The 144,179-nt window shown below is 41.1% G+C and overlaps 1 protein-coding gene across 2 annotated transcripts; it reads left to right on the top strand.

The window, feature by feature from the left end:
* The first annotated feature begins 41,444 nt into the window (after nt 1-41,444).
* Nucleotides 41,445-134,011, top strand: DAPK1 (death associated protein kinase 1). 2 transcript variants are annotated; one of them, XM_086630099.1, is made up of 26 exons: nt 41,445-41,506; nt 83,498-83,719; nt 93,541-93,679; nt 95,534-95,663; nt 95,946-95,994; nt 96,136-96,162; nt 96,558-96,710; nt 96,860-96,905; nt 98,522-98,611; nt 99,906-99,998; nt 101,558-101,677; nt 103,509-103,607; nt 105,618-105,716; nt 106,868-106,966; nt 108,478-108,675; nt 109,688-109,885; nt 112,850-112,948; nt 115,774-115,776; nt 118,420-118,497; nt 121,180-121,402; nt 124,392-124,580; nt 126,412-126,609; nt 128,916-129,054; nt 130,364-130,484; nt 131,973-132,161; nt 132,779-134,011. In XM_086630099.1, the coding sequence occupies exons 1-26, from the start codon at nt 41,445-41,447 to the stop codon at nt 134,009-134,011; spliced, it is 4,296 nt and encodes a 1,431-aa protein (XP_086486225.1). The 2 variants fall into 2 exon arrangements, with proteins under 2 accessions (XP_086486225.1, XP_086486224.1); XM_086630098.1 differs by lacking the exon at nt 115,774-115,776.
* The last annotated feature ends 10,168 nt before the right edge of the window (nt 134,012-144,179 follow it).

Below are 144,179 nucleotides of genomic sequence, written 5' to 3'. Positions count from 1 at the left end.
AATGCTCTTTGCAGTGACTGATGCTCATGTTTCATATGTGTTCCCTAAAGGCCATTATTCATCAGCAGAGTTCTGGACAGACAGATGAGAGACTCACAGCACAGAGCTGTGTTTCTGAAAAATCTTGCATGATCGTTTCTCACTTTGACCAGTTAATATAACTGACCCAGTCATCTCTCTCTTGCTGTCTGTCCTTGCCTCCTTGTCCTTCTCAGCCATACACGACGTGGAACGGCATATGAGCTGACAGCAAACCTGGATGGATGTCTCTTCAGTAGCATTGTTTGAATGAGCTACTCTGGCCATGAGACTTCTTTGTCTGCCAGGGACAGACACCGTAAGCGTAGATACTTCCAGGGTCTTACTGCGCTTCATGCTGCAATTTCATGGCATGTGGTTAAAGATAATTTGCTTTCCTTTCTCTCTGTGAAGCCAGTCAGCCCTCAGTCCTGAGTTTGCATATTGCAAGGGATATGCAATATCTGCCTTGAATGTGGTTGTTACTTGTGCCAGCAGAGATACCAGCGTACACTCTAATTGTGAAAGTAACAGATTGCTGAGTGCTGAGCAAAGTCCTACCTCCAAACTGCTCGTTGCAGCAGGTGTATTTAAAATTACTACAACTTTATTGTTTGGGTTTTTTATTCTCAGAGGTTCTAAATCTTTGAATAAAAATAGCAGTCCTAAAGTGGCCATATTGATTTCTCAAGTGATACCACACTTTCACAAAGGGATTTCTCAGACTATTTCCTTGTTTCCAGGCAACCTTGCTGAGGAGAAAGATAAATTAAACATTGGGCTTAACAGATTGACATATAACTTTGACAGCTATTTTTAACAAATATAAATATAAATTACTGTGCCCAACAGCTTCATTCAGAATCTGTGATCTCGTCTGCTATAATACCTCTAATTTATTTCTTTTCACTTTTGCCTGAGACACACAATCCACAGAAATCAATCCAGAACTATAATTATTGGCATGGTGATACGGGCAGGCACAGTGCTTGTTAAAAAAAATACCTCTGACAGCTCCTTCCCCAAGATGCTGATGATCTGAACTGTAATGACAAACTGATAGTGTAAGTATAGACAAGGGAAAGCATGAGTGGATTCAGTCTGGGGAGCACAGAAATGCTGAAATTTAGTTCCTTTCCTCTTCTACAGACATATTGGAGCTCAACGTTTAAACAAGTGTAATCAGTCATAGATGGAGACAGGGGAACAGCTATAAATTCAGTGTATAAATCTAACAAAAGTCTCTATTCCCTCCAACATAAGAGGAACAAACATCAGTAGGTGGTTCTCTACACCCACATGATTTTGTTCCCTGGGGAGCACACTTACTCTTCCTCTTTCTTGGACCAAACTGTTTCCTTCTGCCTGCTGGTTTCTTCCCCTTGATTTTTTGCTGTGCATGCACAGCTTGCCAAATAATCCTCTAATGCCTGTTTGCAACGAGCAAGCCCTTCTGCCTGTTGCCTTAAATGGTGGTCCTATTGTTTCAGCTCTGTCCCTGTCAATCTGTAAAATCTCCTAATTGTTCTTTGTGCTGAAGTGGAAATATGAATCCTTAACACGTGTTGTAACCACGTCTGTGACTATGAGCTAACACAGGTTGTTGTTAACATTGGCCAGAAGGATGCTTTTACTTCAGACCTGAAGAGCAAACATTTATGGGTAACTGAGTGTGAGCTCTGTCAGCCTGCACCAGTTCCTGACCTGTCTGAGGGGCCTGGCAGGGTGAAACAGGGATCAGAAACCCTAGTTGAGGCTAGGCTTCTCCCAGTGTTGATACAACTCGAACATTGTCTCAAAAAAAAGTATTAGCTAGTATACTATACTATCCTATATTAAAAATATAATAATGAAACATATCACAATATTTTATTCTGATGAACACTTGCTCCAAAAAGATCACCTATAATACTGTATATTTTACCTGATTGTAGGTCTTCAGTGCAAGCAGTTCAGCAGAGGTGATCAGCACCAAAATCAGTGAGTCTGATTCTGTTCCTTCTGCACTGATGGCAAAATTCCCATGAAGTAAACCCTAGGTGACTTAATTAGCACCCAATGAAATTTCTTCTTTGCTCTGATTTGCATAACATCTAAGCCTAGCTAAGGAACAGTAAGATAATTACTGAATGCAAATGAGCTAATAAGGGTGCTGCTTGGGAGCAGATGTCAGTGAACTTCACAAATCTCTGCTGATCTGTTTCTGGCAATGTCATGATATAATATTTTCTCCCTGGCTTTGGTTTGTTGTGGTAAAATCCCTGGGCTTTTCAATGTTTCAGTGTCTTGTCTTTACCTTGGATGTGTTAGTAGAAATCTGTCTGTGACATACTGAATACCAGTTGCCTATTATATGTATCATGCTTTGCTAGACATTAGCTGCAGGGCCTCCATGCTGAATAATATTTCAGAGACTAAGATAATCTCATTTCTGAATTGTCTGCTCTAATCGGTGACACTGAATGACAGGAGAGTGTACAGGTCTCCTCTTCCCTCTCCTGTGATGCGACAGTTCACAGCTGCAGGTCCTGACACTCCGGTGGGTGCCTTGGTTGCTAATGTGCAAGGATACTCCATTCATGAAGGTCTCTCAGCTGGTGGTAGCTGAAGATGCTCCTAGGATCCCATCACTGCTAATATGTTTCAGCTGAAAATCTGACTTACATTGTTACACCTTCTTTTTCTATGTTCATGAATAGCCTGTTCATAATATCAGAGTGTGGCAACATCATGATCCTTTTCTTCTCTTTCCCTCTACCTCATGGAAACTGATTTAATGTAATTGCTTCCAAGTAACACAATGAATGGGAGAGTGTCTAATATGACCATCATTAAAGGAACATGCTCTTCATTATTCTGAGAGGGAAACACAGAGCTATCTGCTAGCCCTGGAGAATTTAAACCACTTAAAATAAAGGTCAATTTGGTGGCTATGGAAACTGTAATTATTCTGCTTTCTAATAAAAGGGATATACCAGGCTGTTGAGTTGGCTGGATAGACTGCATGCTAGGATTTATCATACTTCATTAGCGAAAGCAGAACAGAAGTGTAAGCCATATGTGTGGGGATGTACTTTGGAAGAGCCTCTTCAAAGGACAGGTTATCTAATAAGACAAGAGCAGCAATACTTTTGGTGCTATTTGATAGTACTGTTCACATAACGATAAGAATATGAATTCAGGAATGAGCACTCTTGCTTAAGTGGTAAGGGAGGATGAGCATCTGATATCCATGAGTTATCTGGATGTGTGGCACAGAAAGGGGTCTCATTAATCTTAGTAGAATATTGGATGTCTTTCATAAAAAGCTATGCTTTCATGTGAGCATGGAAACATGGAGTAACATATTTATGCCTTATATAAATCAAAACCAATGATGATCATGTTCTTTCCCAGGTTAAAATAGAAGCTATGAATCTGTTAATTGCTTTAACACTGGGGAAAAGGTTTTTCAGTTTTATATGAAACTATAGAAGCTTTCCAAAATATTTTAAATGGATAATATTTCTCTTTCAGTAGTATCAGTATCATTTTAATTTTCAAAATATAAAAATAACTTTTAAACTGTTGAAAGAGCAAAAATAGGCTTTGCTACTTAACGCTAGTGCTCCCATGGACAAGAAAACACGGTCTGCAACATGCAAAACACAGCTACAAGACAGTAACACAGAGATTGCAAAGGCAAGAGAGACCGTTCCAGTCTGTGGAAATTCCTTTTCACACATTTGGTGTTAACTCTTACAGGTGGTTAAGTAGAACCCAAGACCTCTCCCACCTATAAGTTTTGATTTTAGTATATGCAGCCTCACCTTAGGTGACCTCTAGGAGGACAATCCACAATTAAGTGCCTAAACAATGATCTTAACTTTCCGAGGCAGGGGTCATTCATAGTTCCTTTATAATGCCAATGGAAAATACTCATCTCTTTTAAATATGAGGCTAAAAGTGTGGGAAGTTCAGCAGCGCAGTGGTACCTGGGACAGATGTGATCCCGGTAGGCTGAGTGCTGGATGGCCTCTGTCCCACTCCTTGAGCATGCTTTGTTTAGACAAACTTCTTTATTTTGGAAAAGTACAGGTACCATATTGAAATGACACTTCATTTGCTGTAAAGGTGCTTCAGGTGGGCCTGTTTCAAATAACCATTTTGATGTACATAGGGAAATTGTTTTGTGCTTCTGCTATGCTGTCTCCATCAGGAATAAAGAGGCCGGTGGGTGGCAGAGCGGCACATCACAGGACAGGAATCAAGCAGCACAGACCAAGGAATGGGTGAGCTCTGGCTGAGGCAGAAAGTCCCACGTGAAACGTGATTCTTAAAGGTATCTGTGTGTTCAGGGATTCAGAGAGAATGGTGCTTTGCATCCAGTTTGTTTCGTACAAAACTTTTGGTTTGTACTTTGAGCATCCGGTTTGTTTTGTCATTATTCTGAACTGGCTGCCCTATTTTTAAGTAAATTAACATTTTTTAAACACAACTCATGATTTTAGAATAATTTCTTCCTTCCATGTCTTACCTGCTTAAAGAGGTAGAAAGATAGGCATAATAGTAGATTTCCTGAGAATCTAAGACAAAAAAAAATCCTGTGAGATACTGTTTGGGCTGTATCTTCTAAGGAGTTGCTGTATTCAGTGAAGCATGGAGCCCTCTCTCTGGGAAACTGTGTAACCAGGCTTGGGTTTGTGTGCTGTGCAGAGCGAATTGAAGGTTTTCACAGGTGTTTTCTGTCACTGGAACATTAGATGTTAAATTAAGCACTGATTTCCCTGAAATAAATTCAATTTTTGTGTTAAACATTGCAAATACTAGGTTTTAGACACTCTTATCTATATATGTGCAGGAGGAATATTTTTAGTGGAAATCCACATTTTTCATTGGCATAAAAAAAACCTGCTCTAGCTTCTAACCTTAAAATAAAAGAGGTTCTTTCATATCTTTACCACAGGCAGCTGATTATCTGTACCTCCCAATTTCTATGGAAAATACGAGCTTGAGTCATAATCTTTTTCTTTCCTTCTCACGCTTAAAGACTTTTCAGTTATTTTTCCTACTCTTCTTTATTCTGAAACATGTGGTACCTGGCAGGGTGCTTTAGTAGCGGAAATGAACAAGTTCAGTAGAAAGACTGAACTGGATGCACGTACCAGTGCTTTTTAATGGAATGAGAAAAAAGCACCTTATATTTCCACAAATAAAAATCAGAACATTTAACTGATAAATCTCTTATGTTTTGAAGGGAAATCAATGTTAAAGGAAGGAACAGAGCTAAGTTTCTGTGGGATGGTACTCTGACATTATCCTCTACTCTTCAAAAATACCTTCATAAGGTGTTTCTGTGCAAAAACGCCCATGAAGAACAGTATCTTTACCTTACATTAGCCCTGTAGACAATTGCAGTATCCAAGCTGCAGCCCTCCAAGAAAGGCTGCCCAGGTGCAAGTGGAAAATGCTACAAAAGTTCCATTTGTCAACATAAATCATCAGTGAAAACATGTCTTAGTAAAACAATTTCAGTAATGCTAAGTGACTTTTACCCAAGGTTCATTTCTCAAGGTTGTTTCAGAAGGCATTAAACAAGGATACTGTTTTTTAATCTTCTAGTGCTGGAACACGTAAATTTCCAGTAATCCATCTGCTAAGAAATCCAGTTACAGAGATCATTAGAGGCAAAATAAACAAGTGTTCTTGGAAGGCAGCTGTGCCATGCAAGTATCTGTGCCCTATACTTAGGGTCAAACTGTAATAGGAATTTCTAGTTTCACAGACATTCTAAAGAATCATCGTGAAATTTGGAAACAGATTTTCCTGATTTGATATAAACAAAAATTATGCATCAGAAAGGAACCAGCAAAATAATAAGAAAAAATATTATAAAAACCCTAGAGATAATAAGAAAAAATGTGTATATATCACATCACATCTCCTATCATATCATATTAATTATCTGAAAGCAGACTCTGAACAATATGACTTTGCCAGTTGCCTATAGTTAGAGATGCAATGACTCAACTCAGTGATCACTGTGAGAGCAGAATCGCTATGGGAGATCCTGTACAGAGTAATACATATTAATGGCCAAAAACAGGGACAGATTAGAAAACGTACTTCAGTGTTCTTGCCTCGGCACAAGTCTCACTGTCACTCTGACTAACAAATCAGAAGCACTAAGGCATGGCTGACTCATTCCCAGGGGAAGGATGCAGTTTTAGAGATCTGCCACAAAGTTTGTATTTTGAAACCAAGAATTCCCGAGTTTGTTTAGCCACAGCTGGAGACAGCTAACTCACCCAGTAACCTGGGTCTTACTTGCCAGAATTGCCATACTTTTCACTTTAAAGAAGTTTCAATTAATGAAACAAGACTTTGACCTTTGATGTTCCACTTCTATTAAAAGGTTCCTCAAAGTCCTATGAGGAGGGAGGCAAAACTCATTGGTTAAAAACCTCCAGGGTCTGATTTGCAGTTCAGCTAAAGAATTTTATTTTACACTTTCACACTGTAACAGCACAATTAGCATACCTTACAATGATGCGCATAAAGACCATAACACAAAGCCAGAGAAAACAACAAAGCTATCTAAAAATATGCAATTTATTGAGGAGTGCAGGCCCGTTGAAAAGACTGACATAATAGAAACATGCCCCTCCAGTAATCTCGTGGCTTAAAAATTATTTGCATATCATCAGTCCCATTGCCAATGGCAAAGATATGTTACCATGACATTTCGGTTGTCCTTTTTTACTCGCTTATTGTCTTTTGGCCATTTAAGGAGCCTTCAATATAAAATTAAACAAAAACAAGCTTTGGCCCATATAATAGCACACTGCACTTTGTAAATGATGCACAAATACTCTTTGATTAACCCATACAGCAGACTTCAGAGGCAAGTAATTACTTGTATTATTTGCTATTTGAGAATGTACAGAATCTGCACAGGCCATTTTGATTCCTAGCTGAGAACTTTGGTCTCCAGTTTGCGGATTTGCAGTTGTATATCCCATTTGTCAAGGCTAGAGATCCTCATACAAGAATACTACACATTAAATATCAGAAACTGAAGAACTTTTTTTGCATGTAAAGCACCAAATGAAGGTGCAAGGCTGCCTGTGACTTGCTTTAAGCCTAGATTATAAGAGCCAAGATATGAACCATAGCATTCTTTTGTATATTTCATTATATTTCTGAGCTGACAAGCATTTTAACAGGTATTTTGCAAACAGAAAAAAAGAGCTCTGTCTATCCAATAAATGGCAATTATTAGCAGTGTTGCTATAAGGGGAAAAATATCAGTTATAAATAGTCTAAAATGCTCTTCACCTTCATTTGTAACCCTTGTCATCTCCACATACAGCTCCTCCTTTAACCTTCCCTGTGCTCTGTCATGTGAAGTGAATAGGATAAACAAAAGCGCCTTTATGTTATGTTTCAGGAAATTTGCGGTGAGGTTCCCCAAGGCTGTTGGCTAACCAGTCTGCAATATTAAAAACAAACCACCTTGTGACACACAGAACAGATTCAATAGCTTTTGTCAGCTGTGGAACAGGCTCTGACTAAAGTCTACTGCAGAGATCCTGTTGAAAGACTGGTAGAAAGTTTTTCCTTGGAGCTGGGCAGTAGGATGTCCTGGTTTTGCTGGGTTAAATTATAGACTCAGTTTTCTGTTCAGGAAAGCTACACATCTAAAGTAAACTGCGTTTCTAAGAAGACTGCAGCACCCAAGTTGATGAGAACAAAGTTGATAAGACACTTCGGTTTAGTTTGTAGCCAGCCATGGTATGCAGCTATCCATAGTGACCAAGGACTTCTCAGCTTGTTTTTTGTAACAACCCAGATGTCCAAGAACCTGGGGGGAGCGTGGCCAGGGTGACACCTAAATTGGCAAATGGGTGTTCCATACCATATAACGTCATGCTCACTATAAATGGGAAAGTTTGCTGGGTATGGCCTCTCTGTCTCAATGGTTGCCACCTCTGGAGGGTCTTGCCTGCTGTTCTGCTCCAGAGACCACCTCTCTCTCTTCTGGAACTGTAGTTTCAGAATTTCCCTGCTCTGGAATTGCTAGCCAGGAACAGGCTATACATTGGTCAAGGGGTGGTGAGCAATTGCACTGTACATCACTTGTCTGTATATATTATTATTATTATTATCATTATTATCTTTATAGAATCATAGAATAGTTAGGGTTGGAAGGGACTTTAAAGATCATCTAGTTCCAACTCTCCTGCCATGGGCAGGGACATCTTCCATCAGGTTGCTCAAAGCTCCATCCAACGTGGCCTTGAACACTTCCAGGGATGAGGCATCCACAACTTCTCTAGGAAACCTCTTTCAGTGCTGACCATCCTCAGAGTGAAGAATTCCTTCCTTAGATCTAATCCAAATCTGCCCTCTTTCAGTTTAAAGCCATTGCCCCTTGTCCCATCACTACATGCCCTTCTAAAAAATCCCGCTCCAGCTTTTCTGTAGGCCCCCTTAAAGTGCTAGAAGGCTGCTATAAGATCACCCCAGAGCCTTCTCTTCTCCAGGCTGAAAGCCCCAACTCTCTCAGCTTGTCTTCATAGCAGCGGTGCTCCAGCCCTCGCACCATCTTCATGGCCCTCCTCTGGACTTGCTCCAACAGCTCCATGTCCTTCTTATGTTGGCAGCCCCAGAGCTGAACGCAGTACTCCAGATGGGGTCTCAGGAGAGCAGAGTAGAGGGGGAAAATCCCCTCCCTCGACCTGCTGGCCATGCTTCTTTTGACGCAGCCCAGGATATGGTGAGAGCACATTTCTGGCTCATGTTGAGCTTCTCATCAACCAACACTCCCAAGTCCTTCTCCTCAGGGTTGTTCTCAATCCATTCTCCACCCAGCCTGTAGTTGTGCTTGGGATTGCCCAGGCCCACATGCAGGACCTTGCACCTGGCCTTGTTGAACTTTATGAGATTCTCACAGGCCCACCTCTCCAGCCTGTCAAGGTCCCTCTGGATGGCATCCCTTCCCTCCAGCGTGTCAACCACACCACACAGCTTGGTGTTGTCACCAAACTTGCTGAGGGCGCACTTGATCCCACTGTCCATGTCACCAACAAAGATGTTAAACAGCACCGGCCCCAATAACGACCCCTAAGGAATACCACTCGTCACTGCTCTCCACTTAGACATTGAGCCATTGCCTGCAACTCTTTGAGTGTCACCATCCAGCAAATGGTCCATCCATGAAATCCACATCTCTCCAATTTAGAGACAAGGATGTCATGTGGCGTGGTGTCAAATGCTTTGGACAAGTCCAGGTAGGTGATGTAAATTGCTCTTTTCCCGTATCCACCAACACTGTAACCCTATTGTAAAGGCCACCAAATTTGTGAGGCACAATATGCCCTTGGTGACATATAACATATATATAATGGAAAATAAAACTTTTATTTTTATTTCAGTTATTAAATAGTTCTTATCTCAACACATAGATCTTCCCTCCTTTTCCCAATTTCCCTTCCTGAGCGGGGAGGGATCATTGGGTAATAGAACAGCTGGCTATTGCTTAGCCCTGGATACAGGCTAAACGTAAAAACAAGATTAAAAGAGGGACAGTCCTAGGAGAGCAGTTTACCATTCTGGTAGCTTTTTCAAACCTGAGTTGAGTTTTACTTTGTCAAACCAAGCCTTGTTTACATCTCCAGCAGTACATAAAATTGGCCAGGCACCATTCTCTATCCTTGAGGAGAACAGGCATGGCTTGGCTTAAATCCTTACAGCTAAGCACTCTTATCCTCCGGAGTAGTTTATCTTCATCTGTAAGGCCTCTTGGGAACAGTTAATTTCCTATGGTTTTCCCAAGGCACTGCTTTGGAGAGGGCTGGCTGATGGCAGCCAGAACCATGTTCTGGATCTCATGGCAATGTCCAGACATACATGCCCCAGCCTTGTTCTGTGTATTGAATTTGGGGCAACCTTTTTGACCTAGATTCCACTCTATAAGTGAATATAGAATATAGAGAGGATGCATTATATATAGCGTATATAATACATAATTTTCTTTTTTTATCTGTATACTTTTTAATATTTTTTAAACTGTAAGCTAAAAAACTAAGCCTAAGAAGGAGCAACACTTACTAATCTTTCCATTTGTACCCTTTATAGTCAGACTGAATGTCATAAAGCTGGCAACAAGAGCTTTTCAAAATATTTCCCCAGGGCAGGAGCTATTTGGCTTTAAAGAGCAGAAGTGGATAACTTTCCCTGTTAAAAAACCTCAAGGCAATCTTGCACAATTTTGTTGTATGAAACTAGAATCTCATGGTCATATACAAGCTTTCAGATGGTGTTATGGGTTCCTGCATAATAAATTCCAGCCTTCTGACAATGGACATGTTTCCCTCATCTTTTGCAGATCCATAGAAATAGTCCCTAGATCTTCAAGGTTAAAATAGCCTTATACTCATAAAACAGAATAGAATAGAATAGAATAGAATAGAATAGAATAGAATAGAATAGAATAGAATAGAATAGAATAGAATAGAATAGTTCAGTTGGAAGGGACCTACAATGATCATCTAGTCCAACTGCCTGACTCCTTTCAAGCTAACCAAAAATTAAAGCATGTTATTAAGGACATTGTCCAAATGCCTTTTAAACACTGACAGACTTGGGGCATTGACCACTGCTCGAGCAACCTGTTCCAGTGTTTGACCACCTTCTTAGTGAAAAAATGAATCTTAATGTCCAGTCTAAACCTCCCCTGATGCAGCTTTGAACAATTCTGAAACGTCCTATCCCTGGATTCCAGGGAGAAGAGATCCACACCTTCCTCTCTGCTTCCCCTCCTCAGGAAGCTGTAGAGAGCAACGAGTTCACCCCTCAGCCTCCTTTTCTCCAAACTAGACAAGCCCAGAGTCCTCAGCTGCTCCTCACAGGACATTCCTTCCAGCCCTTCCACCAGCTTTGTTGCCCACCTCTGGATGCATTCAAGAACCTGAACATCCTTCCTAAATTGTGAGGCCCAGAACTGCACACTGTGGTCAAGGTGAGGCTTCACCAATGCTGACTACAGCGGGATAATCACCCCTTTTGATCGGTGTGATAGTTTAATGTGTGTGGGGGGGGTGTTCTGGTGGCAGGGGAGGGGATTTGCTCCCTGTGCCACCAGATCTGAGTCCCATGCCCCCCGGGGGGTTGAGCCAAATTGGCGCCTCTGCAAATTGCCCTATTTAAGTTGGGACAAAGGGGCGGGAAAGAGCCTTTTTGCTCAGGAGCGAGGAGAGAGCAGGAGGGCGCTGCCCTCGCTCCCGGCTCCCGGCCGGGCGGCTGCCCGGGCCCGGGCCGGCGCCATGTGCTCAAGATGGCGCCGGGGAGCCGCATGGGGGACTCGGTAAGCGCCCCGCTCCCGGGGTGCCCGCCGGGCCGAGCTCCTCCAGAGAGGATTAATATCTAAGAGAAAACAACCACAACGACCGGGTCAGCAAAGATGGAGCAGGAGGAGGTGCACTGGAGCTGAGGCTTCCCTTGCAAATCGGTGTGAGATGGCAGGCGGCCCCCCTGCAGCCAGGGTGTACTCGGCGAAGCAGCGACCCACTCGTGGCCCGTGGAGAAACCCACGTCGGGAAGGAGATGCCTGAGCCCAGGAGAGGTCGTGGAGCAGGGGATGCGCGACCAGGTACTGTTGATAATGGGGCATGGAATGCACGACGAGGTCGTGGAGGCATCTGGAGACCGTGGGACGACCCACGCTGACGCGAGTGGCAGCAGCTCCCTAAGAGGTCGAGACTGGTAAAGCCCGAACTGGTGCGATCCATGGGGAAGGATTGCAATCCTGCGGGCAGGACTTACACTGGAAAAGTTTGGGGACTTTTTCTTTGTGAGTAGGGGATCGACCGAAGCAAGGGAAAAATGGTGTAAAGACTCCTCCTCCTTTAAGAAAGGAGCGGCAGTGAACAACATGGATGAACTGACCTGCACTCCCCCATTCCCTGTCTCCCTGCGCCGCTGGGGGGAAGACAGAGCCAGGAACGAAAGGAAAATAGGGGGTGGGGAGGTGTTGTTTTAAGATCTGGCCTTGTTTTCTCTTTTCTCCTCTCAAGTAACCGGTTTCATTCCCTTATGTTTCTTGTTAAGTAACTGTTAATAAATTGTTTGGTTTTATGAAGAAAACCTGAGTCATGTTTTGCCCGGGACCATGGTTGGTGGGTGCTCCCTCTCGGTTCTTGTCTCGACCCTCAGTCCAAAAACCACGACAATCGGCTGGTTATGCTGTGTTTGATGCACCCCAGGATGGGGTTTGCCCCCTTGGCTGCCAGAGCACACTTCTGACTCACATTGAGCCTGCTGTCAACCAGCACCCCAGATCCCTTTCTGCAGGGCTGCTCTCCAGCCCCTCCTCTCCCAGTTTATACTTATGCCTGATGTTACTCTGTCTTAGGTGCAGAATCTGGCATTTGTTCTTGTTATATTTCACGCCACTGATGACTGCCAATGCTCCAATCTGTCTTCATTCATCTGCAAGGCCTCTTGTCCCTCAAGAGAGTCAACAGCACCTCCCAGTTTGGTATCATCAGCAGACTTGCTAATGGTGCATTCAACTCCTGCATCCAGATCGTTGATAAACACATTGAACAGAACTGGCCCGAGAACTGAGCCCTGGGGAACATCACTGGTAACCAGTCACCAGCCAGCTGCAGCCCCATTCATGACAACACTTTGAGCTCTGCCCTTCAGCCGGTTCTTCACCCAGCACAGCGTGTACCTGCTCATCTCACAGCTGGACAACTTGTCCAGAAGGATGTTGTGAGGGACAGTATCAAAAGCCTTACTAAAATCTAGAAAAACTACATCCACCAATTATGATCAAACACATAATCAAACCATCTAGAGGGTTAGGTATATATGACTACACTGGACCGACTTTTCAAACACATTTTTCTGAATCAGCAAAACAAAGACACCCTCATAAGTTCATCACCCATCATATTTTGTTAGGTTTTTCCCTGACATGCTGGGAGGAGGGTCTGGCAATATTTTTCCCAAGGTGACTTAGCTTTGATGTGTTTTTTGCTCAAGGAGCTATGTAATATCTGACTGTCCTTTCTTGTTTTTCTTCTATGTTACTGGGCAAAGAGATGCTCTCAGCCAATCTAAACATTCACAGAAAGATTTGTTGCTGGTCCTGATGCTGAGAAGGGAGACGGTGTATATGTGTATGATTCAAGGACAGGAGTTGATTTGATCTCAGGCATTAACTAAAACACTGTGAGAACTGTTGAAAAACAGGACTCCAGAACACATCTCTGTAGGAAATAAAAAAGTCTTTACTCTTTAAATAATAGAAATGGCTTTTCAGCATTAGCAGTGGTCTTCCTTTGTAGGCACTGTTCTACATGCTTCCTTTGCATTTCTGATCAAGCTGCTAGAAACTAGGAGATTTCTCTTATATTTTCCCTTCAGAATAAGATTCCTATTCTCGTACGTACTCCTCATCTGCAAAACAAATTCCTTGATTGAAGGTAGGCGATGATTAAGCTACTGATGAAAGAAGGGCTTAAAAGCATAAATAGCAGCTTTTGTAATGCCACTCTGACCAACATACTAGAAGCTTCTGGTGATACAGATTTCAATATCATACCATAGCACCTGGTATATTCCATTATATTTAAAAGAGCCACCATTCTCTGCAGTGAAGCAGGCAGATGAAAATTTGTTTCAGAAAAGAAGTTCAAGGCATTTTCGATGCCTTTGCAGTCCACTCCAGAGTCCCATTGCAGGGATTATGCTAAACAAGCCCAGTAAAACCCTGAGAAAAAGAATCCAAGGTCAAACTCAGTATTGATACAGAAGGTAATGGTAACCCTATACCAGTGATTCAAGAAACTATGCATGCAGTTAAAACAAGGCATTCCCTAATTTTTATCTGTTGGTGATTTGTTTTGCCTCTTTACTGGGACTACTCTAAAAGAAGCTCATAAATGTTTGAAGTATTGCTCTTTTACTAGTTTCCCCCAGCTTTCTCTTTTTAACCTAAGTTCTTCTGATATTTGGGTCCTCTTGTCATGACATATGCTGCATGCCTGGAGAGGAAGAGCTACATAGCAGCCCTGGCCTGGGTCTTTCTAGTGGAGTCCATGTGAATGTAGCTTTCGGCAGGCTTTGCGTGGCTGCAAGGCAGAGTGTATTTTGGCCTGCTGTTGCCCTGGGTAGCCAGGCTGCCCTATTAATGGTCTACTGCATTTGGCAGCACCCACAGAACAGAAAAGCAGATGTGACTCTGCAAGTACTAGGATGACTCCAGGCAAGGCACCAAATATATCTACCTGCAGCTTTCAAGATATTAGTTGGTATTCATGTCGGGTATGGGGAACCTTGTAATTCGAACAAGGGAAGGTTCTGGAAATGGGGACAGCATGTGTGAAGGGTCCAGCTTCAGAAGTACAGAATATGGAACAGGAAATACAGGAAATGGAGAAAGAGGAGCATGCATGGTATTGGAGAGTGTGGGTAAGGGTGTGGGCTCTGAGACCAAAGCCTTAGTTTGGGAAGATGCAGCATATGTATCTAGGGCTAATAGATGGTGTTAGCTTTTATTCACAAATATCTGTGCAAGTTAACATGGCTTAGCAGCAAGGCTTGCTTGTCAGCAGGGAAGTAGCCCTTGAGAGGATTTTGCTCCCATGAGGCTTTGTCTAACCTTTCTCCCATTGTTGCAGCTAATGACCCAAATCAGTAAGAGAGAGATGATAAGCACTGCAGCATGAAGTCCTGTAAAATCACAGCTATTTTATGAGAGAGTAGTCTACAAAATGCAAAAATAGAACAGTGACAGTACAAGTAGAAAGTAAAGAGATGTCCTTTAATCTGTCTGGATATGACTTCATGCACAAGCTACATGTTCAGCAGAAAGCAATTTGTACCACGTAAACCAGAAACACTTGTGATGGAAGCAAATTATTTGTACGGCTTTCATCTCTCTGCAACATTAGACCTTTCTTGCACTTGTATCACCTTACTCTTGTGAATTATTTTCTTACCAGCAGTGTTTTTCCAGAGCAGATCTGCCATGATAACATTATGTATTGACGCGTACAAAAAGTTGGTTTTTGTGATAGTATCTCTTGAAGGCAAAACGCACACAATGCTGGTTTTTTTCCATTTGCCTGCATTTTTTAGCAACGAATAAAATGCTGAGGGAAAGTATGAAACTGGTAGGTCTTTAAGGAAGAAATTCCTAACCCAGTGAACGTCTTAGTCCTTGCATCTATCTAGTAAACAATGAATTACAACATGAGTGGTAGCTTGTGGTTGTAATTTTATGTAGAAGAAAAACTCTTTTAGAATATTGCTCAGAAACATCCAGGTAAAATACAGAAGCCCGTAACTCCATAAATAATTTTTTTAAGCAATCAGGCCAAAATGTCTAGCCAAGAGACAGGCAAACGTGTGCCTGAGCCAAGTGGTCACTCTAAAAGTGGAAAAGTTAAAACTGGGCCAGAATGCGGCACTAAACAGTGATAAGGCACAGCCGTAGTTACTGTTGCCATGGTTTCTGCTCAGCTCTCACGGCAAGAGCTCACAGGGCTTTCACACCTCCAGGCATGCTGTGTCATGACGGTCAGGGAACTGCTACAACTCTTGGGATGCTACCAGCCGGAAGCCTCTGCCACCTTGGTTTCTGCTCTGTGTCTCCCATCTTGTGAAATGACACATTTCCATAAGGTCTGCTGCTGGTGTTGCTATCGTTAGGACAGAAGAACCACCATCCTCGGAAGTGCCGCGTGACGGTTGACAATGTGGTTCGCCTTCTGTCGTTGTTTTGTGTGCATCTTCTGTGCTTTACGAAGTGGAGATGAATGGTTCCTACAGGAGTTGCAGTAACCTGTGCCAGCATACAACAGCCTCTAAAGGAAGGACAGGATTAAAAAACAAAAGCAGACCTCAGCTAGTATTCCAGGATAAAAAGACACAGACCAAGTTTAACTACTCATGTAAAACTTAACCCCTACTTTGTGAGCTGAGTGAGCGGGGACAGACCCCAGTGAGGGTTCCCCATGCTAGCGGAGACCCGCGCAGGGACATCCACCCAGTGGATTAAAAAGCATTTTTAACAGGCTTGAGAAGCACGTTGCAAAAGCTGGCTTGCATGCCAGTGTTTCCAGTGTGGTGCATGGGAAGCCAGGTGTCCAGCCTGGTTTGTAGGCAGCCCACTCGGATCTGTCTGTACTGCCCTTCCCGCAGCTCAGGGAGGTTGGAGCAGGTTGTGGCTCCTCTGTGGTGCTCCCCCACTCCCTGGTACATGCACAAACGTTTTTGCTAGGCTGAGTTCTAGGTTTGTCTGTTTGTTATTTTGACTTTATGGCCTTCCAGAGAAAAGGCTGGAAGGTCTGAGGTTTTGCACATTCATTCAGTCCCTTTGAGTTTTTAAGAGAAGATTATTCTTACCTGCTGGGTTTTTTTGTTTGTTTGGTTTTGGTGTTTTTTTTTGTTTTGTTTTTGACAATCTGGAGTCAGAAGTCTCTGGCAATATTAATAAAGTGAATACACTTCTCTTCCCACATCTTACCGAGGTCTGACTTCAAAATACAACCTTGCTACAGGCAGATGCCTTCCAGAATTCAAGCTGCTAGCAAACACAAGTTGCAGCAATAAGAATCAGACCAGTTTTTAAAGCCAGAGTTTCCAAACTTCAGTTCATGTGGGACTGCTTCCTGGATATCATGCAGAGTGGGCACCACATCACAGAATTAATTTCTGGCACAGCACCTTTTATTTAATGGTATACTTCAATGAAAATGTTCATTAGCAAGCCACATGTAAATGCTTCTTTGGATGCAAGTGAGAGGCTGAGAAGTTTGTGAGGACAATTCAGGTGGGTAGGCAGATGGAGTTTACCCAGTCACATCCCTAATGCTGTTCTACCTCTAGAAATGGATGGAAGGGAACTGCAGGGTCTCTTTCATGGCTATTTCCAAAGCATGACAGGAAACATGGAATCCTCTTCTCTTACAGTGTTAGCATGTAAAGTTGAGTAGATTCATTGCAAGGCAACTCAACCTTTTATTTCCTTTTTTCGTTTTTCAATCACAACATGCTCACTTACCATTTTCCAGTCTTTTTTTTGCTCAGTATAAGGAAACAGCATCCTGGAGGCAAAATAAATTTCCCCAGCATCTTGGGTGAAAAAAACTCATACTCCATTATAAAATGAGATCGAGAAAGGAAGTGTTTCTCTGCATTTTTATTGCCACAAATCCTGTTCCCAATATGATGGTTACAATGGTCGTCATCTCCTCTCTTAAAGACAAGGAAAATGAGTAAAAGAATACATTACTCAGTATGCTCCGATAACTCTGCAGGCTGCAGAATGGTGGCTGAGGAAGCAGGACATGGGGCAGTGGTGAACACAGCAAGAATTTTTGGAAAAGAAGAACGGCAATGGCAGGAGCACTGGTCCTTTCCTATGAAATACCATGCAACGTTTGTCGGCACACATTGCTGGACCAGTGGTGTCTGCACAGCTGCTGATATACTCCTTGAGCTTGCACAGAGAACAAACTTGGCTCTTGAGCTTCTGTAAGAGTAAGAAAAATGTCTCTGTCTGCATTTATTGTGTATCTTAAAATAAGTTTATCCCTTTGATTATGGTACAGGAAATTGTTTCCAGGAGGAAGAAAGTAAAATTTCTTGCCTATTTTAAAACTGAGATCTGTGATAATAAGGAAATACAAACAGCTTTAAGTGAACCCTAATGCACTACTACATCTTTTTAAAAACAACTATGTAGGAAACTCACCATCATTTTGATTGAGAAAGACTATTTTTCCTGACAGCAGCTGTACTATATGTATTTACAGTTCAAAAAATACTCATATCTTAGTGTTAAAAAAGTCTATCAGCTTCAATTTTCATGCAAAGTTATCTTATCTCAACAGAAAAAATGTATTTTCTCTCAAATATTTCCCTTTTTGCTATCAAACTGTGCTGAAAAGTCTCGGTGGACAATATTTGAACCTGTGTAAAATGCCCCTATTAACAATTTTTTTAAAAACTGTAACTTGTGCTTTCCTGTAGAGATTTACGTGCCACTCATCTCCTCAAAAAGTGGAAATAAATAAGTATGCCTAAATACTAGCTCAGATACAGTACTTTTCTGTTTCTAGAGCAACAACTAGAACGTCAGACTTAAAGCATTTACTTAATTTGATAGGTGTTGACTATCGATGCAGAGTGCACAACACAGGAAACAGAAGCAGCATTTGGCTGTGTAATTCATTCTTACTCAAATATCCTTCTGAAAAAGGATTAATCAATAACTCAGAAGAGAATATCAATTGTTTAAATGTAAATTAACTCAGCCCCAGTCTCTTTTAGTTTTAGAAGCAAGTTTGACGCAATTAAATACTCACGCTCCAGAGCAAGGACTTGTGAAGACAGTTGAAGGAATGCATGTCAATGAACACTAATAGAATTCAAAGCATTTTCTCTGATAAAAAATTGTAATCCTACCATCTTTACTGGCAGGGATATATTCAGAGACAGAACTGCACAGCTGTCACCTTACAATAACAGCCAGACTATACAGCAGGGATCAGATAACCTCCATCTGCATGAAAGGGGTCCAAAAGTGAAGAAAAGTAAAAAGCTACCTGGTGTCTTTCTAGTAACCATTCCTTCAAAGAGAAGCCTCAAGACTGATGGCTGCACAGACTCTTTGATGGTTGCACAGACTCTTTGGACTCCGGAAAAGAATGTGCAGAGGGCTGATGCTCCACATTACGTTCTTCCCTCTAACAAACAGCCAGTGTCCACAAGACAGGTGGGGGCCAAAAGACCAAAGGGCTCACTCACTCTCTCCATTCATCATGCTAGAAGGAGAGAGCAAGAACTGCTTACTGGGAGCAGATAGAAGGAGGCAGAGTGAGTAGAAAATACAGTAGGTCGAGACAGAAATAGCCCTTCCTTGGTTGAAGGAGTACTTTAAAGCATGGGATGAAGAGTATTGCAGACCCCTAGTATTTTGCGTCCTTCTGACTTTTTAATGCTCGGAGGTCAGAGCATCGTTTTTATAAAAGCAAATCCTCCATCCTCAGTGATATCTGATTCAGGTGAAATCTCAGAATCTTACTACTAAAGGGATTTTCTGAATTCAAACTGTCTAAAATAAATCTGTACTTACATAAGTGTTTTCCGGTTCTACATTAGGCTTATTAATTAAACGCTCTATTTACGAAATGTAGCAATTATAGGGCAATAATCCACCACTTAGCAGAGATCAACCTGACTTTGTCTTTACATTTCTTTTCTATTAATTTTCTCCGGCTTCCATTCAGGAGAAAGTGTAAAAACTTTCTTATTGCAGGTACATGTTTTCTTCAAATTATTTAGATGATGAAATGCAAAGAAATACATTATTTGAAAACTTAATTACTTGTAAGTAACAGGCAGTATCTTTAGGAAGATCCCAGGTAAGCATATAATAACCAATAATAACTATCTTGATTATTACATTAATCTACTAAATAGTCATTCTGTCCTGACAGTAGGGAGACTATTGTATCCACTTATTTTCAGTATGTAAGTGTATAACTGAAATACCTGAATTGAATCCTGTTTCATTGTGAGTTATTTCTGTCACACTCATCAACCCTTGCTTTAGATTTTGGAAATAAATATTCAGCATGAAATTATAGCATGAAATAATCACACAAAAGTTGCCACTTCATAAAAGTCCAAACCACTATTTTCTAACCATTGCATGAAGGGTACTGTAGGAAATGTTTTTGTCTTACATTTATTTTTGGTGTATTTCTTGTGCTTTGAGAACAGCCTAACACCATTAACGTGTACCCTTTCATAATCCTGCACAGCAAGCCTGAGAAGAAAATAACAACTCTGAATCTTCAAGATAAACCTTCACTCGAGAACATCTGAGACTTGTTCTGGACAATTTGTCCATGTACTTTGCTATACTTTTTCTGTCTGTTAAGTCTACAGTGGGATCCATAGTTACCTTGCACTGCAGAGAACATTTGCTGAGAAAGCTAACACTTTCTGAGAACTGCTCAGATAGTCAGTCTTAAACCAAAGATCAGATTTGGACTCGTGAAAGAAGATTTTCTCTCTTGTCTTTGGCAGAACCTTTGAGGAAGAGGAGCATTAGTCACACTGCTGTGCTTTGCTTTGCTTCTTGGGCACTTTTAGAGTAACAAAACGCCTCCTACCACGCGACCGACTGGACATGTAGGGCAGCGGTGTTGCCGTTTGAGGCTGTCACTCCCATCCCTTCCCTCCTGGGAGGCTCAAGAGTGCCTGTTTGCAAGTGCCAAGGAAACACGCTGGCCAAACTTTTCACAGCAGGCCTCACTGACCCAGCAGTGCCGCCCCACTGGTCAAGGTTAACCCTAGATGATCAAATGTATAATAACTCACAAAGAGTGAGTCTTGTTCCACCTTCATTTGTGCCCTGAGCTACCAAACAAGAACTCATGCAGAGTTCTTTTAGAAACAGGGAACAGGTTTTCATAAAAGGCGTGCCTCAATATGTCACAAGATCTTAGAAAACAGTAAGTGAGCAGTTTATTTCTGCCTGCCTACATGAAAGACCTGCTCTTGGTACTATGCTTCACATTCTTTCAGACCTGTACAAGCACAGTGGGGTTTTTTCTTATCAAAGGAAGCACAAATTCAACAGCAGGTTTTAGGCTGTGGGCTTTAGGCCATCACAATTTTTGAAACACGCTGTGAATTGTAACAACAAAAAAGATTATGCCTTTTCCTCCCGCGAACCTGAGTTCAAATCTTTCCCTAGGCTACAAGCAAACATGAACATGAGGCTCAGATCCTGTTTTTCCTCTTTTGCATACATCACAGAGCTGTTGCAAACCAGCATGACTTGCAACTTCTATTAAAGGAACCAAATGCCAGAAAAGAAGGGTAGTTTGTAAAAGGCAGGATGCAGCTGTAGTGAAATGCCATGGGGAAGGAAAAGTAAGTGGGCAAGGAGGGTGGATGTACAGCAGAAGAGATGTAGAAAGCGATTGCTTGTTCTGTGCCTGCCATAGTAGATGTTTAGTCCTTTTCACCAGTGAAGAACCAATTTCACACAGGTTGTATTTTTTAATCCTTCAGTCAACATCCGAACGTGAACAATCTGTGTTGGCAGCAAATACTGCAAACTGTTTTGGATTACAGAAATGATAGAGAATTTCCTTTCAAATTCTGCCTGGTAGCATTTCACTACTGCAATCATGAAGTCATGCGACATTTCTGCATCTGGACACTAAACTAAACTTGTTAGCAATTTGCCTTAGAACATCAGCACTTTGCCTTGGTACCCTATGTCCTGGGCAAACTACAGGGTAGGACTCCTGTCTGGCCATCCAGAAGCTATGTATGCATCAATCTGGATGTGTGTTGCTTCATAAGTATCATTTTAAAAAGATAAGGGAAAAAAGCTACTAGATTTTGCATGCGACAATTTATTTGACTCTTGGGTTTGTGTTCTGGAAAGATCTAAACTTGACAATATACATTTAACTATTAGGGCCAATACTTAAACGTTTTCAGGGTCCCACCTCCGATCTGATTTCAGTCATGCAACTGAAATATGCTGGAATGAGAATCCGGAACACACAAGAGCCGAATAGTTCTGATGAGGAGTAAATGGTATTTGATGGGAAATTTAGAGGGAAGAAAAAATGCCACAATGAGCAATTTTTAGCTATCTGCCCGCCACCAAAACTTTCCTTTTCAGAGTCTTCCACTGGTCAGTGGAGAACAGGCTGAGCTCATGGGAGTGGCTCTTCTTATTTCTTACCCACCAAGGTGGATTAAAGGCTGCTAGAAATATGTTTCACTCTTTTGTAACAGGCTTCCTTGTAAGTAATCACTGGTGTTGCCACGGGGATGGTATACAATGGTGAATGAGAGCAACCTAAGAGATCCCGAGGTTCAGAAAGTACAATCTCTTGGTAACACAGCATGAAGAAGTTTGAAAACCATGCTGTGCCTTTCCCCATAGCTACTACTTGTCTCTCTTTTCTACAGAAATGCAAAGCAACTGCAGGATTGCATCTTGTGTCAATACCTAACAGTGAAGACATATTATGCTAAATATTTTCTTTAAAAGGCCACTATCCTGGACTGAGTAAACTGATCTGGTGGTGTAACACTGAGATTAACTCAGAAGTAAAAGTCAGGAGCAGGATGACCCAGTTTCTGGAGAAACAACCACCCTCTTCATGTTGCACAATCTCACCAAGGCAAATCTGGGGTATAGTTTCTTGGAAGTCAAACTAACTACTGCTTTGATAGTACTATGGGCAGGATGGGAGTCATGTGCCCCAAAAAAGCACTGACAAACTTTTGTTAGCCTGGAGGCCAATGCCGTGCACAGTTTCACTGGGGATCTCTCCTTCCCCTGCTAGTAAGTCTTCAGAATGTATTGCCACCTTGCTGCATTTAACCTGGAAAAATATACAAATAACTCCGACATAGAATAGAGTAGCCTTTAGCAATACTCAGACATACGCAGGGGTTTGAAAAAAAATGTAAGTGAAGCTGGTAGATCCCACCATCACTACAGCCTGGGCAGTCAATTCTGTTTTGGTTCCCTGCCTTGTTTTCCATTGCATAGATTTAAATAGGTCTTATGCTTCCCTGTAGCAGAGGTGTAGGCACTCCTTGGTCACTGATAATTTCTCCAGCAGGAAGCAAAACTTTTGTGGCATACAGAATTATCTGTGTTTGCACAGTCACATAACTTAATTATTGACCACGACAGCATTTCTTTCACGTGATTACCTTTCTTACATGGATTCCCCTTCTCTGGCAGAATGGTGTATTAAGAGGTCTTCTGCCAACCTGGGACATAGGACTTCTTGAGTATGGATAGTGAGAGGCTAGTGAATGGCTTACAGTTTCTTAGGGCTTCAGCTTCCTTTCCAGCTCCTCGGAAGCAAATACGTATGTCTCAAAGCATCTCCATGGAAGACTGTTCCGTTGCCCTTTCCCATTTCTCTGCTTCTTGTATCGCATAGTTTTCTTCTCAAGTTTTTTTCAGCACAGAGGGGTACAGTGCCATCCCCTGTGATTCTGTGAAGTTCAGATCTATCACAAGACAACAGTGTGGGAAGTTTTCTGTAAATAGAAAGGCACTGAGTTCACTTCTAGTGAATAACTCTGCAGTTGTAAAGTATTTGTCCCAAAACAACAACTAAGATTAGCTTTCACAGGAGGAGAGAACAGGGTGATTCACCATTGAAAGGCAAAGGTACTAATCAAAGGCAACTTCTTCAGCCCTGAAATGCAGCTTCCTCAGTGAGTGATGTTCTCTCCTACTGTGACGGAAGAAGTACAGAGCCTAACATAATCTACCTCATTTGCAAGTGAACTGTATCTCCCAGGCTGAACTTTACAGAAAGCAGAAGAAAATACAATGCAAAAAGTGTAGTCTAGCTGAAGGGAGAAGGAAGCAGGAGTTGTGTGTTGGACTAAAGGATCTAAGCTGTATACCTGAGCTACCTGCAGTGGTGGTTCTCCCTGACTTCTAAGTACCCTGAATCAAATGATGAAAGGACTTTACTTAACAAGCCTAACTACAAGGACAAGTGCTCTATTCCAATAGCCTTGTGAAAAAGGTGACAGGAGTCTGTTACCAGCAAACCTTCTCCTGCAGGCTGAAAGTCTCTCATGGACTTTCAGGTCTGGAAACATGCAACAGCCACAGTCTCATCCTGGAAAAGAAAGACCTTTCCAGCTTCATCCTTTCTGCTCCCTCACCTTACCTAATGAATGAAAGCAGATGTCTGTTATGGTGAGGCAGGGCTTGTCAGCTCTTTTCATAAGCGTTGAAACAATATTAATTATTTCTGTTACTGCACCCATTAACAACATTCTCGACTAGCAACCACTCACAACAAGCAAGAACGGCAAACATCTGAATTAGAAAGAACTGGCAATGGACATTACTGTACTCTTCCTTACAGAAGGACATTACTGTACTCTTCCTTACTGTACCCTTCCTTCCTTCCTTCCACTGTCACCTTTTAAGGCCTATGTAGGAGGCTCTGCTGATGAGCACGGTGTCTAAAAGACCCCAGAGTTGAACTCTGGTAACCATGGGTACTACTTCTGTTGCTGTGTTCTTTTATCCAGAATCTATATGGGAAAGAGCTCTCTCTTTTAGGGTCTGGAAACTGGGACCATGTTGTGGAAACACCAGAAGTAATCTCTTGTGTCAAGAACATTGTGTTAGCCATTGATCTTTTCTGGTTTTGTGTTGGAGGCACTAACTTCACTCTTACATGAATGGTCACATGAAAACATGAGGCTCCATGTTCTGATTAACTTGCAAATGCTAAATCAAGATTACTCTTTGTGTTCTTTACAACGACATCTGAGGCAAGAGCTTCCCCAAAATCTCTTTTGCTGTCAAAACATATATAACCACTATGGAAATCTGCCTCATTTGATGGATTTGGTTTTGTTACCAGCTTCCTGGATACTATCTACTTTGTTCATGAGGCAACATTTTTTCCACAGTCCCAGCTTGTTGAACATCACCATAATAAGCACCTGTTTGTCAGATTTCCATTTATCTGTCAGTGGCATTTGCTCCCATTTTTCCCTTCGGATTAATAAAGAGCCAGCTGCTACAGGATACTCTCAATTTGTGGCCAAGGACACCAGCTTCATATGAGGCAAATAGATTTTCAAGAGCTGTATACAGATTATACCTTCAGAGTGACTGTTAAATGTCAGGGAAAAAAAAAGGTCGGGTATCTGGTACTGCCAAGCATTGCAAGGTCACTCTAATGAGTCCTGTTAACAGAGGAAATCAGAGATCAGGAATTTATCATTGTCTTCTGGAAATAATGACTGGAACAGCAGAATTAAAATAGGAAAGGGCTCAACATGCTTTATATCAGGATTTTCACAGAAAATCTGGACAGACGCCTCAGTGTTCTTTCTGATTTCTAGGATCACTGAAAAGGAGAAGCAGATCGCAGGCCAAGGCTCTGAGTTCCTTGATCCCAGATTTGATAGACCGAAGGCAGTTCATAACTGATGGTCTAAGGCCAGAGGAAGGAAGCATAGGGCTGGGCTGGGCTGCAGCTCTACCCCCAGTCCATGGGATCAGGCAGCTCATGGAGCCTCAGCTGCCTGGACAGAGCCCAGGCGCCGGGAAGTGCCCCAGACAGAAAGAGCCTCTAGCAACCAAAAATAGAAGGGTATGGGAAATTGAGCAAGATGAAGAGATGTGAGGGGGATCAGCCAAGCAAGGTAAAAGGTAGATAAGAACAAATATATTATAGAAATAAAAGAACAAGGTTTGGAATGAAGGAAAGTTACACAGCATTAGGCTCGTGTAGATAGTGCACCTGTAATTCTGTAGTGAAGAAATGCCAGTGGAGTCAGGAAAGGCACACATTCCTCCCTGGAAGACTTCTGCCACCTCTACCAGTTCCTCAGGATGCCTCTACCTTGTTGAGAAACAGGAAATGTAGTTCAGACTCTAAGGAACTACAGCTTACCTGCATACAGCCAGCTACAATATTTAATAGATATAACTGATGGCAGCAGATATAACAGACACCTCCCTGTAGATAAAATTGGATCAGCAAAATGTTTCTTTTACCAGTTTCACGTTGGGGTGAGGGGGAAAGAACTGTGGAAAAAAAAACAGAGCTGTGACCACACCAGAGTGCTCAGCAGTGAAGTATGTTAGTATTTCCCTGGAAGCAGAACGCTGGGTTCAGGCACAATTACCACATTACTCACATCTTTGGCCTCTCTGTTAGCACCACAAATGAAAGTGTGAAGTGTGGAGGTGGCTTGAAGATGGCATAATGCCAGAACTAGTGTTTAACTTCCCATAGGCAAACTGGTCTGAAATCCTGGAACTGAGGTTAATGGATGCATACACAGAACCACCAACTATCTCTGCCAAGAATGCACAGGGGAATCTTGTTAGCACTGACAAGAACGTTTACATTTATTTTCAGGTTCTGCAGTTGTGATCTGAATTTTTTTTCCACCTAGAATGGTATTTTAAGTCTGATCTTCATCTTTACAGTTCATTTCTGAACTCCCGTGATTTAGCTCTACTGTCTGTAGTATTAAATTTAGGTTGTTGTCAAAAGGCTGCATTTTGAATCAAGATTATAAATGTTCACGTTCCCAGCAACTGCAAAATACTCTTCATCTGAAGGAGGATGTACAAGTATCTCTGAGGCTTTTTGATATCTACAGCACTTTTTGCCTGGTACGGTTATGAGGTTTTAAGTTAGCACTAGCTTTGTCTTTGACAGTAGTGTCTATGTTGCCATATATCAGAATGAGTAACTTAAGTTTAAAAAGTCTCTACTGGGTTACGAAATTTTATGAGATATTTAGTGTATTACTCAAGATAGTCATTCAACCTCTTTTGTTTTATTTTACAAAAGTCAGTATGTTTTTATTGCCCTATACAAAACTTCAAGAGTTTAATAGATGTTCTTCCTTTTCAGGCCAATACCATCTAACTGCAGTTGCTTTAAGAACTGGTTATTTTCCATTTTCAACAAATGCATGAACTAATACCAGTGTCAGCAAAGAAAATGAAATAAGTAGAAATTTATGGCTAGCCAGTCTAGTTCTGCTTGGTCACAGTGATGATTCGCTCTTTCTCCTTGATCTCCTCTCCGTGTAATACTTGATACTGTGGTAGATTATCTTTTCATAGGGAAACCGTTAATGAAAGCGTTTTCCCTTGCACAGAAGTTTCAGGGCCAAATGGAAACAATAGCTTAACCAAACGTTACAAGCCCAAGGATTCACACTGCAGTTATTCTTGTACACGGCATTGTCTTTCTGCATTCCTACAGAAGAGCAAATTCCAGCACCACCTTCTTTCTGTTTACCTGCCAAAGCAGAGCGTAAAAGAGCCTCACTACATCAATCTCACCCCTTTGCTTCCCTGTTCAGCCTGGTTTGGAGCCAAATTTCCGTTCCCTAATCCTACTGCAAATAGTAGGGAGGGAGGAAGTGGAGGCCAGTGAGAAGTGTGCAGACCTGAGGTTCCCTTCTCCAACCTGAGAAGACGGCAATAAGCATAAGCAAAGCAAATGTCTTACTGTTGGGCACTGAAGGAATTGAGTTTCTCCTGAGCCACCTCCTTCTCAGCAGTCCGTGCAGCGTGACCTGGAGAGCACAAACAGAAAGACCAGCCACGGAGCATTACTCTGCGTGAGCACAATAACTCCTTAAATTCTTTCTTTTTCTTAGAAAAGTACATTTGGGAAGGATTGTTTTAAGTGACATCTCCTTATTTTCCGCGCTATTGTGAAAGTAAGTATTTTCGTTATTAAAACTGCATGACTGTCAGAAAACTCAGTGGGTGTTAATGCCTGCACAGACACCTGCACAAAGGGGTTCTCACCACGGAGAACTTGGTACAAAAGGAGAAGATCCTTCCTCCCGTGACTCACGCTGGAGCTGGTAGGACCACTTCTGCTGTCTTTCTCGTCACTGCGGTGAAGACTGGAAGGGCAAGCCTCACGCTAGTGGTGTTTTTCATATAAACAAGTCATAGAGAAACAAAGATCGTGATTCATGGAGGTTGCTATGATACCTGGATCACGTAGACTCGGTGTCATTCACGGGAGTGCAATCCCTGAACGTACAGTAGGATTTCCTTCTGCAGCCTGCAGGCAGACACAATTCCAACACTTACACTGCAGTATGCATTAAAACCCACCGATCTCATAATATGTTCATTTGCTGTCCCCTAAACTGTACCCAATCCTGCAGTAGTACAGCTACACCATGTAGTCTGGATTATACCGCTGATTTGGTGTTTAAAATAAGAATGAGGATGCTGTTTCTGTTCTTTTTTCCACCAGGTTAAAGCTGCAACGAGTCCTCCACATTACAGCAGTAATGCTGGGTAAGTGCACCACCATAATGGAATTCAGGTTTTGGATTGCTTTGTGGTCCCAGAGGAACTACAGCTATGTGATGCAGAATAAATGATAACTTTTAGTAGTCCAAGAAACTGATAGTGCTTTCTAACCCTTAGGGTCCACTTTCAGTCCCACTAGCTCAAAACCCAGCATTCATGCGAAATTCGTATGGAGTTTAATAGGGAATTACAAGCTTTCTATAGAATCCTTAGAACAATGCAGAGAGCACTGCAACAGGGATGCAATTCTCCATTCAAACCTATTAGCTGCTAAATTTCTATGGAATCTTACTGATTTCTTCCCTGTTCTATTCATTAAGCCTTTTCCATAGAAAAAACCTGCACCTTTACTGCAGCCTACATAGATACAAGCAGAATAAATCTGTATTGTTTAACAGGAGGTAAAATTGCTACTTTTCTTTTCTGTTATATATAAGGTGGGAAGTCTCTGCTGCATAAATTCCAAGCATTTGATACGCAACAAAAATGAGTTCATACTAAACATAGCTTGTTTCAAAAAGAGTATCATTATAAGTTAGGCTTAACTAACAGCAAACTAAAAGTACTCCATAGTATTCGCAGAGGTCTCTCCAATAATTATCAGTCTCAGAAGAACATAGAGGGTGGATTTATGCCTGCCATAATATTATTGCTTAGGGCAGATTAATAGCACAGGTGAACTTAGCTTCTGGTGATTAGTATTAAAAAAACAAAAACAAAAAGAAAAACGAAACAAAAAACCAGCACAAAACAAACAAGAAAACAAAACACCAAAACTCTGAAAACCAAACAGCTTGAAGTTACTGTCCAAACACAGAAAAGCCGAAGCCATGTTCATGTTAAGGTCCATTAGCAACACAAATGGATAGAAGCAGCTGACACCCTGCTGACACTGGCCATATCGCCAAGGCTCCAGCTCAGTTCAGAGGTGCCGGGGCTCCTGCCAGAAGGAAAACTGGTAGCTGTGTTGTGAGAACAAGACGAGCAAATAAATATTAAAAGCAGACACCAGGCAGAAAAGGTGCATGAGATCACCCCTGTTCTTTAAGCAGCAAGAGCTCTGAGACCAATTTTCACTTCTTCAATAGCATGAAAATATAATTCAGTCACTCTCCATCCAGATATGAGTGGTGCAGTTGCTGTGAGCAGCAATTATGTGGTGGAAGCTTTGTCTGCTGGACAGAGTCCCTTGATTGCAAATTCATAATTTATAGGCAAGACACTTGAGAAGCAAAAATCAGTCTCAGAAAATTTCTCAGCACCACTGCTCTTTACAGGCAGTTCTGCCAGTCAAAGACTGCACATCTCAGTGCACTCCAAGACTTCCCTCTTTCCCCTATCTTCTCATCTCAGGACACCCAACATATGTTAAGTTTTTTTTGCAGCCTTGTTTGACAGCAGAGTTGAGGAAGTGGGGGCTGCAGAGCTGTCTGAGTAAGGTCAATGCCAACCAAAAATTCCCATATGCAACAGAGGTCCCCAGCCAGCTCCCCAAAATAGTCCAAAGGTGAGCAACGCCTGGCAATCTAATTTCCTATACATGTGTGCTAAATGCGGTGAAAGTATGGGACATCAGTATTTCAGCACCTACCTAAACTGACTTTAAAACAGAACAGCATCCTTGTCTCGTCCTATCTCCACATTGGAGGGAAAAGCCCTTAGGATCCCATCTCTATGTTTACCCTTGTCTTCTGTCAAAATAAGTCCCTGATTCTCTTTTGTTTCTTCTCTGTTTCTTGTTTTACTTTTGAGTTTGGTTTGTTTGTGTTTTGTGCAAACTAGTCATAGAGAGAGAAATTGCTTTGCTTGATTCAATGCCTCTTGCTGTAGGCATGCTGACTTTCTTCACTAAATTTGTAATTTGACTATTGATGTTATTGATGTTCCCAGAGGTTTTTGTGCATGGAGCTCAGGGTATCTCGCAGCAGCAGAGATCTCTTTGGCAAGCTCTATGTCAGAAATGAGTTGTGAAAAAATTCGTTTTAATATCGTACAAAAAGCCTGCAGATATTGTAAAACACACGATCAATGTAATGAAAAAATGTAATTATGCCTGCTGCAGAGCTAAAATAGTGTAAACATGAATGTGTAATTGAAATGAGCATCATGTCTGAGCAGAGAAACAGTAAATGTGATTATCACAGCACAAGTGTTAGGAAAATGGGGTGGGATGAAGCCTGAAAGAACAAAATGAAGATGTCTCCAGGAGAAAGAAGAGGAGCTATACTCAAGAAGAGGTCTTGAGTATGGGCTAATCCTTGGCTCATCAAGCTAGTAACTCACAATTCGCATTTAAAACCTGAAGAGAGAAGGAAACTCAGAACTGAACACTGTTGCTTGTCCCAGCAGCTTGTCTCCAGCAGACTCAAACTGGGGATCCCACTTTGAGGTTTGGAAGGTGACTGTTGGCGCAGCCATGCAATATTCGTCTGGCTCCTGGTTTTCTTTTTTGGCCTTCTGACAAAAGGCCTTACTTCTTCCTGTAGAGGTGTGATTAGCACTGCTCCTTCATTTAATGTGACTACAGATCTTAAACCTTTGTCATGCAGAAAATGTAGAAGGTTGCCTCCCTGAGCATCCATTCACCAGTCCCAGACACTGCAGCTCCTGAAGGGAAACACTTCTGGCAGAGTGTCTTGTAATGGCCATCAAAACCTAGGTCAGTGGCTTTAAGTAAAAGTAATTGTTTTCATTAATTCTTTATCTATATGGTGCAGCGGGCTGAATTCTGACCTCAGTTTCATCTTATTGAATCAGGAGGAACAGTTTAATAGCTGTAAATGGAATGTAAACTGGAAGTGGCCTGTAGACTGAACATCAAGAACACCACAAGGATTTTTGCTGTGACTTCGCAGCAAGTCAATAAAGCTAACACAACAATACTTTATTTCGTCTAGGATAAATGTCTGTGGGCCACAAACACTTATTTTTCGTGCTTACAAACATTTCAGTAATAACACAAATGAATAAAATACAAGCAAAGAGGAGAAAAGGTTTGCTAAAAATCTTATTTCTGCTTTTGTGATACTTTTGTATTGAACCCTATTTTTCAAAAAAAAAAAAAAAATCTGTTCTTTGTTGCCATAGCAATAGATTCCCAGGGTGAAATTATATCATACTGCCTTTCTTCTGGGTTTCTGCAACGTGCAATCACCACCCACTCTCCTTCATTACTGTCAATAATCAGCAAACCTTCCCCACCCCCAGCCTCTATTCATCTGCATGTTTTGGGGTGGAGGACGTAATAGTTATTGTTTTGACAGGTGTAGAGAAGCCAAGTGGATTCTCAGCCTGCTGAGGGAGCATGGGGCATGCTGTCTGGAATGTCTCCAGTCTGGTCCCCTCCAATGGCGCCTGTGAGTGTCCATCTATCCACAGACCCATACCTCTTCTGCAGACCCCTAACTGCTGGTGTCAGCTCTACAACACTGCACTATGATCTGCTGGGAGGGGCGGGAGCAAGCACCTACGCTACCCTGGCATTGCCAAAGCAATGTCAAGTTTGCAGTAGAACCCTGATTTCCTGAGGTAAAATCCTATTGCATTAACTCAGTATGCCACCTCACCCTTGCACACGACGACTTCAAAATGAACACCTCCGTAGCAGATCGACAGGCGGAGCAGAGCTTGCAGAACAGGCACCACGATCTGAAGATTAGAACACAATGTAATGTAATTTAACAGGCTTGTACCAGCCAAAAAAAAAAAAAAAAAAAAAAAATCCTGGCCTCCATGTAATTATTCTGAAACAATGTACAGTTATACTCTCTTGCTGAGTATCTAGCTGTATGGCTGTATGGGTATTTCTCCAAGGTTAGATTCACACATGCTTTTTTAACACTAAATCCCAAAAATCAAAGCAAATGGTTAAGTCAAACAGTTAACTCATGTTAAACATAGACCCTGTTTAAGTTATCCTGGTCCCATTGCTTTAGAGGACCGAGACAATTTATTATATTTATTTACACTACCTGAAGAACTAGCCCTGGATAACTTTCTGACATTTAATACTACTGAACATTTTTCACATATTTGAAATAGAGGCTAGTGTTCTTCAGTGTTTCTTCATGTTCTCACTACTTAGAAAAAGCAATGCAACTGCAGATTTACCAAGAGCATGAGCTTCCTCCTTGCTTCTTCTCCAGTCCCAGCCCTTTTCCATTAGCACTGCATTCGCTGCAGAGCCAGAGGTCCCAGTCATACACCTGAGCCACCAATTCACCCACCTCCCTTGCTCAGATTAAGGGCTGCCTCTCCCCTTGAGCAACAGTCTCCAGGTTTTCAATAGTAATTTCTAGGTTTTAATCTGAATTTCTTGGTACGTCTTTGTTGTTTTTTCACATATCCTGATTAGATTTTTCTCTCATTGGTCAGCTTGTAAAATATTTTCATTTTCTAAATATTGGTATTCTTTTGCAGAACAAAAATTGTTTTTCTATTAAAAAATAAAAGTTTCTACTTGGCTAAACAGAATGTACCATTAAAAAAAAAAAAGTGCTTTGCACAGTATTATACATTGGGTCTTTAAAACAGCATAATATCTGAAAGTCAAAAGAAAAAAAAGGAGCTGCATGACAAATTCTCCTTGCCTGTCAGTTAAATTAGCTACTAAATATGGTTTCAGGTACAAGACCCGTCATCGTTAATGCATGTCTTTGTTAATTCAGGAACAAGATGTTTTGGATGCTTACTGCCCATTTAGTTAGCAATTCTTTACAGATCCAATAGTATCTATTTACTCAAAGTGCATGTAACTAATGTATCTTTTTTTTAATATGGTTATGAATTAATCATGATGCTACTTTTATGCCGAGAATACTAAATAACATTCTGTATTTTAAGGGTGGACAAACCCAGGCTACTCCTTATGTCTTGTAGTCAGGAGAAGACTCTGGATTTGAAAATTCACACCTTTATTTAAGCACGAAAGAATTTCACCCCTTGTTCAGCCGGGTGCTGCACTCTCTGATGCTCACTCAGCAGTGATTACAAACTCTCCAGGCTGTACCGATGTGAGCAGTGGTTTAATCCACCAGATTCAGAGTTCACAATGCCATCTACGTCTAGGATCTAAACCTCCAGATGTGCTTTGCTGAATCTCAGCTACAGATTCCCACAAGACTTTTCCATCCTAATGGGCGACTGGTGCAATCACTAAGAAAAAAATATATTGGTTTTGGCAGTGACAGTAGTAACAACACTTGTCACACCTGTTCTGTTTGTGGCTGATGAGCCTCTAGGGTCTTTGGAGACTGAAGGTCCTTGACTCAGGATGTAAAATCCTACTGGGACAGTTGAGTATGTAGGTATGCGGCTGCCTGCTTTTTCCTTTGAACATTGCACAGAAAGAAAAATAATCACCAAAACACAGAACAAATAATCTATCCATCCTAGTAGCTGAATTCATTAAGTAACTTGTTCAGCTTTATCTGTGATACAATAATAAATCAATTAAAGAGATACAATGCTAAATGAATTAAAGGCATGCTGGAAGGGATTAATTCAGCTGGGGAAAATGGATTCAACACCCACTTTTAACACACTGCATCATACGACACGGGAGGTGTTTGCTGCTCACCCTCCACACCACAGTTGCATCCTGCCTTGTTTTGGAAATTATTATTTTGGCCCAGAGCCCTCTCTCCACTAGGTTTACTTCCAGCTTACTCCCAGCAAAGACGTGCTATGAGAGAAAATGTCATGACTTCCTCATCCTCATCAGGCTATTGTAGCCATCCACAGCAAGGTGGGACTTAGGTTGCGTTACCTTGAGCTAACAATGCAACTAGGGGAAATAAAGGGGATGGGGAGGGACAGGCAACCAAAATTCAGCATGCAATGGCTGGCATCACAACCGTTACTCTTTACACCAGGTGAAGTTAGAGATCAGCCTGAGAAGCTGGCATTTCATCAGGGCAGATTTTTTTCTATACCACAGGGAACTTCAACTGACCAGATTACAGTACTCGAACAATATACAGTATCTCTGAATCAGCCAGCCAAGATTAAGTGTCACTTACACAACAGAAGCCTCTTGTACTTTTTTCCATAACGTCTTGCTTGGTGAATCCACCAGTTTGCGAAAGCTTAGTTTTGTTCCTATTGTGGCACACACACACAAAAGCACTGTGCAGAATCAGAACGTGTCATGGGCAGCACCTGGGCAAAGGAATCACAGGCAAAAGAACCTGAGCACAAACTTCAAATTTCTCTCTGCAGAAATTACAGCACTGTTGTTTCATTGCCTGCTGTACATGTAGGCAAGATAGGCAGATGGCATGTATAGGCATGAAGCATGCCAAACATGATTACTCTATCACCCAAACACCTAGACGACAGCTCCATGCAGACACACCAGTAAATTCATGCTTAGGGATATTTTGCTTTTGGAAATGCCCAAATACACTAAGCAAATGCTGCAGAACAGTCGAACAGACATTTTTTATATGCTAATGATTTCACACATAGGCATTTCACCAACAGCTGGAGAGTGCTACTCTCTTAACACTCCCTCTGTAGCTAGTCAGGGTGCCAGGCAGCTGATAAGTTCATCCCATCTCATGATTTCCAAGCTGCTGACCTTAATTCCCCAGTATTTTGGGGAACCTGTATCATGTACTAACCCAACAAAAGAAATCTCCCACACTTTCTCCTTTAAATACTGTCAGCTGTATCTGTTCTGGTTTAGCATCAATCAAGTCTGGCATTATGAGCTACTGTCCTACAAAAACTGTGACAGGAACAGGCCAGCACCAGTGTGAAGATAGAGTTTTGGATCAGCACAGTCTACAGCTTTTGAAATTCCCTTGGTAAATCTTCTTTCAGAACAGAAGACACAATAATGCTAACTGTAGCAACGAGGTATTTAATGTGGACTCCACAGCAGTGTTTCTGTCATGCCTGACCTATTGAGACAGGAAAAATCTGGGGCAGCAGTTAGAAGCATTAATGACTTTACAGCCAGATTTTCACAGTGCATCCTCAAAGGGAACACCATCACATCGGTGCCTTGGCTCACGGGAGCTGACAGAAGCAGTCTTAGGGACTAACTGGAATAAGGAGTTAAGCATTAGCATAGCATCTTTTTTTCAGTCATCATCACTCACTTCAAGTGCAATATTGTGCAAGTCAAACTGATCCTACAGACATTCTGCATGTACAGTTTAGTCATGTCTTGCTAAGACACAAAAAAAAAAAAAAAAAATTGTTTCCAACAATTAAATACCCATCCATGGTTTTGAGTTTAATACCCATATCCAGCCTGAACTTCCAATGCCTTATCTTTAAAGTGATTACATTAAGTACTCCTCAGCATTTATTTCTAAGGATAAAGCTATGACCACCATATTTGAACCCACAAGTGGCTTCGCCAAGTGGCGAGCCCAGGCCAAGTGTCAGCAAGCACACTTCCCTTCTAGCAGCTGATATCTGCAGGAAAGCGGTGCAAGAGGTTTGGCTGACTACAGCACCAAAACACACCGCCACAGGCACTATCCCACCGACCTCCTCTGTCCTCCGCACCGCTTTCCCTAAAGCCGGTTCTCATCCCTAATAAGTGCAGAGAGTGCCTGTTCGGTATCTGCAAGCATAATTACTTAACAACCCTCGATGCTACAGAGGTGTAGCAAAGGATAATTAAAGCAACTGATGTTTGCAAAGCGTTTGGGGAGTGTTGAACAAAAGTTGTTATATAAATTTAATTACCCTTACCAGCTTTCTTTTCCTTTTATAGATATACTTTGATTTTTTTGTTTGTCTCGTGACTCAGATCGTAGAGCATCCCTCAGAAAAAGACAAAATGGAGAAAGAGAGGACAGCAAGTGTTACCTCATCCTGTCATCCATTATCTCTGGAAGCTTAATATGTTCTCATGGAATCATGTATTGTTGATAGATCTGCTGAACTTTTACATTTCAAGGCTAAACAGAAAGAATTCTACTGAATATTGTGCAAGAAGCTGATGCAAAGCCCATCATTTTATGCTACTAAATGTTACAAATTATTGTTATTAAACATGCACATCACAATACTGAGATGTCGGTCCAGTTCAAGGTTCATAGAGCAATATCCCGTACAAATAAGGCCTTCAATTTCCCTGCAAAATTCTTGAAGTAGTTTGAGAATTACCGAGGACTTCCAGCAAGTGTTTTCTCAATTTCTTCTTTCAAATGTATGGTTGGAGTATTCTTTGGCCAGACTGAAGAAAATTTACCAAACATGCAGTTACATATTTGATTGGTTTTCTTTTTGTAGGAAACGAAACTCTTTGAGCCCAGGATTAAAAAGCCAAAAATCCATGGGACTTTCTCATGCTACTTTAGGATATACATTTTGTCTCACAAAATATGTAATCCTATATGCAACATATCTTATATTATTAAAAGCAATATTTTAAATAAATGTAACAAATCACACAGTTACCTTACTGAGATTACATGTTAACAAAATCTTTGTCAAAATGTTTTGACTTGGAGTAAACCTCCTTTTCAGAAACAGTTCTGCCAAAAATTTAATCACTTGCAGTTTGTTTTTTATTCAATGAATACATGATAGCACAAAGACCGAATCTACATAGGAGAACAGCTACAGGAAATCTAAGTCAAAGAGATGAAATTGCTGTTTAGTTCTGATTGAGGTTAGTGGTTATTCTTAGGTCCTTTGTCAGAGGCTTTCATAATCTTAATTCAGCTGCAGGGAAAGACCCATTCACTGTAGATGCGAGTCTTCCTTTTTCCATTGACAGCTTGACTTTCCCAGTAGAGAAGAGCTGCCCTGCGAGGGCATCGTCACAGACAGAACAGCATACAGCTTTGCAGCCCAGACTCAAGAAGTGCTTTGCCCATGACTCAGGGTTTGGGCTTTGATGCAGGGAGATGCTGAAACATACGCATTCAAGCCTTCGAGTGGTCCAGATCATCTGATATTCGCTGGCCCAAGTCAGGCATTCAATTAATTGCGTTGCCAAACAGAGGCTCTGTTGCGGGATGTACATGACACGGGCCCCTGAAGAATAAACACATGAATTAGCAGATCCTAGACTAGCTGTAACTCTTGGGAGATGAAACGCATTTTTTTTTTTTTTTTACGAGGAACTGACATAAATACCTAGGGAATATAAGAGGCATTGATCTTTCTGGGGTGCTTTAAGGAGAGCAATGCTGACAATTTTCTGTGAACCTGACTTCCTTGTGGCTTCCAAAACACAGCAATTAAATGAATTTAAGCAATTTTTTAAGAAAATACTGTTTTGTTTATTGACTGAAATGCTAAGGAATGATTTTCCAGCCTGCAAAATCTACTCTGCACCACTTAGTTGAGTCTAGTGAGAGTGCTAAAAAGTATTGCCTTGTGAAGCTACAGATCCTGTCTTCTTTGTCAGCAGCTTCAGGCCTTTGTAAAAGGAATCGATAGATTCAGTTTGTTTTCTGAGGGATGTGAGCCCTCATCACAAAAATCACTGGCATATCTGGAGCATTATTTTTTTTTGTAGGAAAAATGCTTTGGGTTTACCAAAACTGAGCAGTTCTGTGACACTAATGGTCACACTCCCAATTCAGTTGTCTTCCCTGGTGTCACTGATCGATACGGAAGAGCAGTTTTCAAGGGCATTGGGAGAAATCAACATAGGTATGTAAAACCTATGAATCAGCATAGGGAACATCACACACAACCCAGGAAACTGCTTTTATAGTCATGTCAAAAATAAATGCTGGTGTCTTAAAAAGAAAACTATACACAGAAGAAATAATAGCCAGCCTAAGTAATTTATGTTCTTTGCCATAATTACTTCCTGACATTATTAGGAGAGACATCTTACCTGGAAGACAGAAACAAATCCGACAGTGATCTTGAAAGGATTTATCCTGAAACAATACACTTAATATCCCTCCTTGTCTGTTAACTTTACGCAGAAATGGCTGTGTAGATTCAGCAGTAAAGTGGCTGAAGAGTGCTACAAATCACTTGACTTGCAGAAATGATGTAGCTTTCCTTTCACTTAACACTGCTTGGTCACATAGATGCTTTCTGCAAATTTGAATTCTTTGTAATATTTATTGAGAAACAGAATGCTTGTTTTTCTACATAGCAAAATACACCTGAACCACTTGACATAGTAAGCTGGCAGGCACAAATCACTCCTTTGAAAACACATTTGTTGTTGTTAATCTTGCTCCTGATCCCCTTTCACCCTGAAATAATCTTACTGACACCGGTATCATTCCTGATTTACAACAGTATGAGTAAGGGGTTAATCTCGTTTTGCTTTCCGTTGTGTTACAATAAACAAAAAATTCACATTGGCTTGAAATCAAGGAACCACGAAATCAGGGAGATTTTGCTACTGAGTTTATTAGGGTCAGATTTCATCCAATGTGCTATTAAACCTACAAGCGTATAGCACAATCACAATTGCTGAATTACATTTGACAGCAATTTAAAATTATTTTTCTCATTTAAGACGTGTGCAATCCAATATCATTCTCATGGAAGTCAACGAGCCTTTTGAAAGCATAGAAATGAGGCTGGGTTTTCATCTAGATTAAGTGTTCCCAGACTGCAAGACAAGTGCCACCAGGAATAGGCAAGCCCGTTCAAAGTGGACTGCATCGAACACAAGCAGTTGAGCATTTCTCTGGAGAAACAGGAACAGTGCTTCAGCTGGCAAACACCTTCTTTTGCATCCATGTATACCACGGCACGGATGTGCTGCCGTGGCCGAATTCACTGGAGCGGAGCGCAACTCCTCCTCATGCATAGGACATGGTGACATGTGCTGTTGCTGCTGCCACCAGAGCATTCAAACCCAACTCTCAGGTCAACTGCGGAGTCTGAACAACAGAACTCAGGCATCCTAAACCTAGGTGGACAGGCAGCAGGAGCAAGATTTTCCCCCTCAGATGCAATTATTAAATGAAAGGGAAAAGAGAAACATTTTAAGTAACTTATTTATCTGTTGATCCTATGCGTATCGGCAATTATCTCAGTTATAGGGTATTGATTCCAATTTGCGCCTGCTCTTACTTGAATCAATAGTGAAATTTTAATTACTTCAGTTAAAGCAGGGCTGGGTCATAAGGAGTAATACTGAATTGTGCGTCTGAGCAGTGCTCACAATACAAAATACATACAAGATACAACAAATGTTACTCTTTCATGAACTCAGAACCATCATAATAAATCCTGAAGCAAAGAAGTGACCAAGCAAGGTTAGAGTGCTTCAGTTTTCATGGGCTGGCTCCAGCGATTTTCCTCATTTCCAGCAAAGGAAGAATCTCTAAAACCAAAATGAACTTTCGAACCTGTATCCAGCGTATGTTAAAAACCTTCAGCTGTGTTGAAAATCCAACAACCTAAAGTGTGTGAGTCATGACTCTGAAAACCTCTTAGAGACAAATACATAGAGGATGGGCTGAAGACAAGGCACAGCACCATACTCCTGCACGTCTGGCAATAAATCAAACAGGGATTAGTTCAGCTTAGTTCTGAATGTAAATCACTCTAAAGAGACACTGCCATGCTGCCCTCTTTGAAGATGGCTATACGTAACTTCACATCCAGCGATCCATTCAAATGCCCTGCCTTCATTTTACAGAGAATGTCAGTGGAGGCACAAAAATTTTTGACGCTTGCCCAAGGTCACGCTGTGACTCATTCAAAAAATTTCTAGGCTTCCGTATTCGTTGCCCTGTACCTGAAGAAGACCGGGCTCTCTCAAGTGCTAAATCAAGTAAGTGTAAAATCGTATGACTGCATTGAACTTTGTTTCACCTTTGATGAGCAATTCTCCTTCTGAGAGATCTCAAGAGTCCAGATGGAACTTAAAAGCCGTTCAGTTACCTGACATCATGTACTCACTCGAGGCTGAACACCACGGACAGGAGGAAACCAGACGAACTAGGAAAAAACTCGCTCCCAAAATGTAAGCGGTAGTCGAAGTTCCAACTTGGCATGGGACCAACACGCTACAGAAAACATCGTGCACCAGGAGAGCTGAACCTTAGCAGCGGCAGCACACGAGAAGTGAGGAAACGTTAAATGCCAAAGGTAAGGTGCAACCCTCTGCAGAGACAGTTTAATACATTTGGTATTTAAAAAACGATCACTATTGTTGCCTGGCGACAAAAGAATACCTGCAAACTCTACTTAATTGCTTGCTTCTGAAGTACCTAAGAGCACCGACGGTGCCAGGGGCTCCCCGCCACGGGGTCAGTCTTTCTGCGAGGCCAGGACGGACGGCTCGGCGCGCCCGGGGTGAGCACGTCTGCAGGGCCGCAGCACGACGGGGGCCCAGGGCAGCTCCCGCCGCGGCGGCCGCGGGGCCTCGGGCAGGTGCGGGCGCGCAGCGGCGGGCGGGGATGGCCGCGCCGCATGGCGCTACGGCGGGCGGGCGGGCAGGACGCGGCCCTCCGCGGCACCGCCCCGCTCTATCCTGCGGAGACCGCTTTTTTGACAGAGCGGGGTACAAGCCGTGGGTGGCGGGAGGGCAGAGGCCGCCCGCCCCTCGGCTGCCCCCAGCCCCGCTTCACCCTGCCCGGGGCGGGGCGCGGCCGCCGAGCCGAGCCGAGCGGCGCGGGGCCGGTGGGGAGACGCAGGCTGCGGGCGGGCGCGGCCGGCGGGAGCGCACACAATGGCCGCGCCGGGAGCCGTCCGCAGGCCGGCGGGCCGGGCGGGCGGGGAGGGGTCGGGCCGGGCCGGCGGGGAGGGGTCGGGCCGGGCCGGGCGCCGCGGGCTCCCCCCAGCGCCGGGCGGGGCGCACCTGGCGGCGGCGCCCGGCGGCGGCGGGGCACGGGCGGGCGGGCGGGCCGCGGCGGGGGGCGGGGGGGGCGGCGGGCGGCTTCCCATTGGCCGGTCGGCGGAGCCCCGCGCGGCAGCGTCGCGCGGTGCCTGCGCGCCGGCCGGGAGCGGCCGAGGCGCCGTCGCTGCCGGGCGGGTGGCGGAGCGGCCGGGGCGCCGCGGCGGCAGCGGGTGAGCGGCGAGCGGGGCGGCGGCGGCGGAGCGGGCGGCGGCGGCGGGAGGAGCGGCCCCGCGAGCCCCTGCCCGGCGGCCGGGAGGGGATCCCTCGCGCGGGGTCAGGTGCGGGGATGCCGGAGGGCTCCCGCCGCAGTCCCGGCGGCACGTCCCGGTTGACCGGGCAACGGAGCCACGGAGGAATGCGGCGAGCGGGCGGCTGGGCGGCGAGCGGGCGGCTGGGCGCCGGCGGCCGCCAGGGCGGCTGGGCGGCGGTGCGGCCGCTGCTGCCGGCGAAGGGGCGGGCGACGCCGCTTTCTTCTCCCGCCGCCCAGGCGGGGGCAGGGGAGGCGCCCTCCGGCCCGCGGGTACCGCTTCCTTCGGGGAAGGGGAGGGGAGAGGAGGGGAGGGCAGGGCGAGGGGCGGCCCCGGCCCCGGCAGGGACCCCGCCCGGCCGCGACAGCGGGCGTTCACCTTCGCGTTCTTCCGCAGGACGCGCAGCCGAGCGCGGGGCTTCCCCGGGCGCTGGTGATGAGGACGCCGAGCAGGGGCTGAAGGCGGCGGCGAGGCGACGACCATGACGGTCTTCAGGCAGGAGAACCTGGAGGAGCACTACGAGACGGGCGAGGACCTCGGCAGGTGGGTGCGGGCCGGCGGCGGGTCCGGGCGAGGGGAGCCCTTACCGGTGAGCGCGGCGAGGGCAGACGCCGCTCCTGCCGCTTGAAATGCCCCCGCGTTACCATTCTGCTCTCTCTGAGGTGGCCGGAGATGGGAAAGGGAGTTGGATTTTAAGCTACGGCGTGTTTGCTTTTTGATGGGATTTGGGGCTTGGGCAGTCCCTCGTTGGTACCTTCTCAGGTTGATGTCGCGTGGCATGTGCAGTCGAACCTGCTGCCATCGGGCCGGGGGGACAGGTGTGAAATTGTCACACTTGATGCTGCTGGCCAGGCGGGTAACTGGAAACATGGTGGGTTCACAGGACAGAAGTTTGCTTTGTGCTGAGAGGGAAGGACTCCATATGTATTGCGTGTTGGTTTTGCTTTAATCACGCGATTAAAGAAGTGAGAGAAACTCTGATTGTGTTTCATCAATAGTACTGCGGTGAAGATCACTCTCTAGGCATCACTGTTGGAGCTGAAAGTCAGACTGGGGGATGTGTAGCGGAGCACTGCCTGCTTGAACCTTGATTCTTGAGTGCTCTGTAGTGATCTCCTTCTGCCACACTATTTGTGTAAGGAGCTCAAGCTATTAGTCATGCCTTGGTTGGTTGTTTTTTTTTTTTTTTTTCCCAGTGCTTTTCGTGTTTTAAAACTGTTAATTTAACACTGAATTGTGTTGTGCCCTAGTCCTTTCACCTTCTCCCTTCTTTAAGTGAGGATCTGATGACATTTAGCACACCCGTACGATAGAATCCTTTTCTAATGTTCATCTCTGTGATTTCAAAGCTTAGGATTGGTGTTTAATTACCACAGGGTAATTCATGTGGGGCAGGTGATCCCATGTGTACTGGTGTGTACCTTTCCAGTGAAGGGTCCAGTAATAGCAAATGTTGCTAACACGGTGCTGAGCATAGGCAGAAACTTAAAAATACATCACTGTTTCTTAAGAAAGACAACCAACCAAACAAAAAGCCCCGCTTTATCAGAAAGTTCATTGGGCTGTATTTAAAATAAACTTCACCCCATTTATGTACAAGCTTGTTGTCATGACTTGTACAGGTACAGGATAAGCATGTGCTTTTATTTTCACGTAGTGTTCTAGGTTGGATTTTTCATACATCTAGAATGACATTCTGTGTTGGACAGCGAAGTCATATTAACTTGCTGGGTATCTTGTTAGAAAGTCATGCTATGCTAAACTCTAAGTTTAGGTTGTGTGGTCTAAATATTTTGTTTGAACACATAAGGTTGTTCAGTGTGATTTCCGTTCTTCTTGACCAGAACACATGAAGCGTTGTGAAATTCAGGTTTAGGTTTCTGAACTCTTAAAAATAAAGCTGTGCTTGTGCTTACAGACATTGATACATAATTTACTTTATAGAGGAGAATGAAGGCACAGATCTAGAAATTATCTGTCATGTTTTCTTAAGGTTCCTCAGGAAAAAGGTGCTATCAGTATGCTAGTTCAGAAAGCTTAAGGTTTATGTAATTTCTCTTGTTTTTTTTTTTTTTTTTTTTAAAGAGAGAGTGTAAACATGCTGTTTGGTCTCCAATACGTATTTATTAAATAAACCAATTGCCCTTAGGCCAATTATGTAAGAAATGTTTAAATATATGGGGATTTTTGCAGACAAACATGCTTTGGAAGTCACACATTAGTGCCAGACTATAGCAGTGAAGACAAAGCATTTCATTTTTACAGTACAGGGAAATGCAAACACTGAATAATGTTGTATAGTTGTTTGTTTGGTTTTTTTTTTGTTGTTTGTTTGTTTTATTATTTTTTTTAAAGGCGTTTTTCAAATTGGCAGCATATTAGGTAATGGAGTTCAGTAAAAAATTGATCTATTAATGTGATCAGTTTCAGACAAGGTATTACAGTACTGAGATTGTTCTTATTCGTCTTAATGCTATATAAGCTTGGCATGCAGTTTAAACCTATAATGTTTTAAGGGTTTAAAAGAATGTTGAACCCTGCTCTTGCTTTTCCTTGGAAAAAGTAAAGAAAACTAAGAACCTTATAAATTTTATCTACTTTTGTGAGAAAATACCAGGGGACGGTAAAACACTGTGAAATGTTTGACAGAGTTTTTGCTTTAAAAATGGAATGCAGTTATTTAAAAGGGTCAAAGCTTTCACTCCAGCATCACTTTGAGAAGCCAGGGTTATTGCACTGCGAAGTGTTGCCATAAAACCGTAAGAGCAAGCAAACCTTGAGATAGTTCTTATATGGTTTAGTTCAATGGTGTTTTTACCTTCTTTTTAAACTTAAATTTCTAGGATTGCTTGAAATACTATCTCCTAAATCCCATGGCTTTCTAGTCCTCCTTTACCCTTTAGGTAGGTTTCTCACCATTACGTTTGCATATAAATGTAGTTGCAGATTTCAACCCTGAGGCTTAAAACTCAGAAAGCAGTGAATATTAAAAACACCTATGACTTTAAAATTTCTTATGTTCATTTGGGAACTCAAATCATGATTTCTTTCTTGAGCTAAGCCATGATGAATGGTTCTATTTTGCAAAATCAACCTATGTTTCCGCTTCTCAGGAAAGAATTCTTTTATTTCCTCTTACTTAGCTGCAGTCATGCAGCAAACAGGGTGAATAAATGAGCAAATGAATTTTTATTGATAGAGATGTGTTTGAATGAACAGATGCTGAAGTTCCCAGGCCAACCTGCCACTTGAGACAGCTCAGAGAAGATGCAAATATTCAGAAATTGTAATAATCTTTTCTATTTTCCCTCATAAATTATTTAGCAGTCTTTATTACCTTATAATACTTCTGACAGTAACTAGTATAAAAAATCATCTGAATGAGAAAGTGAGCTAAGAAAGGTGTCTTGAAGAAAGTAAATGGGTTATGTAAATGAAATTTTTGGAGTGGTTGGAAACAAGGAGAATGGATAATGGTGTTCCTGGGCTGAAAAAAAAAAAAAAAAGCACTTTCTAGTTTTCTGGTATTTCACAGTGCCTTTGTAGAAAAAGTAATAAACAGTCCTGATTCTTTTACCAAAATGTTTGAGTTTTATTCCATGCTTTGGTTTGTGTTGATTTATACTTGAGGAGAATAAGAAAAAAAGAACTTGAGATTGCGAATACCGACAGGATCACCCTTGTTTGTCTTGCCTCTGTGTGGTTTCTTCCAACACGTTCAAGGATGTTCAAGTTGGTTTACCTTAAGCTTTTGTACCGAAACAGTCTTGTGAGACTTGTTGTCTTTAGCACAGAACATATAAGAAGATTGTGCTCTTGATCGTTGTGTACATTGCGTCGCATCTTCTTTTTTTTCCATCTTAAAGTGGTCTTACTTTCGTTGTTCAGATGCAGAGTACCCACAGATGTGTTAAGTAATCATCTGACTGTGAAATTTCAAGGGGTGGTAGAGATTATCATGGAAAAGAACAAATTTACTAAAGCTACTTTGTTCATTTTAATTCTGCCTGCAGTTGCAGGTGTTGTGACTGTGCATTTTAAATACCCTGCTGCAGTGCTTTTACTTCAGTCTGCCCAAAAGACAGGAATTAATGTTCATCACGGTGGGCAAGCAGGTAAAGACCTTGAAACCGGATCAAACTAGAAAGAGTATTTTTTTACCCGCCTGGGACTGGTGTTACTTCAGAGTTGCTACAGTGCTGTGAGAAATGTGGCATTGCTTAAATGATGATAGGGAGAGGTTCCCAAAGCAAGCTATGGTGTAGATACATACTGTGTCTATTTATGTGAATTGAAGGGATTTAGTTCCTGGTCTTAGAAAGGGCTCCCTCCTCCTTCACCCTCTACCTCTCCCCGTTTGTGGTGGTGTTTTCTTTTCTTTAAACCTTCATGTGCTTCCTAAAAGAGATGCAGATGGTTCAAATAAAGTTTTGGGATTGAAGAACGGTAATTGCATTGTGCTGCAGTTTGCAGTTTTCGGATTCTTGTTGGGTGAAAAAGTTTAAAGAGGTATATCTAACACTTTGAAACTTGAGGCTTGTCTGGACCTGTTGGACTCACTGGGGAAACGCTTGCAACTTGTTACTGAATAAAAGCTACGATGTATCTCAGCAGTTCTGGAAACCGGTCTGTTTCTGCTTGATAGCTCACTAAGCAAAGACGGTAACAGTAAAAAGCAGTAATCTGACCCTGCTATCTAAGATATCTAATTTCTTTATCAGTTGCAAGAGAAAAATGCACAGAATAACATGCTGGAGATGCTGATAAGAGAGAACAGGGAGTTGTGCAAATATGTATCTACAATCTGAAGAACGTTTTTTTACCTTTGAGTATTGAGTGAAAAGAGATTGTGTTTTGGTTTGGTTTTGTTTTTTCCTGTACGCTGGACGCTGATTTCTGTAGTAAGCAGGGAGAACATATATATATGCATACATGTACGTATTTTTGTTATTCATTTATAAGTTTTCAGTAACAGTGCTTTCTGGAACTGTGACGGCTGTCCATCATCTATCCACACACCGTAACTGTTACTACATTGCAGTCGTGTGTGTGGAGGAAACAAAAAACACCGACAAAAAAATACTTGGATAGTTACTAGAACTTGACCTTTGTGATGATTTTCAGAATTGACAACCTAAACCGATCCTGCTAACTAGCTGATGTACTAAAATTGTGTGAGTATTGTCAGGCTCTGCTGTGAGATGTACAGGATGTGAAATTCCTTTGAGGTGATACTTCCTTTCAAAATGGTCACATTTAAAACCCATGTCAAGGGTCTTTAATAATGTTATAGTGTAACATTTTTTCCTATTAATTATCTGCTTAGAAAGTCATATGGGGGGAAGGAGCAATGGGAAAGATGGTCTGATAAGCTTAAAGTATTGCGTGTAAATTATAAAATGTTTAACTGTGTGTCGAAGTTCATTCTTCATTAACCTGGATGATTCTTAATATAATGTCATTGGTATAATAGATGACAACCATAGCAATGATGGTATGCAGTGACAGGGTTATTCAGCAATTAACATAATACATCATTCCCCACATTGGACACCACAAAGGACTGTCCTGGTTTAGCCCGGTTGGCAACTAAACCCCACACAGCCACTCGCTCACCCTCCCGGCCTGGGGAATGGGGAAGAGAATTGAAGGGGAAAAGGGAAGGAGACTCTTGGGTTGAGAAAAGTACAATTTAATAATAATAGAAGAATATGTATAATGATAATTATATATGCAAACAAGTGATGCACAGTGTAATAAATTGCTCACCATTCGATGACCAACACCTGTCCTGTCCCTGCAAGTGATTCTCAAATAGATAAGTCCTGATGCTGCAGTTCCAGATGAGCGAGAGGCCCGAAAAGAGAGAGAGAGAGAACTCCGAGGGTCCGAGAGAGGCCGCAGAAGAGAATTCTCAAACTTCCCAGTCAGCTCTCATCTCTATACCGGATATGACGTTGTGTGACATGGAATACTTCATTGGCCGGTTTGCCCCTCAATCCTAAATCTAAGTTCAGATCATAGGGGGAGTTGTGGACCCTTTGTCCCAGCCATGCTCCCCCCTATCCTGTTGTGCTCCTGCACAGTGGCAAAACATGAGAAACTGAAAAGTCTTTGGTGTCTCAGTACCAACTATAAACATCAGTGTGCTACCAGCATTCTTCTCTTAGTGAATGCCAGTCTAAAACCAAAACACAGAGCTCTCCTAGCTCTTAAAAAGAAAAACTCTGTCCCAGTCAAAACCAGGACACTGTGATATATTGAAATTTCTCATTTCTGTTTTCTTGGATTTTCTTGCTGTAAGCTCATCTCTATTGCTCCATTAAAAGGCATATGTTAATCTTCCTTTTCATACCAGGTAAAATGACTGCGTACTGAAGATGCAGAAGGTGCAAACCTCTGTGGTGCTGTTTCCTGTGTTATTGATACAGACACAACAATAAATACTGCAAGTGTGGTATTCACTGCTTCTGAAATGACATGAATTCCAGTAGAATGTGATAATTACAGCAAATTGAGTGGACTATATGAGTTTTTCAGGGACAAGGACCTGGAAAGGAGCCCTGAAATGCTGGCTACAAAGCCACTGTTTGAGCAGGAAAGCTGGTTGGCTGGTTGGTGTCTTTGCGTACTTATTTTTTTTTTCCAAAAGAGTTGAAAATTGTGAAATTCACATTAAAGCAAAGAACCTTTTCTGTGCTGTTTGTGAACTGCGTACATGTTCTATCAGTCTTGTTGGCTCTCAAAGGAGAAGTTGGTTATTCCATGCTTGTCTGCAGGTCCTGGCCCTGGTGGTTGCATCGGTACTGTAAAAGAGGGTCTCTTAACTGGATGGAAAGCATGGTGGGAGGAATTACTCTTCTGCTTCTCAAGTCACTTTACCTCCCAGCCATGCCTCAAAATGCCTCCTTTTCTCAAACACATAATAACCTGTGAGCTGCTGATTGTGCTGGCTGCATGAGGCTGTCACCATACAGTGCTACTGGTGACAATTACTGCCTTACAAAATATGCTGAGAGGTTTGCTGCATGAAAAGCACAAGAGGTGCAGATGCTTTTTTGGGTGTAACTGCTGGGTCCTTCCTGGGAGGAAGGGAGAATAATGCCTGCTTTTTAGGTCTTTTAAAATGAAGTGTAATTAAAACTAGAGCTTGCTGATTATTCTGTGCCTTCAGTTTAAATGCACAGATCTTTGTAAATCTAAACTCATCAGGAAGCAGATAAAAATGCTTGTCCTTGATTTCTCTTTTAGCCAGGCTCTGTGAGGCACAATCAGTACTAGAGCTGGTATGTTGGGGGTGTGCTGAAACTTTCATTCTGTATTTCTGGGTTTTGTTTTTTTTTGTCCTTCTGTGTTTGTGAGGTTTTTTTGTATTTCTTTTTTTTTCCCCTCCACATTATCTCTCTTTTGAGTATGTCACTTCCTCTGTTGGAGCTGTGCGTACCGAACAGAAATTTGTCCCTTTAGCTTAGGAAAAGGGAGGCTGAGGCCATGTTTTCATGACAGCTGCATGCCGAGCTCAGTCCATGCTGTCCGTGGCTGAAAGGAGCAGTATCACTTTCCTCTGCTGTGCATTTCTGTGTGGGGTTTTGTTTGTTGGTTTTTGTTTTTTGTTTTTTTTTTTTTTAATGAAGCAGCAGTGCTGTCAAAGGATAAAAACCCCCACCTTATATCAAATTTATGGCAGCAGTGCACACTCAGATCTGCTGAAACCACTATGAAATCTCAGCCTGTGTGGAGCTGTGATTGCCTCCATAAATCTACCTCAAATTAAATATGTAGGAGGGACAGAGATAGAGAGTCACATTACTACAAAGGCAGAGGATCATAAACAGTAAGAAAGTTAAGGTGGAAATTAGGAGAATAACGGATAGTGCGGCGGTTCTGGAGTAACCTTGGCAAATGATTGTACAATTGGTATAGGTATTCAAAGGTGTATCAGTTTTTGGAGGAAATTGCATGTTTCCTGCGAGACTTACAGCTGGACTTAATGGCCGAGTGTCCTTCTGTTTTTAACTGGCTTGGTTGGCAAACCTGTGTAAGTTGTTGGTACAATTTTATATTCCAGAGAAAATGTGCCAGTTAAAGAAGCGGCTCAGTAGTTTGTTTCCCGGATGGTAGTGGCTTGTGTAAGAGCTCTGTCTCAAGTAAGATTGTTGTTTCTCAAACCACATTGCAGGAAGATAAGTGACACAAAGGAGGATTATCCAAAAAAGCTGAAAAGCGTTCATCGAGTTACCATGCATTGTGGTAGATCCTACTTAACCATCACTGTAGTTCAAGGCTGAGCTGGGTGGAAGCTGAGAGAAGTGTAGACAAAGCCTAAAGATCTTCAAGCCTGAACTGTTGCTTTGCATGTCTTTGTTATGCAGTGAATTTTTGGGTAACATAAATGGTGTGAAATTTAGTAGAACAAGGTACAAGGGCCTGTGTCAAGGGGTCTAATACAGGTGATGTTAAACTCAAGGATCTTATCACTTAGGGGTTGACACAGGAAGAGTGGAGCCTGCATGTTTTGGTCAGTTGTTGGGTGACATTCCTGTTGGTTTTGGTGCGGTTATGGAACAGGCTAATACCAGAGGTGAATTGTGCGGGCAGTTATCTCTCCATATCCTTGTGTAGTATGTTGCTACGTCCTTCTTTACATGGTACTCACAGCTCTTCTCTCTCCATTTCAAAGAGATTGCTGCTGTTCTGTTCTAAAGTAAAGAAGAAATGCTAAGGTGACGAAACTGTGGAAAGAAGCTTTTTAAGAGAGGAGACTTAAGACACTGGTATGTTTAGCCTTGCACCACAAAGCTTGGGAGTGGTATGATTTTTAAATGCACTGGAAGAACGAAAATGCTTGGGGAAACAAAGAAACTTTTGAAACTAAGTTTACATTTACATTCACAAATGAATCTGCAGACTGGAAACTGAAAGACTACTTGCCTCCAGGAGAGTGAACTTTGGGACTTGTCTTTGAAATGAAGTCGGCGTGACTGGGAAGTCTAGATTGTATCAAGACTGAGCTTGTAAAATGAAAGGATTGTATGATACCGTCTTGGGGAAGGAGGAAGCTGGTAAGGATACAGTCATTGTAGATATCTTGGATCAGTTTTAACTCCCTCTTTCAAAGTTTCCAGGCATATTGTAGTCCTTGAGAATGTTGTCCTTTTGTACTACAGGATTATATTTTTAGTGTGTTGGAGTTTGGTGAGTTTTTCTGGTTGTGGCACACATTGATGTTGGGGAGAAGTCTTGTAATAGGTGCTTTTCACCCAAATTGAGAATAGTTCACATGACCTAGGATTGCTGTAAAACACCACACTGAGTAATCCACATGATGATCCGTGACCTTATACTCTTGGTTTTGATGTTTTATTTCCTTCCCCTTATTCCCTCCTGATTATGCAAGCAAAAGTGACAGACAATTTCCTCTTCGAGAGGCAATACCACTGAGGAGGAAGCATCGTTGCGTGGCTGCCCAGACCACAGTGTGTGCATTGGCCATCAGCAGCAGGGACCTTGCCATGGTGTACCACTCTTTACTAGAGCAAACCTTACCCAGTATCGTCTGCCTGCAGGTGCAAGTCTGTTTGTGCGTGAGGAAGCTTAGATGGTCTTGCCTGTATGTTAACATGAAGGAAAATATCTCTTACTGGGTGGTCACAAACATATGGGGACATATCCAAAGCATGGAAGGGTTCAGTGTCAGTGTAAATTAAACTGTGTGTACGACATGGTTGAAAGGTATAGTTTAATTGAACTTTTCTGCTGAACTATGCAGAGGAGTGAGCCTTTGGAAAGGAAAAAAGATTTCTTGGGCAGTAGCATTGTGTCTGTGCGCTTCTTGCTTAAACAGGATGGTAAGTTAGCCTGTAACCGAACTGTTGTACTGGAAGTGTTTGATTTCCACTGTATCTTTGTGAGCAATTGATACTGTGTTTCTAAGCTCTCATAAGTTACTTGAGGAGCCCTTCATTTGTCTGGTAGGTAAGTTGGCTTCTACACTCTTGTCCCTTTCCTCAGTTTTCTCGTAAGTATCAGTAAGTAGCCGTAAGACTTGAGGTACTGGGTGGGTGTGCCTGTGGACGTGTTCACTCAGAGTACCTTCTCATGTCCCGTGGGATCTGACAGGGGAGGGACGTTTTCCCCAGGTCACACAGTCTGTTGAAGCTGTGGCGTTTCGATGTTCTCACTCTTACAGGACAGTGAAAGGATGTTTATTTTCTGGAGTTTTTGGTGACTTCTAACTGTCATGTGATGATAGAGAAGTGGTCTCTCATCTGTTCTCTTCTTTCTCTGTTTTCTGAAATTTTTAGTCTCAGGGTTGTCTTTTAAGAGGATTGGACTTCATTGCTGAGATGGTCCTTTGTAATCCTGTATTTCTAAATGAGGCTAAGAAAGCCAATGCTTAAAACTCACAATCCTGTGTACTCTGCGTAGCGTGTGCTATTTGCTGGTGTGCTTACTTTGCTTAGTTACGTAGATGTAACTAGGTGGAGCTACTTTTATGTTAATTGATAATACTGTATTCTGTTCTGGCATGGTTGACGACTAAATTATTTTGTCAAGTTTAATGGAGATTGAGATGTGGGTTTTTTCCCCTGTAACTACAGCGGAAAATAATATTAGTGGGTATTTTTCTTGAGTCTATCAAGTTTGTGGCCAAGAACTCAGCCCTTTCAAGAGCTTCATCAACAAAACTGACAGTCTATTATCTCCTAAGAAAAAACAGTTACATGGAAATCTTGGACGGTAATGAATTTTAGCTTTCTTTTGATACCTTTCTTCTTGCTGAGTCTGATTCCTTTGTTGGGACACTTTGCTCCTGTTATGTTTAACGAAGATGATGCGGATGTAATCCCAAAGATTGATATTTCACCATGTCTCTGTCTGGTTTCTTTATCTTCTTGTTGTTGTGTTTTTTGGTTTTTGTTGGGTTTTTTTTTAGTGTTTATTTGTGGTTTTTTTGCTTGCAATCATAGACTTCAAACATTTTCATAGGGGAGTTAGGACTTTTTTGGTGTATTATCTGTCTGGCAGCATTTTCTTATCTCCCTGAGCAGGGCCATCTGCGCAGGATTGCTGTTGATTCCGTGGGAAAGGAAAGCACATTGGGGAATGGCTTAGTTCCTTATGCCTCATTTTTTCTCACTGCTTTTTATTTGAAAGAGCCTTCTCATACTATTTACTTCACATTCCTGCCTAAAAGAGGGATCGCTTTTCCTGCCTTTGTTGCCAGCTATAACATTAGCTGAAGAACAAACCATTCCAGGTGATATCTTATGAAGCTGGTCTACTCTGCTGCCCCTTTATGTTCCCCTAAAAAGAAACCTTTACATTACTGTCCTTCCTAAGGGTGTGTTAGCTCCTGGTCAGCGCTGCCCTACCTGCCTGCTGGCCTGCTTGGGTGTTTTTACAGGGTGGCTGAACGCACCTAATGAGAGGGCCGGTGAATGGGGCGATCCTGTTCCTCACCCGCCGAGCTGCATTCTCCTGCTGCTTCTGCTCTGCTGGCACTGGCACCGTCCCGAGCACAGCCTGGAAGCGGGAGGGGATTACAGATTGAGCTCCCTGAACTGGGTCACCGTGGGCATGTTGTCGGGCAAGTATCAGTGCCAGCCGCAGACGTGGCATAGGAATGGGCGGCTGAAGGGATGGGTAAGCCTCCAGTTTGGCAGGTGAATTTACGAACCGCACGGCAAAGCCCGTGCCCTGCATGCTCTGCGTCTGTGCCTTGCAGGTGTGGCTGTCAAAGGGCTGCTCTGACCTGGGAAGCAAAACCTGACTGTCGATGAACCCTGGACAACGAGATCAGTGACTGCACAGTCTGAGTATGTTTTCCTGCGGCAGCAGCCATAGGGTAGCCAGACAAGCTCTCCTTTGCACGGAGGTCAGAGAGGGTGACTCGGAGTATTTTTTTTAAACATTCTAAATTCCTAAGTGCCCAAGCTTGTCTGTGAGAGCGAGTAGTTGTGAATAAAGGCTGAAGAGCTGGGGAAGTGGACAATTATTTGGCTGTAAATAGCAGCTCATAAGACCATAATGTATATGGACAGTTACTAAGGCACTTGGTATGAGATTTGTGTATGTGGCACAGACTGTGCTTTGTTTGTAATGCCACATCTTCTTAAAAAGCTATCTTCAGTCAAGGAAAAGCCACATTTTCATCACCGACTTAAATGTTTTTGCTTAAATGATATGTTTATAGATTATATTGCTTGGTGAGTTTCTTTATGTATTTAGCTGACGTCAAATTAGCTAAATTTATAATTTAATCTGGGAGAAACCTCAGAAATTTTCCCCTACAAAAAATGACTCTGTCATCTTCTGTGGAGTATAAACTTGAGATTGTATGTTTCTCCTTGTGCTCTGGTACTGAAAGGTTAGTAGGATATCTGTGGATTTCACAGTGATTCTTTGTACCTGATGGGAAGTAATGAAATGTCATGAAATCCAGTCAACACTTTTAACTCTATAATTTCTTGAGAAAGCTGAGTCATAACTGAGTTTGGGGCTTTGCAGTCCATCCTCACTTCTGCTTTCAGTGATTAGAAATTAAAATCAGTGATGATATTTTAGCCTTTTTCTAGCAGGTGTTTGGTGAATGATTCATACCCTGTGACTGTATAAAATGATTTTTCAAATATAGTGAAAAGCAACTTTTTCTTCCATTAGCATCGTTTAATGTATCTAACAGGTTCTGCTGTGCTGCGAATGTCATGCATTTGTGTATTTTTATTTGTAGCCATTCAAAATAGATGTCTTCCAGAGTAAAAATCTGCATGGAAATGCTGCCTAGAGGCACATTGCTATTGCTCATTAAGATCATAGGTCATATGCTATAAAACAGTGACGTTCTGAAAAGGTGAAATAAAAGGAAGCTACTCATTGCAATGAAAGAGTGGATGGCGTAACTGACATCTGATAAGCATTATCACTAGACTCTTCCTCCGCGGGCTGAAAGACAAACACACGCACTTTAGGTGTGCTTCAGAACCCATTGCTACAGAAGAGATGCAGGAAACTCGAAAAATTTTATTTATGAAATAGCATCACCAAAAATCAAATGTTTGTTCCGCTCATATGTTTTAATATTGGCCCAGGCTCCTGGTTTAAGAATTTCTGAGCAAGTGAGGACTGAGCTTTTATGTTCAATTCTGAGTCAAGTGTTCGTCACATACATGTATTAACATTTAGCAAGACTAACTTAACGATTTAATGTTAATTGCTGAGCTGGTTTACAAATTTCATGAAAAGTGCAAATGAAGTATTAAAGAACAACAGAAGTATTAACACTCAAACTCTGAGGTTAAGCACTGGCCCGGTATGTTATGTTCTTTATTTATATGAGTATGTACTTAGGCATTGATCCTTTAAGTATTTGTATGTGCAAGCTCCTTTTTAATACTGTAAATGGCAGTAAGGGTAGCACCTTGCTTGAAAATCTGTCTGTTTGCTCTGCATTATCCCACCTTTTTTTCTGGCTTTTTCCCTTCCGTCATAGATGTAGCTATTACTTGAACTGTTTACAAGTGCGAGTACTCTGCTTTTCATACTAGAAGATGATTTCTGAAAACACTTTAGCAGATGTACGTGTATTCAAACGAAATGGGTTTCAGCAAGCTCCAGCCCAAGCGTCATTGTTAGGAAATGGCTGACATCCAGCTGCCTTGGAAGTTTTACAGCCATACGTATTCCCCCATCTTATTCATTAGATACCACTACATCTTGGCATGGACTTGACATTGGTATTTTAAAGCACTGCATCTGAGTAGACTTCCGTCTGAAGTCTGTCTGAAGTTCTGTCTTGAGTCCTTGCTTGGGCAAATAAGATAATACCTCGTTCTTTGCATTCTGTAGTTTGATAATCATGTAAGTGCTTGTTTTAAGGAACTCGAGGCATGGGACCTTCTCCCATTTTCATTTTTTTTGTTCTTTTTACCATCTCCCAAGTTTTACAAGAATGATACATGTGTGTTTTGACTGAGTTCACTTTCATACTGGTTGTGTACATATTTTTATACTTCTCATGTGAAATAACTTGTCACCATATTTTAGTGATGTTCTTTAATTTTTTTTTTCTACTGCATATTGACAAAGAACCAGCTTCAAAGGTCAGACCTCTAGAACAGGTCAGTACTTTTTCCCTTTTGTTACAATGTTATCGATGCATATGTCAAAGGTCAGTGACTTGGAAGTGTTCACTGAGAGGATGGCAGAATACCGAGATTCGGTCAATCTGACATTGAGCTTGTGTTTTGTGAAGGGTGGAGTACGCATGGGAGTGACAGCGAGAATGTGCAAGTGTGGTTTAGCACTGCTGTTGTCTGTATACCAGGATGCTAAAAGCTCTTGAGCTTTGCAATATGCCTTAGTGTCATATCAAAAATAAAAATAAAATAAAAAAAGGAGATTGAGCATACTGTGGAGAAGACTGTTTAAAGGTTTCAAACTGTATGTGTAATACCTGTGCACTTAGGCCATCTCACATTGAACAATATTAAATAAAATTAAAAGTGGAAAGTAACCGTATAGTAAGATGAATTCTCAACAAGTAACCATGAAAAATTGTTTATCTCTTGAGCAGTGAAAAGTTTTTACAGCTCCTATAAAGAGGAAGTCACAGCACATAGATATTATGCTTTTGCTTACAAAGGAATAGCTAACAACTTGCATTTATTCCCTGCCCCACCCCCTCCCACCCCCTCCCCTGATGATGATGTAATTGTTATCCCTGCCTAGGCAATAACTGGATCAGAGAGCAGAAAAAAAAAAAAAGTGTCTGGCCATTGCTCAGCCTCTTGTATAAAGTTTCAGTGACGTTGATAACTTGCGTTTCTTGTCTCGTCTGCTGGCACAGTGACAAGCACGCATGTCTGGTGTTACCCAGACTGTACAAGTGAATGTTGGATAGATAATACTGCACTGAAGACAGAGCTGAATTGTTTATATGCATACAGGAAGCAGGGAAAGTTTTGTCTGTGCCTGTCTCGTGTTTGCCTCTCACCCACCTATTCTAAGTGTTCAAATCACTGCACAAAACAGAAAAGATAATTTAGTCTTTGTTTTGCTACTTTTGAACTTAAATAATTCATTGAGCTTCTTATAGCAATCTGTAAAATTGTGAGCATGTCTTTGTTTTGTGTCTGCAGTAATTTATGGGTTTCCAAGAGGACAGAATCATCGGACCTTCAGTAATGCTTCCAGCTTTTTCGATGCGCCTTCTGAACGTCTGCTACCAGCGTAGACCCAGAGTACTTTATTCATTCAAATTTGCATTCCAAAACTCAAATTAGAATAGAAAAAAAACCCCTGATATCAGAATTCCTGCTCATGGAAGCAAATCTGTTTTTTAAAAAAAAAAATCGTGTAACTCCATAAAAGCGTATAAATCTCTTTTTTTCTGGTTAACAACAACAAAGTATCTGTTTATTTACCTGACTAGTAAGCCACATCAATCCACTGACAAAAGTGTAATTTAGAATGAACAAGACAGTACTGGTGAGCATATTGATGTAAAGGAGTTCCTTTTTATTTCTGGTGCAGCTTGTAACTTGGAACGACACTTTTTCTGTCTACGCAGATGCCGGTTTTTCAGTGCCAAGAACGTTTCTTTCATACGCTATAAAGTTCTAGCAACAGTGCATCTCCTCTTTCTGGCAAGGGCTTTGTACATACTTGAGAGTTAAAATAAATCTTTCTACTCTTTTTCTGCCTCGTCTCCTCCCCACATGCTTTCATTCCTTGACCTTCAGCTGCACTAAACTAATTTTCAGGAGCACGGTTTGACCTAATTGCTTAGCGGAGTATGATCATGGAGAAATCCCATATATTGTCTGCTAACCCTGTGGTCATAACTTCTTTAAAGTCATGTGCTCCTTTGAAAGAAGACGACCACATTGATGGGAGGTAGGGCTGTGTGCTGGTGCTGTCTGTCGAGGATTTAGCAGCTGCAAGATCTCCTTTCTTTTTCTTTCATTGTCTGAAATACCATTGTCAGTGCCACCTTTTCTTCTTGAAAACCTTTTTCCTTCATGCTGCATGGCACTTGAGAAAGAGACAGAAACTCTTGAATCTGTGCCTGATTGAATCATGAATGTGTACTTTCTTTTTCCATCCAAACGAAAAATAACCTGGGTGTGTGTTCCTGCGTGTTGTTCCTTAGAAGGCTTACATGCAGGCGTAACATAAATTTGAAATGCTCTAATGGTTTGGAAACAGATAAATAATAAGGGACTGGAAGACGAAGCAGGAGATGCAGCGATAGCTATTAGCCCTCTTGTTCTGAAAACCTTGGAAGCACAGCAGCAAGCAAACGTGGTGGGAAGAGGGAGCGCGCCTGGCTCATATCTGCGTGGTGATGCCCAGGGAGCCCGCGGTGCCTTCCTTACCCGCACGCTGCTGCAAGGTTCAGCCCTTGTTTCAGTCCCGATGGTACTTTCTATCTAGCTGCTCAGGGCCGCCTCTCAAAAACGTGAAGCTGTAGGCTGCTGCAGAGCGAACCCTCCGTCTGTTGAAACCTGCGTTTCCTGCTGTCGCTCGTTACAGTGATGAGTGTGGGGCTACGCTGTGAAAACTCTCTTAGCACACTTCTGGTTTAAGCTGTGCATAATAGTAACATAAATGAGAGTCAAGTGAAGAAATGTTTTCCCTGGCTCCTTTCTGAGGCAGATGGAAATTATTTCTGGGTTCCTTGTGTATGTCTGTCTGTATTCAAACAAGCCCCAAATTAAGTGGGGGTGTGGGAGTTTTTCTAGCCTACGAAGTAGCCTGGTGGCAGGAAAATCCACTTGCCAATAAGAAAGACCTTCAGTGTCAAGCGTGAAGTTTTTAAGGATTATTAAGTTAATGGTCTGCAAAGTATGGTGCAAGGAAAAACATCAGAGTTTCCTAGCTGCTTTTGGATTCATTAGCTAAATAAATTAATTGTAAACTATTGGTTTTTGTCTTTTCCTGGAGGACTAATTGTGCCTCTGTAGGAGACCTAGCTATCATTGTGCAACTCCAGCTGAATTCAAAGCTCGTCTGTTGTAGCACTTAGTAGTACCCTTGCTGCTGTTCTTGCATCCCTGTGTTTTGAGGGGAGAAAGAAAGCTGAGGTGGGAGAGCTCTTCTGACTGTCACTTTCAGTTGAAAATTAGAATGCAAACCACATTCATTTTTTTGTTTGTGTGGTCCAGTATTAGTTATCCTTCTTTTCTGTGGGGTTTTTTGGTAACTTCTTTTAAAAAAAAAAAGTTAGGGGGAAAGAAGGTGATTGCCTTTTCAAATGTCACGTGTACCGTATGTCATGTGTTGTTGAGGGTGTCTTTTCAAATTAATACTGTTTCTTATGCAATTCTGTTGGTCTGTAATTTGTACTGTAAAGTTTTATGGCCCAAGGTCCTTGACCATACAACCTTAAGTCCTCTTGTAGTACATCTTTTAGAGGTAATGAGAGGTAAAGGAAAACAAGAAGGTACTTGTGGGGGAGGTTACTCGCTTTTTTCTTAAAAACAAGGGTGGAGGGGAAGAGGAAAAAGATGTTGTGTGCCTGTTTGTGGGCACATACAGGATGTATGGTATTTGGTTTTCTGTACTTGTTTCTTCTTCCATTTTTACACCACACATAGGTAGTATTGTAACTGGCATGTTTTCAGAGGTCCTGTGTTTAGTCAGCTGCATAAAATGGCTCAATATTAAAGTTCCCTCACTCACTTATCTTGCTCATTTTGGCAGATTGTGAATTTTTAAAAGCCTTTTGAGCTGTCTCATTTGAACGCAGCTTTCTCATCTCTACTAGATAACGTTATCTTTAATAGTGTTTATGTGCTGGTGGTTTTTCATCCATTCTCAAGAATGGCGAACTGCTGAAATAGAGAAGAAGAAGTATCCTACAGAAACAGTTTCTCAGCTACAGTTAGAGTTGAGATACTGGAAAAATCAGGATAGCATAGTGTGATGCTTCGTGAACTGAGAATTGAATCCATCCTTTAGGGAAAGAGATAGGTTTTACAGATATGGTTAATATCACCCTGTTGGCAGTTATAAAATGTACATGCATTGTGTTTCAGCGGCAGGAACCTGCATGGAGGTAGGAGATAATGCACAGTTACCAGAGGCACCATGTAGCCTTGTGCTGGAGTGAGAGCAGGTTTACTCTAGTAGGTATATGTAGTGGTTGTGTCCTTGTGCAATGTGGAACAGGATGCTTACGCTAAGGGAAGTGAAGCAGAGCTTCGAGTGTCGGGTGCTGCCTGGAGTGCTGCTGCTCACCGTATCTTTGCGGTAGCTTCTCTATGATTCAAGGTTGCACAGAGAGAGGCTGGTTAATCTTTGTAAACCTCAGGCCAAATTGTTGAGTACATTTGACAGCTTGTTTATACGTGTAACTTTGTTTAGATCAATTGTTTTCTACCCGTTCTTCTCCCTTCTCTTTCTTCCTCGTTGTACCAAGGTTCAGTTGTTTCTATATGCTGTCAGAAACAACACATCACTGAATTCTGGTCTATGTCTTGGTTGTTGTCTTTGCTTACGTTTGCTTTTTGTCCTTTGCACTTTGCCGGCTATTCAGTCTCAACATGATACTTGCTTCCTGCTGCCTGTTGGATTCTTTCCTTGACTTTATCTCCAAGTGTCAAAATGCACCATGTTGTCCTTAATCACTTAATAAGCACACAGAAGTTGAGATTTTTCAGGATGTTTGTACCCTGAAAGGATGGCAACGTCTTCAGTTTCAGACTGAAGATGTCTCCTTTGATAGTGATGTCCTCTTAGCCTATCTTTGTCCAGCATCCTGTCTGTATTGTCTGCCTCAAAGTTGTCTCGTGTGGTAACGAGCTCACCTTGATACATGGTGAATTCTTATTGGTTGATTTTTGTGGGTTTTTTTATGCAGTCATAACTGTTTTAACTGCAAGTTACTGAAATACTGTTAATTCAGCTTAAAAAACGGTCATAAAGCAATGGTGGATGGAGCTGGGATCGTTAGTATCAGAAGACATCTTACAGTGAATTCTTACATCCATCTTAATTAACATTGCTAATTATTAATGTTTATCTTGCTTATCCATATGTAACTGATGAGAAGTTTCATTTCTCTGTAGACATTTAGAATTTTTATTCTGAAAATTGTACCTGTTTTAAATAGGGTAGGAAGACCTTGAGAAAATGATTAGTGTAAATGTCTTGATGTTTTTCACCTTCAAGTGTTTTTGAGAGACCTCAAAAGGTCAATTTACTGTCTCTTACTTGCCATTTGCAGTAGCTGCATTGCTTTTAGGCTCTTTTTTATGTGTTTAAGATGTGCAGTCTTTTGCATTTTACGTTGGAGGAGGTTGCTGTGAACCTGAATGAAGAACTGTTTCAGAGACATGGCTATAACATGACCTTTTTATCTGCTTATAAGGATGCAACAGTTGAATTAGTAATTTCTTTTGTTTGGAGACACCAAAGTTGGTCCTGCATACAACCTCACTGTTGTCCATAAAGACCCTCCTGCTGAAATTCACAAGCATTCCAACCATACACCAATACTTTTCTGGAATGAGAACACTACATAGTAAAGGAGTATATTTATTGTATTTTGCATTTCTACTGGATATTAGGTTACAGGGATAATTGTGGGTTTTGACCATTCTGCTCACTTGAAGTGGGCTCCACAACCATTGCAATGTGACTTTTGTTTGTTTACTGGGGAATTTGGGTGTAGTTTGCCAGCAGTGAAAGCTGCTCAAAGTATTTGGCATGAACTTCTCACTTTTTAACATAGGTGGCTTGCTGCTACTGCTGGAAAGTTACTGTAAGAAAGTGTGATCTTGTAAATTCTGTCCTCTCAACTTCATAGTTCAGGGAGGAGTCATCTGCAGGGAGAATTTTCTGACTTGTTTTGCTTTTTTTTTTGTCTGTATTAATTCCAAACAGTGAGCTTATATTTCATATTAGGTAATCCGTCTCTGTTAACTGCCCTATATAAAAATGAAGTCTGATGTTTCCAGAGTAATATCCCAAATGTAGTGAACTAGCTATAATTTATTTCAGTTTTGTTTCTTAACCTGACAGTAATTAATTTTCTGTAATTGGAAGAAACCAAGCACTGTGGAAAAGTACTGGAGCTTTTGACTGAACCCCACAAAATCTCTCTTTAGTCATATCATATTGCATTGCAAATAACTTCATCTTTGTCTTTGGTGGAGCATCTTAAAGGAATCAAAATTTCAGAAAACTATACTGAATAACTACTAGTTACTGAGAAGCAAGGAAAAAATTAAAAAAAAAAAAAGGCTGTCATATGCCACCTCTAAAATACTTCGTCTGACTTCTTTGACTAACGTTAATGAAAAACAAGGACTCTATAAGTATTTGCAAGCAACATTTTCTTGTTCAAAAAAAAAAAGTATTATAAAAGAAGATGAAAACAATCTCTGATACATTCATGTTCTAGTCTGCATACTTTTCTAAGGTCTCTTTTGCCTCTTTTAGAGTACTGTCCAAGCCTGGTTGCAGGATACAGGGCAACATTGGCTTGAAGACTTTCAGCTCATTGCTGTTTCATCCTAGGACATGTGGGTAGCACTTTCCTCTGCGACTTGTGTGAACACTTTTTTGAAAAAATTGTCTTTTAAACTGGATCATTGAGCATTAGTGGTTAGAAGTAGATTTTTGGTTTTGTGAGATCAGTTGAAGAAGAGGAAGTAGTAGTTGGACGTGCAGGAGGGCAAGTAAGGTGTACATAGACATTTTTGAACTAGCTTTACTGTGAGACAGAAGAAGAACATGGTCAAGACTCTTTCTGCAGTGCCGTGTGCTGCAGAATTGCCACCGTGCTAGCAATCTGTCTCATGTGTGCACACTGGCAAAACATGAGGAGCTGAAAAGTCCTTGATGTCTCAGTACCAACTATAAACATCAGTGTGTTACCAACATTCTTCTCATAGCAAATCCTGGACTAAAATCAAAATACAGAGCTCTTCTAGCTGCTAAAAAGTGAAACTAACTCTGTCTCAGTTGAAACCAGGACACAATCCAGCCCAAAAAATATGTGTAAAGTATATGATGTTAATGTGAAAATTAGTTAAACTGAATTATGGAAAAATACTATTTTGGGAGGACTATGAGTGGAGAATATTATAAATTGATAATAAATTGCATAGACAAGTCTCTGGTTTTTCTTCGTAGTGCTGCTTTGTAAGCTAATTTTGAGTTCTGATTTACTTACGATGTGTGTTTAATGGTTGGCCTTCATAGGCTCTGACTTTGGAGCAGAGCTTTAGAATTCAAAAAAAGTACTATTTTCCCAGCTTTTGTTTTTAGACTTCCAGTGTTGGACTTTTTTGTGCTGCCCTGGTGGTGTTAACTGAAGGTTATTACTTCTGCTAGTCACGTGGCAGATGGGGAAAAGAGTTTCAGCATTACAGCAAGAAAAATTGTGTGAGGTCAGAAAAAGAGTGACTGTTTCCTGGTGGCAGTCTAGTTTCCACGTGGTTGTGGGTTTTCTGTAACGTATTCAGAAGAGGGCAGTGTACCTTATGCTCACTTTAATTTCAGTACCCCTTGTACTTGTGGTCATGAGAAAGCTGTGTTTGTTCTTAGTGCTAGTAACTGTCTACAGCCCACTCAGCAGAGATCACGTTGTCTTTCATGTGAGTGCCGCTTCAAGCCGTTCTGTCGTCTAGTTGCATCTTATCGTCACGTTCCCATCTCTGATAAAGCGTCTTCTTTCAGCACCATGGTGAAATGGTTGTGTGAAGTGTTGTTTGCAGCTGCACGGTAACTCTTCTTTTTCCTGTGCAGTAGCGGTTGCACTACACCTGCCAAAAGAACATGGATTTTTGAGGAACCTTTGTTGGGAGGAGTTTGTACACACTGTGAAGACCGTTTGTATCTGCATCACTGACAAAGGTTGTGTCTGGCTGCTTGCAGCAATGCCTCTACTTACCCTGTTCGCTACCGTGCTGGTTTTGGATGAGGTAGAGTTAATTCTCTTCACAGTAGCTAGTATGGGGCTATGTTTTGAATTTGTACTGGAAACAGTGTTGATAATACAGGGATGTTTCAGTCACTGCTGAGCAGTGCTTATGCAGCATCAAGGCCTTTTCTGCTTCTCACCCCGCCACACCAGTGAGCAGGCTGGGGGTACACAAGAAGTTGTGAGGGGACACAGCTGGGACAGCTGACCCCGAGTGACCAAAGGGATGTTCCACACCATAGATCACCATACTCAGCATATAAAGCTGGGGGAATAAGGAAGGGGGGCACGTTTGGAATGATGGTGGCTTTCCTGGAGACGGCTGAACACCTGCCTGGCGATGGGAAGTAGTCAATGAATTCCTTATTTTTCTTTGCTTGTGTAGACAGCTTTTACTTTACCTATTAAACTGTCTTTATCTCATCCCATGAGTTTTCTCACTTTTACTCTTCGGATTCTCTCCCCCATCCCACCGTGATGGAGCAGGGAGTGGGGAGTGAGTGAGTGGCTGGATGGTTCTTGATTGCCAGCTGGCGTTAAACTATGACAACTACCTAGTGGAAGCCTGAACCCACACACCTATCAGGATTTCATATTGTTTACCTGAATGTTCTTTAAGACAAAGCTTGAAAAAAACAACTTCTGATGCGGAAGTGTTTTTTTATTTCCATGTTTTAAGAAACTTTTCAAAAAGACCAATAAATATCTTAAGTCAATGAGAATGATAGCAAATTTAAGCCTGAGAGGTGTTACAAAAGAGCTCACTGGTGTATCTGTTGTTGTTGTCAAGATAATGAAAAGTACTTCAGAAGCCTTTCTGACTCTGCGGGTGTGACTGTATGGCTTTGGATGAGAAAGTGTTTGGGGATTCCCTATTCCGTTTGACAGATTTCTATGTCAAGCCTACAGGTTGATTTTTGACTGCCAACCCCACAGCAGTTACTGTGCACTATGGCAGCTGAGCTCTGCTCTCTTTCTCTGTCGCCGCCAACACACTATCACTTCAGCGGTGTTTCTGCCAGCTAAACTGTCGTACGATTACACTTTGAGTAACACCTGTGCAAACTTATTAGTTGTTGGTGTCACTCTATGAAACAGGAATGGTGCTGCCTTTATTTGGTGACATAGCACTTTCCCACTTCTGACAATCTTGTTTTTGTTTTTGTTTTTCCTTTCTAAAACTCATTTTCCTTCCAGCACATTGTTGGCGTTCAGCCATGAGGGAGCTGTGAGACCAGAGCGGCTCTTGCTGTGAACATGAGAAGCACCTGACCTGTGAGGGAAGAGGCACTTCAACACGCGGCTGTTGCTCTGCAGATGCAAACTCGAGTGCCACCACATTTTCTGGACAGGCTACGAAGACCACGAGTGCCTTTCATTAGTTTTTTTGTGACTGCTGAGGAGCGCACCACATGTAGTTGCTCGAGGCTGGTCACAGTGGAGGTACCCCATAGGATGCCATGACAAAACAGTCTTTCCTGCAGTGACAGTCTGTCCAGAATGCTGTTTGCACACTGGCACAGTTGCCTTTCCTGACGTGTTGTGAGTCGCTTTGCCTCCAAGGGCGAGGCAGGTGAGGGCAGTGGAAGAAACTTGCTGGAATTGACTGAGCAGCCGAAATAGTTTCAGAAACGCTGTGGGGTAGAGGGATAGCAGAACTCCGAATTGAAAGGGAGAGTTTTGCACACTGCGCAACTGAGAAGCAGAAACATGAAGTGGCCTTGAGGCTGAGGCACCATGAATAGGCAGGGAGACATCCTGTGAAATGCTGGGCTGTCCCTCGGCTTCCCGGAGCTGTGCTTTGGTGCTGACCTCCTAAGGAGCAGTTACTCCTGCCTTCTCTCGCTGAGCGTGAGCCCGTTACAGGAGCTGAAACAAGAAAATGCTGCTGGCCAGACCCTGCCTCTGGCAGCACAGGTTTTCTTACCGAGTACAATAAGTCCTTCTTGAAAGACTTCTTTCTCCAGAATGAAAAAAGACAGTTAAAATTTGTTGTTCTTCGTCAAGCTACCACGCTGATCTCTTGCTCTCTTGTAGTTCCTCATTGATGTTTTTTCCCTGCGTGAAGAGCTGAGAGAAACCCCCCATCAGAGCGATTTTTCTTTGTCTGACACTTCAACATGAAAAAGAACAAAATGAAGCATGACACTGGGAGAGAGCACATTGTGCTGGCCTCCCTGAGACAATTTGTATTGAGCTGAAAAGCTGGTGGTTGGCAGTAGGAAAGGCAGGCTGCTTACCATTTCACTGGCACAGGGGGTGCGTGCAGAATGCTGTCGAGAGGCACGTGGTCATCCGACATAACAGTTTTTGTTAGAGATTCGTGCTGCTGTGAAAGAAACAATAGCAGTCCCTGCTAAGAGAAACGCTCCCCCAGGTTATGTTTCAAGTAGATGCAAGTCATGCAGATGAACGTTTCTTTATGACAGAAAAGGGAAGGAAATGCATAAATGGAATTTGTGTTCATGAGGTCAAAATAAAATGCCTCTGTGAACTGGATTTGTAACGAAAAATGCAACCTAAACCAGTTACGGCTTTGCTTGTACTACTGGAGCTTGAGTAATTTCTGTCCCTTTCCTTGGGGAATACGCCTTTATCACGGATGCAATAGAGACAAGAAAATTTCAGGAATTAGTACTGTTTAATATTTGAAGTCTTTACTTGAGAAGTCAGTATCTAGAAAATCAAAGATCAAAGTAGGCTGTGGCTTGTGAAGTGAAATGCTTTAGGATGGTCTATCATTTATTTCCATGTACAAAAATACTCAGTGACTAGAACAAATATATCTGCAGTAAGGCAGGCTGTCACTTGTGGGCAACTTCTTTTTTGTTAGAATACCATGTAATTCAGGTCAAATGCCTGACCAAAACTTGCCAAAGAGAGCTTCAAGGCAGATTGAAAATTAACCAAAAACCCTTTGTACTCTTCCAGCATGTTAAGAGTACTCCTCCCTGTGCCTCTGAAATCTATTACACAAAGAGTTAATGCTTTTAGGAAGTTACTTTTTTATGTTATTATTGAGGAAGTTATGGCAGCAAAGGGGGTTGCAGTAAAATAATTCTTGAAGGGTGGAGAAGGAAGTGATGTGCAGAGAAAGCTTATTGGAAATACTGAGTGCCATTGGGCAACGGGTTCTGCTTTTCTCCAGGGCCCTGCTCATCTTCAGTTGAGATGCAGGGAGGTCTGAGTAGAGGGAACATGAGGAACTGAATCTAGGGAGTGCACTGCTGGTGGTAGCAATGGGGACGCAGCACAAATCCCCTGCTTGCTTGTTCGTAACTTTCTGGAGCAGAACACGGCTGAGGGATGAACTCAGATACTGCTCTCCGTAGGGGTACTACCCTCTTGTTTGCCAGTTCTAACTGGAGAATACCAGCTTTCTGGAAGAATATTCTTGTTAAAGCTCCGTTTACAAAGTCATTTGTGATTCAAAAATCATTGCTTTATTTTGGAGCTGCGTTGAGATGATGCCTTATCCCTTAACAAAGTGTCCCCAAGTTATCCCACTTGTTTTGTCGCTGGTGTAGTATTGCATGTCCGTAATATATAAACCAAGAGGGAGAAGTGGGGCAAGGCCAGGTCATGTATGACAATTTCCAATTCTGCAGTGCAAAAATCTACGGAAGTGTTCCTTGATTAAGACCGTAATTTCTAAAACGTTTTCTGTAGTTTGTGCATGCCTTTGCCCTCAGTCCTTGTAACTGGGGAAGGCAGGATTTCCATTGCAGCTTGCAGTGGCTGTTACGCTGATGTCCGTGTGACTGCATTTTTGTTCTGATGTCTAACTCTTAATCTGAGTAGAAAGAGCTGCAGTGCTGAAAGCTGGAACTGATGCGTGTGAGTATTTTGTAGACTGGCTGAATTACTGTAGAAAGTGAAACTTTTCTGATGCAGTGTTAGTGATTATAAATACACAACTGTTTTGAATGGCAAATCTCCTGGTGTCCTGTTAGTCAAAACCAAACTTAGAAAAAGGCTTTCTCTTTTGGCACAGAAGCTGAATTTTAGGAAACAACTCTTTTTAGTAATGCTGATATGGACTTGCAATTATTTTCTTTTTTTTTTTTTTATTTGTCTTTATTGTTACTGTTGATACATGTTGAGCATATTGCTTGTATTAATGAAAGTATGTACATCGTTTACAACAATCCCCGACCTTTCCTTCAATGTGACAGTTTTCATAGCTTTCATAAAGGTCATCAAACTATGCATGTGGATTTTGGACTGCTTCAAAATACTGGCTGTTGAAGTAAGAGATCAAAGTGCTGTTAGGTTAAAGCTTACGGGAGAGAGTTTCTGTGCACAACATCCACTTGCAAAAGTGCAGCTGGAGTAGAGGAGGCATTCCATGCCCACAGATCACCAAGAAACAGCTGCTGCTTTGGACGGACGGCTGCCTGCACACATGCTGCCTTGCAGTGTAGCCCCAGTCCTGCTGTGCATAGGCAAGTTGCTTTCTCTAGGAAGTTTAAGCTTAGGAGCTATGCAGCAGATTAATCTTTCGCCTTGAGTACAACTTAGAGTGACAGTAAGGCACCACTTGCCACTCAAGGAACTTCAGCTTTAAGTGGGTTGTGTTAATAGTACGAGTATGGAAGTCTGAATCCTGGATCATAGGATTCAGGTAAGTTCTGGATTTTGTAGAGTACTGCTGTCTCTGGAAATCGTTTTACTCTAATGACCTTAAGTGTGGATCACCGCATCTTCCCTAATCTTTCTTGGGGCACAGTAATTTTTCTACCTACATTGAGTAAAATACAGATTTAGAGTGCTTGGAAGAACATGCATTTTTAACAATGAGCTGGCTTATATAAAGCTAGAACATGATGATATATCTAGAAATCACAAATCACTTAATCCATTTTTCTGCTTCAAAAGAAGATCAACTCAGCTGCCTATAAGTATAGAAAAAATGTTTACAGTATTCTCTGCGTAGTAGCACTAACACTGAAAAATGAGGCTTTTAATGCTCTTTTCTTAACTAAATGCATATTGCTAGCTTTTTCGTGATGGATCAAAGTAAGTGCTCATAGGCACAAAGCGTGTTAAAAACTGTGCAAGGAAAATATATGTTTTTTGAGAGGAAATGGATACCATTAAGAATCTGGAACACAAATGGATGAAATACCAAAGGATGGTGGTGGTGTTATTATTTTATTTCAGACAATTGAAGAGAGCCAATAGATGAATAAATTGATGATGCATGTATTTTTTTTATTAATTTGATACAAATATATGAATTTTCAGTGACCTGCTGTTATTTCTCATTTTTAAGTTCAAAAGAATTGAGGCAGTCAGCCCTCCGAAGGCTTGATGTTTTCCCCTCTTGCCAGATTCCATGTGGAAGTCTTACTGGAAGCTTCATTCTTGTTCCACAAGGAGCACGCATGTGAATAAAATGCATGCTTAACCTGAGCCCATGTAATTATTCAGTGGTCGTGCTCCAAATTTGCCGTCTCTCTAGTGCTACGCAACAGCACTTTCAAATCCTACCAAAGGACGAGAACACTGTGTTTTTAATGAAAGTAGCAAAGTGGCTGGTTTTGGCACCAGTGATTTTCATCCATTACTTTCACAAGTACACTGTGATTGTTGTTGTAGCACAAAGTCCTAAAACAAAGTATTTTCCGTGTTTAACAAAACCAATGCTGAGTAACAAAGAGCAACGATCTTCGGTTTGGCATGTTTCAACATTTTTATTTCAACATAAAAATGCATAGATTGAATTGCTAGGTCACAAGCTCTGTTTTGCCTAGAGGGAAGAGGGTTGGAGAGTTATGTGTTTGATTTAAGTAAAAAATTATTTAAAAAATAAACCACAATGTTTGTCACTGTCTTCCACCTTCCTTCCCCCAGATATCGAACATGTACTAATGCACTCAGATTGGAGAGCGTACAAATGCCCCAGCGCTTTCTGTCTTTGAAGTAACTTTAGAAAAATTATTTAGATACTGTAAATTAGAGTTTATAAGCAGTAAGCCAAATAAAAATTAATTTGCTATGTTTTTGGATAGTTGTTCCATTTCGCTCAATTACGATGAGACTATTGATACTAACGCTTAGAATAATTGAGAGTGGGAGAGAAAAGAGCTTAAAAAACGAAAGTAAACCAGTAGAAATTATGTTTACATCTTTGGAAGAATAGTGCATTGGAATTAGAAAAAAAATATGAAACTTCATAAATAACAGAATTCCTGGAAGGGAAACATCTTGGCAAATATAGGAACTTCAGATGGTTTGTACTTTGAATGGGGCAGCACTTAAAAATGGATTGTCCTGGGCCCAGAAGCAAATGGATAGAGCAAATGTCCAAGAATTCCCTACTGGAATACCATTGCCTAAGGAACAGAATTTTTTTTTGTGCATGTGAGATGGGGAGGAGAGAAGAATACAAGGGAGCAGAGAAGGAAGGCAGATAATTTCTATATTGATGCTGATTATGCAGCAGGATTTGTAGATTAATCCTTTTGCCAGTGCTGCAGATTGATGGGTAACCACATGATGTGCCATCTGCCACTTAGCTCTTAAGTTAAATTTAGACATTGTGCGTACATGTTATTATTTTTTATTTATTCCTTAGAACACTTGTTACAAGTGTTATTCAGCTATCTATATAAAAGGAGGAAATAAATTTGAAAATAGTAGATTTGTCTTTTTTTTATATGAGGAATGCAGAAGCTTGAAATTATGAATTTACAGTTTACTATTTATTGCTTTATTTAGATTACAGTAAGGAATTTGTTTAAAACTTTGTGGTTTTACTTGAAAACACTGTGAGTCCACCTGTTTTATAAATTCATAGTTGAGAACTTAATTGGTTCTGACCAATTGTTTCTCTCTATGTAATAAATAAGCTCTATTGTATGTTAAAGATGCTGGGAAAGTGCGAATACCATGTTTAGGATGCAGGACTCCATTTAATCCAGAAAGGAAGCGTAATTGCCAGGGTTGGTTGCTTGGGTTTTTTTTTACTCCAAGTATGTTTCTGTGATGTGCTTTGCCATTTTATTTCACAAGTAAGCTAGACAAGTTGGAAGAAAACCCAGTGTTGTGCTTAGGACATAGTATATGCAGCAAGACAGTAATTCAGAGAAGGGCGTCTCTCCTAGGAGAGACTTTATGGCCTCAGGAAGAGACCTGAGTACCTGGCCATCCCACTGGAGTCAGAGGAATTTGTAAGCAAAGGAAAAGCAATAACGAAGAGGGAGCAGAGTTGGAAGGAATGAGGAAAAATTTGTAGTTTTTCCAAGTTTTGAACACTGTGGCTTAAATGCCTAGATCCAGTGAGGTACAGGAGACGTGGACTCGAGAGTGCTGAGGTTGGAGGTGAAAGTGGAGCTCATAAAAATCTGGAATTAAGAGGACTTAGCAAGGAAAATAAATACAACGGGCTGACCGTTGTGAAGATAATGAGAAGGAAACCTTTCAGTTATACTGAAAGAGCATAGCAAATGGGACAAAGAGGGCTGAAGGTGGTGCATGCCAGAGATAAAACAACCTATGAAACCATGCAGCTTATTCAAAAATTAGTGGTTCAAAAAATGCAAAAGGCAAACAAGCGGTGTTTCACGTGTCCTGCAAACTTTTACCAAGAATGACTGCTAGCAATGCAGCGAAATGAGTGGTGCGTCTTGCACAGTGTCTCATCATGTTGCCACAGTGGACCACCTGCTGACAGCAAGCCTCTTTTATCGGATGTATTATAACCAGGAGATCAATTTATGATTGGAGTGGAAGAAAGGAAAGGAGGGTGAGGAGTAGGAGGTGCCATACGCCAAACTCTTAAATCTCGGACTTGTCAGTTTTGTTGCCTCTGCTGTTATTTCTAGTCAGGAGGTGGAGTAAACTTGTGAGACAGTTGCAGCTGGATGCTTAAAGCAATAAAACATTTTATTCAAACGTCTTCTCTTGAAAGCAGAGTGTGAACAGGGATGTTACATTTAACAGATGGAAGCTATTTCTAGGAATGTTCAAACGCTTCCCAAAATTATTCTGTCGTATCGGTGCTGAGAAGAGAAATACTGCCCAGAGAATTATTTTGGAGACTTCTGTGAATTTCATTCACATTCTGTGAATGCTTAAATATTCTGAAGTATCCCTCAGTATTGAGTGTTACACATTTATGTAATGTTTTGAATGAGGTAGTTTTGTATTATGGCTAGATCATAAAGTAATAATTTCATGTGTGGGGTTTTTACATTTTAAATCCCTCTCTTCTGGTTATGAAAATTATAAGGGTTATTTTTAATGCCAGAAGAAATTTGAAGATACTCTTGGAAAATAGAACTTAAATTCGTTTTACAGTTATCTATTTTGAGGGCAGTTGAGTCATGGGAAATTTTTCTTCCCCTTAAAAAAGGTGAAAAATCAATAAAAGTGTTAAGCTGATGTCATGGTTTAGGCCACTCCGGCAACTAAACTCCTCACAGCTGCTCACCCTTCCCCACCCTCCGGGGATGAGGAAGGGAATTAAAGGAGAAAAGGAAAAGGGACCTGAGGGTTGAGATGAAAACAATTTACTACGACTGCTACCAATATATATATACACAGATATGTACAATAATAAATATATACAAACGAGTGATGTACAGTGTAATTGCTCACCACCCCTTGACTGAGGCCCGTCTCGTCCCAAACTAATGATCCTGAAACAGATAAGTCCCGACACCGCAATCCCGGATGAGTGAGAGGCCCGAAAATAGAGAGTGAGACAGAGAGAGCACTCTGAGAGTCCGAAAGTGAGAGTCCTGGAAGAGAAAAGGCCCTTCTTTCCGGCTGCCCCTCACTTTTATACTGGGCATGACACTGCATGATATGGAATAATAATTGGCCAGTTTGGCCCTCAATCCTAAGTCTAAGTACAAATCATAAGGGGAGTTGTGGACCCTTTGTCCCAACCATGCTCCCCCCTATGCTGTTGTGCTCCTGCACCCTGGCAAGAATATGGGAAGCTGACAAGTCCTTGAGACCTCAGTGCGAACTACAAACATCAGTGCGCTGTCAGCGTTCTTCTCAGAGCAAGTCTCAGACCAAAACCAAAACACGGAGCTCTTCCAGCTGCTAAAAAGAAGAGCTGACTCTGTCACAGCTGAAACCAGGACAGTTGAATTTCAAACTAAGTAATGTGATATGTAGAACCGCAGGACTTAGGCATTTTCAGAGGTTAAGCCTGTTCAGAAGCTGTAAGATGCATCTCTCTTGCAAAGTGTTTCCCTCTGAGCAGTCGGCTTTTGAAGGACTTACTGAAATCTCTTGTGCTGTTGAGTCGTCATCTTGCCAATTCGAGTTTACAGATGCTAACTCTTATTTGAAGTCCTAGGTAAACTTCATTATGTAATATTTTTAAACAGTGATGAAATGCCTTGGTAAGCCTTGACTGTTGTCTCACAGTGATGTGCTTTGTGTGGCAGTTCAGTTTAGATAACAAATATTTGTTGGAAGTATTGTATATACAAAAGACTCATATTTGATTTGTACAGAGCTTTCCATTCTTCGCTATGACTCTGTATTCTTCCCCCTCATTATTTTGAACTAAGACCAGTGGTATCTTTAAATAGAGACAAATTTGCGTTCAATACAGATTTAAGTCTTCAGAGGGGATGTTCTTCATGTGATTTGTTTATATTAAATTTGCTATACGTTTCTGTTTTAATGCTTGGTTGTAATTTAATATCTTTGCCTTTATTTTGGCTAATTAAAATGTTCTTGGAACACCATTTACTTTTTCCTATACTCTAATGTGTGAGACGTTGTGACTCAAGTATCTAAGCATCCCTTCAAAGTGGTGAAGTAAATCACAATTCACTCACATCTAATTAATTATCAAGGAGGTGGACTACATAAGGAAAATACAAATGGCCTCTGTTTCAAACAGAAGCTACACTGCTGTTTTTCTGAGTGTTTTCATAACTTTTCACATTGAATCACACAGTAAAGCATCTCTAACTTTGCTTTCAATAATTCCTTCCACTCACTCTTCTCCCCACTCAGAGGCTGTATGCCAATGCTCAGGAATCGCACAGAGCAGACATACTTGCAACTTCATGGGGAGATCTGATGTTACCCAGTCAGAGCACACTTTGCACACTTAAATCCTGTTCAGTTTAGAGACCTGACTTGAAACAAAGCCTTCCTTAAAGGGAAAAAATATGAAGGCACTCTCCTTGGATAAAAGAGAGGACTGACCTCTTGTTTGGTTACATAGCAGCCATAGTTGGCAAGGGCTATCCATTAGCCTTCAGGCAAAGTACATCAGCAGGATGCAAATATTGCAGGCTTTTTGACTCTTTTAATTTCTTTTTCAAGGTGCTGTTTTCTAATTAAAACCCTTGTCAAGGACTCTAACTCAGTTACTGCTTACGAAGACAGAATGTACTAAGTAACTATCTGTTTACTCCTCAGTATAATGTGTTTAAAATAAACTGTAAACAAAAGATCATGCAGTCATATTTTATTTTTGCATCCTGTTTTTAGAATGCTCTTGTCATGATGTGTAGAGAGATACTGATGTATGTACACAGAAAGTGAATGGAAGCATTTACATGTATAGCATGTAAACTGAAGGGAAAGAGCTGGGTTTTTTTCCGACTTGTCTTTGTTGCACTTCACAAGGTTAAGCCTAATCATCTCAGGATTACATTTTTTCTAAACTTCTTGTTTCCAAATGTGAGCAGTTCTTTAGTCATCTGCAGTTGAGGTTTACTGTCAAATTGCTGATACCTAAGGTTCACTTTCTGTCATCTCTTCGTGACGGACTGTACGAGTCAATGAGTGCTTTTCAGCTCAGCAAATGTATGCACAGGTGTGTGCATGCATGCACGCTCCAGCAGTTTAACTTGTTTCACATTAACTATGCTGGAAAAACTTAGTCATGGTTCTCTGAGTAGAATGAGAAAATCCAAAGCAGATCAACTCCTTTCCTTTAGGTGAGGATGCTGGGGAAGGGCCATGGGAAAGTGTATTGATGTGCTTGGTGTTACTTGCAGCATGTGGGTGCAATACGCTGAAATTACTCCAAATCTAGCTGCCTTTCTTCATCCCCACTTCTCTGAGCCAGCCAGAGCTATCTGATTAATCTGCTCATGCTTAACAATAATTACTGTTCTGGGGAGCTGTGTTCAGTGAGATGCGATCTTGACCGAATCTGTACATGGATAACGGTCTGTGTAGTGAGCCTAGGCAATGCCAGTTACACCCTAGTCACTTGTCTCTTTGAATGTGCGGCCCAGAAAGCAATGTAATACTGTGATAAACTGGTATCATGAAGACACTTAGTAGCATAGTCTGCCATTCAATACTGTATACACGTGCATATATGCACTGGGATAAGGGAGTAGTCTTCTGTATTTCCGTATCTCTTTCTCTTTTAGGCCATCGTCCCATGTAATTAATCCTCTAAAATTTTTCATACATGACTCAGAGCAATATAAAGCATGTAAAAATAATAAAAAACAGTAAGCAATGTGTTATCTTTCTTGTGCTATGTCATAGATCAAGTTCTTTATTATACTGTTGTCCTCCCTTAGGACTCGTGGCTCCTCTGGGTTTCTAAGAAACAATGAAGAGACTGAAAAATCACTTTCCTGGGAGCTTAGTAAACATCTAGAGAAGTCCCATTAGCAGTGTAATGAAATTGCAGAAAGCAGCAGAGCAACAGAGACCTCCAGTTTCATCAGCGTAATGTACTGAGGCTGACAGCACAAGAGGATTTCTGCAGGAGATAAATAAGCTGAAATGCACGATGAGTTGCTTTTAAAATAAACAAACCACAAAAATATAAGGCATGAGGAGAAACAAATAGATTGGACAAATTCCCTGCTTCTGTGATTCTTTACTTTCTAGCCCATCCTGCAACCTGACTTCAGGTATAAAAAGTTACTGTAGGTAGCTCAGTCTATGGGTATGCTTAAAAGGTTAACTCAGACCACCTGCTTCTTGCAGTGTTTGAAACCTCAGATTCTGACTGCTTCATCTTGTGATCTCCTCTGTAATAGATACTATCAGAATGTTTCTCTTTCTATTAATTTCATTAATAAGTTTACAGTTACACTGTTCAAACTGTGTTTGAATAGGTAGTACAGCAGAGGTTTCAGTTGATTTATACAGACAAAAAATAATATCTGATAGTGCAGTGGTTTTTCTAACTTAGTATTTCATGGAGTAATAATGAAACTTTGAAAATGCTTACTTTGAAGGTTGTGGGTTTTTTTTTTGCTTAAAATATTACATAAGAGAATAAGTCCTTTTTATACTTCGGATGTTTTGGTAAAATAACTTTAAAGGAAATATTTGAGGTATTCATACTGAAAGATAAACTATTATATCATCACATGCATTGGGTCACTATGTTGGCATCAGAGTACTGCTGAAACTTGATAGTTGGACACCAGAAGATAACTCTAAGTCAGAGATTAGGAAAGGGAATTTAATAGACAGTTAAGGAGTTCACAAGTGTATAAACACATCTGTGCGTAACAAGGAACTCAGAAGTTAGGAAATACCAGTTCTCGGTACATTTGTTTGACTTTGCTTTAGAAATCTGTCTAATTTTCTGCTCCATCTCCCCTTCCTTGCTGTCCTTGCTCTTTTTGGCTTTGCTGCTTTTCCAGAATATTTCTAAGGAAAGCATATCAGCATGAACATTACTGATGGGCATAAATTGCAACTTTATTTAAACTCCATTCATGTTGGAAATGTACTGCACAATTCCATAACGTGCATTACTCTTCTGCCTTTGGACTTGTGGCACTTTACTATTTATAATTTCATGATCAAATTTAATTAAGTCCTCATATTTGCTTTTCTGTATTAGCAGTAGTTGGAAAAGACCAGTCCTAACAATGATCTCTGTGTCTGCTGGCTTGTTCTCCTGCTTAGTCACTCATATAGCATTTGAGGTGTATTTTCTCTTTAGCTTAAATGTTGTATCACTTTTAACTCCTTTTTTTACCTCTTTCATTAGCACTGCTTTTTTCACGTGTCTCCCAAATTTACTACTTCTATTGTGCTATGGCCAGCATGCCCTTTTCCTGTAACAAGTGCTTATGTGCAGCTGAAACATGTTTATGGTGATCAATAGGCTTCAGGTGCTTGCCACTCTAATAATTAGGTGCTGTTCATTCATGTTACAGAGTGGTCAAGTACTTTGAGTGCTGCCACTTTCACTCACTGTGGACTGCGGAGGTGCATTTCTCCTCCTTGGACACAAAGCAGAGAGCTCCACTGTCAACTGAGACGTGTGCCTACGTCAGCACTTGAAGTGTTAACTTGTTACTTATGTTGAAAACTGTTCTATCAGAGCTATTTAAAATAAATGTATTAAAAGATAAAAAGCCTAATCGTCTACCCAGGAGCCATGTGTTCTTCAGAAACAGCTTTCCTGTGATGTTCTCGTCTTCGTGTTGTTTACCGTTTCTTTTCAAAGCTCTCCAGTGCTTGGAGGGCTTGCAGCTAAACAATACTTTTGGCATTCTCTCAGCGTTTGTGCTGGAGAGTTAAACATTGCAGGGCTAGGGAAGGAGCACAAAAATTGTAAGCAAGGGACAAATATTTCTGACTTTCTGAACCTGAACAAATGTGGTACAGGCTTATCAGTCAATCCTCCATTCATTCCCTATCTGCCTATACTCTTTAGTGGGCTGCAAAATTAGAAACACGATTTGGGGAAAGGGCCCTGTGTTCTCTAAAATGCCCTCTGGGGGGAAAAGAAAAGGTGTGCATACACAATCAGAGAAACTCTGCCTGGCAAGATACCTTGTTTTCAAGTATCTCAGTTTCTTTATCTGTTGAGATCAATGAAGATATTTTTCCTTGCAGGCCTAATGCTGGTAGCTAGTGCTAAAGCTGCTAGTCCATGAAACAGGTTGTCTTTTGAGTGTGGTGCACATGAAACACCACCACTTCCTAGTCACATCTGCTTGGAGTGCTCTATTAACCTATTAAGCATGGCTTACCCCACCCTGCTAATGCTGATAATAGCTCATCTGTTCAATGGGGTAAGTGTAATGCTTTGTGCTGGTGACTCTCAGCTGCAGTTCTGTAAGCGTCATACACACAAGAGAGCCTCTCAAGAGCCTCATAAAGTTCGCTGTCTTTTGCAGCACCGTTAAGAGGGAGAGAGGAAGGATGGGGAAGAGGTTGCCTCCAATCCGGCATTGCTGCTGAACTGAATATGTTGTTTTGCTTGGTTTAGAAGGTGAAGAGGGATTTAATATATCTATAACCCTTCACAGTTTGTGGAGAAGTCTTCCCTTCCGTTTGAAAAGACCCAGGTACTGCTGCCTCACTGGAGGGTTTTGTGACAGTTAACCTGTGGTGGGTTGCTTTGGCTGGACATCGGGTGCCCACTGAAGCTGCCCTGTCACTCCCCTCCTCAACTGGACAGCAGAATGAAAATACAATGAAAGGCTCGTGTGTTGAGACAAGGACAGGGAGAGGTCACTCATCGGCTACTGTTCATGGGCAAAAACAGACTCAACTTTAATTTCAGAGTATGGTGATGAGAAACAAAAAACAAATCTTAAAAAACACCTTCCCCCACACCTCGCCTCTTCCTGGGCTCATCTTCACTTCCCATTTCTCTGCCTGTTCCCCGTCAGTGGCGCAGGGGGATGGGGAATGAGGGTTGCAGTCAGTTTGTCACACGTCGTTTCTGCCTCTTCTTCCTCCTCACTGTCTTCGCCTGCTCCAGCATGCAGTCCCACCTAAGGGAGACAATCCTGCCAGCAAATCTGCTGCAGCGTGGGCTCATCTCTCCACGGGGTCCCAGGTCCTGCCAGGAGCCTGCTCCAGTGCAGGCTTCCCATGGGGTCACAGCCTCCCTTGGACACATCCACCTGCTCTGGCATGGGTTCCTCCATGGGCTGCAGGGGGTTCTCTGCTCCACTGTTAACCTCCATGGCCTGCAGGGGAACAACCTGCTCTCTCACCACGGCCTGCAGAGGAATCTCAGCTTCAGCACCTGGAACACCTCCTCCCCTCCTGCTTCACTGACCTTAATGTCTGCAGAGTTGTTTCACGTATTCCCACTCCTCTTTTCCGGCTACTGTTGCACAGTGGTTTGTTTTTTTTTCCTTTCTTAAATATATTACCACAGCGGTGCTACCAGTGTTGCTGATGGGCTCAGCGTTGGCCAGCAGTTAGTCCCTCTTGGAGCTGGCTGACACTGGCTCTATTGGACATAGAGGGAGCTTCTGGCATCTTCTCATGGAAGCCACCCCTCTAGCCCCTCTGCTACCAAAACCTGGCCATGCAAACCCAATACATAACCTTAGCAGAAGGAGCTCAGATGCCCTTGATGACAGGCAGTGGTACACGGATGGCAGTGGTGATTGATGGAGCTGACTGATGCTGAGGTGCTGCTGTGGGAGGAACTCACCTGCTCAGCTAGCCTTCTTCCTTGCTGCAGATCTCTAAGGAAAGACAGAGATGTCTGCAGTCTGCTAGCAACTGTTTTGTTGTGGAAAACAAGTGGCTCAATGAGTTGCAGTTTCTTTCCCAGGCTAATCTAATAGTATTATGTAAGTCTCCTTCTGTTGGATTAGTATGATTTTAAAAAAGAAAGCAGTCAAAGAAATAGTAAAAACAGTTGTATCTTAATATATCAGATTTTCAGAGTTAAGTGGTGAATACCAAATTTTTAGAACAAAAAAGAAAAATGTGCCTAAGAGAAATATACTAAGACATCTTGCCACTCAGATGTAAACGTAACACCTTATCTTATGTCTATGCCCTACTTCCATTAAGCTTTGTCTTTTGAATGCAGTCCTCAGAAGATGGCATGGAGAATTCCTCTGTGCTTGCCCTGTTGTGGCAATAAATACTAGAAAATTGGTCCCTTGGGATTACTTGAGCATCTCTGTGTCCAGCCTGGACCTCATGTGGAGAGTTCTTGGGGCAAGAGGTTCGGTTCACTCCTTGCAGAAGGAGCTAGCTGGGAAGAGCTGGTGCAGAAGGCTGGGAGTGGAAAGGAATACAGGGTGTCTCTGACCTGTGATGTCTCTCTAATCACTGTGATCACCCTTCTGGAAAAAATTAATGGACTTTTTTTGTTTTTTCCCCTTGATTCTAAAATGACCGTCTCTGTAGTTAAAATTGTCCATAGTTCATGCTAATGAGTAGTTGTTCTGTGATCCTGCTAAGCTGGGACTAATAAAGGGTGGAGTATAGGCACTTTGTTGGTGATTCCATCAGCTCTCTGCATAACTTTTGCATATATATCTATAAAAGTATTGCAAAGGGCAGTGTGTGTTGTCTGACAATGTAAAAAAGATGGAGAAATGTGATGATTAGGTAGTGGGATAAGTACTTGTCCTGAAGCAAGTCTGAAATATCACTGAATGTGGAGATAACATGCCAAATATCCTGAAAAGAGCAGATTTAGAGTAGTAATTAACTGCTGGTTCAGTAAGAATTACAAGATCACAAAACAAATTACTGTTATTAGTAGAAGTATTTGTTCTCATGTCGAGCTGTCATCCTGCTTCACTGTTTAACCTGATTTTGCCATGTGGAAAAAAAATATGTCAGATACTTTATTAAGTGAATTTGTGATTTATTTCTGTATTTTTTTTTCAGTGTAATTGTTTCCTAAAATGGCAATCATTTTTTGACCCCACCTACTTTAAATCAAACCTGCAAAAGCAAAGGAACTTAAAATACTAAGGGACTTCTCCGGCTTTGAAGATACTGCATGAATGAATGCTGGATATGAAACTGTAGGATCTGTGGGAGAATATTATGGGATATGAATGTATTAGCCCATACAGAGCTGACTTACAACAGCTTGTTGCTGCAGTTCTGTGGGTTAAGGCCTGTAAATACCCTTTGATTAACAACTCTCCTCTTAGAGGGAGATGTAAAGTTGTGTGGCTGAGGGTTCCCAGTCATGAAATAGCCCTTTTGATTGCAGCTTAAGTGTGATCTGCATGTACAGAATTTAATAACAAGCAGCTAATTGTGGGGTTATGTGCTGAATACCACAACAACAACAATAAGAAGGTTATTTGGTGTATAACTGGCACGTATTCTAGATACCTGTTAGCTGATAACTTTCTTGCAGTCTTGAGCAATGTCAGAGATTTCTGGAGCCTGACACCCTAATAAACCATGGATGGGACCAATGTATAAAGTTATGTGTTTTTAAACAATGTATTGATTGTGATAGCTCAGGATAGACTTCAAACAGGTGGTTGCAATTGGACAAAGAAGGAAAAGACTGAAAAAATACAGCTAGATAGCTCAGAAGAACAGGAGAGAGGAGACCTATTTGTCTTACCTGGTCCCCTTTGTTTCAGTAGGTCAGCCTCATGCTGTAATGTCATAGTTGACCCATTGTTAAAATAAGATTAAATAGCCTTAGCCTTAAAGGCATCGGAAGCATGAAGTGGCTTTGGGGAATGACATAATTCAAATATTAATAATACTGTAGAAAAATCATCTTTCTTTATCTTACAGGTCCACAGCCAGGGCATGTTTTAAAACACTTGCAGAATGTATTTTATTTAGAAAGAAGACCAAAATGCATTACTCTCTTCAGTGAGGAAGTGTTAAAGTTCTATCATAGGCTAAAGATCAGCAATTAAAATACCAGAATTTTCCAAAAGTCAATGATACATGCTTTGTCAGTGAAACATAAATAACTCTTAATCTCAGTCAACTTTTCTAATTAAATATTCTTGGATATCAGAAGTATTGTCTGTCCATGTACTTCAGACTTACTTTTCAGTCGCAGCTTCTCCAGACCTGATGTTAGCAGTTATCTTGGTTTTTAGTCCTTTAGTGTTTTGTTCTTGTTGGGTTTGTTTGGTTTGTTTTTTTCTCTGATAATGCAGTTGCTGTTGCCAGACTTACCAGGTGAACATCAATAAGAAAGTGGTGAGCCACGTAGCATTCAAGCCCGTGGTTGAATGATAAGCAGAAATATTTTTCTTCCTCTGTCAGGCAGCTTGGGCTTCTAGCCTGAAGCCAGCTAGGTGGCCAGAAAGCAAGCAGTGGCTTTTTACTTCTTTCTGGTCCGTGAGCTTGAGTAGCTGTTTGGAGTTGTGGTGATGCTACATCTATCTACTGCCCGACGTTACAGTTTCTCTGAAACTGTGAATTTTCTGAAAAGCCGATTGCTTTTTAAATAAAGCTATCTCTGTGGAGATGTGTATGTGGTGGGGGAGAGAGTGAGAGAATCGCTGCTTTCCCCCCCTGGTGAGCAAGGGCCAGAAGACCGCGCTTCTCTGCAGCACTGTGAATACGTAAGTGCATGCTCGACTCTGGCTGCCTGTCCCATGCTGCAAAGTTGCTCAGACCTCAGACATCAAACCCAGAGCTGCTGTTGGAGGAAGTGGTGGTGTGGAGTTGAACAGAACCAAGCAGAGAGGGATGATGTACCTTAGGGTACCTTGTCTAGCCCTCTGCTGCTGGCTTAGGACGACATAGATCTTCCAGAGGTCCTGTGCCTTATCTGCCAGTCGCATATGAATGTCTTAGGTGTTCAAGAGCATCTCAGATGACACTAGCTGACTAAGTTTAGGCAAGTGAAGCAGATCTTTCCAGCCTACGTGTAATGGGGAAGAGGATACGATGCAGTCTGGAGTGCTGCTCAGTACGCTGTGGTTTGTAGTAATATGTCGGCCCTGTGGTGAACTTGACCCTTGACAACTTTGTGCAGAATGGGAGGTGGGGGCAGGAGAAAGCAGGAATTTAAGGCCTTTTAAAAAAAATTAATTAACTTTCATTTTAAACAGATTTTTTGCATGCAACATAAAGTCATCTCACAAGTTCATAAACTGATTTCATTAAATCATTCATGAAATTATTTCATTTCATGAAATAATGAAGAATGAAACTTGAATGGTGATTCTAACATTGTAATAAAACCAAACCTCAAAACTTAAAAGACTGTTGACTACTTCTGGCAAAGTTTACTTCTTTCACTGCCGGTGGCTGCATTCGAAAGCTTCCCAGCTGGTGGTGGCTACTCTAGAGTCCCTTTCTAGGAGTTCATAGGAGAGGATCCATCTCTGCCCTGCCTTCTGCAGATGGCAGTCATTTAGCTTTGCCCAACTGCATGTTCCAGATCAAGACAATTTGTCACTTGGGGTTCTGTATGGGGTCAGCACTGTAATGGTGGCAGTGGTGACCCATCAGCATAAGGTATTCTTAGCTGATCGGCCTTCTAAATTCAAACATCATGAGTATGATTTTCCCTTAGAGCATTGTATTATATTCATTTATTGCATAACACTGTTGATGATAAGTTATCATCTTCTATTTTTTATCTGTCATACTTCTCTTAATTGCTTAATTACTTTGTTGGCGTATTTGGCACATGTTCATTCTCCAGTAATAAAGTAGTATTGTGCATTGAGTCCACGCAAGAGATGTGTGTCTTTGAGTGATTCCCACTTGACACTTAATTGTTATGTGATGCCCTTGTTGCAGGTGATGCATCTTCCTAGACATCTCTCTGTCAGTTGTAATTAGTGAACTACTAATACAGGTTAGCTCTTCTTCCAGGTACTGGGTGGAATTATACATGCCTACGTGTGACATTGCTGTGAATGAAGATAGTCAAGCCTACTAGGCTTAGCTTTGATTTAACCGCTGTTCGCAGTCTACTTTAGGGGACACCACTTCTTCAGTTAGCAGCATAGGCTAACTTCAGGAGATATTCTCGTTGGTATGATTCTGTAATTCTGCAAATTCCTCGAACGGTGAAACAAACCGAGAACAGAATTGCTAGAGAATCCTCAGCAAGAGATTAAGAAAATGTAAAACGAAAAGTTAGCAGTATTAGAAATCCTGTTCTTGCCTTAACTCAGTATTGGATTCCTGGGGATTTCTGATCTGAATCAGTGTGTACGTAGGCAACAGGCTTAGGCATCAACAATAACGTGCTGGAGTCAGCAGCTTCCTCGAGTTTCTTGATTTGTGATACAATCAGAGGTTTTTGTTCCTCAGTGCCTCAGTACTTTTCTCACCCTCAAACTCTTCCTACTTTAAAAGATGACACAATAACTGTAATTCTTGATATTACTGTGTTTAGTCAGTGCTTTCAAAACTATAAAAACCAAAGCAGTCTTCTGAAACCCAGTATTGTTTTAAAAACTTTAAAAAAACCCCAAACTTTAGGATAGAATAAAGTGGATAATAACAGATTGTGTAGATTGGAAGCAACAAAGGACTGTCTCTCTTGCAGAACAAAAAAAAATTATCCTCAACATGCATATGGAAGGAGAAATCCAGAAACTATTACTTTTCCCCAGTAACCCGAGGTACATACTTGTCAAAACTCCAATGGTCTACATAGGTGTTATCTTTTATTTACGGATATGCTGAAACATGTATGTATGTACATTTGTGTCATGTAAAAGCAGTATCTTAACTTACCTTTTGTGCACTATCTAGGTTTTTTTTCAGGTATTACTCTAGATTGCATAAAAAGCAGAAATGTACTGCTTTTGGTAATTCACTCGAGTTTGGTAAAAACTCGAGTCAAGCTGATAATACAGAGTTACAGCTGTTTTCCCCCACTGTAGTAAGCAGAGGCTAGTCTAAACTTCCTTGAACCAAACACTCGTCTTCATTCTTTCCTTTTTTTATTTTTTTAGTGGGCAGTTTGCTGTAGTGAAAAAATGCCGTGAAAAAAGCACTGGTCAGCAGTTTGCAGCAAAATTCATCAAGAAACGGAGAACGAAATCCAGTCGGCGCGGAGTGAGCCGGGAAGATATTGAGCGAGAAGTCGGCATACTAAAAGAGATTCGACATCCTAATGTGATCACGCTGCATGATGTTTATGAGAACAAAACAGATGTCATTCTTATTCTGGAACTGTAAGTAGCTCTAGAGACCTGGGGAAGAGTAACAGAATATTTTTTGTTTGTTTTAAAAGAATAGGCACTTTCTCTGAGAATCGCGGTGATTTTGTGGATGTTCCTTACCAGCTCAAAAAAAGATAGACTGACTGTTCCTTATTTTTAAGTCAAAGTTGTAGCTTCTTGATTTCTAGATATGTTTTTCACTGTAAATGCACTACAAAGGTTTTTAAAAAAAATCCAGCATCTTTAGAAATTTATTCTGCCTGTTACTTTAATCATTGTTGACATTATGGATCCAGAAGAATAGCCTGAAGGTAAATAAACCGATTTGAAGGTAAGAGCAGAGGGAAATAGAGATTCTAAGTGGAGATTAGTTTAGCAAATTTTACAGTGTTTTATGTTGGTGTAAAGTAAAGTAGCATCACTGAATGCTTTTTCTTTTTTTTAACCCACACAACAGAGAACAGAATTTTTCCAGTTCTATCCTGTTGAACTGTAAACTGAACTTTCATATCCTTGTTTTAGTTCCTATTTTTCATCCAAGGTTATTGCTAAGGGATTGAGGTAAACGTGTCGGCAGAGAATACTTCTGCATTGTTTCGAGCCTGGCTTAAAGTTCCTCAAAGACTGGAAGTTTAGAAGTTAAGCGTTACTCACCGGTTACAGTTTGGCAGTGTCTGCTGGTGTGGCATGCATGTCTTTACACAGTTTGCATGCCTGACACTGCATTATTACTGTAATTGCTCTCTATCAGTTAAATGTGCCCTAGAAGGCGTATTTCATGGAAGCAAATGGTTTGATGCCAGAATCTTGGGCAGCACTTGTGTCTTTTCCTTGGCTGTTGATGTGATTTTTCTTATGTGGGTTATGTCTTGCTGTTACTCGCTTTGGTAAATGGTATTTCCACTTGCCCTGTGAGGATACTTTTGTGGTGCATGCCTTCAGTAAGTTATGTGTAGATTTACAGTATAGATTTAAAAAGAAAACTAGGAAGTAGCTTTTCAAGTTTCATCTCTTCTGTTGTATATATGTGCATGACACTGCTTTGTTATGTTAGAACATACTTTTACGCTTCTAGTCCAGCATGTGATGGGTTACTGTAATGCTTGTTGTAGTCTGGGTTGTTTTTTAGTTCCAGAAATATACATTTGCATTAGTTTTTCAAGTTTGATAATTTAAGCAAGTATTTTTTTAAAAAAGCTAAATTATCATCCTGTATCAAGTAAAACTTCTTTATATTCCTATCAGAATGTCTAGTACTCCTGTTTTTTTCTCAGAATCCTTTAAATGTATCCTGAAAACACCGTGAAATTGGCATGATGCCTCTTCCTCTCCCCACTTGTTACTACCTCTGACATTCTTCTTGTCTATGACCTTACTGTCAGTGTATTGCTGCTTCTGCAGTGCATTCTTTCTGCTCTGTAATCTGTCCAGATGAATTCAGGCCAGCATCTGTACTTGAAAGCTCTGAGTAAGACTCGGTGATCATGGTCAGTGGCAGGAGGGTTGGGGCTGTTCCGCTGCCCCCTCCTCCCTGCTTTCTACACGGGATGGGAGCTCTTTTGGCAGTGAGGTTGCCGTGTGTGTCTGTGTGTACCCACTAATGTTCATGGAATGGAAGCAGATAACTGCTGCTGACAATGCGTGCTCATATTTCGTAAGCTTAATAGTGTGGAACTCAGCAAACTGTTTGCATTGCAATTTAGCTAATCGTTTTGCCTAGTTAACAATCCCTGTGTAGTTTCAGTTGGAAACTTTTTTTTCAGTTTTTCAAACTGCTGTGTGAGTCTTTCAAGTCAAAGAATTGCTCTTTGGGGTATCACAAAGGTAGAGCGTTATTTAGTTAGAGAGTCAAAGAGAAAAGGATGACACACTAGTGATCCCTCTGTAAAGTGAATATACTAATTGCTGTAAAGTTTTGTAATTCTCAAAATCACTGTGATATTATGTAAAGCTATTGAAAAGGCAAAAGATTGTTGTTTTAATCGTGTGCTTAGACACTTAAATATGTAATCCCTTTCTTGGAATGTTCTGACATTTGCGTTTTGCCTAGGGACCTACTCCCCTAATATTCTTTGTTCTTACAGAACAATTTTTAACAGACAGAAATAAAGCTGAAAGCTCATTAAATAACCTATTTTCCTGTGCTCAGAATTCATCCTAAGTGACCATTTTCCTTTCTGATTAGAACATAGCATTTTTCCTGGGTCTTGTGTTCCTTTATGACTATAAGATAGACACTATACCACGTACAGACAGGATTTTGTGTAATTTAATTTTTCTACAATTCATAGAGGAACTAAAAATCCACATTGCAGCTATGTATGAGAAATTCATAACAAAACAAAAACCCAAATGAAACACTGATTTCGTATGAGTAAGCAAGTGTAGTAACACAAGCAGCATTGAGGAAAAGTGTCTCTGGTTTCTGTTCTTGTTAGAAGCTGCAGCTCTCAGACATCAAGCCACTGCAGCTGCCCTTCTGGTGGCTGCCAGATGTCAACGTGTGCAGTCTCAGGGCAACAGCATCTGTTGCCTCTTTGCTGTTGATTTTTTCATCTCCTGGTTCAGCAGGAGGTTTGCGGTATCGCATGCAGCCTCCTAAGCATTTTTCTGTGTTATCAGTCAGCTCTTTCTCGGAGGTAAGCGATTGACTGTAAGAAGTTTTCGCTTTATTCCCTTGTAGCAAACACTACGTCAGCCAGCAAAGTATTCAAGGTGGTGATTGGTATGCAGAAATACTTGGGCAGTTAGTTAATTATTGCAGTGGCAAGGTCCTCACAACACTGAATGCAAAACAGAGCTGTGTATCGAAAATTTTATCCACATAGGTGTTTGGAAGTTTTTCTCTCAACTACCTTATTGTCAAGAAACTGACCTACAAAAAAAGATATACTTACTGTGTGGTGCTCGTAGAGCCTTGGTTATGATTTCTTGGTGCAACTGCAAAGAATAAAGAGCTTTATCCTAAATTACATAGTAGTTCCTTAGAATGCTCAAAATTAATGCAGGTGGTCTCACCTTTTAAAATAGCTTGATAGCAATAGCTGATTCCTTTCACTGGGAAGCTCTGGATGGAGTATGGAGTATGAATCAGCAATAGCTGATTCTTTTCACTGGGAAGCTATGGAGATATGAATACTTTTCTCTGCCAAAAACATATCTTCATTTCTGAATTAGAAATCTTAATTGAAGACCGTTAGCTCTTGTAGCATAGTTCTGAGTGATGAATATGTTTTTAAAATTAAAAAAAAAAAGGAGAAGAAGAAAGATTTGAAAGTCTTAGCTCAGAAAGAGAGGAATGACATTAACCTACAAGGGATTGTGCATTAAATGCTAGGGGTTATGCTTTTTAAAAAGTTAGTTCTTGTATACTTTCTTTAAAATTTAGCCTTGTGCATCCCAGTGTCTCAGAGAGAGTTACCACCTTACTGATGCCTTTACAATATTAACCAAAGCAGAACAGAGCAAGGAGTGGATGATAGATCCGTGTATAAAAATCTTAATGATGCCATGAGTTTCTAACTGAAGAGTAAGTAAGAATTATGAGCTCTTTAAATGCCTTTTTTGTCTTATTGGGGAATTAATTTAACTTGTTACATTTATAATAGCTTGGCTTCCGGAGAAGCTCGAAGTCTGCACAGAATTTCTTTATTTTTCAGTTTTCTTTTGATATAAATAGCTCTGATGTTTTTGTTAATTTTACCTGTAAATCATAAGGAAGTTGTTCTCGAGTGGCCTTGTGCTGAATTTTCAGAAGAGGATTGAATCTTTGCTAACAGCAGGTAAGCAAGCTCTGCAACGCTGATTTGTAGATGTTACGCCAACTTTTGACCTCAAAATCCTGAATTGCAGGCCCACAAGTAGATGCACAGAAGAGATATAGACTGAAGGCTTAACAGGGCTGAGAAGAAAGGAGCTTGAGCCAGCGTGACTCTGCAACGCACTGAAGGCATCTTGAAGGGAGAGCACTTGGCTTCTGGGCTCTACGGTCCCTGAGCAAAATGCATGCCGCTCTTGTATGCTAAACTGAGTGCTCTTCCTATTTTAAATTTGAAGGTCTGAGGTGGGATCAAAATACTAATTTGGCTGGGCCAAAGTGTCGGTAACCATGTGTGTTATCCAGACTCTGGGCGCCTGGGGAACTTCAGTGATTAAAACATAAATACCAGCCGTGTTTAGGTGCAGGAAAGGTTCACAGGAGTCTCCCTCTTAGTGGGACTTAACTGCTTAAATCTCAGTCAAGGTTTTGGTGGCTTTGTTCTTCTGACTGGCCATTCTGAGGCTGATGCTGCTTGCTCAATGTAATTGAAGAGTTTAGGACACTGGAGAGAGGATTTCATGACAGTTGGTGTCTCTAATAGAAGCTGGACAAATGAAAATGGCAAGGTGTAATGGTGCTGTAAAATGCCTTGATTTTTCTCGTAGCTAGCTAAAGAAAAAATTAAGTACAATGTTGTTCAATGAGTAGGTAACGTAACAAGCTAGCAGCCCTGTTCTGCTCTTCAAAAATACTTGGTACGCTTTGTACTTCTGAGGAGTGGGAAATGCACAGTTCGTAAAGGCTGTGAAATGAAGTGGATGTAAAACTCCTTAACATTAAATAAAACAGAAGTAGCAATATATCAGTCTAGTCTTGGGCTGACAACTTCTGCTTTGAAATAATGCACAGAATCATACAAGAGACATTTGACCGCAGAATACATAGGGAAAACATTTATTTTGCAAGTTGGCAGAAGAAATTTTTGGATTAGAGAAGAATTCAGGTAATTTACCAAATTGAAGCCGCTTTAAAAAAATGGAATAAAATGATTCTGGAACTCTAACTTTACTAGTTTGTATTGTTTTGAAATCTAAGTAAGGGAAATTAAACCTCCTAAGCTTCAACTTGGTTAAATTTCTTCAAACAAAGCATTTGGGCTTAGGTTTTGGGTTTGTTTGTGGTTTTTTAACTTTATTAGAAATCCTTAGATAATCATTAATTATCATTTAGGTGCTATTACAGTGTGAGGAATGTGATCAACGTGGCATGTGACTGAATCGTTACGAGGTGACCGCACTGACTTTGAAGGTTAATTGGTTCTGAGTTCCCCATGTAGGTTCCTATAATGACTTCCTCTGAGATCTGGTGATCAGTTCCGTTTCATAGTTAAGAAAGCCTGGAAACTTGCAAAACCACTCTCTAGAAATTCTTTTTCCACAGGTGTGATATGTTTTCTTTCCTAGTGGGAGATATGTGGGTTGCAAACACATCTGTCAGCCTTCTTTCAGGAAGGCTGGGAGTTGCTTTTACCACTACTGCATTTTGTAAGAAAGAACGCAGTTGACCTGAAGCTTTATTTTACTTGTGTTGTTCTGGGAAAGCTAGCATCTCTGCCTAGAAATATCAGGGAAGCAACATATACCAGCTTTGCTCTTAGTGGAAATGTTTATACAAAATATATCTAGAAAGATGTGCTCCTCTACTCGAAAACAATATAAAATCTAATCATGTTATAACAGTGAAATTCATTTACTCAGCCCTAATGGCTTTCTGTGTTATGACATGGCCAAGAATATAATGCGTCTTTTAGAATTAAGATGTGACCTCCATCAATCACAAATTCTTATTTTATTGAGCAAAATAGTTGAGTAAGCTAAAACAACCTAAACTGCAATATTGTGACTTAGTTTAAAGGTAAAGACAAAGCCTTTATACAGGAACATTAAAGAATTAATGCTTTAAAGGGAAGCAAAATGTGCAGGTGAACATAGAGGCTTTGCAGCTGTAAAGGAATTCAGCTGTGACTGGACTGTAATCAAGTTTCCCTGTTAATCTGAAGGGGTGTGGGCTGTTGCCCATCAGTTACTTGCTAGCACTTTGGAAATCAGAGTTGTGTTACAGCACAGACAAACTGCTCAGAAAGCTGCCTGGTAATTCCCTCCAGGAAACAGAAATTGAATGGAGAGAAGCTCTGCGCTTCTGGAGGATACTACGTACAGATACTCCCAAGTGTTCTGCAGAAAAAAGCACTACTACCTGGTGAACCTCTGTCCTCCACCCGCTTCAGAAAGGAGTCTTCACCCAGCCACTGACTGGCGGCAGTCTGTTGGACGCTGGCCGCCTGAGCCCTCTGCAGAGCCCCAGAGGCAATCTGGGAGCGAGCCTGCATGGATCTGGAAACCCACATGATGATCTCGTTTCAGCCAGATTTCAACAGGGTGTTCGTGGACCAGCAACCCCAAAGCTAACTTAGAAACAAGGTTGGGGCATTGTAATGGAGGTGGAACCAGTGTACTTCTGGAGAGAAGGTGACATTCAAAAAGATCAGTCATAATGGCTGATGTATGGAGTTGTCTGCCCCTTCTTTAGATTAAGACTGCCACTGTCCGTGAGATGGGATATGCACAGGTACATTGGTGGAACGGGGCTTTCTGCATGGCTTCTGGCTCCACCTCTGGAGGTGGCCATGCAATAGTAGAATGTGCGGGGTTTATTTACTGTGGGACCGTGTTATCCTGGCTGAGGCATGGGGTTAGACTTGAAAACCCAACAGCATTTTTGGAGGTTTGTGAAGACTGCAATAGCTTATATAGCCGTTGTTTTTAATGGCTTGTCCTGCCTAACTCATTTCTTCATCTGTGATATCTGGAAGCCTAGTCAAGATCATCCTGTGATTCTTGATACATAATCTGGTTATGAAATCTGCAAAATGAAACCTTGTGGCACCATAATCTGGTGAATTAATTGTGGAAGTGAAACTTGTAAAGGATGTTGAGTGTGGACCTGTGCTAACTGTGACTTGCTTGAAGTAGTTGCCTTGCAGTGATACCATGGTTTTCTGTGCAGTCGTGGTGGTACAGCTTACTGTCAGACCTGCCAGAGTCAGCAGGAAGGTAGGGAATAAGCAGTATTCTGACGGGTGTGAAGGGGAAGCTCAGAAATACAACACATGGGGATGTGGGTGGCAGCCCTTCATGGACGGGAAAAGCCTCTGGAGGCCACCTGAAGCAGAGGGACCTTTCTGGGAAGCCGGGCTTTTCTGAGCTTTCAGGTAGTCTCATGTGTGCTAGTTTAACATTTTACTCATCACCCCTATAAAACTGTTTCTCTCCTGCCTTACATCCCTGCCAGTACAAGTAAGTGGCAGGAGAAGCTGGCTGGGCACTGTGCTTGCCAGGCATGGCAGCACCCAAAGGGACAACACAGGATACGGAGTTTGTCTTCCACCGCTGAGGAGTTACCAACAGGAGAAGTCACCATGGCCCACTCTCTGACGGGAACCCACAAAGGTTCTCACCCTGGCCATTAAGGATGAGGTGCATAACGTGAAGGGGCACACTCAAATCCTGTAGATCGGAGGTACAGCTGCTTCTGGAGCAAAGCTTTGAGTGGGTTATGTCCAGTCCCTCCTCACTCTCTACTGCTTAAGCAAGGACTGCCAAGTCCCTTAGGGTGCCAGTACTTAAGTATCTAAAGAAGCACACACCACTTTGGAAAAATCTACCACTTTTGCTAATTAACTTCCAATTTTAAGGAGAAAGAAGAAAATTTTTTTTTTAAAGACGTTAGCTTCTCTGGACCTCAGTTTCAAGATTTGCAAGGACTAGGTATATTACCTGTGAAATACAAGTAACATTTAATTTGCACTATTACAATACTTACAATATAATCATAGAAGAAATGTCACTACAACTAACCTGTGGCAAAGACGGGAGGATAGCACTCAGCAGTCCTAGAGAAGAGCTATACGCAGTCTTGTTCACAAGAGATGCATAAAAACACGTGAACTTCAAGCTTGTAATTTCATGTGGTCTAAACTTTCAGGATATGAAATTGCACAAAATGGAGTGATTACAGATGAGAAGAAGATGAAGAGGCTCTTTCCATTTTACACAAATACACTCACGTTTCTTTGTTAGATATCTTGAAAATAAGTAAACCTTGGGAATGAAATCTTTCTTTTGGATCTAAAAGGAATATATATAATCGATGCTGCTGTTCGTAGATGACTAGTGAGTTTCACAGGGACTGTATAATTTTAAAATGCCAACAGGAGTAAGAGCAAGCTGTAACAACTATAAAACATACTCGTACCGGTGTGACACTGTCACATTCCGTTCTGGACTGCAGAGCAGCAAACGGCCGCGTGGAAACAGGTGGAAGCAAGTTCCGTGTGATGTGTGTGTAAGCCCCGTAGCCTGGCGGTTGGAAATGAAGGGAAATTCCGGCACTGTGTCACCATCCAGGTTTCCGTTCACCATCACAAAGTGCTGCCGAGGTACAGGCCTTAGCCTGAAAACCTTTTGCTGTTTTTTCAGTCGGAAGCAAAGAATGAGAGAATATGCATGTGCGTCCATTTGCAAGATGTTTCTGACCATTGTTCTGTAAAACAATGAACTGTATTTATTCTTTAGAAATCCCATTTTAATGTCTCTACAACAAACAAAAATATTATTAAAATGACCTCTCTTCCTTCCAGTCTGTAATTCTTATATTAAATGGCACTATGTTTCAATAATTGCTTTCAGGCAGAAAATATTACAACACAAATAATACCCAAAACAATACTCTCATTATCATCTAGGCAACTCAATGAAAGCTCCAAGAACTCATTAAAATACACTTTTCATGCAATTTGCATTGCAATAATGCAGATTAAGTCTCTTGAAGTAGACATGATAAAGAAGTCAAATGTATTTCCAGAAATTTGCCCAGACTGTTTAGCTCTTGTTATATGTTAATCCTATTATTTTTCATAATAAGAATTTTAAATCGTGAACAGATTATTTTTTTTCCCTAGAAAGGCAGCATAAATTAGGATGTACTTTCTGATTTTTTTTTATATCAGTACAATATACAGGGGATAATATGACCATCTTTGCCATCTCTAAGACATTTCTAGCTACTAATGCTGCTTTTATAAACAGGAAGAACAGTTTGTCGTGGTGGACATTCATCTCAGTATACGTCCTTAAACTGAAAGGAGATTGGTTGTTTTTTAAGAATAGTTGTAGTTCATGTTTCCTATTCACTTCAGTATCTCTTTTTCTGTTGTCAATTATCATCACTCCTGCCAGACTGCTGACTGAGCTGAGAAAAAGGTCGTCTTCAGTTCATTCCTCTCCCTCAAATGCAAAAATCTAGATGTGCTTATGTACCTTTCACACTTCTCGCCTCTCTTCTTTCTGCCTGTGCACCTAAAACACATGCTGGAAATAGTCTTAAGGGCAGTAGTAGCTTTTCCTTGTAGGAAAGCTGTGCTAATGTTAGAGTACAAGTACAACATACGTGCTGAATGTATTACACTATTTCAAAGAATGGAATGTATTTTCAAATATTTGAATGCTTTGAGAAGTTTAGAAACTGCGTAGTAGAACAGCTACCAGTAACTATTTCAAAGTAAGCTTTAAATGCTGTATTTTTCAAGGAGGGAGGGGTTGAGGGATGGAAATCTGATGTTTTACTGGTAGTATGAGCCAATTCATGTGCTGTTACATTAGTATGTTTTGAGTATACTTAGTTCATGTTTAATTTTTTTCTTTTAAATGTGCATACAGAGGGTAGGTGGATGTTACTTCATTTAAATTTAGATACAGCCAACCATGTTTGTTTGGTTTTTTTAAACCTTTTTTTACTTGCAAATAAGACTCTTTTTATTGTATTCTATTCAGGGGGAGGAGGGGTAGTTACTAACTGTTTTGGGTATTGAATTAAGTAACTTTTGTCTTCTTTTTGATATTGACAACCTTTAAAGCATCTGGATCCTTGTCAAGGCTGGTTTGAGAATAGCTACACTAAAAGGAACCTGTTGGTTAAAGCAAGCTCGTCAGTAACTCTGCTTCTGCTCTCCAAGTGTTGCAGGTGGAGAGCTCTTCGACTTCTTAGCTGAGAAAGAATCTCTCACAGAGGAGGAAGCTACAGAATTTCTCAAACAGATACTCAATGGTGTTCAGTATCTCCACTCTCTGCAAATTGCCCACTTTGATCTTAAGGTGTGTTGAGCAGATAAAAACTTCAACAACTGTAAGCAACATCCATTAAAGTCCTCTGTAACACCAGCCACAAATCTGCCATCGTGCAGATCTTGGCTGTAGTTTTGTTTTGCTAGCTTATGTAGACAGCCATTGAAAAGAAATTACTGAACCGTAAATAGTTCCCATCTGTTTTTAATGTAAGACTCTTCATGGAAAACGGCAACTTCCGATGAAATTAAACTATTCTGAGGAAGCAACCTTGAAATAAAAATGGTGATTATGATTTTATGGAATGCGAATGGGATCTGGATGAAACACTCAAAGCAGGATTCCTTTTTTTGAACTTTTTTTTTTTCTATTGTATACATTTTATGTTCATATGAACATTATTTATAGGTACTAAATTGAAACACTACGGAGTTAAGTACAAAGATTCTTGTGGAGCAGATAGAGCAGATAATTCCCTCTTCTTTTTGCTTTTGACACTTTTTTTGTTTGTTTTTAGAAAACTTGGTAATTGCATCCTTTTGGTAATGAAAAGAAAGCTTTTGTATCTGAATTCAGTTACTGTATTTTTAATGTTTCTGTTTCAGAATGTTTTCCTCTGTAAGATTTTTTTCGGAGGTAGGGAGCTGAACATTCCCTAAAGTCTGCTGAGGTTGGCAGCTATATCTATAATAGGAAAAGGAGGCATAGTTATTGCATTGCAATGCAATTCTGAAAGGGGTGCTGTATTCTGGGGATGATGTAGGGAAGGAAATGGTTTTCAAGGTAAGCATACCTTTTCCAGTCTAATCTTCATTACGTACAGTAATATACTTGGTCTTTGTATGACAGTCAGCAAGAAAAAAAAAGTGAATCTAGTAAGAAATAAATTTCTTAAAATAAGAAATGTAAATTTTTGCCAATGTGCTTGTGATGAAACAAAGCATCCTTACACCAGATACCAAGAATATGTGAATTAAAGTGTTCAGCAAGAATTAAAGTATGCAGAACAATAAAAGTATGCAACAGAAATGTAGGGAGAGAAGCACGTATCAGCCCCTGTAATTGAGGAAGACAGGTAAAAGAAGGGTGATGATGAAGAGCTGTCCTTAGTGACTCCAGACGTCCTTAACAATGTGAGCAGGATGGAGGTATCTGCAAGAACTTTTCAGAGCATGCTAGCTTATGGACATGACAGGATATGGAGACTAAGTAGCCAGTTCTGTATGCTCGTTAAAGTGATGGAGTGTACAAGCAGGATGCTTTGATGTACTCTTGACATTTTATCTTCTAATTTTATTCTGTTTTTCCAAGTCTTTCTTCTAAAATAATCCAAATGCCATATTTTAAAATACAGCTAGAAAACACAAAAGAACCTGCTCTTTATCCTTTTATTGTAAGTGTGTTGAGTCTTATAATCTGGGAGCTGGACCACTCCAGAAGTTTCCCTTCAAGATCCAAAGGCAACCGATTGCTTGTGCAGTGTGAAAGAAACCTCAACCAAGCCCAAATACTAATTAATAGGACTTTGCACTGCTCAAATGGCTGTAGCACAGGGCCTGTGGTCTTTACCTAACACTAGAGAGCATGTTTCACTTAGGGTCAGTCCACATGAAAACTGCAGCTGTTGTATCTACAAGAGTTCAAATCTTGGCCCTGTGGAAATCACAGCACTCTGTCATCAACATGAAATCCTAGTTTACTGTAGTTAAGTTTTAGCGTGTGTTAGATCGTAATAGGAAAAGACAGAATTTTTCTGCTGAAGACACAATTCAAGAGGCTGAAGGAGGTAAATAGAAGTGTTCAGTGCTGAAGAATGTTGGTATGTGTTAGACACTTTGTACCTATTTTAATCTCTCTTTCTCTCCCTCTTCCTCCTTCTCAAAGCCTGAAAACATAATGTTGTTGGACAGGAATGTACCAAAGCCTCGAATCAAGATTATTGACTTTGGTTTAGCACACAAAATTGACTTTGGAAATGAATTCAAAAATATCTTCGGAACACCAGAGTTTGTTGGTGAGAAAACTGTTGTTTCTTCAAACTATTCTTTGTCAGTCTGGGCAACAGTGTATGTGGCTTAGCTTGGTTTTGTTGAGTTACAGGTTATGTAATTTCTGTGTAATTCATGACATTTTGAAATTTAGGTAAACAATGTGTAGCATTCTGTTCCGACTTAGACTTGCTTTAAGATCTTTTTATCTATCAGCATTTTAGCTTGTTGTCTGTGACATACATAGGCTCAGAGTGACATAGAACTGTTCTTTGACTAGGTACTGATCTTCCTGCTTTCTCCTTTAGCTCCTGAAATAGTAAATTATGAGCCTCTTGGTCTTGAAGCAGATATGTGGTAAGTTATTGAATCTTACTTGAAATAAATCTCTCATGATTATTCTTACGTTCTAACCTTTTTTTTTTTTCTCTCTCCCCCTCCATCTGTTTCACTCCCCTCTCCCTTATCCTTCCCCCCCCCCCACCCCCTTCACTCCAGGAGCATTGGTGTAATAACTTATATTCTGTAAGTATCTATGGGTGGTTCTTGCAAATGCAGTTTTTTTAATTCATGGTATCGTACAAGTCAAACCATTTGGATTGCACATTGTGACTCAAGTTGAATGGTCATAAAAGCAATAGTATAATTATCGAAAGAATGGCCATAAATCAGCACTGAGATAGCATGGAAAGCAGTCTTCAAATCTGTAGGTGATTTTCCACAGTGGCTTTATCTTAATGGGTATTCTCTGAAATTACAGGAAAGCTTTTTGCCCTGCTAGATCACATCTTTCTGAAAGTACATTTGCAGTCTTAAAGCAGAAAAGAAAAATGTTCACTTTCTTCTGTTATTTGATCTCAGAGGGTTGCAACGACAATGTTACAACATGTAATGAGAGGAATGTTCTGTCTTTTTTGCAGCCTAAGTGGTGCATCACCATTTCTCGGAGAAACCAAGCAGGAAACATTAGCAAATGTGTCTGCTGTGAATTACGAATTTGAAGAAGAGTTCTTCCGTAACACCAGTGCCCTAGCTAAAGATTTTATACGAAGGCTTCTAGTCAAGGATCCAAAGTGAGTTGTTTGTCTTATGTATGCACTGTTGCAGCCTATGTCTCTAGTATTTCCAGTTACGTGGTATTTTGAGATGTTAGTTAAATAAACATGTAGTGGTATGTAATTTTTTACTATCTGAAACAGTTCTATCTTTTATTCTATTAAAGGAAGAGAATGACTATTCAAGATAGTTTGCTGCATCCTTGGATCAAGGTTAGCCTGTAATTCATTCTCTGCTGTCCTGTTTTCAGTCATTCTTCGTTTCATATTTCACTTTCACTTTTCAAGTTCCTCAACAAGAAAAATTGACATAATTGTTTGATATAACTTACTGTTTTGGAATGCTATCTGTATGAAAACTAATACTTGCAGAATGTGGACTTCATTAACATACCCTCTATGTAAGTCAGTAATAGGAAAGCTGCCCACTATTGAGGTGAGAATCACACTCAGGCAGAAAAGCTCATCTTCAGGCAGCGTTGCACTGACAAAGAGGTATTCTCTGAATCCAGTTCAATTTTCCCTCACATTTTTCATCTTCTCATCTCCTTATTTAGATTTGGCAAAAAGGGATCATCTCTCTTCTGTCCTTCCTCTTTAGACCAAAGAAAGCATTGGCGTGAGGCAGTGGTCCACTTCTTTCAGTGTTCCACAGTGTTTGGTTTAGATTGAGCTATTGTGGTGCTGCTAGGTTGAGAGGGAGAAAATGGGACTTATCATTCTTAATGCATGTAGTAATACCTGCCACTTAATTTTTTAAATTCCATATCACATTCTGATTGTGAGTCTTCAATGCCACTGATTTTCTTGGTCTTGGGGATACACAGTGGGTATTTGACCCAATTCCACTTCCCAGAGAACTAGTCAGCAGAATATTTATCTGTTCCACAGCTACTCGGGTTCACTGTTCAGCATCCTAGGGCAGACGTTTCTACATCACTATGCCAAACTACAGATCTGACTGTGCTTTGCTGACTTTTTGGTGAGATAATCTTAAACAGCTGAAAGATGTTGAAATGATTTTTTACACTGCTGAAGCGAGCATTGTCCAAGTTTGTCTCTCAGGGACCAGTCTTCACTCCTGCAACAAGACGTGTTGTTTTGTACCCTGTTATGTTCCTTTATATCTTCACTTTCTCAGCCCTCAGCATTCTCCTCAGCCCTGCTGGTCATATCTTCTTTCCCCTTTTCCCATCGCTACCTTTACCTGCGTTTCCCCATAAAAATTACTTCAGATGTGGGATCATATAATGCAAAATTTGGTATGCTCCACTGGTAACTGGTACTTAGTATTAGTCTATAAGGAAGTCCAAAGGGTGCCGTCTTAAGGCTTGCTGCGCAGGCAGGTGGGATGTGATTTTTTTTATGGGTCCCAGCAGTGTCCAGCTGATTTCACTGAGACTGGAGCACAATTTGACTGTGTTTAAAATCAGCCAGGAAGTCTTCCCAGAAGACAAGATTTATCTAGAAAATGATCTCCAATGCCTCTGTCACAGAAGGAAGGATAAAGCTGAGTGTTGTGTTGGCTGTTGGGTTTTTTGATTAAAATGAAAAAACAAATTTTAGTATTGCATGTAATGTTCTTAGGTATGGATTTTCTTTATGGCATTTTCTCAAGAAATTCCATCTGCATGCCGCGCTAGGCTGTGGATGTTAAAATTATATGCTTACAATTACTTCATTATTACAGCATGATTACAGTTTTATTATAACGTGAGTGGAAGTCATCACTGAAGGACAGAGTCTTACATGAAGGAAGGTGTTTTATGAAAGTTCTGATTGTAATTGTGGGATATTTTACAACAGCTCTCTTTTCTGTTTGCGCATAGCCTAAAGACACCCAGCAAGCACTTAGTAGAAAAGCATCTGCAGTGAACATGGAGAAATTCAAAAAGTTCGCAGCACGACGGAAATGGAAAGTAAGTCGTTGAATAAATCTGCAAAATGTTGATGACACACAAATGCAGTAGCGTTACTTGCTCCAGAGAGACATCAGTGCCTTTAAGAGCAGAGAAGGAAGAAAGAACCTATTCCTCTGTCATTTGGAATAAATTAGGTGCTTGAATACGGTGGTATGGGAGAATACATTTTGTTAATGATCTGCATACAAATGCTTGTGTGTGGATTGTCTGGTTTATGCATCTAGCTGTATGCTGTTTTCATGTGTCTTGGTAATGTTTTCAGAGAAAAGGCATTTCTAAGTGTAGGTACATGTTTTTTGACAGTAATCCCAGTAAATCAAACATCCCTTAAGCAAGCCTCAGCGAGTTAATTATTCCAGTACTTATGCCAACACTCAACAGAGTACGAAAGAAAAACTAGTCTCTTTTGCAAAAGATTTTTGGCCTGAGACTGCCAACCTGTTCAGAAGGTTGGTGCCCCTTAATCTTTCCAGAAGTGGGGCAAAGTACTGGCTGAAAGCGTTGATCTGTGCAAGGTGCAGTTCATCAAGACAGTTATTCCTCCTCCTTCAGAGTGCACATGGGGGAATTCACACTGACACTAAGCAAAGGCAGGACTGGTGTGTGAGAAATCTGTTTATCACGAGGAGAGATGAAACATGAGACAGCCGAGGTCACTATTATTAGAAAAGGAGTTTTATTCATTGTCACGGAGGCCAAGAAATAGGATGATTTTGCTAAGCTATGGACCAAAGGCACAAAATGTCCAGCTATGCAGTACAATTTTTTTGCCGAAGTTTAGTGTCTGTGTTAGGAGAACATCTGTGGTTATTTATAAAATTTAACTACTGGTCTGCTGCCCTAGAATGAAATGGTGGGTCTAGGAATATCTCAAACTGTTTTGTAATATGGCATTTAAAGGAATGCTGTCAACCAATTTACACTCAGTTTAGGTTTTGTGTGTACCTACTTTAAAATACATACATTTCAATGTTTTCAGTGAGAACAAGAGGGTGTAATACAAATCTGTTTTGCTTTGTATTTGAACAGCTTGGTGAAATAGTAGCAATGCAGAAATATTACATGGCTTTTCTTGGTGCATATGAACAGCCTATCTGAATTATAAATGTCAAAAGAAATTGAAGGTTTGAATGAAATATAAGAAGCACATGGGGAGTGTTGAAGTCAAATTCCAGTTTGTTTTGCTAATACGACAGTATTCCTTTAAAATCTCTGCAATAGCATCTTATCACAAGTATTCTGTTTTGATTTTTTTTTTACATATAGCTTTTTTCTTCTTATTTTTAAAAAGCAATCAGTGCGTTTAATATCCTTGTGCCAAAGATTGTCAAGATCTTTCTTGTCCAGAAGTAACATGAGTGTCGCTAGGAGTGATGATACTCTGGTAAGTGGGTACTTATATGCTTAGAATGCTTTACTACATCTGAAACTTACCATTTTCTGAAATGGTTCTATGGGCTATTGAAAATGTGCAAAAGTAATTAATCTCATATGTAGGAAGAAATAGATGTTAAGGCTATGGATGTCAGTTATCCATAGTCTGATCTTTTGCTTGACGCAAACCTTGGAATTTACTAATTATCATGGTGAGACTGATAGCTAGTGCCAGAAGTTCGTACGTCTTCATTTCGAAGTTTGATTCAGGAAGATTTTTTTGTACTGAAGCAATTATAATGTTAAAAAGTTGCATCAGAATTTTTCACTACAGTGAAATAATACTGTATTTTTTTAACAGACTATTCAAAATCATGGAGACCCTCTTAGAACCAATGAATGCTAGACAGCAGTATCACAATAAGCGATTATTTAAAGAGGAAATTTTAAAGTTGGCCAGTATTCAATTTGTGGTATTATGTATGTCTACTAGATTTAAGTAGTCAGGAGGAGTTGCTATATGCTTTCTAATTACAAATGCTTGTAAATCCAAAAGCATTCTTTCTTAAGTTGCTCTCCAGGTTTTAATACACACTTCACAAATTCCCTGTAATCAGCAAAGTATGTATGTTAATATGTTTAGAGCTGGGTAACCTCATCTTTTTTGTGCATTAATAGGATCAAACTTCAAAAATTCTTCAAAGCTCTTTTTATCCATACTGTCTTCCCTGTGTCCCTCCTGTGCAACTCTACACTCGGGTTTCCACTTTTCCTCCTCTTACCTTTCTACTTCCAGGCTCTTTATTCTCTCCATTTATCCTTCCTTTACCTGCCTCCCTCACCTCAGCTATCAGTATACCTGTTAACACTGGATCAGCATTTGACACCTCTGTTGTAGCAGAAAGTATTGTAGCCTAATGTTAGTGTTCTGAAAAATCTGAAACCTTAGGAGAGAGGAGGTGAGAGTCATCCAAATACTGGGCTCAGTGAGTTTCAGTTCTTCGACATTTGAGAGCATGGGAGAAAAATAAAGTTACACCTGTATCTAGGCTCATAACTTCATTCTAGACTTTTAACTGGTCCGTTTGAATAGATGACAGCTTGGTCCAAAGTACCTCTCCTGTGTCATATTCCTGGATGGCATGAAACTTGATATTCCGGTTTGTATTTGTGTAGCTCTTGCTTTTTTTAATGTTCACATATATGCATGGAATTAGTTTCATTTCATGCAAGTATTGCATCTGTTGAAAGTCTTAGGAGGAAAAAGAAAATTCACCTAATAAAAGAAACCTGTTTGAAATCTCAGTGAGTAATGGGTTCATGTGTGAAGAAAGAAGAGGGAAGAATATTGTACTAGAAAAAGTGTGGGGGCTTTTGGTGTGGGTTTTCAAATAACACGTGTGCATGTTAGCCATATGCTTCATGAAAGATTACTACTTGCAGCTGAAGCACTCTGAAAGACTTCAAAAATTTTACTTTTTAATTTTTTTAAATGTCTTGGCAGCTGTTCAGGTAGGGATTTTTTTCCTTGAAGCTAACAATTTTTCTTCCTTCTCATTTAATTACAAGGATGAGGAAGATTCTTTTGTGATGAAAGCTATTATTCATGCCATCAATGATGACAATGTTCCTGGATTACAGCACCTTCTGGGATCTTTGACAAATTATGATGTCAATCAACCCAACAAGGTAATGTGGGTCTGTGTTGAGGTGCGTGGGGGACTAGCTATCACCCTGTTGAATAGAGCAATGTGGTTGTAAAATAGAAGTATAACACTTGAAATGAAAAGGAAAGGCAAGTGGATGGGAAATAATTCTGCCTTTCTTTTTGAGAAATTTTAGTGTGTTCTGTGTTGAGTCTTCTCAAACGACCTGAAAAAGGAGCCCAAAATGTGGGGTTTTTTGCCTAAGTCTGAAAAAGTGTTAACCAAATCTATTGTCAATAGCTGTGGTATATCAGATGTCAGCTTTTGCTTTTGTTTGCAGTTGTTTCTTGTGGCAGAAGAAGATGACAATATGTAGTGTCCTGGTTTTGACTGGGACAGAGGTAGATTTTCTTTTCAGCAGCTGGAAGAGCTCTGTGCTTTGGTTTTAGTCTGGCATTTGCTATAAGAAGAGCATTGACAGCACACTGATGTTTATAGTTGGTACTGAGACCTCAGGGACTTTTCAGCTGCCGTGTTCTGCTAGTGTGCAGGAGCACAACAGGCTGTGGGGAAGCATGGCTGGGACAAAGGGCCCACAACTCCCTCTGATTCGAATTTAGACTTAGGATTGAGGGCTAGATTGGCCAAAGAAGTATTCCATATCATGCAACATCATGCCCTGTATATAGATGAGGGTTGCCTGGAATTAAGGGATTTTGCTCTTCTGGAGGCTCTCGGAGTGCTCTCTCTCTCTTGTTCTCTTTTTGGGCCTCTTGCCCATCTGGGATTGTGATGTTGGGACTTACCTGTTTTGGAATTGGTTACTGGGACGGGACAGGCCTTGGCCACCGAGTGGTGAGCAATTACACTGTGCATCACTTGTTTGCATATATTGTTATAATTATACACATATATATTCATATACTGTTATCATCATTATTCTTTTTATTTTATATTATTATTAAATTGTTCTTTTCTCAACCCAGGAGTCTGCTTTCCTTTTCCCCTTTAATTCTCTTCCCCATTCCCGGGGGTGGGAGAGGGTAAGCGAGTAGCTGTGTGGTGTTTAATTGCCAGCTGGGCTAAACCATGACATGTAGGATTAACCAGAGTGACTTTGCAAAGAACTGTTAGAAACAGAAGTCCCATGCTGCACAAACTGGTTATGTGAACATAATGTTAGATGGCATCGATCATTTTCAGAAATGAAATGACTTGCCTACTACTGTATTTCAGTGTACTACTGCTGTACCAGCAGGAATATTGGAACTGAGACCAAGAGACCAAAGTTCTGTTGCTGACTCTGGTGTTTAACCTTGGATAAATCATCTCTGCTCTAGTTTTTACTTTTTTGAATGGTTATACTGACCTTCATTATAAAGTACTTTGAGAAATATCCGTGAAGAGCACTATAAAAGTAAACTATCTGTTATTTTTATTGTTAAGGAGTCTTGAACCTTTCAAGAAATCACTGTATTTTTTGTTTTAATGATGCAGCCCCATTTAACTTTCCTATATGTTGCTGGTGGTTTATGTTTTTGAGGTAGTATGACAAACACCTTAGGTAATCTGGCTTAAAATGGGGAACATCCTTGCCAAACTGGGCTCATGAGAGCTTAACATTTGAAAAGCATGCTTTTAATGTGTGGTGTATCATTTAGTAAATGTGAATTCATCCCGAAAATATGGAAAATTGCTATGCAATAAATTACTTTGGATAAAGGGACAAATTATTTTCTATACAGTATTGTCTGAAGACTTAATTTGGAACTGGAAATCCAGAGATGCCATTCAATGCCTGCCTTCTATTCTACTCTCTTTTCTTAATCCTTCAAAAATTAAATATATAGTTCTTGGTTGTATTTCCTTATTAGCACGGAACACCTCCACTACTGATTGCTGCTGGCTGTGGAAACATTCAGATGCTTCAGTTGCTTTTGAAGCGTGGATCCCGTATTGATGTTCAAGATAAGGTCAGAGTTGTTCTTTGTCACCGTTCTGTGTAAGTTTTTCAGTACAGTTAACAGAGAACAAGCAGTTCAGACCAAGCTGTGTTGAAAAGTAAAAAATCTGGGCTGTAGAGCCTGTTTTCTGTCTTCCACAGCAAAAACATTGTCATGGGTTAGGCTGAGTCTGGCAAGCAAACCCACGCAGCTCTCCCAGTCCAGTAAAATGGAGAGGAGAGAAAAATGTAGTAAAAGAGCTGAGGATCGAGACAGGAACAGAAGAGCACCCACCAACCACGGTCCCGGGCAAAAGAGGCTTTTTCTTAATGCAAAACTATTTATTAACAGCTACCTAGAAAGAGAAAAGCACACAAAAACGGTTACTTAAGAGAATAACGAGAAAACAAGGCCAGGTCTTAAAAACAACACCACTCCCCCCTTCTTTGCCTCTTCTTCCCGGCTCTACCTCCTCCCCGCAGTGGCGCAGGGGGCAGGGAATGGGGGAGTGCAGGTCAGTTCATTCCAAGTTGTTACTGCCGCTTCTCTTACAGGAAAAGGAGTCCTTACACCATTGTCCCTTGCTCCAGTGGATCCCCTACTCACGGCGAAAGCGTGAATCCTGCCCGCTGGGGGGGCAAATCCTTACCCCATCGGATTTGCCCCAAGTGCGGGCTTTACCAGTCCTGGGCTTTTAAGGAGCTGCAGCCACTCACTCTGGCGTGGGTCATCAATAAACTTTAAATGTGCTCCGGCGTGGGTCGTCATGTCGACCTTAAATGTGTCTCCGTACAGACTCTGAATGCGTAAAATGCGTAAAATGCGTCTCTACCTGTGCCCATGATTCACAATAGTCTCAGGCTTAGGCATCTCTTCCCGACGTGGGTCATCCACTGGTTGCGAGTGGGTCTCTGCTTGCTCCACCGAGGACTTGTTTGCAAAGGGCCTGCTGGCAAGGGGGACTCAGCCGCAGCACACGCTGTTCTGTTCCATCTTCACTGACCTCTTATGTGTGTGGCCGTTTCTCTTAGATTTCAGTCCTGTCTGGGTGAACTCGGCCCGGTGGGCGCCCCGGCAGCGGGGCTCTCCCCGAGTTCCCCAAGCGGCTCCGCCGCCGCCATCCTCGACGGAGCGGGCCCGGCCCGGCCCAGGCCGCCGGCCCGGCCGGGAGCCGGGAGCGGGGGCCGTGCCCCCCTGCCGTCTCCTTGCTCCTGGGCAAAGGCACACCTTTCCGGTTCCTTTGTCCGACGTAAATAGGGCAATTCGCAGAGGCGCCGATTGGCTCAAGCCCCGAGGGGGATGGGAGTCCGGTGTGATGGGCAGCTTCTGCCACCCGGACCTCCCCCCCCACTTCAAACCATAACAAACATAAAAGCAAATCTTTAATAATTTCGGTTTTTACTAGCGCATATCCTCTGATTTTGATCACTTTATTAGCTGAAGTAATTTGAATGATACTAATCTTAAAATGTAGTTGGTGCTTACAAAATTGCCTCAATTACTTCAAATTACTGATTGCTCTAAAACACAATGGTGAACTTTTATTTAATATGGGACAGTAAATGCACATTTTAGCAACGGGGAATATCATAGCTAGAAGTTGTATGTCATGGAGGGTATGCTTTGCAACAAGCTTTTTTTTACAAATGTAATGATCTGGAGTTCATTTAAAGCAAACTTGAAGCACTATCTCCTTCTCTGTCTAGTAGATGGTAAAGTAATCAAGATCTTGAAAGGTTTTTATCTCATGACTGCTCTTTCCAAAGAAATCTATTACAAGGGGGAAAAGGTTTATCCTTGCAAACAGTGAATGATCCTGTTAATCATCCTTGCATGGAGGGGGGTTTTGTTTTCATTGTTGGTATGTGGAGTTGTTGAACCAATTTGAAGGGTTTCTTTAAAAAGGAAATATTTTCATATAAGCTTGAATAGCTGTTCGATATATCTGTGAATGTCTAAGTGTGTGTATGCCTCAGCTGAAAATGTAGAATTATAATTATAAATTGATCAGTAACATCTGTAATCAAATATTTTTGACAGGCTGGATCTAATGCAATCTATTGGGCTTCTCGACATGGTCATGTAGAAACACTGAAATTTCTCAATGATAATAAGTGTCCTTTGGATGTTAAGGATAAGGTAAGAAAAAAATCCTTTTCATTTTTCATGCAGAGAGGCTTTTATTGTAACTTTATCTTAGCAGAGAGAGGTCTTTCAATTGGAATGATTTTCAGCTGTGCCATAATTCCAAGAATGTGACTGACTTTTTTAGTGGTTTTATAAACTGACATATACGGCTGTGATAACACGGCTTTAAAGTAGCTGTATGTACTGATTATTTTCCTGACAAATGTTAACCAAGTGTGCATGTTAAATGTGGTGAGTACATGGTGGGTAGGTGGGGAAGTATAAACCTAAATTAATTTTCGCTTGAAAACTGGATTTCTCATTAGAACTCAGGATAAAATCGTGATTCTGTTTTTCATTCCTCTTGATTGAAAATCACTTTTGTCTGACAAGTAAATTTGACTGTTATTAAGTTGAGTATAATGAAGCCTAACAATTTATAGCTGATGAACACTTACCTTGTCTCCAGCAGTGTTTCTTGAGCAGCATTTGTCCTAGAAACTAGTTGCTGTTAAAATCTTATACCATAGCGATGTATTTATACCAGCCAAAGCTCCAGTACAGAGACAATTATACTTGGGAAACAGTTTGCTTTTTTGAGGGAACTAGTGGAAGGCAAGCCATGTGAGCAACGTTATTGTTCAACTGCTGATAGGTCTACTAGGAAAGAGGTTACTCTCTTAATAAAAATACCATTTCTTTTTCATGTAATTTCAACAAAAGGTTGCAAATAATTACGTGTAACGACCAAAATACCGGAAGTGTTAGGCTGACTCCTTATAGTTCTATATACAGGGCGAAGCGGAGACATATGGAAATGGTATGAATAGAAATAGGATGTCTGTTTCAACACCAGTTGCACACGCAGCTGCCTCCTGGTGTTGCTCGTAAATCTCATTGTGGCTGTGAACTTGAACAAATTAAGCAGGAAGACTAAGTTCTGCAAAAGGAAGGCCTTTGAAGGAATAACCTGTCAGGTGGTGTATCTGTCACGTACAAGGACGGTTTGAAAGCTGGAGATCTCTGCTGACAGCGGCTGTGCCACTGGGTTATGGGGACGGAGGAGTACCCCATGCAGTGTACTGCCGTTCAGGCTGTGCACAGCAGTGTATATCTGGCGGTGACATACGAAATTACGTTGGCCTGTTCTTCTGTGATTGCAGTCTGGGGAGACCGCTCTCCACGTCGCAGCTCGGTACGGGCATGTGGATGTGGTTCAGTTTCTCTGTAGCGTTGGATCCAATCCAAACTTTCAAGACAAGGTGAGTCATGGACACTGTCTGGTTTTCTTCAACAAATGAGGCTTTAATGTGAGTGGTCAAAACTCTTAGACTTACCTTGCAGCCTCTGGCATGTTTGCATTCGGAAAAAATAACAGAATTATGGAGGTTTCAGTACCTCTTAATAGATGAAAATTATTCAAAAAACATTGTGCATGAACCAACTACTGTTACAAAACACAGGTTCTCTCGAAAATGAAACCTTAAAGATGGAGAAACTCAACGTCATGAAGGTATGGGTGATGATGTGTGTTCTGTGAACTCAGCTGAAGCTTTTTATTAGTTTTTGCCTTGACTTCAGCTTATTTTTAGCTGTCATGGGACTTTTCTGGTGTCAAGCACTCATTTTTGAAAATGAGAGGAGGGCTCAGGAGAACTTCTTTAGAGCTCTGAACTCTTGTGAGAAAATAGGAAAGAAAAGGCTCAATAGAAAAAAACATCATTTGACCGAAATTTAACTGTGTATATGAGTTCCACAAGCCTCCCCAAGTGCTGCATCCTCTAGGACTACCTTTATATTGTTTAAGCAGTAGTAGGCCAAGGGACCACAGGATGTGCTGTTTGACTATTTCTTTTCCTCAGATTTTTACAGAAACCTTGAGTACAGTCCAAGTCCTCCAATATTATCAGCATCAGCTTTCTCCTCAGTGATATTTGCCAGATACAGAAAGGATACCCCATTTCTTAGACAGAATGACGTTTTTGGCATGTTTTAATCCTCCTTGCTTTTCAGTGGGCTCCTTTCAATAGCATATTTTTGTAAAACATTTGAGTTTTGTAATGATGTTTCATATAACTGTTCTGAAGTACTAGGAGACTGAAGGTGGATATTTTGAAGCTTCCTGGGTTCAAGCAAAAAGCAGATTAGAATTTAAGTCACAACTGAACTCGAAATGCCTACAGTTTCAAAGACTTTGTTGTGTTGCACGTTTAAAGGACTCAGGTTTCTGAGCATCCAAGTCGCTGCCTAAACATTCCTAAATCATTAGGATGCACTCTTTGACTATGGTAAGCAGAGTGATCTGCCTCAAACTGCAGGTCTAGTGGGATTTGCATCCTCTTGGTGAGTGATCTGTAAAGACTGGATTAGTTCCTCAGCACACAGAATGTATAAGTTGCTTATGAATGAGGATCAGTTTTCAAGAGAGAGAACCAAGATAGTTAGCCTCAGGAGCATGGAAACATCTAAACTAAGATTGCTGACATGCAAGGTATTGTCAGTAGATAGTTTTATGGTGAGAAACGTGGACTCTCAAAGTCCCGGTAATAATGAAAATCTTTGCCATAATCCCTTAGTATGGCATCAGGAGTTATTCTCACTGAGAATATCAGCGTTAGAAATTACAACATCTTTTTATAGGGCTTACTTAGTAGGCTGTCTTTTTTCTTTTGTATCATCTTCCTGTCTTTCCAAGCTAAGCTGGGGAATTGTTCCTCCAAGCATTTAGTTCAGCTTTGTTGGCTGTTTTTTTTTTTGTTTTCCATGTTGGTAGGAAGAAGAAACCCCACTGCATTGTGCTGCTTGGCACGGCTACTACTCTGTTGCCAAAGCACTCTGTGAAGCAGGTTGTAACGTGAATGTTAAAAACAAAGAAGGGGAGACTCCGCTTCTCACAGCGTCTGCTCGGGGTTACCATGATATTGTGGAATGCTTGGCAGAACACGGGGCTGACCTTGATGCAACAGACAAGGTTAGTTTGGTCAGGAATTATGTTCAGAGATCGCAGGTGTCACGGCGCCTTATTTCTGAATTGCTTCGTTTGAATGCTGCAAGCAGGCATTGTTTCCATGACGTAGGTTTTCTGAGCAGTTCACACAGAGACTGTTGATGACTGCAGTAGTCTTTAAAGTTGCCCACTGATTATTTTTCCACAGTTGGGTTTTTGCTGACTTATTATCGCCTTATCAATTACCACCTTATGAGTAACACTGTGAAAAATGACAGGAACATTAGGTTCTGTAACTGACAACAAACTATTAACTTAAGAGAAAAAAGATGGATTTACTGTTCCTATAGACTGGATAAATCACACCTATTTCCAATAAGCTAAATTCCGACTATTTAAAAATATAACTGTATTTGATCCAGAATCATTTTTTGTCTTTCATGGTGAAGTCCCAACAAATAAATCTTACATTTCATTGCTGATACTTTTGGTATGCCTGTCCTTTTAGCTACTGTTATTGCTGATAGTTACTAAATAGTTATTAAAGCAAGTTCAGAAAAATGCTTTCACTTCTAAAAGAATTAAATTGTTTTTTCCAGTCACATTTTCTCTCTAAGTTGTTCCACAGAGAGAGAAAGCTCTGTCTCTACAGTTCCTAATCACTAAGCAGATTGCATGACTTTTAACATCACTAACTTCTGTCAGTAAACACTAGAGTGGTTTACAATACTCAGCTGGTTGTTACACATGGTCACTCTCCCACCTCCTACAGAAGTCATCAGCAGAGAATGTGCATTTGCATTTCATCCATTCCACTGCAAAGCCCAGTGGCTTAACATCGTCCCCTAGCTGATTTGTTCTGACAGATACTGGGCATCTCCCTGCCTCCACCCTCAAAATAAAAATAAACAACATTGCGATTCTTGAGGCAAGAAGATGTACGCAGTCGCAATTACATGAAATGGTTGTGACTCTGCAATATGCTTTGATTTTTAGCAGTATTAAATCTCACTTACAAGCTGTCTTGTGATTTCAGGATGGTCATATAGCCCTACACCTTGCTGTGAGAAGATGTCAAATAGAAGTAGTTAAAACTCTCATCAGTCAAGGATGTTTTGTAGATTTCCAAGACAGACATGGCAACACTCCCTTGCACGTGGCCTGCAAAGATGGGAATGTTCCTATTGTGATGGCGCTCTGTGAAGCAAGTTGTAATTTAGATGTCACTAATAAGGTAAATGAAATTACAGATACTGAACTGTTTTGTTTAATAGCTCACCCGTTGCATTAGATGACCTTTCCCAGTTCTCTGATATGAAAAATATTTTTCCTTTTATTTTTTAATCTCTTAAAGTGGTCAAATGCTAAACACTAAATGACTCGCCTTGCAAATTTACCTAAGGTTGTTTCAGTTGAAGAGATAATGAAAGAGACATAGTGAATTATCACAGTGTATTTTGCCACTTAACTCTAATGTAGAAGTATATGCCAGCCTTCTTCCCTAGCTGTATAGCTTTGCTTTATGCAGATTATACTAGGCACCAAAGAACAGGTGAAATGCATTGCTGCTGGCCTAAGCAGGTGTTGACTTGATGTGATTTGATAACAGTAATTTATATACAGAATTGAAGACTGGTACATTCTTATGAAAAATCTGCTTTGAATTCTTCTAAATTACACGAGAAGATCTGCTCTGTCATCTAACAAGGAATTTAAGTCAACTGCAGATTCTATTCCTGGTTATAAAAATAAGTGTCATATTGGCTGGTTTATGTTTTTCTGCATTGAGCTGATTTATTAAAATAAATCCTAATCGAACATTTATCTTAGAATAGAATAGCTTTAATTTATCTATTAAACAAATTGTCACTGGCAGGGTACAGGGTATCTCAGAACTAAAATGCAGTTAAGAATTTAAAAGCACTTTCCAAAGAGAGTGTTTAATAGCCTGTCCCTAAAACTTTGAGATACTGGTTCCTTGCTTGCTTCTTCTGTTGTGCTAGTGCTGCAGTATATGGGATAACTGAATGTGATGCTTTACAGATTTACTGTTCTGGCTTTCCTCCTGAGATACTTCAGAAAAAAGTAAGCTGTTTCAGGAAACTTTGATTAGTTTGAATAGGTTAAGGTCAGCCATTGGACTCTGATGACAAGCTATGGGTCTTCGGGCTTGATATTTAGCTCTGAATGTCTTCCTCTGCCCTCTTTATTCATAGGAGTCTTTATGTTGCTATCTGCAGTTTGTTTGATTCAGGTGTCATAGCTTCTTTGTTTTTCTGGAAAAGTACATATTCTGACAATAGCATTTTGTGAGTTAATGCTTCTGTTTACAACTGAAGCACTGACCTTCTCTGTATTAGCCAGCTGAAGAAAGTTGTGGGGCTTTTGGCTTGGGAATTGTCTAGTGCAATCACTTTTGGTTTTAATAATTAAAACCACCAGCTGCCAAGTGGAAAAAACTTAGAATAATGAGCTCCCCAGTCCTGCCTCTGAGCTTAAACTTGATTGACTAGGCAATTAAATCCAGATCCACAGCTGAGAACACATTTTGGTGAAGGTGAGTTAATGCAGCACAAGGCTGGATTAGCAGCTCTTTTCATAACGGATAATGCTGAACTAGGTTCAGTGGCCTGGCCACAAGCATTCTGTGGAAAAAATAATCAGTCTTCAAGTGTTCAGTAGGGATGGGATCATGGCTACAGAAGGTGTGGTTAAGGTTTGTGTCCTGTTACCCTTTTATTGGTCATGTATAGTAGAGTGATTTTTTAGAGTGCTCTTTATTTCATAGATTCATAGATTTCTAGGTTGGAAAAGACCTTAGAGATCATCGAGTCCAACCGTCCCTAATCCCTATTAAACCATATCGCTAAGTAGATCATCCACCCTATTCTTAAACACATCCAGGGATGGAGACTCAACCACCTTCCTGGGCAGCCTATTCCAGTGGCTGACAACCCTTTCAGAGAAGAAATACTTCCTAACATCCAACCTGAATCTCCCCTGACTAAGCTTATACCCATTTCCTCTTGCTCTATCACCCAACACTGATGTAAAGAGCCCTTCCCCTACCTCCCCACCATCATTTCTCAAGTATTTGTAGGCTGTAATCAGATCTCCCCTCAGCCTCCTCTTGAGGGTTAGCTTGAAAGGGTTAGCTTGAGTCTTATCAAATAGAGAATCTTTATTTCTACTGGTCCTTTTCAGCAGCAAGCCCTATAATGGGAGCGCATTAACGTAGCGAATATCTATCCTTGGTCCTCATATCTGGCATTATCCCACATGTACGTAATACTGATCAAAGGTCCCGTTTTGTTTCTTCCGTAGACTGTGTAGTAGAACGTCATAAGCATTTATTTGAGTTGAGGTGTAGGGTTATGAGGAGTCAGGCATCTTTTCAGTTTCCAGATGTCAGAAAGTTAGCTTTGCATTCAAATACCCTTTCATGAAGTACGTTTATGAGTTTGGTTCTGAGTGTAGGGTTGAAACAGGGAGAACAGTGTTGAAAGCATGAAAATGTATGAAGTAATATTAAGCGGAGTTACAAGTAGAGAATCTGTAGTAGTGATACAACAGGAGCTCTGAAGGTGAAAGACTAGAAGTGGATGTCATGAGGACCTGTCATCAATGGAGAGATTCAGGAGGAAAAGCAAAAGTTGGGGAAGGAATGCTTACAGCACTTTCCCTTTGTCACTGAAAGGAAACATTCTTTCAGGCTGACTTCTTGTATGTATCCCTTTTATTGCTTTGGGTGGAAGCAGGGAGACAGCAGATATGTGATCTTCAGTAATACTTGAATTGAAATAGAATCCAGAGCTTTAAAGGTTAAGGGCTTAGTATTGCTTAACTGGTTCATATTTAATTAAGCAAAATGCAGTTAAATTTACTGGGAATTAGAAAGATATTCTCAAATATAGCCCAAAAACTCTAAAGGATTCCTCCACAGTTGTGTGGGATTTAGCTATAAAATTGTATCCCATTTTTTTAGGTAGTCAATCTAGCCTGTGTTTTTAGGTGAGCTTTAAGCAGTTGTGCTTAATCTTTTTTCTTACAGTTTTTGTTTTCTACTTTTTTTTTCAGTTTTTGCAAGACCTTTTCTGTGTATCAGTATGCATAATTGTACAATAAGTTTGATTATTAGCCATAAAATATGGAGTGAAGTTCTTTAACTAATGTAATGACACTTTTTTCCTCATGTTAGTATGGAAGAACACCTTTACATCTGGCAGCAAACAATGGCATTCTTGATGTTGTCCGATTCCTGTGTCTTACTGGTGCCAACGTAGAAGCTTTAACCTCTGTAAGTATTGAGAGATTCCGTTATGCTTCTTACTTCTTTTATCTTTGATAGCAGGCAACAAATTCATCTCTTGCAGGGTGGTGGGAGGGGACAATGGTCTAATATAGTTACAATTTTAAATGAAAAAAAAAAAACAAAAAAACCACAACAAACCAAAACATGTTAGGCTGTTGAATGTCCACAGCTTGAAAAGTAGTCTCTGTTGTCCACTTCTTCCCTTCTTACAACTAAATTTGAAACTGACTAAGGTACAGTACAGCTACCACTTCATCTTCACCTAAGAATTTCTTCACCTAAAAGTTACCTGTAGCATTGTATTTTCTGTAAGCACAGTGGGCCACTGTCATTAAGATGTATGTCATTGCACATCAGGTATGGTTACTATACAAATGTATTGTATAAATCTTAAATATTTTTCTTGCTTTCAGGGGATTAAAAAGTTTTATTTTCAAGGTGGAGATGTATGGGTGCATGGATGAGTGAACTAGCATGCAAGTATCCTTGTAAAACAAATCATTTATGTCAGATCAGTGAGCACCATTGCTTCCAGTTACCACCACTGAAGGTATTTTTCATTCTCACTAAAGTGAGAAACATCTTCCTGGTTGACATATCCACAACAGGAGTGAAGTATCCTTCATCATGCACACCTTGTATGCCCATGATACATTATAGACATCATACACACCATTACCTGTGTTTTGAGCAAACTAACGATGCTTTATTTTCAGGCACATTGGATCAGTTCACGTTGCTGCTTGCCCTAGACAATGCATTCTGCTCAGAAATAACTATTGCTCTGTACATTGAAATCGTGTCGTGATTAGGTTGTAGTTAAGTCCAGGTTTTTCAGAGTTCTTCTCCTTACATCTGAAATGAAGGGAAAAATGGAGAAAATATCTGTTTCATTTGCTTTACCCATCTGTAGAAAACACAGATTTTTTTGTTGTCATTTTCCTGTACATTTAGCACTGTGGTTTTTTTTTCTTTTAAGCATGTATCTCATGTGGCAGGAGGAAGCCTTCAAAAAGCAGTCATTAGAACCAATGAACTTGGAATTGTGGCTTAAACAAGTTTAGCATCTAAAAATTACTTTTTGATAGCTACTAGATTGTAGATCGGCATGGCCCCTATTAATGAAGAGTAATGAAATACACATGCAGTGGACTTTGTGGGGTGTTTTTTTTCCTTTGTCACCTGCTTTTGTCCCTTTCCTCTTTTTTTTCCTTTTTTTTTTTTTTAATGTTTTGGTACATCCCGTTGCTTGTCTGTATTTTCATGACTACATAACTGTAGAGGCGGGGGAATTCTTGAGCTGTGTCACTTCATTTCTGTCATGACGGCTGTGTTGGTATAATTGCTTGTGTGGACCCTGTCCTTTCCAAGATAAAAATACTCTTTGTCACTTTGGTTCAGGTTAGTTTGAAGGAGATAACAAAGTAAATCATGCTGACACTAAATCTGTCAGGAGAAACAGACTGAATATCCATAACAATCCACTATTCCAGCAGTGTTGTGGCAGACAAGGGAAAAGGAGGAGAGGCAGGGAGGAAGTGCATGTGGCGATTTTAACAGCATTTCAGTTTTATATTAGTTTGCTAGGTAGATGTTAAACTCTTCTGAAAAGTTTTATTAACAGCTTTTTCTGAGCCAGTCCAGTAGAGCTAATTACCTTTTTCTTCTCTCAGAATGTCGTTTCTGAGGAGTTAACTTTTTCAGCGCTGTTAAGTAGCTGGTCTTCAGTGTGATTTTCCTTCCTCCTTCTCAGGCTAAAGCTCATTTTAGGACTAATTTGATTTTGAATTTGATTGCATGAATGTTGTTAAGTGACTTTAGAAAACGTTAACACTCTGGGAGCATACAATTATTTCCAATGTTTGAATATACCCCCAAAAATTCTTTGTGCTCACATGCTAACCAGCACGATGTTCTTGGCTTCTCCTCATGGAAGTTTCTAAAATTGTGCCAAGTTTAAAATTGTTCCATTGCTTAAAAACTTGGAATGATGCTTGCAAACGGCCAGTTGAACTGAGGACCAGCTCTTGCAGGCATAGCTGCCTGATGTGCAACAAAGGAGCCAGTCAGCAATTGCGATGAAATATTGCCACCAGGTGTGAAATATGCTTTTGTGGATCCTGTAACTAAGCCCTTTTCAGATGCTAGCTTTGCTTATGCATTTCTATTCCAGTGTACTTTCTGTATTCTACCCTGTACTTTTAAAGAAAGCTTGAATAGGAAAATAACTTCCTGAAACCCGTTTGCTGTTTTGCTTGTGTGTGTATTTTCTAATTCTTGTTGTACTCTACAGTTCATCCTGCAGTGGGCATCCAGAGAATTAAACAGCTTCATCTTGTTCACAATTTTGGACAAAAAAGGGAGCTTTGTTCTGTTCTTTCTTTTTCATGGAAGCAAATGCTTTTTCCACCTGTTATCTCAATCAATAAATTGAACTTCCAGATCCGAGTCTAAATTTTCAACAGACATGTGAACTGAACTGCTAGCATCTGTCAACATAAACATCTCAAAATTATTTTTGGGGGGGGGTGTAAATTTGACCTAGAGTTCTTTCTGCTATACTTGGTGCTTGTTGCCAATGCTCTGGGGTGTCCTTCACCTACTCCATAGGCCTTTCTGCCTGTCTCATCTACTATGTGGTCTGATGACCATGGACTTAAAAACGATGCTGGTCAGGCAATGCCCTTGCTAAGGCATTGCTCCATAAGCAAAGGTGAGCTAGGAGCCATGAGTAAACAACCAGGCAAGCAGGGACAGTGTCCTTACCAGCAGCAGCCCAGTCCCACAGTACCCAAGCAAGGCAAGCAGAGCAGGTCCAGCAATGACAGCCAGATTCAGCCAGGAGTCCGGGTTGCCAGACAAGCCCATAACAATGAGGCAGGTCTGAGGTTAAGTCAAGGTCAGGAATTGAGCTCGGTGACCATGGTCAGCCAAGGGTCTAATGACCACCAGGAAAGCCCACAGTGAAGAGATAGGTTCAAGGTCAAACTGGGAAGTCAAGGGCTGAGTCAGTGGGGTACATGGCCGCATGCAGACATATAGCTGTAGTGTTGCTCTGGTGAGAACAAAGGGCCAAAGCCTCAGCCCAAGAGCAACACCTGAGCAAAAGGTAGCACGAAAGCCCCTGATGGGTCTTCTTTTCAGGTCTCTTCTTTTGCAGCAGTCTGAACCAAGATTAAACAACTGATCAGACAGCTGTTTTTTAGCTCAGGAACCTGATAGGAACTGAGGAGGGAGCTCTGAGTCATGGCAGTGCCATCCCACTGTTACATGTAGTCTTGCTCTATGCACACACTTGCTTAGACTTTTAGCAATTTGAACCATTCCTGTTGCCGTTTTTCCAGTTTTGGGAGCGGTCACCTCCATCCCGTCATAACCATGCTCACTGATGAGGCTCTGGCTGAGCCACTGCCATCCATGTTCCCTGCCACATACTCACCAGATAGTTACTTCCTTTGTGTTTGTGCCTGAGTAGCTGTGATTGAGCTAAGCAAATGATGTATCAGAGTACAGCTGTTTAGCCAAAGCCAGGCTTGAAGCCAGAACAAACCTCCATGGAGCATGAGACGCAGCAAGGAAGGGTGTGAAGTTACCCAAGCAGAGCCACAGCAGTTGTGGCGTACCATCGAGAGATGTAGGACCTGCTCCGGTTCAAAGAGACAGTGCCTGTGCAGGGATCTGTCACTGCATATGTGTTTGGTGCTGGAGTTTGTCAGGCCACCTCCAAGCTTTTGTTGTAATAGGAATATACTGTGCTCCGGAAGAGTGCAGGGCTAGGCTGTAGCAGTCCTGCTTTGGACTTGAGAGGAGACCAAAGACTGAGGGATCCAGATAAAATTCACACTTCAGGTTGGTGAAAGCTGCATCCTCTTACCGCAGGATTTCTCAGGAAGGAGATCAAGATTTCCACTTTATTTGAAGGTTTTGTATTCCTCTGAATGTGTCCAAGACTGAAAACTTGGGAAGCACTAGAAGTATTGAAGCAGTTTTCCTGATGGCAGGCTAACTGCCTAGACACTAGACCACTCTTCCTCTCATACAGCAGGCACTCAGGATTAACGGGGATTTAGAGGTTAGGGTCAGCAGAGACAAAGAGATTCTTCCCCTTTGATATATCCTCTATAAGGAAAATTAATTTTAAAAAAATAAATTCAGATGTTTCTTTACAAAAGTTGCAATTGCATGTCGACTATCGAAGGAATTTAAGGGTAAGGTATTGGTTCAAATTTAGTCAGTTCATACCATCAACTACAATTTTGGCTGTTTCTTGTTAATGTTCTGCTCCTGTTCTGTCTGAATTATCTGAAGTTGTGGAGTATGTAATAACTTTTATGGAAACCTGAAAATTGCTTCTGTAGGTGGACACTCAATTGTCAAAGATATTTCTTTCATCTGTAAGGGTGGTAATAATTACAGCAACCTCAGGAATTACTTAAGACAATGCAGATTTCACATGAAAAACTAGTAAAATCAAAGTTAGAAACTCAAGAAAGGAATCTTAGTTTTCCAGAACTGCTTCTTAAAAATTGAAAGCTCTTATCTGAGAAAGAAGCAAAGTGCTCATGTATTGGTTACCTGTTGTCAAAATTTAAAACAACACAATAGCATTAATGTAGTTGTAAGAGTGAAAGCAGTGAGCAATGTTTCTTTCAGCCTATTTAATAGTAAACTACTGACCTGTGAAACATGGGTAATTAAATGGCATGACCAGAATCATCATAGAATCATAGAATGTCTTGGGTTGGAAGGGACCTCAAAGATCATCTAGTTCCAACCCCCCTGCCATGGGCAGGGAAACCCTCCACTACACCAGGTTGCTCAGCGCCTTATCCAGCCTGGCCTTGAACACTTCCAGGGATGGGGCATCCACAGCTTCTCTGGGCAGCTTTGCTTCTCCTTTTAAATTTGCTAATTCAATTTAAACTACATCCCTTACAATGTTGTTGCTTTCTGGAAACCTCCAGTGACTCATATGCCACTCTCATTCTTTATCCATTAGTAAACAAAATTCACTTGCTGTTCATGTGAGTGAATATACTGATGTGTCCCCTCTCTGTGAACTGTTTAAACTTTTAGATCTGTTCAGTATGTAATATCTAGAAATCAGTATCATCCTCTAATTGGCGGGAAGAGAAGAGGAATTCAAACAGGGAGTATTGGCATTGCTCTCAGGCTCTGAATTCAAAGTATCTTGTTACAGTGGCATCCAGATACCAATTTATAAAAGAAACCCCCTTGTTCTGCATTGTGCCTTTTTTTCTTTTTAGACAATTTGTAAAACCCAGGATTCTGGTGGAGGGTAATTGTTAGTTGTTGATGGTTTGTTGTTTTTTTTTCTTCTCCCTATTTCATTTGTGTCTGACACCAGTTCTGTTACTGCCTGAGCTATGTTGCACGTGATTTTTTTATTGCAGGCAAAAGGAAGGAACTGCTGCTAATAATTTTTGTTTTAACAGGATGGGAAAACAGCTGAAGATCTTGCCAAAACAGAGCAGCATGAACATGTAGCCAGTCTGCTTGCAAGACTTAAAAAGGTTGGGAATGCATTAATTTTAACTGAGGTTTTCATGTTTTTAAAATACTAAGAGAAGTTTGACCATGGGAAATCATATGACAGATACTAATCAAAGCCATTTGAAAAAGCTGTTGCAAAAATCCTTACTGAATGATGTGTCTTTTTTTTTTCTCTTTTCATTTCTAATTTGGAATGGAGCCCTCAGTTAAAGCTAGTATATTTACTATCAAAAATGACTAAGCTAGTCTGCCCCAGTGATCTATTTTATTCTGTCTCTGACAATGCCTAGCAGAGCATCTGAGGTGTTTAGAAGAAACTGAAAAATAAGCTATTAAGAATTAGCACATCCCACAAGAGGACTAATTTCCCCACCATCACCATTTCAGTTAGATTAGGGTTATGAAGCACGAGGATTTTTTGATCCTTCTGGAAACTCTAGTACCATGTGGAATAGCTTCGTAAGTTGTCAATGTCTTTTTTTATTCTGCAATTTCAGTATCTCCAAATCCCCTGACAACTTGAACACAAAGCTACTCTGGGCTTGTTGTATGCATTGATCATTCTGGATAGGCAGCGTCACTCATGCCATGAAGGTTCAGGGACCACTTGCCTGGAGATTCCAGGCAACAGCCAGACCAATTAAAACAGTGCTGGTTTAGTTATGCTCTTGGGCCTGTGGAAAACAGAAATAAATGACCATTTCAGAGACCCAGTAGAATATGGTATGTACCAGGCTTTGCCAAGGTGGAAGTAGAATCCTGTCCTTTAGTCCTGCCAGTAAGTCTGTACTTGCTAGGATTGTAAAATACTTCAGTGCAGATGTCAGAAAGCGCCAAAGTTTAGGCTTCCTTTGCAATGATAGCTTCTGTAAACATTTGTCATAACAGGATCTGTTTTGTGTAGTTGTGTCCCTGCACTGAACCCTTGCCTGTTTCTGCATGCAGGTGGATAAATTTGTGGTTTAGTCACGATGTAAATATGGAACTAAAACTGATTGACCTAGAACAAAAGGGAGAAGATCAGATACGTCTCTTCTGAAAGAGGTGTTAGTAGCTGTAACTCTCTTCTTGATAGCAGAGTATACTTAATTATTGAAGGCCTGCCTATACATATGGGAAAAATGTATAATAATTATATACTTCAGCAGAGTATACTTTGTGACAGAGAATCTGATCAATTTAAATTAATAAACTACATCAAACCACTGAAAATATTCTAGTACTACTCAAAATGGTCAACGTCATCTAGGAAAGAGTGTACCTGACACTTATTTTCAGTGCCTGTGGAGGGTTTTGTCCCTAATAGCACATGCATGAAGAACCTACTGTTACAGTGGCTCATGCAGAGGATTCAGTATTAGCCATGAGAGGGTGCAGTACGTTTAATAAATGCCTGTTAGCAAGGAATGAACTAAATTATATGTGCTACTATTTCTTTCAGTTGTTTAATGACTTGTCCTACATGTTAAACTCAGTACAAATGCAGAACAACAGAGCCTCTCTCTCAGTTCCAAATGAGGGCATGAAGGAAGGCAGGATGAAGCTAGTTCCTTTGCCCTTCCACCTTTATGCTATCTCCCTGTTTCCTTAAAGCAGATCTTTCTGTGGCGAGAGATACTTGATAGTTTGCCTGCATGGCCTTGTTGAGTTGATTCTTTCAAGCTCAGCTTGTGTGCGAAATGGAGCAGCCATGTCTGATTTTCTCTTGCTGGGCAAAGAGAAAAAGCAGATTTCATTTGTTCATTCCCGACTCTGCCTTTGATGGGAGCAGAACTAGTGTCCTTCAGATACTAGAAGGCAAGATACAAAGGGCTGATGGGAGAGCTCAAAGTGGAAAGCCCTTCTGTAGGAGATGTGATTGGGTTTGAGGAGGGCCTGTTTAGGAAGGTGAGATTGCATCTGTGGAAGAGATGGTGAATGCATGCAGAGAGCAAAGTGTGAGAGGACAATTAAGTAGGGAGGCAGATCTATTGAGGCCTGGGAGTAAAGAGGGAAACCTAACTGGAGTATGTACTCTTGCAGTAGAGGGGTATTAAAATGCAAGGTGAATAGTATACGAGAGGTCTTTTAAGGTAAAAGAGTAAGTGTGTGCAGAAAGGAGAGATGAGAGTGGTCTGGGAAAAGCAGAATTTACCTTGTAAAGAACTGAAGTGGAAATAAACAGAAAACTGGCTGGGGGAGAGGGAAAAGGAGAATTCTTCCAAACAGGAGAAGCACAGAAAAAGTTGACGAAAAGAAGAGGGGAAATGCACGTCAGGTTTTTGGATTGCTCAGGTGGTAGCTGTCACTGCAAAATTCTTCAATGCTGCCTATATAATATATAAGATTATGGATATTTGTTAGGCTACTGAGATTCCTAGATAAAGAGAATGGATACTGAAAGAAGCTATTTTTTTCCTCCTTTGCCCTCTCCATCAGGGATCAAAATGATCCTATTCAGTGATGTTGAGCCTGAAGTTGGGTGTGAGTTTCATAAAGACTCAAGTTGGCTCTTGAGAGTAGTCACTTAGCTGTGCCTTGTCTACGTGTCCCTGCACTTCTGCCAGTAACTGATCACTTGTGTGATGAAGCAGATGGAGGAACTGATACAAATGAACACCAGCTTGGCAAGAAATCATTATCTAAACCTTGTGTTTGGAGTTTTTTGGGAGGCAGAAATTCCGTGCTACATGTTCTGATTTCTTCTTTATGTTGAATTTTAGGATACACACCGGGGGCTTTTTATCCAGCAACTGCGGCACACGCAGAATCCACAGCCCCGGATCAAACTGAAGCTGTTCGGGCACTCTGGTGCTGGGAAAACAACCCTCGTGGAGTCTCTCAAGTGTGGCCTGATAAGAAGCTTTTTCCGAAGACGTAGGCCTAGGCTCTCCTCCACAAACTCAAGCAGATTCCCCCCATCTCCATTGTCTTCCAAACCTTCAGGTGTGGCTTCAAAGCTGTAATGTTTGAACGAGAAAACATTTTCCTCTTAGTCCATGTAGCTCCTAAGGAAGAGCTGTTGGCTGCACTGCGAAAGGCAAAGCAAAGCAGAAAGAATATTGACTTCTCTGTGCGCAGGCTCGTTCCCAAAGCAAGAGTGAAGAGGAGCAGCGGGTGTGGAGGGCGTAGGTGTAGTTAAGGTTTTGTTTGCTCACATGCCGTGTAAGTGAACTTGGAGATGGAGGACAGAACTTGTGATTGCTAGCTGTTTTTCACAGCAAGTCCTAAGCTACGAACACCAGTGTCATGATAGGATTCCACCATCGTGGTTTTGGGGATTATATTTTGTCAGTGTTTTGTTTTGAGTAGCTTCAGTAAAATCTGTGAAATTGAAACGGTTGCTGCACCTTTATGTGACCTTGAAGTAATAACTGAGGACTCAGAACTGCCTCCGATGCCTTCGAGTGCTTTTCCATAAGGTACAGGAGTGGGTTAGCCCAGTTAGAGGTATCTAAAATTGTCTTCAAACAAGGTGAAATGGAGGTTTTCGAAACTGAAGTAAATGCGTGCAAATAATAGGGAAACTGCCCTTCTGGCACCATTTGGCCTTTGTGAAGTGAGAAGAGCTACAGGATGTAGAGGAGCGAGCTAGGTTTTACACTTCAACCGGCTTTGGAATCATAGAATCATGAATCATAGAATGGTTAGGGTTGGAAGGGACCTTAAAGATCATCTAGTTCCAACCCCCCTGCCATGGGCAGAGAAATCCTCCACTACACCAGGTTGCCCAAAGCCTCATCTAACCTGGCCTTAAACACTTCCAGGGATGGGGCATCCACAACTTCTCTGAGCAACCTGTTCCACTGCCTCACCACCCTCAATGTAAAAAATTTCTTTCTAATATCTAATCTATATCTACCCTCTTTCAGTTTAAATCCATTGCCCCTTGTCCTATCACTACACGCCCTTGTAAAAAGTCCCTCTCCAGCTTTCCTGTAGGCCCTCTTTAGGTACTGGAAAGCTGCTATATGATCACTCCGGAGCCTTCTCTTCTCCAGGCTGAACAGCCCCAACTCTCTCAGCCTGTCTGCATAGCAGAGGTGCTCCAGCCCTCGAATCGTCTTCGTGGCCCTCCTCTGGACTCGTTTCAGTAGCTCCATGTCCTTCTTATGTTGGGGACTCCAGAGCTGAACACAGTATTCCAGGTGGGGTCTCACGAGAGCTGAGTAGAGGGGCAGAATCGCTTTCCTCGACCTGCTGGCCACGCTCCTTTTGATACAGCCCACAGTTATGGCAGAGGGACACTGAACAGAGTAGTGAACTATTTGTCCAGGTCCCTTTGCTAACACAGAGGCTACACAACGTGTACAAGCTAAGCAGGCACTTGGAGGAGCTCAAGTTTAAATTGATGGTTAGAAGTACTCTTACTACGTAAGTTTCAGATGGGGTCAGAGTTGCTTTTTTCTTTGAAAACCTTTGAGTAATACTTGCAGATTTAGGTTTAATTCACCATTTTTAGGTAATGTTAGGGCAGTGGTAGTAGTAGATTTCATCTCTACTTTCTCTGTAGTCACCTGAGGAAGCTGTAAGGTACTCAGAGTGGCTTAACAAGACAAGATACCTGGCACAGAGATTGTTACTGCATTTGCTATTAACACAAGGAGCTCACATCTGTGACAAGAGGATAAAGAAATTGATTAAATAAATCAGTCAGAAGTTCTTGGTTTATTTATCTTAATGTAGTGTCATTCAAGGAGAGATGAATCACTCAAGTAGTATTAGTTCCTGGAGGCAGTGCAGGAAAGTTTTGACTGAAGAGAGATTTCTTTTTTTAATGTTGGTTGATACCAGAATGAGAGGATAGGTGTTATGCACTCACACCATCATAAAATCAGACAAGACTGCCAGTCGCACTGGCAAATTGTAATAGAAATAACGGGGAATTTGAAGCACGCACTTAAAAATAGCTTACCTAGATACAAAGCCAGAAAGTTGTGCAGTGCTGTGCACACTTGGAAAGTTGTGCAGTTCTATGCAAACAAAGCTACTATGGCATTGTTTTAATGTTTGGATTTTGGTTTTTGCTTGTTTCAATGCCTTGTTTTTGGGTTAAAATCATTATATAACATGTAAATAATGTTATGAGTTGAGTGATGTAGTCAGATAAACATTTAAACCAGTACAATTTGGTCTATGCTTGGTAACGTGCTTAGGTTTGTTCACATTCTGTAAAAACAAGTGTATGAATTCACCATGTATTTATTTACAAGAGCCTAAAGATCTAAATATTACAGTAGAAGATCAAACGTGAAAGTATAGTTTTACAGCTGAAAGGTAGTTTCTTTCTATATCCAAACCCAAATATTAGAATTCAGCATCTAGTGGAGGAAAGAAACCTTTACTATCTCCACTAGATGGTGCAAGTCAATCAAAAAGCCATTTCATTTCCCATTTACTCTTGGGGAATCTGAATTGGGCAAGAACTAAACAAGTTGCTTATTAGTGAAATAATTTTGGTTAAGAGCCTGCTTTTCTCCGCCACCTCTCCAGAAACAGTTGTTACACAGTGATACTTTTATCCTTACAGGAATCAACTGTATGAATGTGTAGCATTTCCATGCCAACAAAACCAGCCCATGCTGAGAAATTGCAGCCCTTAGCTAAAAAAAGCAGTATATCTTTGCAACATAGAAGAACTTTAACTATTGAAACCTTTCATTTTACAATCATTCATTTTTTTAACATGTTCCCACACAGCTGTATATCTGCTAAAGGGCAATAAGTGCTATATGGGATCATTTCAAGACTTTTCCTTTTCACTATGCAGAATAAGGATGTAGTTGTGTATGCTCACAGCTTGTTAGTCATCTCCTTTCTTTGAAGAGCAGTTTGGTTTTTTTTAATCAGCTTTTATGCTTGCATACGTATTTTGAAGTGGTCTGGCTGTGATTTTCACATGGTTTGTAATCTCATTTTCCTTTCCCTGACCCAGTTTCAGTAAGCATTACGAATCTTTATCCTGGTTGTGAGAATGTCAGCGTGAGAAGCCGTAGTATGATGTTTGAGCCAGGCCTGACCAAAGGGGTATTAGAAGCTTTCGTTTCACCTGCTCATCTCTCTCACTTCTCTGCTGATGACCAGTCCACCAAGGCCATTGACATTCAAAATGGCTACTTGCATGGTAAGCAGAGACCTGGCCTGGCGTGCCTTAATGCTGCAGGATGGTTAATGCAACGTTGCTTGCTTTTAAAAATAAAAATTTAAAAAAAAAATAAATATGATTTGGTATGACAGTGACTGTGGTTGAAAATCCCACACTGGTGGTGTTTGGTTTGTTTAAGCAGAAAGTAAATCTGCATTAAGTTCTCTGCCTGTAATACATTTACTTAGTAATCACTTGTGTCAAATCCTTATACACAGAAATGATTTTGAGATGAATAAAATGGGGCAAGAGGAAGGAGGAATTTGGTATAATAGGGTTGGGCTGACAGACCGGCTACTAGTGTGAAGGTGCCTTCACCTATACTGTATGTCATTTGGGGATTTTATCAGATTTGATCTGGTCCCACAGACCCAAATGTCCTCACTGTACAAGTGATTCCCAGCTGCATGAAGGACCTGCCTTCTTGCCCTGTGACAGGGCTGGAGCATGTTTGGTGGGCCTTGGAGCTCACCAGACGTGGTGAGGGAAGCTTCTGATTTCATTTTTTTTTGAAAGGAAGCTAACTGCTCTGCAGTTGAAACCAGTTAGCAGTAAGAGGGGTCAGTCAGAGAAGCTGTCATAAGCATGTCTATGGCTTTTGACTGTGAAGACCATACAAATGGTGCATATACAACACAAGCCATACTAATCATTATATAGATGGTAAGATCTCTCCCAGTAAGATCTCTTCTTAATAAGAAAAATACCGTGCACGCATTAGCAGCTGCAATTTTGAGGCTGAGTGAGGGTTAGTCAAGATTTTATTTTAGAGAGAGAAACCTATTTATGAATGCAGTATATGCACACTAACACATGCAGTGACAAAATGTTTGTCCTAGATGCTGGAGAGTTTGACACGTAGCTAAAGCTTGTTCTTTGTCCAGGCTAATTTCCCCTTTCGGTGTAATTTTAAACCAAGCCAAATTCTGTAGCGAAACAGACTTGTGCAACAGACCGCCAGAGAGAGTTTCTTTTCTTTCTCTGTGCTGTCTTGATATAGAAGGAAGGTGTGCACATGGGTCAACTCTGAATAGCTGTAGTTTTAACAGCAGATTTGAAGCTTCTGGCTTCTTTTCTTCTAGAAGTTTGAGGTGCATCTTAATCACCGTTTATTTAAATAGAGGTAGTACGAGGGCGTCAAACTTCACCCTGATCAGATGGTGAGTCTGGGAAGTGCCATACAATGCAAAACACTAATACTTTTCTCACCTGAAGCTAAAGGAGATCGCAGAAAGCACAGTGCTGTTGGGATCCTTAACATGGTGATTCCTCAGTCCTGACTTAAGAACATGATGTGAATAATACAATTCTGTAAAGCAAAATGGCTTCTTTGAGAATGTCCTTCAGCTGTTTTTAATTCCAGCAGTGCCATGTTAAGAAGAAAAATGAATAGAAATGTTGAGCTTTTTGAGGTGAGCAGGAAAAGAATGGGAGCCATTATTCTTGTTTTTCAAGGGAATTAAAAGATGTGTTGCTATTGTCCAAGGCATAGCCAATTTAACTTTAACGTGTAAGGCTGTGTGAGTTTATCACACAGGTGCGTCCATGTAGCATGCAGCTGTACGTCCTAGAGAAGTGAATGTGAGAGAGGAACAGATTGTGAGGACCCAGCTCCTCAGCCTCCGAGACTGACTGAAACCCCTTCCCTTTGTTCATGATTGCATTTGCAGTCTTGCTTTGTCACGTGCACACGGTTTATCTTTGTGAAAGTTTAAATCAGATTGACTCTTTTGTTTGTCTTTCGTGGCGAGAAGGTGCTTTGTGCTTACTGACAAAGTGTGATCTCTTGATCTGTTTGTCTGTTTTTCAGGAGTTGGTGATTTCAGCATCTGGGAATTCTCTGGGAATCCTGTGTACTTCTGCTGTTACGATTATTTTGCTGCGAATGATCCCACTGCAATTCACATAGTGCTTTTTAGTCTCGAGGAGCCTTATGAAATCCAGTTAAACCAAGTGACCTTTTGGCTCAGTTTCCTAAAATCATTAGTCCCAGTTGAGGAGCCAATAGGTATGCTCTTCTGCCTGTTAATTAAATATTAGGGGACTATAAGATAAAGCTTCTTGTGTTTCTTTGCAACTTTGTACATCCTCCATGTTGAGTGCTGTTATGTGTCTTCATCCCCACATATTCAAACAAACTTTACAGAAGGTTTATTAGGGAAAGGGAGTTCTATCTGTGGAACAAGCCTAAAGATTGGTACTCATCACAGCTGAAAAGGGTCATGAGGTACAGTGCAGCCTCTTGTGGCACTGGGGCTTACATGTGTAAATGGCATATGGAGTTTTATGTCAGATAAGCTACATGGAAAAGTGTTTCAGAGGGTTGGATAAATTTAAAACCAAGTTTATATGTGTTGCTGAAATTCTACTTATTTCTAACCCCGATTAAGAGTGTTTCCAGCATAAATTAGTCTTGTTAGTGAAAGCAGGACAGAACAACATTGTGAAGTGGCATTACCTCTCAGTACGTGCCACTAGAGTTGTATTTGGACTTCAAATATGTTAAGCTTTGGTGCATCAGGGTGTGCAAAACCCAGTGTTTCTAGTAAATTTCACTTCATGTATTTTCAGAGTTTGCACAGGTTTTAAGTAAGTTTACTTGTTTTATACTGAAGCTTTTGAACAAACTGAAAGTCACTTGGCAGGCAAACACATTAATTTAAATAACCTTTTTTTTTTTTTTTCCTTAAAAGGTCTGTAGGTCTAGGTATGTACACCATAAGACTTGTTCGTGTTGTTTTAGCTAAGCATTGTTCTGCAGACTGTGACAGTTTCATGGACGAACCAAGCTCTGACATGTGTCTTGGTTCTATTTCAGCCGGTGGATCTAACTCCATGCTCATGGTCATTTTTAACACTGCTAGGGACTCAGGAGACAAGCATATTGAATACTTACATAGTGCAAAGAACATTTCACCTCTCTTTTTTGTTTCCTGCTTGATTCTGTATGCATTATCTTAGCCAGATAATGATAATGATGAGCCATAGCAGACCTTCAATTTCCAGTTTAGGCATCTGCATGTCTTTCATTTTCCATTTTTAGGTCAAATCACAAGGTTGACAATATGAGCATTTGGATCTAACCAACATGAAATTATTTCTGGAAGTAGAAGCTCAGAATTTGCACAAAAGTGTCAAAGCTGAAAATACAGTTAATTTGCAGTTGCTGAAAGCTTTTCACAGCTTCTCAGTCAAGCAAGGAAACTTTGTTCTTGGTTTGACTGAGTTAGAATTTGAGTTCATCATTTATTCCTGCTGATCTAATTATGAACATTATTTAAATGTTTTGATTAAATCAGCGTTTGTAGTGGTCAGCTCAATTTGGGTACCCATGCATTTTTGTACTATTACAAATATCTCAAGTAATGTGTAGTAACTGATGTTAGTAGAAAACTTAAACTTTTGGAATTACTTCCCAATTATTTTGTCTAAGTCCCTCAGCTGCCAAAACAAATATATTTACAATTGCGAAATACTTACCTTGAAGTGCTGTGCAGAGATTTGGGAAGATACGGCTTTTTATGAATGAATCAAGATTCTGTAGCTCTTAGTTGATGAAAACTGAGCAGTGATGTAAGTGTATTTCTCCCATATGAAGTTTTATCAGACAAAACAAGCAGGATTGGATGTGCTATCTTTTTTAAAAATAGTCTAATGATGTCTCCTCTTTTCTGGAAGATTGGTTTGAGAAAAGATTGAAAACTGTGTGTTCCGCACTGTCGCCTCATTCATGTCATTTGTGTCTTTCTTTCTTTCTCATTCTTTTTCATGGTTTCTGCCAGGTTTTCCTACTTAACTCTCACCTAAGTTGAGAGGTCATTGTGTAAGTACTGCATAATAGCATTCATACCAACGTATGAATGTTGTAGACATTTTGTGTTCTACTTATAATCCTCTACTCTGCACCTGTAGTATTAAGGACTATCCAAAGATTATGAGAAACCCTTTCAAGAAGCTGTTATTTTTAATTATTTTTCCTCACACTATTATAGTTTGTAGTTAATAGATATATCGTTAGTGTTATTGATTAATGTTTTTGTTAAAACAATAAAGTCATGTAATACCAGTGTGTCTGATGTTCAGAGAATCTAGCTATTCAAATTGGCCATTATGTAGATAATGCTGTAGGCAGATAACAGCCAAAGCACCAGTGGTTTAAGCACAGTATGGCAAAGCTTAGTGTTGGTAAATCCACTGCAAAAGTGATTGGTATGAAGAATGTAAAAGGTATGGCTGCTTTCCTGGCGCAGTAGTAAGGCAGCCGTCTCTCTAGGCATGTCTCATAGTGAGGGAGTGCTCTTGTTTCTCTTCTAGCTTTTGGTGGAAAGCTGAAAAGTCCCCTGCGTGTTGTTTTGGTCGCCACACATGCTGACATAGTGAATCTTCCTCGGCCTGCTGGGGGAGAGTTTTGGTATGACAAGGACTTGTCATTGTTGAAAGAAATCAGGAACAGGTGAGTGGGAAGTGTATTTATATGTGGTGTTTAAACTTGTCAATTGGAAAGAAAAAATACTGAAATGCATAGAAATATGTAAAAGGTTTTTGTGTGGCTTAAGCTTTATGATATTTTGAGTATGTTCAGGAAGCTTATATTGTGCAAAAATTGAAACATCTACCAGTATTACAGTCAGCAAGCTGCTTAAGTGAGCTAAAATGGTCCAAGTGGTGCAAAAATGAGTTGAAGCTCAGGGAGCCTCACCTTGTAAGAACTGGGATACATCCAAAGGCCCATATCAGCCATCTGTCTGATGTCTGGGTGCTCAGGTTTTGCACTAGTCTCAGAAAAGTGGGCAGTTCTCAGCTACAACCTCTGGGTGCAAAAGAGGAAGCCTTACAGGAGAGCCACCCTTTGCTCTGAATTGATTCAGGATGGATAGGAAAAACACTTAAACCAGTCCTGGAGGTACTACCAACCTTGTGAAGAGCTGGACGTTGCGGAGCCACACAAGTGATGAGGTCATCCAAGAGATACATAGAAGTTACGGAATCTCCTAGCTTTCTTCAGCAAATTTTTGGAGAGCATGCTAATTGTGTATGGAAATAGGGAATTTTTCACAAACATACTATTCTATAAAGTAACAATAATTTATATTCCCAGTGAGCACATAAGTGAGTAGCATGTGGTACAAGGAACCATCCATACCTGTGAGCATGGACATTTGTCTGGACTGTACAAGAAACAGATTTAGGAATTCCAGCACAATAATGGCAGGGCAATATCTTAATCAATTGATGTAAATTAATGGAAAATACCTGTGTATAATCTTTGGTGTTGGAATCCTTTTAAATGCAAATCAGTCTAGAGTTAGGAAAAGAAGTATATGTGGTTGAAAAGTCAAAAGGAAGTGAGAGAGCTGGTCTCAATGGCAATGACAACTGAACTATTTAAAGTGAGAAGAAAGAAAACAACAAATACGAAGACCTTAAAAATAATCAATTCCTGCTGTCCTTTCTCTAGTAAAATGTTTGGGTTTGTAATTACAAGTCCTGTGATGCAATTGTAATTTTCTTACATGTCTTCAGCCTTCTTCCTGAGGGAAGACAACAATTGTGTCTCAGTATCTCTGTTTATTTCCAAGAAAATTTGAGAGCACCTATACTATCTGTGCTTATAAAATCTTTGCATAATCAGTACTTAAACTTTTTCATCATTCTTTGAAGCAAAATGACCCTTGTGTAATTTAAGACTGAAGTACAACTGCACTAAGAAATAAAACTGGATTTGGGACTAAGTAAATAATTACTCGCCTTTTCTCTTTTAGATTTGGAAATGATCTGCAAATTTCAGACAAGTTATTTGTCTTGGATGCTGGAGCATCAGGGTCTAAAGATATGAAGCTTCTCCGAAATCACTTGCAAGAAATAAGAAGCCAGATAATTTCTGTAAGTAATATCTGATGGTCTGGGTTGGGCCAGCCAAAATGTGAAAATCTTGTGAATAATTTACTGTAAAGTTATAAGTTACATTATGAAACTTTAAAGAATGAGTACTGTTTCGGTTTTTTGGCACCATGTGTGACAGATCCGGTGATAAACACACTACTGACATCAAAGATCCAGTCAGCATTTTTAAAATTGTAGGTGTTTTGTACAGGTCACCAAAATGATCTCTCTTGAAAGGAAACAATTTGAGAATTTCAGTTCAAAGTTACAGTTTCCTATTTTGAATTGATGGTGACTAGATGCTAGCATTGACACTTCATTTTTGTTTGTTTGTTTTTAATCTTTTTCTTATCAACATAGATACAGAATCTGTATACAGAGAAACAGAATATATTTCAGGTAAATAAGTTTTTCATGAAAGAAACCACCAGATCAGAACAGTTTCCTCAACATCCAGTATAACTGAATATGCGTTAACTTTTTACTGCACTTTTTTACTGAAAAATATGTGCTGGGGATTGTGTATGAGACTAAAGGTAAAATAGCCATGGCTTGATGACATCACCATGAATTCACAGAGACTTCCATGCTGAGGGTGGCCAAGTCGACTTGTTATGTAGCCTGTGCTAAATGGATTTAAATTTCTTCATACCACACACACATTTGTGTGACACACCAACAAGACGTTCTGCAGCTACTTCTGATAGGTATTTTAAAAACATGAATTAAAAGTTAATACGTTACCTTCATTCTGTAGGTCAAGGAAAATGTTTGGGTTTATGCAAAATTCAGCCTACTTTACATTCCCTATGGTCTCTTGATTTAATAAGTTTTTCTTCTCTGACAAAACTTTGTCTTAGCTGTGGTCACTAGCTTGAAATCTGGAAGACTTTGCAGCATAAGAAGTGCATGCTGTGGCTTGAGAGTGTAGGATGAAGACTGCAGTGATGTCCAAGAAAATCAACAGATAAAAGTACCATCTTTATTTCATATCTGGTACTCTGCTGTCTCACCTGCTGAAGTAAATTGGTCCTCTACAGATATCAATGAGTACAGATTCTAATTAAATGTTGACAATTTCCAAAATAAAGATTAACATCTAGACACTTGGAGGCAATTGATACATCTTGAAGTCACTGTTCCAAGGGGTCGGCACATTTGACAAGACAGGACTATATAAACCAAACTGTGTTCCACGTGTCCGAGTTCCCTTTGTAATCGTGGTGATGTTTGGAAAATTTGGTTATTTAAGTGGAAAAGTAGTTTCTGAAATTGACTTTTTTAGGAAAAGCTAGATCTTATGGCAAGTGAATGCTAGATGAAAGAGCAAGGGTCCATCACAAGGGGGACTCTTTAGATGAGAATGTAGATCATTAACACATTAACCCTTGTAACCTCTGTTAAAACAGAAAAAAAAACCCCACAAACAATAGTAGTTATTCTTAGCAGAGTAGAATTAAAAATGGATGTTTTCTGTGCCTTTTTAAGACTTGCCCACCTATGACTCATCTGTGTGAAAAAATAATCTCCACACTGCCTTCATGGAGAAAAATGAATGGACCCAACCAGCTGATGTCCTTGCAGCAGTTTGTATACGATGTACAGGAACAACTTAATCCCCTAGCAAGTGAAGATGACCTACGGCATATTGCACAGCAGTTGCATAGCATAGGAGAAGTAAGTGTTTTTATCTAAATTGCCTGCCTTTATTAGCAAGGTACTGCTCTGGTAGAATATTGCTTAATGGGATTAAAGCAAACATCTATAGTGTGGGTTTTTTCTCCTCCCTCTTAAGACATCATAAGAAGTAGAAACTGCTTAATAATGCTTTTTGTTGTCATTGTTGTCTTGTGGCTACTGTTTCATTCAACATTATTTCTTTGAGAGAGGAAGAATTACAGTTTACTACTATAGTTGTGAGAATATAAAATACCCAGAAAGGATGTATTCTATCATCTTAAATGAGGTAGTGCCTAATGTGTTCACTGCATATGAGAAATTTATGTGTGTACTTTAGAAATTGAACCATAGGATAACACCTTTGCTTAAATAGTCTGTGGGGCATGGCTAGGCTTTACTGGTGTTGGGCTCTAATGGCTTTGTTACTAGTGGAAATCAAGAACAAGATCTGCTCTTTTTTCTGAATACTTGCAAGAAATTAAAAAGGCACCGTTTGTTTTTCTTGTCAGTAGTGTTAATTAAATGTTTGGGTCAGCAAGTTAGGAAGGAGAGAACCTGGGTTATCATCGCATACTTGACAAGATGTAAATAGTAACTTTCATATTTATAAACAGATTAACATTATGCAGAGTGAAACTGTCCAAGATGTTGTGCTTCTGGATCCTCGCTGGCTGTGTTCAAATGTCCTTGGAAAAATCCTGTCAGTGGAGAACCCAAAAGCCCTCCATCACTATAGAGGTCGGTACACTATAGAGGACATCCAGCGTCTGGTGACAGATAGTGATGTGGAAGAACTGATACAAATTTTGGATGCCATGGATATTTGTGCAAGGGACCTTAGCAGTGGAACAATGGTGGATATTCCTGCTCTCATAAAGACTGACAATCTCCACAGGTCTTGGACAGATGAGGAAGATGAGGTGCTGATTTATGGTGGTGTTAGAATCGTTCCTGTGGAACATCTTACCCCATTTCCTTGTGGAATTTTTCATAAAGTTCAGGTGAATCTCTGCAGGTGGATTCATCAGCAAAGCACAGAGGGAGATGCTGATATACGTCTATGGGTAAATGGATCAAAGATTATGAATCGTGGAGCTGAGCTTTTAGTGCTGCTGGTCAACCATGGTCAGGGTATAGAGGTTCAAGTTAGAGGACTGGAAACAGAGAAGATCAAGTGCTGTTTACTTCTGGATTCTGTATGCAGCACCATTGATAACTTAATGGCCACAACCTTACCAGGCCTTCTGACTGGGAAATACTACCTTAGTCCTCAGCAGCTGAGGGAACATCATGAACCAGTAATGGTCTACCAGCCTAGAGACTTTTTCCGTGCGCAGAGTCAAAAGGAGACGTCACTAACTAACACTATGGGGGGATATAAAGAGAGCTTTAGCAGTATACTGTGTTTTGGGTGTCTTGATGTCTACTCACAGGGAAGCCTAGGAATGGATATTCATGTTTCCGATCTGAATCTACTTACCAGGAGAAAACTAAGTCGACTTTTGGATCCACCTGATCCTATGGGCAAAGATTGGTGCCTTCTGGCCATGAACCTGGGCCTCCCTGATCTTGTGGCAAAGTACAATACAAATAATGGAACACAGAATGACTTTCTCTCAAGCCCAGTCCATGCCCTTCTGCAGGAGTGGAGTAATGCTCCTGAGAGCACTGTAGGTATCCTAATGTCCAAGCTGAGGGAATTAGGACGCAGAGATGCAGCAGACTTTTTACTGAAGGCATCTTCTGTATTCAAAATAAATTTAGATGCTAATGGTCAAGAGGCTTATGCTTCCAGTTGCAACAGTGGCACATCTTATAACTCAATTAGCTCTGTAGTGTCACGGTAAGAGCAGATGTTTTGCATGGACATCTTTTCAAACTGCAGAAAGAATAAAAGATACAGTAGAAGAGTTTCTGTACATTTTCATTTATGAGGTTTTATATCAAAGGATCTTTACCATAGAATGGCTTGGGTTGGAAGGGACCTTAAAGATCATCTAGTTCCAACCCCCCTGCTGTGGGCAGGGACACCTTCCACTAGATCAGGTTTCTCGAAGCCCCATCTAACCTGACCTTGAACACTTCCAGGGATGGGGCACCCACAACTTACCCTTCTCCAGCACCACCTTTTTGTGCTTAAACTTTCTACTTCTAACTGTGAATTGTTGCTCTTTATCTATTAAAAAGGCTGGTGTACTTCTGGTGTTTTAGAATTACTCCTGATACATAATGTGCTGCTTAATACTGCCATTTTAACTGAGAAGTCTTAACTTTTGAATTACCTACCGCAACTGTTTTATAAAATATTTCAGTTCTCCCCATAAAAGGTAGGGGGAGAGGAATAGCACATATTACCTGAAATGTGTATTTCTTCTTACACCCTTTTTTTTTTTCTTTTTGTTGTGTTCTCTGCTTAACATATTTTTATATTTGTAAGGAGAGAAGTCCACCATTTGCAGTCAGTCTGACTGAGTTTAAAACCACATTAGTTTATAGCTGAAAAAGCGAGTGCCTTTTGCAGAAGGGAGGGTGCAGCTGATTTGAATGACCCTGCTGGAGTTACAAGAACATGCTACCTCTGTTTCACTTATATTGTCTGCATGCTTATCATTGCAAGTGGTGCTTGCCTTTTAATTTTTCCTGCACTTCCAAGACATTGGTGATGACTCACGCAAAGCATTCTTGTGCCAGTACTATGGGTATAGACATGTGATACCTAATCAACTTCAATTACAGTCAAATCATAATGTGAAAATCTCTTAAACTTGCCAATTATCATGCTTCATTATTTCCATGCACCTCAGGTAAAAGTTCATATCATTGTAGAGTTCAAAAACACAAGTGTTGGATACTGCAGAATAATATTGTATAGCTGTCAGTTGCAATTTGTGTATAACAAAGGTTTTCTACTATTAGATCCTGCATTACTTACTTCCTGTACTTGAAAACTTTGATGGGGATAAAAACAAAAAGGAAGCAAGGTTTCTTGCAGTGATAACTTTTAAATTGATATGAGGGAATATGACCTGTTCTCTGTTCTAAAAAGCATGTAATTTTAATGGTGCGATGTGTGTTTGTTTATATATATTGTATGTACATATATTAACACTATTTTTTCCTTTATCTTACAATGTAGTAAAATTTTAAAGGATTTTTCTACAAATAAACTGTTGCTTGTTGCATCTTTGTCGTTCATGTTCTGTAGCTGAAAGGGACCGAAACGTCTCTTTTTTTACGATCGCAGTCCTGGAGAGGCAGTGCCTGGCTTCTGAACTTTTGGGAACCTCTTGTTTCGCTCCAAGGGGATTTCTCAGTACGCTGGAGGAATATTTATTTATTTGTTTACTGCAGAGGTGGCCCCTCTGCAGCAGAGGGATTTGCATTCATTATGACAAATGACAAGCCTAAGTGGTTTGCTACATTTGCTACGTAGGTTTTCCTTTGTGTTTTTTAACAATGAAAATCAAAACAGCAGACGCGAGTCCGTCATCAGGAATCCTCCAGATTATGCTGTGTTGCGCAGGGGGAGAGCACTGCTTTACATACAGCCTGTGCTGCAGAAATGCTCCTTTACTCCTCATTGCGTGAGGGACTGTGCTGCTGCTGCCTATTTAAACTCTCAGCATCGCTCACGGATAGCTGCACAGCTCTGTACGGCACCCCGTGCAGGCAGCTCTGCACAAGACCTCCTCCCCATGTGTGCTGCAAAGGAATTAAACAGACTCTTCTTAAAATGCTAGTTGCCATTCCCCCTGCCTTTCTTTGCATGTTTTACCCTTGCTTCATTAAATCCTTCCCCAGGCATTGCTGGGCTCCTTGTTAAATATTTTTTAGAAGTCTAGTCCTCAGTGAGAAGTATGGTTAATGAGCAGTCCTACTCTGGAGTGTCTCTGCTCTGATGTTCTCCTGCCTCTGAGGAACCGAGTTCCACATCTCCCACCACTGCTCAAAGTTGCTCAGTGAAGAGCCCAGCTTTCCACAGCCCATATTTGCCTGTGTTACTTCATGGCCACCACCACGCTTCACCTTCCAGCTGTGGATATGGTCACCACTTCTGTCAGATGCTGGTATGTGGAGAGGTCTTTCTCATCTCATAAGACTTTCTGGTTTGCTAGCTGGTTTCTTTAGGCCTATTCTTCAAGCCTCAACCTTGGGAGTTACCTTCACTGAGTTTGTGTGCCTGCAGAGGAGTGGGACTTGATATCACAAGTCCTGTGAGAGCAGAGACTACTGGGAGATGCTTTTCCCACGCAGGGCTGTCAGTGGTGTCTGTTAGTTTGGGATTTAATTCACCACTGTACTGCTCGTGGTGGAGTGGCAAGATTTCGAGATACCGGGTGGCTCCTCCCCTGCCTGCCTCCCTGGGTGCTTTATGTGCACTCAAGATGCTTGGTCGACTTCCCAACATTGATTTAGTAGTCTTTTTCTTTTCTTTTTTTTTTTTTTTACCTCTTCTCCCAAGAGCATGTTCCTGGCAATTCCCTGCTTCTATTTACTGTAAAATGCAGCCCTGGGACAGCGGGTGCTGTGGTGGATCTTTGATGGCAGTCATTATTGCATCATTTACAGTTTTCATGGTAATAGATTCAGGAAAGTGAATCACAGTCATAGGATAGCTTTGCATTGCTTTTCTATAAATCATGTGCCACTGACATTAAAAAAAAAAACAAACAAACAAACAACAAAACAAAACATTGTCCTACCTGACAATTTTGACAAAAATTATTAGCAAAGTGGTACAAGTGGGCATCCTTTCAGTTGCTTCACTTTTATTGATTTCCTGTTTTGTTTTGTGGATGCAACTAGGAGCGGAGCTTCATTCCACAATTTTCAGAACAGTGTTTAAAATGCACTGATCCTGCCTGGCTTACTCTAAAAAGGAAGGAAATGCAAGTCTTTGCCAGATCAAAGAAGTTTAGCCATAGATGTAAATTACGTATAGTTTGTGCAAGGAACACGGCTAAGCTCAGCTCCTGCTGGTGAGGTAAGTGAAGCCAGATACTAACCATTAGGAGACTGTCTTCCTTGCACTGAAAACACATTTTTGCGGATAAATCAGATTAGCCCTAGCATTAATTTTGTCTTCAAAATTCATAATATAAACAAACTCTCAAGCTTGCAACACAGTTGCTCAAGGCTAGGATGCGTGGCAGATGATCTTGCAGTTTAGAAATGTATGTTATTGACATGTGGACTCAAATTCTGAAGAAATTTTCTGAAGCAGATGGGGAGGAAGCCAGCGTTTTGGTGCAAACCAATTTTCCAAATAGAGTCTCTCCTCCCTGGCGTGCAGCAGCACGCATAGGGTAGGAAAGTGCTTTACATTGCTATTTGTATTAGGTTTTACTGGTTTTACTATCTGTGGGAGTTTTGCTGATGACCTCACTGGTGAGTTTGGAAAGCCACAAGAGATCAGTGGCTACATGCAAATGATTTTGAGGGTGGAACAAGAAGGGCATCCAGAGATGACCTTGGGTGGTGGTGGATATATGTGATTCTTCTCGCCTTAAGAGGATGTAAGCTGGAGACATCCACAGGTTTTAGGATCCTTGTGATTCAAATGGTTGAGAAAGAGTTATGTAACTACAGGAGTTTAGCAACTCCTAAGTGTCAAGAGATTGACAGAGCCAGGAAGCTTAGAAAGGAGCCAGAGCACAGTTTCCTAAATGGTCAGGTCTCAAGAGAGAGCAACGATGAAGCTGTTGCAGCTGGCCGTGCTGGAGCGAATTCCAGCCCCTAAACCTCCGCTGGCTTCATTACCCACTCCAGGGAGAAGTTACCCCTTAGTTCATTGCCATCTTTGTATTCCAAAGATGCTGTGGTGTTTAAAACAGGTGCCTCGATTTGAATCGCATCACTATTTCAGCTTTGCCAATGAAATGGAGGAGTAATGCCCAAGTTATAACTCCAAACAAAGTGAATGAAGCGTGCTGTTGGCTGAAGCCTCTCATTAGGTCAGAGGAGATGGAGCAGCGCAGTGGAGCAGCGCAGTATCTTCTCTGAGGGTGGCCTGAAAGCACTATGTGCAATATTAAAATGTATTTCTGTTTGACTTTTTGTTTGTTAAACTCAGTCCCGTGGGTCACAAAAAAACATTAAACCGGACCACAGATTCACTCTGGTATCTTTTCAGTCTTCATCTGACTTGGAAGGCAAAGTAGTGGGTAGAAAAGAGGAAGAAAATGAGTTTTTAGCAATGCCTGAGGTACTTGTTTTCCAAAAGGGTTACAGCCAAGCCACTCGGACTTTGCAGGTTGAAGTATTTGAGTCTCCAAATTTCAGATGAGCTGTAGACAGAAGAGGACTGACAGTATTCCCCTGTGTGGCTACACCATTTATTGTAACAAGCTTTACAGGAACAGTGGGGCCAGAAGCTAATGCCGCCTCAAAGCCACATGAGGATCTCAGTGGACCTGGTTCAGGTTTTCATTAACCAAACTGACCTACTTTTTTCTGCACCAGCCAGACTACTCTGGGTGAGGTCCAAATCCAAAACATGCATATTTGAAGATCATTCTTCAGAATGCAACCATATTGCTGAGTCAGTTGGATGTACCTGGAGAATCACAGCCCTGCGCTGAGACTGGGCAAACCTGGACTGTCTTGTCCAAGCTCTGGGTCACGCTGTCCCTAGGGCAGCCTACGACACCTGCACAACTAATATGCACTCACGTCTCCTAGGCAGAGAGGAAGACTAGGAAGAATCCTGTGCAGAGTGATAAGGGGTCTTGAACAGGAGTAAATGCTTAGGCATGCTGCATCTTTAATGGTTGGGCTCAATGATCTTCAAGGTCACTTCCAACCTAAATGATTCTATGATGGTATGATCTTACTTCATGAGTTTGCAGCCAAAGATGTTGACAGCCTGGCCCCATACTCCCTCCTGCTGCTGAAACATTGTAGCACCAGCTGAGACAGTTCAGGCGTTTCTAGTGGCTCTGTGTCCAGGTTCAGGAATACGGACTTGTGTCTGCGCACGATCCAAAGAGTGCGGCTTGATGGGGCGTCTTCCCTGTGTACTCGGGCACTGTCATAGTTGAGTGTAACTGACCTCGAGAAGCTTTGGGCCATGTGTGTTTGAAAGCACAGTCAGGAGGCTTCTGCTGCATCTCAGCAGATGAGGCTGGGGTGGAGAGGTTACCCGGTAAGAGGGGTGGAATTTGCGAGAGTGAGTAAGGGCTGGGTGAGACACCAGCCTGTGGTGCACAGGGAGGGGAGGATAAAGCTGTGCTTTTCAAAACTGTTCTCAGAGAAACACCGGAGAGAAGAGACAGCTCGTGCATTTGGGGAGTTAGACTGCTGATGCTGCTGAAAGATGGCATGCGCGTGACTCTGAGTCAGTGTGCTTCACTTTTTGAGCTGCTCATTGCGTTGCCAAATCTGTTATTTTAGCCTGGCCACAAAGAAGTATACTTCGATCATTATAGTCCGTTTCCCTCTACAAATGAATCAGTGTCACTTGCACAGCCCCTGTGCGGGATTGCTTACCAGCCAAAATGTAGGTAGCAGAGCGAATCGGCGAAGCAAAGGGGGTGCAGAGAGAAAGGTCATCTGCTAGGAACATTGGGATAGCATCAGCATATTCTGCTGTCACTAAATTTACCTACAAAACGCTACAGCTTTGTAGCACTGGCATCTTTTTTCAAATCTTTCTATTGGTTGCAGATGTGAAAAAAAATTATTCTGCAGAGTGCTAAGCGCGATCAACTACTGCTAAGCCAAAGCTTTTATTACTGTGGGAAACAGAGGGTACAGGTCTTGAATTTTGTGTGGAAGGTGATGTGTCAGTGCACATGAAAGCCAGTGCCAAGCCCAGGTGAGTTGCAGGACAGAAGCAGATCCTACTTCCTAAGCCTATAGCGTGGATTATTTTGTCATATAGGGTACGTATCTGCAGAAGAAGCAGGAAAGAGATTATTTCGGAAACGTTTCTACCCATTAAAGACTGTGATAGCTAGGATTAGATGTTTTGATCTGGTTATACATAAGGAGTTGTTAAACCACCATGCTCTATAACTAGAACACTTTTAATCAAAATTTTTCAACAGATCCCTGGCAGTTCTGTTGGCAGCTGGAGAATGTTGTAGCGATTAGCCTGGAAATCATGCAAGGGGGTGAGTCACCATAACCAAATTAGCATCAGGTAGGATGGGCTAAATTTCCTGGGTTGCTCACAGTCAGAGGAAACATCGCTTGCAGCTGTTACACCTGGCAGTCAAGTGCCAGTAAAGGTTTCGGAGGAAGCTTGAGGAAGTGCCCTGCAGTATCAGTCTGCTTATAGAGGCTCAGGAAGGAGCTGCATGAATGTTTGAACTGATGGATTAGTACCGTTTCCTTGTATGCTTCAGGAACTGAATCACGGCTCAGAGCTTGAAGTGCTATCGGGAAGAGAAGGACTTCCAGACCTTTTTACCCTGGGTAAAAAGCTGGCTGCGCAGTACCTGCCAAGCGATCATTGCTGCCTTCTCAGGAAAATATGAGAAGGAACCTAATCTAGCTGGTGTCAGTTTGGGTGTATTGGACAGGTGTGAAGAATGAACACAAAGCCACCAAGTGACCTCTCCATTTGCCGTTGATTCTCCAAGGCCCGGTGTTTGTTTGAACTTAATAAAACAGGGAGAGTATCCTTCAGTGGAAGGTCAGGGAGTGTTACGGGAAGAACCACTTCCACACAGCAGTGACTTAGCACCATGCAGTTGCCCTGTTTCTTCCTAAAATGGCTAAGAAAGCCCTGTAGGAACTCCCATAGCCACCAAGGAAAAGCCTAAGCGTCAGGGAGAAATTCTGGCTCATTTTATGCATTTTTCTTCAGTAAGGTTATTCAGTTATTCAAACATTTCAGTCTTCTGTGCTAGTGCAGTCGTTTCACAATTCCTCTACTGGACCTGCCCTTCTGCTTTAAGTTACTCACCGCAGGAAAGAGTGCTATGTCACTGGTGTGAACGTCTGTGGCACCGGGCAAGTCAGGTGTTGTGCAGAGGCGGAGCACAGGTCAAAGTGAAGAGACATGGTGGTGGCTGCTGTCGCTGGCCAGATAAACACCATGGTCCTGGGGCCTCTCTCTGCTGTCAGTCCAACCATGCTCCTGACTCCAGCACAATTCAGCTGTGCAGCATGCTTGCAATCTCTCTGAATTTCCCGTGGCTTTAGCTGCAAATACAAAATAATCACATCCATTGAAGAGAATAGAGAGCTGACCATCTTACGCTTTTCTTTATGGTGTGATTGACTTGAAGCATCTTTCACATTCCACCAGTGAGCTCAGAAACAGGCTTTGTAAGCACAAAGGGATCTCGCTAAAGTCAGGTTTGATGTTTGTGTGTTTGTATAAATCCCAGTACCCCTGCGATAAGCAGTAAGGGAACGTTCCTGCCTCATTCCGTGTTCCCTGGGCTCTGCTTTTTCTCTTTCTTTCCCAGAAGTGAAGCCAGTTTCTATACGAGTGCTAGAAAACACTTGTTTTCATCAAGTGTTTATCATCTCCATCTCTGGTCCACATTGTTTTTAGGATGTGGTTTCAATGGAAACTCTAAAAGAGAAGTTTTCCCCAATGGAGAAACAGAACCTTTGGCAACAGTTTTCTACCCATATGAGCTACTAATTGAGACTGCCACCGACTGTTACTTTGACTGGTAAGTGAAGTAATATGCAAATTGTTTCTCTCATTAGAAAAATTAGTTGCAAAACCTGATAGAAGAACCTCCTTTAATCCACTATCAATCTGAAGCCACAACTCTTTGTTATGCATCTACATAGTAACTCCCAGAGCAGAGTCATGACTTCTGCTTCTGCCTAATGGATCGAAATGCACGACTACCCTCCCTAGCAGATACTTAAGAGTCTTGTAGATCTGTGCATATGCAGTTGGCATGAAGCTTGTTCTTCCTTCTACAGGTGGTCAGACCTACAAGGGCCGCTCATGCCACTGCAACCTTATTCTTAATATCCACCAGGCCCAGAGCCATATTTTGCATAAGCTGAAGCCAAGATTTCCATTTGTAGCCTGAAGCAACTGACCTGTAGACCTGGTTTCAGTTCTATTTAAGGGCTTATGTTTCTTTGCCTGTCCTTTTACTCCTGTTATCTGCCTGCAACTCCAGCTGAGGTAAGCCTCAAAAAGTAAAATGTGCAGACAGCACTAATGATGATTTTGAGAAGCTGTAAGATCAGGTGCAATAAGGTCGTTTCTGTTGCAACACGCTGTTTTTTTTCTCTTTCTGCAACTTCCAGTTTTGAAAAAAATCTGCCGAGTAAAGTCATTTGTCATTTTCAAATCTAGGAAATGTAACGACGTCTAGAAAGCTTGTAGTATAAGTGATTTGGGCTATGTTCTGAAATATGGCCATTAAGAAATTTCGCTGGAATTGCTCATTGGAAACATTGACAAAGAACACTGTCTCTCATGCTGAGGGAGACTGACTTCTCCCTCCACTGCTTGGTCGAATGGTTTCCTGTCTTTGCCTAGCAGAAGATCTCTACAGTGGACCACTGTTGGCCAACAGAATAACCAGCAGGTACATGCATCTCCTCACAAATCTGGTTGTCACATGTGGCTCTGGATCACTATCAATGCTTGAGGGTGATTCCCGACACCTAGAAGTCCCAGCTGGAGACGTACTATGTAGGGGCACATTTCTGTAGTTCAGAGGAGGCCTCCATTAGCACTGCCAACAGCAGCGACTCCTTGACGTGCTCTTTTGCCATCAGGAAAGGTGTGGTGCTAGGTTATTAAACTGCCTCTGCCACTTAGTTTTCATCTGACACATGCTTAATTGTGAGGATGTCCTTCCTCTTGTCGGTGTTTGAATCAGTCCAACTATTGAGAGATGTTGTCCAAATCACGTTACAGTAAAAAATTATTTACAGTCACAGCACAGTATTATGGTAGAGCGAAGTTCAGATTCTCGATACGTTGTCTCCTCACGTTTCCCAGCATTAGCCAGGAGTAGTACCACCTTATTCCTGATGGGCAGAGATGCAGTAGCTGACGTGGCCAAGGGACTGTCCTGGACCATCCTGTGAAGAGATGACAACTGCAGTGTAAGCCATAAGAAAGAGAGAGAGAGAGAGAGAGACTTTATTCAATGTTCTCTGTCATCTCAAGCTATTTCTGTTAACTACATGAAAGAAGGCTGGCGATGAAAGTAGAATGGAAATGTGAAAAATAAGGAAATGTATGAAATCATTGCCTCCTCAAACTTGGCAAATGGTTGGAGATGTTACACACTAGTTGCTGTTGATTAAAGGTGCAGTGCTCAGATGACAAGGACCAAAATTAGAGCCTAGAGTCAAAAAAAGGTTGGTGGTCATGCATGGGGAACAAATTTCACAAGCTATCTGGCTTTGCTATATCACAAATAGCTATAGTCCTTCCTTCCAACTTTTAGTCCATTGAGGCACCAAATTTCAGGGATAGTTTAATATCTGGGAAGCCAGATGTGCTCCTCCTAACCTCTGCTACCTGAAGCCTGTCTGTGATTGCCAGATCTGAGGAGTAAATAAAACATTCTGGGGAGTGGGAATGGAATAATTAAGTGTTGAAATAGCCAGACTAGAAAACATATTGTTGGCATTCACCTTTGCGAAACATCTACACTCATTTCTGTAGGGATCAGAGACAGTTTTAAACGGCAGCAGGAGGCAGTGACAAACCCTCTTTGCTACTCCTGGTGATGCAGCCAGGGGCTGGGGAGAGGGAGGCCCTAGTTCATCCATAGTCCTGGTAAACAAGGGAAGTAAGATTAACTACTCTTTCTAAAGCCAGCCCATGTTCTGGTATGGGTTCCTGGAGAGCCCCGTACGTCCAGTTCTGGTAGAGTCCCTTTACCTCAATTGCAAGAGGGAGTCCAACTCTGCCAGCCTAGTAAGTGCTGTGTTCGGCTTTATCTAAGCTCTCTTGGAAAAGCAGCACGGCAGAGGTTAGTGGGAAACAGTAAACAAAACTATGCGTGCAGCAGCTAACGCAACTACGTGTTTGGGGCAGAGAGAGAGGAGCAGGTGCTCTTCTGGCTGACA

Source organism: Tauraco erythrolophus, chromosome Z (genome assembly GCF_009769465.1).
Source record: "Tauraco erythrolophus isolate bTauEry1 chromosome Z, bTauEry1.pri, whole genome shotgun sequence".
Lineage (NCBI taxonomy): Eukaryota > Metazoa > Chordata > Aves > Musophagiformes > Musophagidae > Tauraco > Tauraco erythrolophus.
This window is presented reverse-complemented; position numbering and strand designations above follow the sequence as displayed.

What these genes read in the sequence shown, in the direction of transcription:
- DAPK1 (XM_086630099.1), top strand. Translation starts at nt 41,445, where the DNA reads ATGACGGTCTTCAGGCAGGAGAACCTGGAGGAGCACTACGAGACGGGC. An exon ending in GGTCTTGAAGCAGATATGTG is followed by an intron (nt 95,995 to 96,135) that starts GTAAGTTATTGA and finishes CCTTCACTCCAG; the next exon opens with GAGCATTGGTGTAATAACTT. An exon ending in CTTCTAGTCAAGGATCCAAA is followed by an intron (nt 96,711 to 96,859) that starts GTGAGTTGTTTG and finishes ATTCTATTAAAG; the next exon opens with GAAGAGAATGACTATTCAAG.